General features: G+C 31.6%; 10 protein-coding genes and 2 long non-coding RNA genes across 21 annotated transcripts in view; 6 read left to right on the top strand and 6 right to left on the bottom strand.

Annotated features, from left to right (window-relative positions):
* Nucleotides 1–3,204, top strand: part of LOC132736564 (ras-related protein Rab-13-like) — a 6,828-nt gene extending 3,624 nt beyond the window's left edge. Inside the window, exons 6-8 of the mRNA XM_060723714.1 lie at nucleotides 456–536; nucleotides 942–979; nucleotides 1,422–3,204. Coding sequence (XP_060579697.1) covers nucleotides 456–536; nucleotides 942–979; nucleotides 1,422–1,697 — 395 coding nt within the window. The 3' untranslated portion in view covers nucleotides 1,698–3,204. The remainder of the gene's footprint in view (nucleotides 1–455; nucleotides 537–941; nucleotides 980–1,421) is intronic.
* A 366-nt stretch (nucleotides 3,205–3,570) lies between these two features.
* Nucleotides 3,571–10,233, bottom strand: LOC132736560 (uncharacterized). Its single transcript, XM_060723711.1, has 8 exons — nucleotides 9,894–10,233; nucleotides 8,970–9,081; nucleotides 8,245–8,328; nucleotides 6,938–7,031; nucleotides 6,346–6,445; nucleotides 5,714–5,794; nucleotides 5,496–5,533; nucleotides 3,571–4,831 (listed from the first exon to the last, which is right to left on the bottom strand). Exons 1-8 carry the CDS (start codon nucleotides 9,919–9,921, stop codon nucleotides 4,556–4,558), a joined length of 813 nt encoding a protein of 270 aa, XP_060579694.1. The 5' UTR covers nucleotides 9,922–10,233; the 3' UTR covers nucleotides 3,571–4,555.
* A 7,387-nt stretch (nucleotides 10,234–17,620) lies between these two features.
* LOC132736558 (uncharacterized) lies at nucleotides 17,621–30,643 on the bottom strand. The gene is made up of 7 exons (XM_060723709.1): nucleotides 30,349–30,643; nucleotides 28,702–28,789; nucleotides 26,424–26,499; nucleotides 26,090–26,201; nucleotides 20,574–22,946; nucleotides 19,323–19,463; nucleotides 17,621–18,416 (listed from the first exon to the last, which is right to left on the bottom strand). The coding sequence occupies exons 1-7, from the start codon at nucleotides 30,629–30,631 to the stop codon at nucleotides 18,208–18,210; spliced, it is 3,282 nt and encodes a 1,093-aa protein (XP_060579692.1). The 5' UTR covers nucleotides 30,632–30,643; the 3' UTR covers nucleotides 17,621–18,207.
* Nucleotides 30,644–31,052: 409 nt separating this feature from the next.
* On the bottom strand, nucleotides 31,053–39,721 carry LOC132736559 (histone-lysine N-methyltransferase set-1-like). Its single transcript, XM_060723710.1, has 4 exons — nucleotides 38,854–39,721; nucleotides 35,787–35,949; nucleotides 34,926–35,112; nucleotides 31,053–31,191 (listed from the first exon to the last, which is right to left on the bottom strand). The coding sequence occupies exons 1-4, from the start codon at nucleotides 38,942–38,944 to the stop codon at nucleotides 31,153–31,155; spliced, it is 480 nt and encodes a 159-aa protein (XP_060579693.1). The 5' UTR covers nucleotides 38,945–39,721; the 3' UTR covers nucleotides 31,053–31,152.
* A 3,655-nt stretch (nucleotides 39,722–43,376) lies between these two features.
* On the top strand, nucleotides 43,377–48,368 carry LOC132736555 (uncharacterized). The gene is made up of 5 exons (XM_060723706.1): nucleotides 43,377–43,792; nucleotides 44,414–44,518; nucleotides 45,673–45,708; nucleotides 46,696–46,764; nucleotides 47,026–48,368. Exons 1-5 carry the CDS (start codon nucleotides 43,535–43,537, stop codon nucleotides 47,203–47,205), a joined length of 648 nt encoding a protein of 215 aa, XP_060579689.1. The 5' UTR covers nucleotides 43,377–43,534; the 3' UTR covers nucleotides 47,206–48,368.
* A 4,770-nt stretch (nucleotides 48,369–53,138) lies between these two features.
* Nucleotides 53,139–54,650, bottom strand: LOC132736557 (uncharacterized). Its single transcript, XR_009626594.1, has 2 exons — nucleotides 54,388–54,650; nucleotides 53,139–53,512 (listed from the first exon to the last, which is right to left on the bottom strand). It is a non-coding gene; the product is annotated as an uncharacterized LOC132736557 (long non-coding RNA).
* A 647-nt stretch (nucleotides 54,651–55,297) lies between these two features.
* LOC132736544 (uncharacterized) lies at nucleotides 55,298–62,700 on the top strand. Its single transcript, XM_060723687.1, has 6 exons — nucleotides 55,298–55,527; nucleotides 55,647–55,777; nucleotides 56,544–56,594; nucleotides 57,702–57,826; nucleotides 61,428–61,496; nucleotides 61,763–62,700. The coding sequence occupies exons 1-6, from the start codon at nucleotides 55,298–55,300 to the stop codon at nucleotides 61,940–61,942; spliced, it is 786 nt and encodes a 261-aa protein (XP_060579670.1). The 3' UTR covers nucleotides 61,943–62,700.
* A 1,766-nt stretch (nucleotides 62,701–64,466) lies between these two features.
* Nucleotides 64,467–130,438, bottom strand: LOC132736556 (uncharacterized). 2 transcript variants are annotated; one of them, XM_060723708.1, is made up of 3 exons: nucleotides 130,282–130,438; nucleotides 129,655–130,032; nucleotides 64,467–64,778 (listed from the first exon to the last, which is right to left on the bottom strand). In XM_060723708.1, exons 1-3 carry the CDS (start codon nucleotides 130,333–130,335, stop codon nucleotides 64,680–64,682), a joined length of 531 nt encoding a protein of 176 aa, XP_060579691.1. In that variant the 5' UTR covers nucleotides 130,336–130,438; the 3' UTR covers nucleotides 64,467–64,679. The 2 variants fall into 2 exon arrangements, with proteins under 2 accessions (XP_060579691.1, XP_060579690.1); XM_060723707.1 differs by lacking the exon at nucleotides 64,467–64,778 and adding an exon at nucleotides 128,451–128,844.
* On the top strand, nucleotides 65,667–117,907 carry LOC132736552 (uncharacterized). Of its 7 annotated transcripts, none has more exons than XM_060723701.1 (8): nucleotides 65,667–66,349; nucleotides 70,511–70,561; nucleotides 70,956–71,080; nucleotides 71,624–71,935; nucleotides 72,555–72,659; nucleotides 87,349–87,384; nucleotides 96,251–96,319; nucleotides 96,557–97,316. In XM_060723701.1, exons 1-8 carry the CDS (start codon nucleotides 65,878–65,880, stop codon nucleotides 96,734–96,736), a joined length of 1,350 nt encoding a protein of 449 aa, XP_060579684.1. In that variant the 5' UTR covers nucleotides 65,667–65,877; the 3' UTR covers nucleotides 96,737–97,316. The 7 variants fall into 7 exon arrangements, with proteins under 7 accessions (XP_060579684.1, XP_060579683.1, XP_060579685.1 ...); XM_060723700.1 differs by lacking the exons at nucleotides 96,251–96,319; nucleotides 96,557–97,316 and adding exons at nucleotides 116,820–116,888; nucleotides 117,165–117,907 and having other exon boundaries at nucleotides 65,677–66,349; XM_060723697.1 differs by lacking the exons at nucleotides 70,956–71,080; nucleotides 71,624–71,935; nucleotides 72,555–72,659; ... (1 more) ...; nucleotides 96,251–96,319; nucleotides 96,557–97,316 and adding exons at nucleotides 105,758–105,882; nucleotides 112,679–112,990; nucleotides 115,054–115,158; ... (1 more) ...; nucleotides 116,820–116,888; nucleotides 117,165–117,907 and having other exon boundaries at nucleotides 65,692–66,349.
* On the top strand, nucleotides 88,603–95,688 carry LOC132736551 (uncharacterized). The gene is made up of 4 exons (XR_009626593.1): nucleotides 88,603–88,799; nucleotides 89,280–89,372; nucleotides 90,049–90,236; nucleotides 90,841–95,688. It is a non-coding gene; the product is annotated as an uncharacterized LOC132736551 (long non-coding RNA).
* Nucleotides 120,080–121,965, bottom strand: LOC132736554 (cerebellin-4-like). Of its 2 annotated transcripts, none has more exons than XM_060723703.1 (3): nucleotides 121,814–121,965; nucleotides 121,409–121,654; nucleotides 120,080–120,567 (listed from the first exon to the last, which is right to left on the bottom strand). In XM_060723703.1, exons 2-3 carry the CDS (start codon nucleotides 121,638–121,640, stop codon nucleotides 120,095–120,097), a joined length of 705 nt encoding a protein of 234 aa, XP_060579686.1. In that variant the 5' UTR covers nucleotides 121,641–121,654; nucleotides 121,814–121,965; the 3' UTR covers nucleotides 120,080–120,094. The 2 variants fall into 2 exon arrangements, with proteins under 2 accessions (XP_060579686.1, XP_060579687.1); XM_060723704.1 differs by having other exon boundaries at nucleotides 120,080–120,561.
* Nucleotides 130,439–133,617: 3,179 nt separating the features above from the next.
* On the top strand, nucleotides 133,618–142,792 carry LOC132736549 (uncharacterized). 2 transcript variants are annotated; one of them, XR_009626592.1, is made up of 6 exons: nucleotides 133,618–134,195; nucleotides 135,836–135,886; nucleotides 136,948–137,072; nucleotides 137,566–137,860; nucleotides 138,425–138,529; nucleotides 142,695–142,792. XR_009626592.1 is itself a non-coding variant. In XM_060723693.1 (4 exons), the coding sequence occupies exons 1-4, from the start codon at nucleotides 133,934–133,936 to the stop codon at nucleotides 137,731–137,733; spliced, it is 606 nt and encodes a 201-aa protein (XP_060579676.1). In that variant the 5' UTR covers nucleotides 133,618–133,933; the 3' UTR covers nucleotides 137,734–138,306. The 2 variants fall into 2 exon arrangements, 1 of the variants encoding a protein (XP_060579676.1); XM_060723693.1 differs by lacking the exons at nucleotides 138,425–138,529; nucleotides 142,695–142,792 and having other exon boundaries at nucleotides 137,566–138,306.
* Nucleotides 142,793–144,179: the final 1,387 nt, after the last annotated feature.

The following is a 144,179-nucleotide window of genomic DNA, read 5'->3' as shown; positions in this document are numbered from 1 at the left end:
CTGATAAGGATAAAAAGACTTATTATATCCTCAATATATTGAAAATCTGTATTGACTACGATTCTAACTTCGATTTCAATGATAGTTTCAAGGTCAATTTGAGCTAAAAAATGATTTTTCTGTGAGAGAATGATCTGAAAATTTGAGAAAACTGAGTTCAGACTTACATCAAATAAAACACCCTTTTCGGAAAAAATCATTTTCCAGTCCCGCCACGTAAAAAAATCAGTGAAGTCCTTAACAGTGTAATTACATCAATATGTTTTTTGTCGAAAATAATTAATCAAGCGAAAAACTAGTACATGTATTTCAGGTATGTAAATATAGTACGTCAATTATTATAACATTCCGTTTTCAATTAAATGCCTTAACAGAGAAAACTGATGACTGTCAAGTAAAATGCTGTTATTATAATTTTTTGATGATATTTCTTCTATAATTTATTTTATATTCAGAATTTCACGACATGAACTATATAGATACGTCTGCTGAAGAAAGGATAAATGTGTCACAGGCTTTTACGTCACTTTGTGAAAGTAGGTTGTGGTACAAAACCGTTTTACTTACTATTATTAAATGTTTGAATCTAATTGGGTTTTTAATAGAACTAGTTTTAACCTTGTACAACGACGGAGCAGTGGTCTTAACTTTAGCAAAGTTTCACATTTGTTTAATCTTTTTTGAAGTTAATAAAATTTGTCGATGATATTGAGCATTAACATGATACCATCTTCAAAGACAAAACTATGTATGTGATATATATGTAAAACACTAACATCATTTCATATTTTAGTATTCTTTTACATATATAATTAAGTTTATTAAATAGTGTGTGGTGCAATAGTTGTCTTTGTTTCCGTAATGCTTCATTTAATTTATTCAAATATTTTATCTGACCAAAGAATATGACTACCTTCTTCATAGCTTATTACTTTTTCCAGGAATGTTAAAAAGAATGTCTAGGCAAGCTGCTGGGAAGGTAAATTTAAAATGTTTTCCAAAAAACAATTATGCTTTTTAAAAAAGTTTTGGGTCAGAGTATATTAAATGTAATAAGCGAAGAAAACTTCTTGGCTTATCAATAGTAGACAATGTTTCATAATTGTAAGAAGAGATGAAACTTATGGTCTTAAAAAATGTAGACATTTATCAATATCTCTTAACAATTAACGACTAAAAATGTGATTTGTGTTTAGTGTATATTAACCTTTTACAAAAGAAAATTATGTTCGTAAATTAAACTAAATATTGTGATAATTGCAGTACTGTTTACATCAATGTACTCCAATATCCGTTCATATGCAATCAGTAACTGGTGTTTTTTCCATAACAAATTAATTTTGTCTACCACTATGATAAATTCAACATAATACAGAAGAAAAGAAAGTAGAAAACAAAAAGTTTTTATATTTATATTTCAGAGTTCAAAGAGCGTTACGGCAAATGGGTTGGCTGATGTAAGTGATAAACCAAAGAAAAACGGCCACGATAAAAAAGACGGTGACGTTCCCAAATGGGCTGGGAAACTTATCAACGAAATGAGTGAAATGAAAGAACAACTCAAAAATGTTCATCATCTCGAAGCTACTGGAGAAACGTTGTGTAAAAAGGTGGAAGAACTTGAAACAAAAGTTAACAGATTACAGACAAGAAAAGTTAACTTCAAAGCGGCACAATCAAAAAGTGTTACAAACTGATTTATTTTTATGAGTTAAGTATATACTCGTTCATGAAATTATATGTTAATTTGTCATTATGATGAACATAACGCAACGATTAATATGCATAAATAACAGATAGGGGCTGGTGTGGATGATTGTGGTCAAAATAACTTTTAAAATTAGCGTAATATACACTAGAATAACCTATCTATTTGCTGTTTTCACCCCGAAGATGTTCACCATTTAAATGTCTGTTTTGAATCAACACAGATTTGTACAGTTACTCATTAATTTTAAACACAGCCGTACTATAACAACTCGTTTTCGTGCTACAATGAAAAAATGACCTATTTAGTTACATATTTTGTTAATATTTTTAGAGTTAATTACTAATGATTTGAAATATATACGTGTTTGCAGATATGCTTAAGAAAACTTGTCTCTCAATGATATAATTGAGTAATATATCTATCACTAACTTTAGTAAAAATAAACTCTATAATTATTAGAAAAGATTGCGCATGTATTATAAAAAAGTATTATACCATTCAATATAAGTAAAAATTGTGAGAGGTCCGTAAGACACAACACCGAAAAAAAGTCACCATTGCCGAGTATAATGATAGTGGCAACAATAAGCAAGTGAACATTTTTTTCTTCATTTTTTCATTTCTGTGCACTTGCAGATAGTAGTTACTTCATTGTAATAAATATTACGTCAAATTGCTAGTAATCTTGTTTAAAACATTAATCATCACTCCTTAATAACAAATACCCTTCTGAAGCAGTATCGGTTTAATCGACACAGGAAAGATGATTTTTGGCCAACCTCGTGTATTTAAAGCAACAGAACGGGACAAAACCTATCTCATCTGTTGGAGCGATGAGATGCATAGACTAAAGTGAAGTAGCCTCTTACAATCTCGTAGGAATAAACGATGGATGCAATTCTTGCACCTTACCCTTAAAGGCATCAACCGAACCTCAATGGGCATGTTGTTGAACAAAAATATTTCTTGATTTTTTTTAATGCTATTTTGTCAAATTATTCAAATTACTGTGAAACTCATTGCCAAAAAGTCTTATTAAATACGAAAATCATTCAACTATGTATCAATAAACATTAGCATTGATTCAAAATAATAACATTTAACACGAATTTACATATTTGTAACATTTGTAGTAAGGATTTCCTATATGGTTCACTATATAACACGTTACTTTCGAGTAGACAATAAATTCCAAAAGAACAATGTTAACCATGTTTGTATAACCCTTTGTAATGAAATATGACCTAACTTCCTACGAGTAATGACAGTTTTTATATAGACTGATCAACAATATAGATATGTTTTCATAAACAGATATCGTAACGATTTACATTAATGCGTAACATCTATTTATAGGTTAGGTTATTAAAATCTATCGGCTATTTTATATAAATTAGTGCTTTATACAAATTTATTGTACACATAATGTATGCGATCGGAATTTACCAATATTCTGAAAAATAACGCGGTTTTAGATATATTTATCTAATGTTTTCAATGTAAAGCAGTATTACACAAGGTAATTCTAAACGATTGTATTATTACGGAAAATGAAATTCTGATAACATTGCAATCTGTATCGCATTTTGTTATTCTTTCAACGTCAAATATTCAATAAGTAATCGCTTGTGTCCAAACTGTATTTATAATACCAATACATGTACATTCGGTCTGTTTAAATACATTAAAAACTTCTCTCATGCTACGAGTATCAGTACAGTCATTTTATTTATTACAAAGCTGCATTATTTTATACAGAAAAATATCGTTGTGTAGTTTTATTCGTAAATTACATGTATGTATTTATTTATGTAATTATTGAAAAGGATGAAGGATGGAACATAGGACAAAAGATCATGGACTTCTATTATTTTATTAGTATTTATTAAATACCTTCTATTTTTAAAGTACCAAAACTATTTTACAACCGTCTCTTTTTTGAGCATTGTAACTTTCCAACTTTACTGGTGGAGTAAGACCTTAGCGAGCGAGTGAGGATCCACCGGCATGCCTTAAGCTATCTCTTTGATGTGTCCTGTGCTTGCATTTTCTAGCCCTTGAATAACATGGTATTTAATTACGAATGTGCAGATATCTGCTGATGTGAGTAATATTGCACAATTATACAAAATGATTTGCTCCCAAGTAAAGTCAACTGGCAACATGTATGCAGTCATACAATTTATGTTTAACAATGAAAGTTTTTAACGTCTGTAACCGTATATGTTTTCGCTTGACAATTATGCTAAATGCAAATATGACTAAGATTAATGTTTTCTGTTATTTTGATTGAATAAAGTAAAGAAGCTTTGCTTTGTCATATCTATTATTGATAACATTGAATTGTTCAGAACAACTTATTTTCTAAATTGTGTTATTTTTCTTTTGTATTCGCTTTTATGTTCTCTTCAGTATTTAGAAAAGGCCGATAAATCTTTATTATTAATACCTTTATTTATATGTTTTATCTACGTTTTCAACAGAATTAGATACAAAAATTAAAATAATAAACACAAGAAATATTGGACCCACCCCATAAAAAGTAAAAAAATTAAATAAAAATAGATAACAAAATAACATGATAAATAAAATTTCGAAAACAGATCTCAAAAACAAATTATGTCATCTACCTTAATATACAAGCAGCATGTTATTCAAATATCAACAACAGCTTGGATACAATATAAAAAACAAGTTTTTATTCATCTTAAAAGACTCCTATCTAAAAAAAGGACCGAAATGCCAAAAGTAGAACCAACCTTTTTTTTGTTTTATTAAAATAATAGTAATTATTCAAAGTAGAAGACATATGTCAGCATAAAGATAAAAACATTATTATATTCATCACTTTTTAGAGCTTCTTGACTGAGCTTCTTTGAAGTCAATTTTTCTAGTTTCCATTCTGTTTACTTTTGTTTCAAGTACTTCGACCTTTTTGCACAGCGTTTCTACGGTGTCGTTAAGTTTATTAACAACTTTGAGTTGCTCTTTGAGTCCACTCATCTCTTTGAATAGCTCCTTGACCCAATCCGGAATATCCTCCTCTCCTAATTCAGCACTAGTTTCTACTTGCTGTTTACCTGAATCATCTACTCGGGCTGGGGTAACACTAACTGCATGCTGAAATAATATGGTATCTTCATTAAAATTGATAACTTAACTGCATTTATAATGAAAAGTTAAGGCTAATGGTAATGAAGATGAACTTGAAGTATGTAATATTTATATCAAGTAGTTTATCAAGTTACACAGAACTGAATACTGTTGATTTTTCTATGACAATAATAAGTATAAACATCTTTGGATATTTTATATTATTCATATAACCTTTGCGTTTTTATTCTTTTTCTTATTTACCTTTTTAATCTAAAGCTTACACTATTTGTAAAAGACATACCCACACAAAATATGACAAATACATGTTACAATTTCACGAACTTCTTGTTTAATTAACATTTGCATTTTTTATTTTGACAGTGAAATATATAGATTAACACGCCCCCAAAAAGAAAGAAAGAAAGAAATAATAACATAAAATGTACATACATTTTTTTGTAGTCTAATTAAAAATGAAAATAGAATTGTTTTATTTGCGCTTAAAAAGCAGGTAAAACGAAAATTTATGAATACGTTTATTCCAGCATTGTATACATAAAATATTCCATCAAATTACAAATAGATAAAAATAAAAAAAGTAAATAAAAGAAACAAAACCAAAGAAAAACCCCAAAACAAATCAAAACCAAAAGCAATATACGAGAAATAATAAAGAAACGATACTTACATCAATGGTTTGCTGTTGAGATATTTTAGTGAACATTTCTGAAATTGCAATACAAATGATATTAAATATATTAGAGGGAAATTGAATTAAACTCTTTAATCGACCATAAGATTAAGAAAACAATATAATTGTACCACTATTGAATTTAAAATTGTTTCATAGATAAAGTTCTAGACCCTTTCAATAGAAACATCGATGTTAAATAAAAAGAAACCAACCTTTACAGAGTGTTTCAAAGGCTTTTTCAACGTTGATATTTTCTTTTGCGGAGGTCTCTACATAGTCCATGTTGTTTATTACTGAGATTAGAAATGCATGATTTTATAAAAAAAGTCAAAAAATACAATCATAAACATCTCTTTTTTGTTCAAAAAAGTAAAAAAAAAATATGGTCACTTGTCAGTCCCTTATTTCTTTAAATTCTTTAAAGATGCCTATTTCTTTGTTCTCAGGGCTTACGGTGCTAACGGACCGTCTAAGCATTTCATTCACTGTTAATGGTTGCGACATATAGAATATATAGAGTTGTAACAAAGGTTATCCTCTTTCAGTATAATTGAAAATACTTGCAGTATATAGCAATCAATAAGAAGGAAAGAAATTTGACATTGAGTTTTAAAGCAAAACCATAATCCCCCTCCCTATACTACAAAAATAACTTATCCACACATGAACAAACCTTACGTACTTCTAAATAATTTATTTTTCATCTTTGTTTACGTTAACGCAAAATATTTGTCATATACTTTCATACATTTTTTCTTGCTTTTTTTAAACCACCAAAAGATTTCATCGCTTTACAACTTTATCTTTCCAACTATGAACAATGGGGAAAAGAAAATGGTCTTACGTGCAAGTGACTTGGCCTCTTGTTCTGTGACACATCTTTTCGAAGTAAGATCACATTTATTTCCAACAAGCAATTTCTCCACATCATCAGAGCCATATTTCTGTAAGAAAATGGATAAACATATGTATTTCTCCTTACAAGAAATACTTATTTGTACGGAACAAATAGTTTCTATATAATTAAAATTTAACGTAAAAGTTAAAACTTAATTGTGTACAGATTCAACGGAATGGGAAATGAGAGAAATGCAAGGTCCAGAATCATTTGTACTCACTTATGTTAGCTTATTCTTTAAAATTTATTTTTTAAAGAAGATTGGTAAACATAAGCAAATTTTCTATCCACGATTAGCATATATTCCATCTTCAATGAAACATTTCATAAGGTATTTAAAATATTGAGACAAAAATAAAAATGAACCATTTGGATAAGCTGATGAAATACTTTCTGACAAAAAAAAAATGAAACCGTTCTAAAAACTGGGTTGTCAGTTACATGATGAAAAATGATATTTTGTTCTAGAACAATTAAATATTTGTTATAGTATTCGAATTATATCATCAATAAATTATTAGTAATAGCATATATATACCTCAATATCAGTCACCCAACTTTCAACTCTTCTAAAAGTGGACCGATCTGTGACGTCAAAAACAATTATCACACCCTGTGTCCCTCGGTAGTAACTGTAAAATATATTATTAATATATAATACAAATATAAACATGTTAAAAAAGAAGAATATCTCGGTAAACGCTTACACATTTATATAATATCTCGGTAAACGCTTACAAATGTATAGTATATGTTGGGTAAATGCTAACAGATTATCTCCGCAAACGCTTATGTATGTAGTGTCCTATAACCTTTTTTCTATTTTAAGTGACGGTGATCTTGACCCGAGTCGTCCAAGAAGCAATGATCTCAACCTAGGTCTTCATATAACTTTGTGTTATACCAAGTTTGATAACAATACCTCAATGCTTACTCTAGTTATTGTCTTAGAACCTTTTTTCTATTTTAAGTGCCGGTGCCGGGCAACCAAACACAATTAAGACCTGGATTTTCATTATAAGCTTTCTATATACCAGGATTGACTACATTATCTTAATACTTATTCATGTAATTTTCCGGAAACAATTTTTCTTTTTTCAATAACATTGTCATTGTTATTTGCTTAATCTACCTTCTCTCGAAAAAACATTTTGTACTGTATTATGAACAATTTATTGTAAATATGTATTTCACTTTACCTATATTGTAATAATGGCTATACAGTATACGTATACTTTATGCAGCTTTAAGGAACTCAACTGAGGTTCAAAAGCTTAAAACCATAACATTTCAATTTCTTACAAAGATCAGTGAGACACTTTAAACCATAACATTCCAATTTCTTACAAAGATCAATGAGACACTTAAAACCATAACATTCCATTATCTTACAACGATCACCTGAGACACGTAAAACCATAACATTCTAATATCTTACAACGATCACCTGGGACACTTTAAAACAAAACATAAATAAAAGATAGCTAAGAGTTATACCAATGATCTGAAATTTTGCACACAAGTTATTGGACTCAACCTACATCAAATGGAACATTAATGTTGAATATTATTTCAAGTCTCGTCATGTCAAAAACCCTCAGTGTAGACCCTTTAAAGCCAAATAAAATATTGAATTCAATTGCATTGTAATTATCTGTTCTGTGTGACATGTGATTGTGCTTAGATAGCGGAAACAAAAAAACATCTACATTTGAATGGCTTTCAAAAACATTTAATGACATTATTGTTATATCCAGAACAATGATAGTTGTTTGTCAACCTAACAGTACATAAAATTTAAATATATGTGACATAGTTATGTTGTCTACGGTGGATGCAACTTACCTAGTGGTAATAGTTCGGAACCTCTCTTGACCGGCTGTGTCCCAAATTTGTAGTTTAACTGTTTTACCATGAAGCTCTATAGTTCTGAATAAGTAATGCTTTGATTGTTAGCATACAAAAATAAACGCTATGCCAAAAAGATAATTGTCAAAGTTTGGCAATACCGTTGTAGACAATTGTAATAAATGTTTGATTTTATACATGTTTTAATGGGACTGGTGTTAAGTTTAGAATATTTTACATGATTATACGAAAAGGCTATGGTGTTTAATATGTTAAAACTTAGTATCTAGAAAATATATCTATTGAAGTGCCATAATGCTAAAAAAATCAATGTCAAATTGAGCTGAATTGACTATATATTTCAAGAGATTGACTTATATATATGTAATAGTAATTGAGCAACAGTTGATATCGTAAAATGTTCAGGTTAAAATATAATCTATCTTAAAATACAAATAAAATGCCCTACTGAATTCCCGATCGATCTTTATAGAAATTTTCTTCGACCAGGTGGATTATTTATCATTCATGTGAAGTAGATTGTAAAATTGAAAGAATTTGCAAAATGTACACTGATTTTGACTTTTTCTTTCGTGTTCACTTACTATATACATTTAGATGAACATAATATATCATTAAGCATCCATTTAAACATGAATCATCATTAAAAGTTTTATATTTGTAGATATATATCTTATAAGTATCGAACAAAAATATATTACTTCACACGGAAGTCCACACCTATGGTGGCAATGTAGGAGTCACTGAAAGTATCATCAGCGTATCTCAGTAGCAGAGCTGATTTCCCCGTGTTCTCATCACCAATTACCAAAACTGTAACGAAACAATAAAGTTGTGAATCAACCATTACTTGTCATAAAATATTGCAAACAAAGTTTCCATATAAGCGCGATAAGCCAATGTGACAATGCAAATAATTGTAAGTAATAGTCGTACCTCCGTGTAACCGGTTATACACGGTGAACATGTAGGTGCCAAGTGGTTAAAGCGTCTTCATACCGAAAGATCCTTTCAATTAAGTTTTAGCTTGGTAACGTTTTCTGAATACACAGGTTGGTACTTTTTACTTTGCTTACTTTGCAGGGAGCGGGCAAAAGAAAACAAGCTACATTGTAAAGTTAATAAATGAAAATCATGTAAACTTTATATAACAGTCTTCTTCTATAAATGATATAAGCTATATACAAAGTGGTCCTGAATTACATACCAACAGATCAATATTAAAATCAATGTACTTCATTATTATTGACCTTAATGTTATACATTACTTTTATACTAAAATCAAAAATATACACACGCTAATTGGTATAGATTTTTTAAATCAAAGTTCAATACATTCGTTTTGTAAATATTGACTTTAGCGACAGGTGTAAACCATTTAAAACACTAGTATAAATAAACACTATACAAACATAAAGCTTTAAAACATCCAATGTGGTTACTGCATATACTTCATACATATACATCTATTTAAAACAAAAACTTTCAAATTTCCCCATTTTCACAGTATCACTTAATTAAAATACAATGTATTAATGAACACATAACAAAAGTGTATCCATTGTATTTAATAACTATACAGGTTTCATGTTGCTTTAGACAAAATATAAACTAAAATACACTACTTTTGAATAGTAAATCGTAATCCGCCATATCTCCGAAGGTCTTTTTTTAAAGTCCAAGTTAACTGTGATTAAACTCCTATTGCTCTATTTTAGCTAAAGCTTTATCTATATTACTGCTTTTAATTTACATGTATGTACATACAATCGATGGCCGTTCTAATATCCGATAATCGATATAGTACCACTTAATATGCTTGAATGCGTAAAATCTATTTTTAGATATTGTTAACGGGTAGTACGGAAGAAAGATCTATATTTATAACACTCATTGTACGCGTAATGTATGCAATTTTTATTTTCAAATATAAGAAGAATAAAAAAGCAAACACCACCCCAGCCCCCGCGAAAAAATAAATAGAAAGAAAAAAAGAAAGGAAACAACAAAAAACAAACTATTATATTATTTTCACACAAATATCATTTGGGTAAACGTTATTTTGCAATACATTTTTTCTTTAAATATCAACTTTTAAATACTGGTTTATTACTTATTCTTTTAAATAACAAATTACCAGTTTTTTTAAATAAAAATGTTTTAATGTCGATGTCAAAAAAGGTACTAAGCACTAATATATATATGCATAAAATTAGTTATGCAAACTACTTAGCTTGACATTATTCCAAGAGGCTTGCATTTAGTCAAGCTACACAAACACAAGGTGATAGGTCTTTGTTTATAGTTTGTAATGGAAAACCTAGCCCGGGTCTAGCCTCAGAGAATACAGTCAAGGTGACCATACCCACGGCCTTTTGTTTCAAGTACGTCCATCTTTTTGCACAGCGTTTCTACAGTGTCGTTATCCTTACTAACTACTTTAAGTTGCTCTTTGAGTCCACTCATCTCTTTGAATAGCTCCTTGATCCAATCCGGAATACCCGCCCCCCCTCCTAATTCAGCACTTGTTTCTACTTGCTGTTTACTTGAATCATCTACTCGGTTTGGGGTAATACTAACTGCATGCTGAAATAATATGGTATCTTCATTAAAATTGACAATTTAAAGATCCTGTATGTTTTGTGATTTATATTAGTACTGTGTGTTGCAAAAAATATATATGTTTATAATTATGCAAATAAAACAATTTCCAAACATCGAAGAATATGTAAAATGTGTACTGCAAATATTTGTGCACATTATATTTAATCAACAAATTACATGCATTCATTTCTTATTGGAAAATTTGACTTACAATTTATAGAAAATACATTTCTAAATACCTCCCTTTTTTACATGAAATGTTAAATTTGGTAATATCTTTATAAATAATGCTTATTGGAACTTACAATATTGACAAATCTTAATTTGAGCATTATATTCATGAGATAAAACCATGAAAAAAATGTGTTACAGGATCTTTAACTGCATTTATAATGAAAAGTTAAGGATAATGTAAATAAATATGAACTTGAAGTATGCATATATTTATATCAAGTAGTTTATCAAGTTACACAGAAATGAATACTGTTGACTTTTCTATGACAAGAATAAATATAAACATCTTTGGATATTTTATATTATTTATATAATCTTTGCGTTTTTATTCTTTTTCTTATTTTCCTTTTTAATCTAAAGCTTAAATTATATTGTCCATTCGTTAAAGACACAGAGCCACAAAATACGACAAATAAATCTTACAAGTTCACAAATTTCTTGTTTAACATTTGCATTTTTTGACAGTGAAATATAAAAATTAACATGCCACTCCCACCCCTCCCAAAAAAATGAAAGAAAGAAAGAAATAATCATAACAATAACAAAAAATGTAAATAATAATAATAGAAATAAAAATATTGTCCATATTGTCTTTGTTACTGTAACTAAAGGCTAAGACATATACTCGTGCATATAACACACTGAATCTCATTTGGTTCATATTAAACGTTAACTCATTTTCTAGGTTAATAGGAACTCCATTGAGGTCTAAAGGCATATAAACATATTTTTTAAATCTTAATTTATTTTTAAATCTATTTTCAAGTCAAGCACTTAAAAGCGCTTTTGATTTTTGGGCTATCGTTCATAATGACAATGGTTATTCTGGAAAATCACGATGAGCTAAATTATTGGATGTGTCTTAAACCAATTAGTACACAAATCTCGGGAAACCATTTTCAGTCCTTCTCAGTGAAGTCCCATTAAAGTAAGACAAAACAAAGAGGCCAATTGTTTTACAATTCACATACTTTGGGTGTACAGACTGAACCTGTTTGAGATTATTATGCTTCGGCGTCCGAAGCGCAACGTCCCTTATGGAAATAAATCAGATTTTGTGAAAGGGCGACAGCAACATCTCGAGCCTTTTAGTCGGTCATAATAAAAGCCTATCATTCCGATCGGTATGAGGGTGCTTGATTATTAATTAACAAGATTGCATTTGTAAAAAATGCCATGCCACCGCATAAATACAACACTAAATAGTAATGTATGAACACAATTTATTTTGTTTCTATACAGATTGCCATAATGCATAGATCACTTACCTATATGTTATTATCAGATTAGTACCTTCAGACAATAAGATTTTTAATTTTTTACTTAATGACATAGTGACTGAAAATCAATGATCCCCAGGGGGGGGGGGGCAATTTTGACCCCAGGGCTTTAATTTGAATAATCTTGCTAGAGGTTCACTACACAATGTTTAAAGCAAAATGTCTCATCTCTAGCCTTTGTCAATTCAAGAAGATGATTTTTTAAAGTTTTTACTATATACATGTAAGGAAAACCTATGTCCTGTTTTTGTTTGGGGTCCCCCTGGACTCCTTGCCGTTGGTTCTTGTTGCTGGGTCATGTGGGGGTTGCGTTCATTGAACGCCGCCTTTCCTTGTTGATCTTGTTTATCATATTCTATGACCCCCGGGGCGGGGCTAGTTTTGACAGTAGAGGCAAAATTTGAACAACTTTGGTGGAGTACCTATAGATGATATCATATACCAAATATCAAAGCTCTAAGCCTTGTACCTTCAGACAATAGGCTTTTTTAATTTTTAACTATATGTACATAGTGACCCCCGGGGGTGGAGCCAATTTTGACCCCAGGGCTATAATTTGTACAATCTTGCTAAAGGTTCACTACACAATGTTTCATGCAAAATATCTAACCTCTAGCCTTTGTGAATTTAGAGAAGATAATTTTTTAAGTTTTTACAATATACATATAAGAAAAACCTATGACCCCCGGGGTGGGGCTGACTTTGACACTAGAGGCAAACTTTGAACAACTTTGGTAGAGTACCTATAGATAATAACACATACCAAATATCAAACCTCTAAGCCTGGTACCTTCAGACAAGAAGGTATTTTAAGTTTTTACTATATGTAGATATAGGGAAAATCAATGACCCCGGGGCGGGGCCAATTTTTACCCCAGGGCTATAATTTGAACAATCTTGCTAAAGGTTCACTACACAATGTTTCATGCAAAATATCTAACCTCTAGCCTTTGTGAATTTAGAGAAGATGATTTTTTAAGTTTTTACAATATACATATAAGAAAAACCTATGACCCCCCGGGACGGGGCTGACTTTGACACTAGAGGCAAACTTTGAATAACTTTGGTAGAGTACCTATAGATAATAACACATACCAAATATCAAACCTCTAAGCCTGGTACCTTCAGACAAGAAGGTATTTTAAGTTTTTACTATATGTACATATAGTGAAAATCAATGACTCCGGGTTGGGGCCAATTTTGTCCCCAGGGCTATAATTTGAACAATCTTGGTAGAGGTCTACCAGACAATGCCTTGTGCAAAATATCTAAGCTATAGGCCCTTTGGGTCTTTACAAGAGGATTTTTTTAATTTATTCTTGTAATTACTTTTGGTTGCCATGGCAACCAGATTTCTGCATGGAAAGAAATTCTTTGAACAACTTTGGAAGCCTTTCACCCAAGGATCAATCTGGCCAAGTTCGGTTTAAATTGGACTAGTGGTTTTTCACAAGAAGATTTTTTAAGTACACTATATAATCTATATAACACACAAACAAACAAACACACACACACACACACACACACACACACACACACACACACACACACACACACACACACACACACACACACACACACACACACACACACACACACACACATACGGGTCTATATTACAGAACGAGGTATCTGATTCTGTGACATCATTAAGGGGTACCCTATTTGTAGTGAAGATAATGAATAGAAAATTTTCACACAATATCCCATATGCATATAGGTTGTGAATATCATTTACAATTGTAAAAATAACAAAGACTTGTAGTTGTTAACTTTCTACTAACATGAAGAGGTATGCATAATAATGAGGGTATGTCCAAATATGGTGAGCTCACACAGTGGCATATAGGTGCATTTCTAGGTATGCATAATAATTGTGTGGAAAATCCGAGGTACACATTACTGTAACAACATTTTAAAGGAAATAACAGCCTTTTTTTTCACCAGTCTCAACAATATTTCAGTCATATCTTGGAGAGTTACAACAGTACTAAACTCCCATCCATGGCAGCAAACTACCAAAGCATTTCACAGGAATCAAACCCATTACTACCATCAGAAATTCCTATTTCTAACATTTGCCAGAGTAAAGTTACTTAAAATTTGGGTTGCAAGTTACTTGATCAGCGAGCAAATGTAATGTAGTTTATTCACTTGTAATCATTTTAGGTGTCCATAGTCATATGATCTTTTTACATCGAGGATAAACATTCAACTTCAAAATTCCATTAGATGAATAAAAAGGAAATTTTGCAAGATACAAACAAGTCTGGATTTTTTTGAGAATTTAATATTGAAATCTAGGAAATAAAACATAAATGTTTAACTTTAACTTTCTTACTACAAACAATATTTCAGTTGTCACCTTATTCAACAAAAAATATAATCAAATGGCCTATATCAATTACATTATACTCAATCAGGAGCTTGTATTTCAACTTCCAAATATATCACCTTTACATAAATGATAATAATGAACATTTTCTGTGTATTAATTTGCACCCTTACCACTTCCCCAAGAAACTATTGTGAACGCAGACATGCAAATAATTCGAAGTTAATGACCATATTATAGGGGCTCATTTCAAAGAACTGAAAAAGTAAAAGAAATGGATAAACATACGCAAAGAGAAATAACAATTATGTCTCTCTTCCAAACAATAACTTAGCTAAACATAAAATATACCTTGAAGAGAATTTTCTGTCCTTTATATATTTATAAAAATATTTTTGTTAAAGAAATAAAATGTTTATCTTGATTATAAGTCCCCAAATCTACAAGCATGATATAATTAAATCACAACAGTAATTCTTATGTGACCTGACCAAATGGATATATATAATCAAATAAATAAAGGGTTATTGCTTTCACTCTAAATATTCAATTAAATGATACAAAAGTGACAAATCTTCCTCTTGAAAACTAACTCTCAAACCTTTAATCACAAGCATTACCCACTCTTGAAAGAGCAAAATACAATTAGCCGTATGTGCTTATATCTTTTTAAGAATAAAACAAACAGTTTCAATTTATTTCTAACAATGAACCCATAACAATAACCTACATTGTAACTTAAAACTGCAAAATACAATAACATAGGTATTACTATTTACAAACATCATACATTAAATGCATCTAGATCATTAATAGAAATATAGCTATGGAAATATTCACATAATTGACAGTTACATTAAGGTTGAGGCCATATTAAAAATCATTATAAATGTCCGTTATCTTACAAGTGTTTTATGTCAAAATATCCTTCTGAAGACTATGAAAAATAATTGAACCCCAGAAAGGGGCAGAACATGATTAATATTACTTTTGCAGATGCCCATCAGTCAATGTCATATGTTTATTAAATAGGCCTTTTGGTTTGGGACATTCAAGAGGATTTATTTTTTTCTCCAGTATAAATGTATATGATAGAAAATGACCATTGGTGCTGGGCTTATCTTAATACAAAGCAATTATTTAAATTTTGTTGAGATCCATCTTTTTGTTCATGCAAAATGTCTAAATTTTGGCTTTCTATTTGCAGAGAAGATATATAAATGTGTTTCCATGTAAAATAAGTGAACCCAAGGGAAGGACTAATTTTAACATAGGAATTGATTAATATAATTTTACAAGATGTAATCTCTTCATTTTTTTCAGTTTTACCATTGTTAATTCTATATACTACATGACCCCTTGGACAGGGCAGTTTTTTACCTAGGAGCCTATTTAATTTAACTTTTGCAGAAGCCATCTAGGATTATGATCCTTAATCTGGGCCTGCTTGTTTCAAAGAAGACCCTTTCAGGAGTCTGCAAAACTTAAGTGTACTTATGACATGGCCAGTTCATGATAAATTTACCTTTACAACTAAATGAAAAAGTGATTTGATATTGGCCCTGTTACCGATCCAAGGACAGTCATTTCGGCCCAAAGCTGAATGTACAGAGCAAATAAGATTGTTCAAGGACAAATAATTGGATCAATATAAAAAAGCACTAATTTATTGAATAACTGCCTACAACTAACTTTAACCTCTTTAAAATATGTTCACATAAAGAAATAAAAAAAACACTAAATTTTAGTCAGTGGTTCAGTATCATTTTCTGGCCTTGTCTTATTAGCCAATCAAATGACTTGAAATGTGGGATTTATATCTCTTTTTGCATATGGTAGGTTTTCTGTAATAAATTGTTAGTTATTCAATAAATTACTTAATTGATTGAAATGAGCAAACAAATTTAAAGAGAAGGAATGAATATAAAGCAATCTGCTAAGTTAAATAATGCATAATAGATTTACTAAATTTGTCAATTCAATAATTCAAAAACAAATTACTGACAAACATCCTACTTAGGAATTTAAAGTTTAACATTTGAAAATCTGTCAAAAAGAGGTACCTTAATAGTTTTCGATACATATGACAATTTCAATAACAAAATTAATTACACAAGTGAGACGGATTTTATGATATATCTAACATGTCATAATAACAAAGTACTGAATACAAATCAAATTGACCTTGACCCTTGACTTCTTGACCTTTAAAGCAAAAGGAATGTGGTTATAATTTCAACAATTTAATAAATAAATGCAATAAATCAAGTTATAATTTCACCAGAAAAAAAAAAACATGCAAAGATAGGTTTACCTGAAAAATAGTAAATCATCGACATGAAAAGAATGTTTGTCATACACTAATGAATTACAATTATCTCATAAAGATTAAAAACTTTCTTAAACAAATGGCAAAGCTGAAACATGTCAAAGGTTTATCTAGTTAATTGTGACCTTGATCTTTAAACCATTGGCCTACACTACTTCTCAATGAACGTATTTACACATACAAATGCTTCTAAAACATAATAATGCATAAACTTAAGTTTATGCTATGATTAAGTCCTGTTAAAGACGTTTTCGGGAGTTTTCATAAAGACATATAGGCAAAATGAAAACTTTTCAATAGAATTTCTTATCCAGAAGTAAAAACAAGAATTAATTTACGCATGTATAAGTTATCTGCCCTTAAATTGACCTCAAATAAGTAGAAATTGTGATTCAGGGGCAGATAACTCAAAAACGATAACGGTGACCCTTAAAATGTTTCTGTTACAACATGCCAAGTTTAAAAAAATTCTATTGAACAATTTTCGTTTTGCCTATATGTCTATTTGAAAACTCCCAAAAACACCCTTAAGTTATTTGCTCTATGTAGAGTCATATCAAATATTGCTGTTTTTTTTCTTTATAATCTCTTGTAGGGACAAGCTTGTAAAAAGTAAATTCCCACTACAATATTGTTGAAAATATGAGCTATTTTCAGATAATATCAACTTCTGCTAACATTCACTAACTAGATACAGCTGATGTTTAGACAAGATAACTTCCTCTAACACATTTTTCTTGGCCAGCTCAATGTGCAAGAATGCTTATTATTTAGTTAGAAGATTAAATTAGTTACCTAAAATGTTTCAATTGTAGATATTCAATTGTTTTTAAAATCACTTCTTTGGATTCCACAGTTAACTGGATAACTTACAGTTAATTGTAAAAGAAGAACTGTGTAACACATCTACTTAACACATTACTCAATCCAAACACAGATGCAGTCAGTAATGGTGTATTCTCTACCACTAACAAGGATACATTATTCAACATTTAGAATGATGGAGTTTGCATTAGTCTTATCTAAGTTACCAATTCATTGATATATGTTGAGAACCCTCTATGATGTATGGAGCAGTGAATGTCATTAACTTGCAAGGCTGAAAATAAGGGAGTAACCAAACTAACTTCTAACCAAGAAGCTAGATCAATGAAATTTCAGACTTTTTTCAGCTTCCTCTTTTCTAAAGTTATCCAGTTGTGAATTGTGTTTTTAACTTTTTTCCAATCCAGTGATTTCAGGCACGGATATTTATGAATAACATTAATGCATTCATGTTGTTTCAGTTCTCGCCTAAGAGTAATATTGGCCTGAAAGAGACTTCTAAGTGTTTTTGTCTGCTCCTCTGTCAACCTCTGAATCTTTCCTATAATATAAGGAAAAAAATCTTTCAGTATGTTTTGTGATTGATATTGTACCTGTGTATATACCATTCTTCAAAGATATTATACATGTATATAATTATGCAAATAAACCAAGTTTCTATTTAAAAAAAATATGGACTGCAAATATTTGTGCACATTATACGTAATCTATGAATTATATACATTCATTTCCTATTGGAAACTTTGACTTGGAATTAATAGAAAATTAATTTCTAATTACCTCTCTTTATTTGCATGAAATGTCAAATTCAGTCATATCTTTATAAATTAAGCTTATTGAAACTTAAAATATTGACAAATCATAATTTGAGCATCATATTAATGAAATAAAACCATAAGAAAATTGTGTTACAGGATCTTTAAATATGAATTTCTGATTCTTTTCAAACAGTTTTGCTATGATATAAAAATCAAACAACAAAGAACTCAGACCTAGGATTTGATATGGTTAAAAATTATGAAAGATCACAAAATTATCACTTATTCTCCCATTCTCTAGGTATTCAACTGTATAAACAACTGTGAACAACATGAAATTTACCATCAAAATGGCCTTTCACCACAATACTTTACGAACACTCCTCATAAAACATAAGGCTAAAAGTGGACCGAATTACTCTCATTACTGATTATTTCAGCTTTAATATATGTATGGCAACTAAATCACAAATGGCAACACCTGTATTTAGTATAAAATATGAGAGAGAAAGCTATTTTAGTTTTTTTGTAGCCAGAAGACTACTAATGCATTTCCCAGGGATCGAACCCAGAAAAACGAGAAAAGTCACTGGATTAGAAGTTATCAACTTAAAACACTTGATTGGTAATGAGTAAATAAAATTATGTCAAGTGTACGTATTCTTGCATATGATTTTGTAGAAGCCTACCTCTGACTGCTTCTTCATTCGGTTTCAAGATTTCGGTTTCATTCGGTTTCAAGATTTCGGTTTCATTCGGTTTCAAGATGCTAGCCTCACAATCATCATCATTACCTGTGTCACTGTCTGAGTCACTGGTAAGTTCAGTATCTATTAAAGGAGAAAGTATCTGATGAAATTCTGGATTTAAAACCATTTTTACCATAAAAAAAAATAAAAAAATAAAAATTATTTGACATTTAGCATTCATAACAAACTAATGAGACATTTAATAGCTATTTATTAACAAGGGGCGTTCATTAAATTGTATCACTCATGCGCCTCCGGAAGTTTTTCATGCATATATTTAGTTTTTTATTAAAAAAAAGAGCTGAAAATCAATTTATGCATGTAAACAATATGAAGAAAAAGTATTGAGAACATGTTAAATTTAATGCAATATGCAGTAACTTTCAACATTTTTAAATAAATAGTGACTTTAAAATTAAAATTAATTTCAGAAGTATTATTTTATTAATATACTTAAAAAATATGTTTCTGAGAGCTAATGTGCCTTTAAACCTTCCACAAGACTTAAGAGGCCTTTGCCTAAATCATAACAATGCTGCTGCTCAAAAGTGGGTGCTGGTTTAGAAGTTCCTAGGAAAGAAAAAATTAGTACAACCTCCCCACCCGTCTTATTCCCCAGACCTTTATTATATGTCCCTGTGATTTTCTCTTGTTTTCCTTATTGAAGAAAACTATCTGGACGTCAACATGAGTCTCAAAGTGCGTTAGATAGTGCAATTTTCCAGTGCCTACAGGGTGTGCCTAAAGACCCGTACTTTTCTGCCTTCACAGAGTGGATTTCTAGGCCAGAAAATGTATTTCTGTTAAGGGCGAATACTTTGGAGGGTTAAAGTAAATAGTATATGACTGTGCCCCATAACGCAGTTTAGAGAATCGTAATGACAAATTTAAATGAATGTCTCTTGTAATCACAACTGATGAAAGCTTACAACTTATTTGAACCACACTGGAACTAACTAGTACTTGTGTCATATGACGAAACATGGTTGTGACCCATGTAGGACTAAAACTCGCAATCCCTGGGTTGAGAGGCAGACACCTAACCACTAGGCTATCTCTCCATTTAATCCACAATTTTATAATTCCTCTTGATATTCAATCCTAATGATGATTAAAAACTGACAATGGCCATGACTATAAACAACAAAAACAAGTGTAAGTAGTCCACCTTTAAATCTTAAATAGTTTTACCTGATTCAACTGTTATCTCATCTAAAGTCTTCCCTCTATACTGAGCAATGGTTCCATTATCAAAAGCACTCAGTAGCCTTCCCATTTTAACAACTTGTATTGTCTCCTGTGGAAGTCTGTAGAATGAGCGATGAATATCAATGTCATGGCCCATAAACTCAGCCATAGTTTCTAAATCATGTCTACTCAAGTTCAAGACCTGTGAAACGGTAGCTATGTGCTTCCTTAGTTTCGTGCTTGTAATATTTTCTGCTTTACATAAATTTGCTTCTTTAGCATATTTCCGTAGAACATCAGTACTTCTAATTGGCTCCTTTGAATTGAAATTGGACCTAGGAAATAAATACAGGTTCTCTGGATGTATTCCAGCCATTTCCCTGTGCTGTAACAATAGGTCAATATTGCTTTCTATTTCAGATGTGAGTAAGACTGGTACAGTACGTCCTTTCTTCCCTCTTATTTCAATTCGGGAAAATGTTGCACATAACATTTTCTCAACAGGTGTGAGATATTCTTCCACTTCTTGGAGATTAGAAGACTTATTCCTCCTAGAAACATAGGCTTCTACTGTAACTCTTTGGGTTTCACCCCCTCTACGTCTGTTGAAAAGCACTAGGCGTGCTAGAGTAACCTGGTTAAGAGTATCGTATGCCGATTTGGAAAATTTCTTCTGTAGTGTTTCAACACTAGAATTCCTCAAATTCTGTAGGTATCCTTGAAGTTTCATAATATCCTCAGTCAGAGGCAGGATTTGTGCTTTGTTCATTTTGTTTGATTTCAGTGTTTGTAATGCACAACTGGACACTTCATCTGTCCATTCATTTTCAATTAAATTCAGAAAATCATCTGCCTGTTTACCATAAATTGAATCTCCTGAAATAAGGGAAGCTGACTTCTTAATTCTTGCACATTTCTTGAGTAAGTGTCCTATTTTTATAGCAAGTGAAGGATTGCCATACCCGTTTGTGCTATCATCATACTTGCATAGTGCTCTGGTAGCTGGTACTACCACTTCTGAAAATTTTGCTGGAGATATTAGGTCACTTAGAAACTGAATTTTTGGGTCTATCTTTCTAGCAGTAATAAGGAGTCTACCTAGCTCTCGCATCTTTTGACTAATGTATGTACTTAAGTGTTTAAGGTGCCCATGTTTTTGAAATAATTTTTCTCCAATAGCCAAAATCAGACTATCATTTCGCACAGCCATGGTAACTTCATCATACAGCATGTTCTTTATAACTTTTTCTTTCATTCCTGCACTAATTTTCTTCGAAACTGGTAACAAAAGAGAAGCTGATGATTGTACTTGTCTATTTACTTGAGTATCCTTTTTAAATGGACATGTTTTCTTATGCCTCCACAAAGTGTCTTTCAAAAAAAAGGCCAAACAATCTTCACAAGGCAGGTAATCAGATGGACAATGTTCATCTCCCTCTTTTCTTGACCATGTAATCAAAGTACCATTTCCGTTTTTCAAAACATCCATGTTATGTTTATAGTCACCAGCATTTCTAAGCTTAAGGAGGGAGTCTGCTCTAATTTTTGATTTTTTAGGCAGATTTCTAATTCTAACAACTTCATTTTCATTTTTATGGCGACGTAAGAGGTGTTTAGTTAAATTAGTAAAACTCTCCTCACAGTACACACAGACATGCAACTTATCCCAAACTCTCTTTCCTTTTTCATTTCGGCTTGGTTGCAATTTCACATTGTCATATTGATTACTTAATGCATTTGCATGCTGTGTCTGTCTTCCAGAGCTTTCTGTTGGGGATACAACTTCACATTGATTACTCTTCTTCATCTTTTTAATTCCTAAACAATCACTTTCAAGCTTTCTTTTATTTTGCAGCATTGGAAGTGGCTTTAAAAATGGTATGATATCCGAGTTGTCATCAGAGTCTGAAACGTAATCATCTTCAGATATATACTTAGCATCTGATTCTGTGCACCAATAATCAGGGTCTTTAACGCTGTCATCATCATTGATTTCAGTATCAAGTGTCTCTTGTTCAGTTTCACTGTCAATCCAATCCTTTTCACAATCTAATTCATTGGCTCCCTGTTCTTCACATTCAGTATTGCCAACCAGTTGTTCTACACAAGAATTGTCAACAAGTTGATCTACACCATCAGCATTGTCAACCTTATGTTCTCCATAATCAATATTGTCAACTAGATGTTCTCCACTATCAGTGATAGTGTCAGTCTGTATTTTTACATGATGTGGATAAATGTCTGCTTGCTCCTTAAAATTACTAGTATCAATGTCAGCCTGTTGTTCTGCTAAAACTTGATCATCCTCATCATACTCATTATCACAATCATGATCAATCTCAGTTCTCTCTGTGAACCTAACGCTATGTCTGTCATCTGAAAAGTGGCAATTCATATCTTTGAACAAACAGAGGTATTTTTTAACAAACAGAGGTACTTAAAAGACAATTAGCACAATGAATGTTAAAAAAACACTTCTCTTCAGTAAACTTAAAACATACATTATGAGGTTTTACCTTAGAATATGATTCACATTTTACTAAGACAAATTTGGTTTTTAGATAAGTTTATAATCAATTACTTTGATATCATTAATTTTCGCGCTGGTCTAAGTTTTTGCGCCTCTCGCGCTGGTCAATGCGCAAATTTAAAGCTACCGCGAAAAAAAATCAACAATCTTCTATAGATACACTTAATAGCACTTAAAAAATTGAAATGTGTGAAAAATAGACCGCACGAATCTCCTAAAATTCTATTTTGAGCGAAATTTGTACTGCACGAAAATTTATGATTTCAAAGTATGCCTATTTATGAAATATTTACGAGCTGACATCTCAACAACATCATCAGGTCGCTGCACAATTCTTCTTTTTGAGCAGATTCAATTTATCAAATCAATGTAAGTAATTGTTAAAATCATAAGTGAAACTGACATAACTAAGCAACCATTTATTTCCCAAAATCAAATTGATGTAAAAACAATCATTTTGTCTTTTGAAATCAACTCATTGTCACAAGACCCTTGGTATGCTTGATTAGTTTAATTATTTCAATCAAATTTGACTGCGGGTGAGTACACCACAACTTTATTTAGGGCTGTCATTGAATATCGCAATATTGATATATCATCAATATTCATCATCCGATACAATATCGATACACTATTTTAAATATCGGTACAATCTAAAATTTATTTCCTTCTGTCATGTGAATATACCTCTCTATTTTGAAGATAAGAGAAGTCACTTATTTCCAGTTTTTTTTCTTGAACTTTAAATTTAAATTTCAGATGTGAGTGACGCAAACAAACAGAAAAACAAACTTTCTGTTAGTTTGTAGTATTTGTAATGTCTAAAACAAGCAAGCATAACACCATTAACACAATTTATAACACATATTTAAATGTTTTTTCATTGTATCTACTGTTAAAGTTTATATATTGATATATCATCGATATTTGTCTCAAGATATATCAATACAAAATTTTCAATCAATGACAGCCCTAATGTATTATTCAAAAATGCTTTAGGTGTCATATGACACAATTACAGTCTTAGTAACGGCTCTTCAAAATAATAAACCGACCAAAACTCCTCTTTTTTCAGGAACCAAAAAAGTCATTCAACCGGAAACCCACCAAATATGAGCAAGTACTTGAGGTATCAATCAATCCTGTAAAATTTCACTTAAATTGCATAAGTAGTATAAGAGAAGTAATCTTGACAAACTTTAAAAAGGAAAAATCATCAAAGTGCCATAATTCTGACAAAAATCATTGAACTAAAAAATGAAGACAATCCATTAATAAATGACAATTTTAGCAATATTCAATTATTTGACCTTGTCAGTCAAGTCGAATCATCCAACATGTAGGTTGGTCCACAAGTGTTCTTTTGTCCAAGTTTAAAATCAAATCCATAAATAAATGACAAAGTTAATATGGCAATTTAAGGTTATATCTAGAAATGTGTTCATAGGACACAGATGCCCCCACTTTGCCCTTGTCAGTCTAGGGACGGACAGCGTAAAAGATAGACAAGGGCAAATCTAAATGCATATTTCATTGTAAGTACCTGTGCTGGTCTCTAAATGGATAACAAAAGAATTATGGTACTTTCAAAATATGAAAGCTTAAAAAAAGGAACTTGACAATATATCAACCTTGTTACAGCTGGATTGATTCTTTTGCTCAGTGGTCTAGAGCATAATGTTACTTCACTTGTAACTTGCAAGCTTGAGGTCAAAAGTGGGAATCCAAGCCAAGGAGGTATTTTTCTGATGCATTTCCATCTTTCTTTTAAGAACAAAGAAGCAAACCCTCAGGTGCACAACTACACATTCTGACCAACATTTCTGTTTATTGACTCTAGGCAGATACTTTTGGGCTATGTGCGACACACGTTGAAAATTGCAAATTTTTACTAAGTCAAGGGCAATAACTCTTAATACTGAATAAATCCACAAGCAAACCTCCACAACTATACATGCTGACCAACATTCCTGAAAAGTTTCATGACTCTACGTCAAATACTTTTTGAGTTACGTCGACACAACATGAGAACGGACAGACAGACTCATGGACGGACAAGGGCAAATCTAAGAGCACCCCCCCCCCTAGAGTGGGGGCATAAAAAGGTCAAGGTCATGTCAAAATTATCCAACATGTCGGTTTGGTAACAGGTTTTGTTTTGTTTTGGTATGAACCAAATCTATGAATTTAATACAAAGTTACATCCGATTATAGCCAAAAATAGTGAAAATTCAGTAATTCAACCTTCAAGGTCAAGGACATACATGAGTCAAGGTCAAATCTAGTTTGATATACATGAAGGTCTTGTCCTTAAGAATGTTGTGTGTAAATATGAAGATAACTTAAAAACTAATAGCTAGTTACAGCAAAATAACACATGTTCAGTCTTTTTGTTGCCATAGCAACAAGAATTTTGAACATAGGAAGAAAACAAAAAGACGTGCATAATCTCCATACTGCCATCTACCCATATTTCAAGTTTCATAAAAAAGTGTTCAGTACTTATTGAGTAATGGCTGGATCCAGTTTTTGTGGACGGACTGACTGACTGATGGACTGACAGAGGGTAAACCTATAGTCCCCTCCGGTTAAACTGGTAGGAGACTTAAAAGGCTTGGGGAAAGAACTTGATGGGGACGGATAGTTCACCCAGCTTTGTACAAAGCTTGTGCAAACCTAATGAGGTACATAGATAGATATGTTCACCACAAATACTTATCTGACAAGTTACATACATACAGAGGTAACTGCAAAAAAAACCTGTAAACTTTGTACAAACATAATGTGGTTCCAAACTCATATTTATATTTTAGGCAAAGCCCCCCATGCATACACTACGGCAATAACCAAATTGCATGTAGACATTTTCATATTTATAAATACTAGATGCCCGACTTGACATCACAAAAGCTCAAACAGATTGCCTCTAGGTGTCTAGCCAAGTAATTTTGCATTTTAGAAATAGGGTTTATATTATTATATAACTTACCAAGTTCAACAGGATATTTCCATTTAAACAGTCTTCTCCCAGCTGAGAATACCTCATCATGTTGAAGGCAATGTGCTTTTGAAAATTTGGTTTTGTTTTGAAAAAGGAACACCTGCAAAAAATAATGAATGCAGTTTTACCAACAAAATGTTATAAAGAAATGAAAATGCAAATTATTAACTGCAAAAGGTTATGTATTAAAAACATAGACTAGATTCACTCAAGAACTTATCTAAAGAAAGGACCAATGTTTCCTGAACTGAACAACATTCTATCATAAAATGATATTGATATACTTTTATATTGCAGCTGTATAAAAAGTTCAAACACTTACCTCTCCAAACCTATTGGCTTGAAGTATAATCTCATGTGGAGCAGCATTTTTTACAATAATATCATTGGTTCTCGCACTGAAAAATGAAAGATAAGCACTTAACATATCTCAACAAATTAAAGTTTTCAATGAAAGTAATTAATACCCTGTCATAGATATAATGCAACCATTAGATAACCAAGCCAAATATAAGATATATTGCTAAATTTGAATTTAAAAGGAAACAGATGTATTTCTGATTTGATATTTCCACATTAGGAAAATTTAAACAAAAGGAACAAAAGTTCATAATTTGACATTGACAGTCAAATGTAATTTGTGGTCAAGGACATTCACATATACCTCACCTTCTCAAACTAATTACTTGTGTTGTTTTGTCCAAATGTGAGACAAATTTGTCCCTGGGTAACAAAGTTACAGTGATATTAGCAAAATTCAACTTTGACCTTGACAATCAAGATTATTTGAAGGATCAAGATCATTTATATATTTCTCTACATGTTAAATCAATTAAAAATTTTGTTTATGTAAGTATGAATAAAATCTGTCCATTACTAACATTTTAGCAAATTCCAGATTTTGACCTTGACAGTGCAGATCATTTGAAGGTCTATCTGATAGTTAACAACAAATACATGTCAATCATTTCTAAGGGTTGTTTTGTCCAAGCATGAATCAAAAATCAGTTCATTAAATTCAAAATTACAGGGACTGAGTTTAGGGCAAAGACAATTGCTAACTTCACGTTAATTTTTGAAACTTTGCCATAAGTGACGAAAAAATTTCTAGCTGCTTTAAATTTCACTCTAAAATATCCAGTGTTTGTCACACTCTATGTGGTAAAAATGCTATGTAATTTTAACACAATATTGATGTAAATTTTGCTAAATGCAGTAACTGTAATTTTTCCTATGGTGCCTTTTAATTGGCTTTTAACTTTTGATAATTAATTTAATAAAGTGTATGTATGATAATTTGAAGAAACTGACTGCTGACAACTATAAAGATTTTACTTCCGTTATTTCTCCATAATGCTAACAGTTTGTTGTTTGTTTTTTTTGCATAAGAAATCAATACCAATAGCAAAGGTAATTTTCACATCATATAAAATTCTCATGTAACAAAATGTTTGTTATCAAATATGATAAGTTAGGTGATAAACGTATTTTTGTGTAAATCCCAGCCAATTCCTGAGTCAAGTAAAACTTTAAGTTCTGATAAGTCATGTTTAAGAAATAAATTGTCAATAAGATTATATTTAAAATTTCTATTCATGTCATACAAATGTGTTGAAACACTTCCAAGCACTGAAAATGACTTTTTCTCTGTATATACAAATGTACATGTATGAACTTCTGATTAGATTTTGGTCATAGACATACTGCAATTTTTTTAAATGATTTGGACATTATATATAGATTTTATGGTAAAACCAAATATTGATCACACAGGGTCTAAAACTGTGTCACAAATTATTGTTTGCAAAAAATCAAGATACTATGAAAAACTAACATTCCTGTGTGAATTTCACCAAAATCCCTTGAGTGGATTTTGTGTTCAAGTGCAGTCAAATATTGATCATCAAGAGCACATAACTCTTCCAAAAGTTATTCAAGTGGAAAACCAACATACCATGTAAAATAAGGCTTGATGACAGGCATTCCTTTGAAGCAGGAAATACCCCAGAAGTTTGGGAGATGAAGCACAGACAAGGACATTTTATTTTAAAAAAATGATCAATAAGAGCCCAAAACTTAGATAGTAGAAAAAAAAACATGCACAACTGGACCTGATGACAAACATTCTGGTTAAGTTTCAAAGAAATCCCCTTGGATTTGGAGATGAAGTGAATTCATTGGAGGGTAAGACGGACTGACAGATAGTGTGAAATCTAAATGTTATCCTTAGGAGGCATAAAAAGTATGTGTCATGCTAGCTGAAAGGATAAATAGAATCTATTCTTTGAATGCATTCAAGTGGAGAATATGATGACCTTGTAACAAATTAGTGGTCTGATGTAAAACTCTAAAATATCCTTTATTTTCAAAGGCTTATACTTGTAATTAAATTGAAAATCATTTCAATCTATCAACTTTTCTTGAAGAGTTAACATCAAAAACAAGTTTTTTTTCCAGAGATATTACTCCAAGAAGACAATCAATAGAGGTCTGCAGGTCCATTTGAAGTCAGCTTTTATAAATCTACATATGCTTATTGTGTTGACCAAAATCTTTAGTTTTTTAAGCAGCAGCCAATATCAACTGAACAATTTACTCACCTTCCAAGTGCCATCACAGTGGAACACATCGCAAACACATCACTCTCCTCCTTTTCATTCATCACAATTACAGCACCAAAAAAATCCGCTGCAAGAAATAATTATAATGTTAAGTACCGTATAAGTACTTTTTTCTGCGGGAACTTTATTTCTGCTATTTCTGCTGTTTAAAACGACACCGCAGATTTAAAAACCGCAGAAAATTAAGCCTTTCGCTATGTCTACATGTATGTCGGAATATGTCAACTACCTGTATTGTATAATAACATTACCATATCAGCTTTTGTAGATGGGAATTTTTCTTTATGTATCCGTCATGAAATAAAATATTAGAAAAAAAAGTTCATTACTTGTTCTTTTTGTATGATTTTCGATCATCCTAAGCTTGGATTATTTTAAAATAAAACTATTATATAGTTTGACGGGTGCAATAAACATACCCTTTTGTATTTGTACAATATATTGTGTCTATGTGCGATTTTACCATTTTTTATTTTTCACACTTCATATTTATACACATGCAGTATTTCAATTAATTGTTGTCATTGCATGTTGTTGATTTTTGTTTATTAACGTTTATATACCGATACATGGTGATTACGATGAAAACACATTATAAGTCATCTGCATGTTTACCGGAAGTAATGTACGTGTTACATCAACAAATCTTGAAATGTTGTCTGTTTGTATCGGTTAATTCTGTAAAAACGCAGTAATAAAAAGCATCAATGTGAGAGTGATGGCACCGCAGAAATAAGATATGCAGAAATTTAAAACCCCTTATTTTAACCAAAATCGCAGAATATTAAGCCCGCAGAAATAAGTACTTATACGGTATATCTTGACATCACCAAAAGATGTTTTATCAATGAGGTATCAAGATGAAATTTCATCAATTCTTTTGGAGTTCTAATAGAACAATATAACCTATTTTTTTCAAATTAAATATATGAACCCAATACTTACAATGGTGATTAAATACTGGCTATAATACAGATAGCATATGAAGTGATAGAATCACAAGTGCAGAGTATGAGTAATTAAACCATTGCCAACTGCATGACTCATTCACTTTTAAAATGTAGGTCAATATTTTTTGCCTTCTACAAGAAATCAACAGATGGTCTACATGCTCTTACAGGCTGTCTTTACTGTTAAGCATCCTATCCACTGTCTTTTTGTTTCTAAAGCAATTTCTGTGTATTTTTAGGCTGTTTCTTCCTTTGTATTATTGTATTTACATGTACTTGCTTACAAATGCCACTTTTCCTATACATGTATTAAAGGATGGTGTATGCTAAGTTGACAATAAAAGATAACATCCTATGTGTAGTCACAATAGATATGACTATTCACACATATTTCCTGGTTATTGATAATATATTATATATAATTACTTTCACCTTTTCCATTTCATATGTTCTGACAATTATCAATTTAATACCTCAAAAATGCATTAAAAAGTAGACTCATTAGCTCAATGGAAACTGTATTTTGGCTGTCATGGCCTTGGTTTAACTTTGACTTTAGACTTATGGCATTTTTATCCCATGCTATATGTATGCTTAAGTGTCTGTTTGTAAGACCTTGAATTGGCATGGGTCTAAGATTAATTGTCAGCTAACTCTTAATTGTCAGATTGCTTACCCGTACTCCCATGATCATTTTCAGCTTCCTCTATTTCATTTCCAGGATCACTGCTGGTTTGCTCTTGTTCAACTTGCTCTTGATTTCTGTAAAGGTCATTGTCAGATCCCTCTTCAATACGATCAGTATCAATGGCAACTCCCTCTTCTACACTGTAAGAATCACTGTCAACTTGCTTCTGTGCACTATAAGGATTAATTTCTGATCCCTTTTGCAGACTTCCAGGAATAATGTCATATTTCTCGTCTATACTACCAATATCATAGTCGGCATGCACTTGCATACAATCTTTTATATAAACACAATCACTGTCAAACTGCTTTTGTATACGATCATGCTTATTGACATTTGACTGTTTTACACTACAAGGCTCATTGTCAGCTTGCTCTTGAATACTTATAGGTTTAATGTCATATATTTCTTGAGCATGACCAGGAGCTTTGTCAGCTTGCTCTTGAACATTACCATGATCACTATTAGATTGTTCTTGTATACTTCCAGGATCACTGTGAGATTGTTCTTGTACACTTCCAGGATCACTAACAGTTTTCTCTTTTACATTTCTGTGATGACTGTCAGCTAGATTTTGTATGCCTCCAAGGTCTATGTCCTCTTCTTCTTGAACACTACAAAAAAATTTGATAGCTTGCTCTTGCACATTACCATGATCATTTTCAGGTTGTTCTTCCTTATTACCAGGGATATTGCCAAATTGCTCTTGCACACAATCAGCATTACTGACAACATTCTCTCCTACATAATCATATTCATTGTCAGCCTGTTCCTGTATACAAAGGGTATCATTCACAGCACTCTCTGTGCAACCTGTCCCATAGCTTTTATCTGAAAAGTGAAACAAGATCTTTAAACATACTAGAATATTAAGAATAAGAATGCCTTAACAAAATAACACCATTTAAATGTTTTAGGCTTGTTATAATTCGATAAGCATTTCAGATTACCCTTACATATTTTTGTATCATTAACTTTGGCATTTTTTAAAGGCTTTGATTTGGAAGAGTTAATAATTGATGGTTACAATGTAACAGTTCATAAATCTTTCTGACACTTGATCCCATAGTAAACCTTGACTTTTCAGGTAGTTTTAAATTTTGATACGTCACACACCATTCTGAGGTTTAGATTTCTGTCAAACTATTTTAGAATCCTTTATATATATTGCAAAGTATCTGGGCAAGCCAAATTACAATCATATGTATTTTAACCTTTGACCCCTCATTATGACCTTGGCTTTTAAAGTGATATGCTGTTTCTTGTACACTACAATCAGCTACATTAAACTTTACATTTGTAATGACATACTTAAGAATTGTTCAATGTTAACAGTCTGGCAAGCCAAACTACACAACATTTTGACCTGTAAGGCCCCTCAGTATGACTTCTGTCTCAGAGGTAGGATGCATATTCTTGTATTTGACATACCATCTCATTTTGCTAAAACTTTGTGGCAACATAAATCCTTCTATCTATAAGACAGTAATAGTCCAGACAAACTGTGACTGAGCCATTAGGCTAACCAACCAACCAACTGACTAACAGCAACCTGACTACAGTATTGACTACAGTATATATCCATTCAACTTTGTCTAGACGGTTTAAAATTATTAAAATACTTGAATAGCAATATCATATACTGTAAAATCATTATTATTCGTGGGGCACGAATTTTCGTGGTTTTCGTGGGTAGGTCAATCCACGAATTTAAGATCCGACGAAATTTTATCACAGCAAGTACGTCTGTTCTATATTTTACAAACATGCGTCAGCTCTTTTCATGGACGTATATACATACATCTTATCAGGTTAGTGACAGATTAAATCCGTTTGCAATATTTAAGAAACTTGAAAGAAAACTCGATTATATGTTCTCAATTTACTGTCACAAATGTCGGTTGCATATACACACTTGATCGTTATAGTCTACTTGATCGTGTAAACAAGAATACTTGACATAATCGAGTAAATATGGGAACCCAGGCAATGCAATAATTAGCGCTTATAAAAATTGTCAGTTTGCTCTTATTAATTAAAAAAGTCTGTAAGTACACAAAACTATAAAAAATACGATCGCTAAAACAAATGAATTGTACATTCTTTGTTGTTTTAAATGATCCAGTTTAAATGAATTTTTATCTATATTTGTGCGAATGCTATTCCATAAACATCAAAGACGCCACCGACTTTTACTAGATCCACACATACTCGTGTTATTTACTCATATAAATTTATATGCATGTAAATTTACACAGTCGCTGTGACGTTGCGTGTAGTTACTGTCAAATGTGGTATGTAAACTTTTTTTAACTGGCTGGTTAAAACATGTCAGGTGTCGTATAATTATGCGATGTTTACAAGTGTGTCCAATGGAGGTGCATATCATGTCACATAAATGTGTTAATTGCAACCAATTATCGGCAGTAACTGTGCTATATTAGAGTTATGCCCAGAGGCAAGGATTAAATTTATTGACAAGCGCTGTGTGACACGTAAAGATATGTACATGTTGTAAGTAAAAATGTTGGTGATTAAGTGTAAGATTACTTTGCATTAGGTTACTGATTTTTTTTACAAGAAACTGAAAATCCACGAATTTAAGAACCCACGAAAATGCCTGTTTTGTTAAACCAAGAAATTTCAGGCCCACGAATACAAGTGAATTCGCAGTATTGAAAAACATACATGTATTGTGTTCTCATGACTGTTTGAATAACCTTTATTGTCTATAATATCAAAACAAATACACAATTATAGCTGAAATATATTTCTATAACTTGTATTTATACATCTTTACATTTGTAGGTAGAATTTGAAATCTGAATTTATTTGATGGAGATGCCATTGTAAACTACCAATGAATTACAATTTACAATAGCTTGTGGTAGTCCATTTATTCTAACATTGATGCACCATAAAATTGTTTACTTTTCCTCTGATGAATCTACAAAGTCACTTTCGCTTATTACCATTAAATTCTTGGAGCTACATCAGAGGTACTTTCTGTTTATAGTTACAAAATGATACATACAGAGGTATTTTTTTCAAAATGCCACAAACTTCACACATTACTTATGTGGTAGAAAGGAAGACAAGCACACCTTAATACTGCTGTAAAATTATAACTAGAGAAGAAGTCAGCAACTCCAACCACTCCACAATGGAAGCATTTTTTTAAATTCCTTACACAGAAAGAAAGATAAGCAAATATTTCATAGATCACAGAGAACAAGAACCATTCAATCAATCATCTTTGCATAAAATTTCAATTACACATACATTTTTTCATTAAGTAAACATGTAAACTTAATAAAACAATATGGCATTTCATTTAGCTGAAAAGGGGCTACAATTTAAACAAAAATAAAGCAAAGGTTATCTACTGTGAATTAAATTTAAATTAAGACATTGAATTCTTAAGAATATTTTCAATCTTAACAAACGTTACTGCAAAACTGAGGACAAAACCACAATTTTCAATGAAACAAATGGCTTTATTTTATGCAAAGTTTGAATGAATTTTTTAAAAGAAGATTTTGCTGTACAGAAACTTCATCAACAAATCAAAATATTGAGACAAAAACGAATAGGTCTCCATATAAATAAAGCTAAAAACTATAAATACAAAGGTAGCAGGGATGATTGCTTGACACTTAAACAAAAACTTGCCCAGATGTACATGTCATTTATTTTCAATTTTAAGTCACATTGACTGCGCTTCAGTCACATGGAAACTTTCCAGGTTTGATTCCAACATCCCTAATTAGAATACTTCACCCATGGGCATGCATCTGGGTAGAACCACTGATCTTCGGTAAGCTAGCAGGACAGCTTCTTCACATGAGAAAATTCATGCTTCTGTTGAGGTTTGAACCAACAGTGGTGACAGGCAAGTGATTTTAAGTATGCTACTAACAACGTGGCCATAGAGGCCTTCATATTTGCCATGATATTACTGTGAATATATATACATTAAATAGCTACAATTATGAAAAGCACCAAAATTTAATGTTATAAGGTTGGACAGGTTACAAGATGTGTAACATTAGGGAAAGTTCATGAGATTCCTGCTACCTTGTTTGTTTTCTTAAAAACAGTACTATACCTGGACGAGGATACAGAAAATTTCTAGAGACATTTCTCTGAAAATGATTCAAAGTCTAATCATGTTGTATTTCTTTTAAACAAAAAATGTGATGTTATTGATTGTTTAAATCCTGATACCTGTTTGAATATCTAATAACTAAAGGCACCATGTAATTCTACATTTTGTTACAATTCTAGTCAGACATGACTCTTTTGGCTTGCAATTTATATCTTATTTAAGTTATCCTTTCAATACTAAATATTCAAGTCAAGTATTAGATTTAAATAATACATTTGATCTATATAAATTTCAATGCTAAACCATTTGTGTTTCAATAAAAAAAATATTTGTTAAACAATTTCCACAAGAACACCATCATAGCTAGAGAATAATTTGTATTTTGTATTTATACTAACATTTTTTTTCCAATATATATGCCTGTATAATTCTTTTTTTGAACATTGTCAATACATACCTTTCTCCACGGAACTGACGGATCGTTGTAATCAAAGCATATTTCTTCACCTCGAAGAATTCTTCTAATGCTGTATATGCAAAGACTTGGTTGACCATTATTATCTTCTACAACAACTTTGCTATTGGGTTTTTTGTGCTCATCATTGATCATTCTACCTATTCCAGAGGACCGTGTAGCATCAATGCTGGAAAAGTTGTTATATAATTACAACAGGAATTTTTATGGTATTGAATGTCTTGTCACACTATTCCTTCTGAGATTAAAATAGGGGAAAACATCAGTTTAGCATATTGAATGCAAAAGAAATAGGGTTAGATTAATAAAATATGGCAATGATGACTCTTAGTTGCTCACCTGTTTTTAAGTTTAAATGTTACAGATAAGGTTTTTGTCAGTAACAAAGCTAAAAGATAAGTTAAAATGTTTTTCTATTTTTTTAGCTCTTTCAAGTAGAGATGAACAATTTATGCAAATTGAGAAAAGATTGCCCAGCATAAATTCCTGTGAAATTACAAAAAATTGGAACAAGTTAATTTTATATCTCCTATTTTAAGCTCTTGCTGCCATATTGTTCAGTGTAGTTAACAATTTAAGCAATTTTGGGAGAGAGAAAAAAATTTTTTTTTTTAAAAACAGAAAACAAATGTAGGTATAGAATTAGTAATGATACACAAAATGAATGGATATCATGATCAAAATTATAAATAAAAAATATCCACAATTCTTTAAAATAAAATACAATGCAAGCATATGTTGTCATTATATTATCTCATAATATGTATAATTGTAACACTTAATTTGTAAATGCTATAAAAAAGGGAAAATCTGATTTGATTCCCAAAGCAACTCTTTACTTACCAGAAGTTCTTTTTTTTGAATTTGAAGAAGAATAAGAAAGAGCCATCACTTTCTTCATAATTTTCATGCCTCCTATCACCTTCTTCTTTTGATATCAGTTCACCCTCATAATAGGTTAATAAAGCTCCTTTGTCTATATTGCCTACAGCAAATACACCTGAACCTGTAAAACAGAACACACTTCTAGCAACAGTTAAATAAAAGATGCATTTTTTTTTGTGTTTCAATGCCTTTTTTTGAACAGTATTTCAATTATTTAGGCTGTTAGTTTCCTAATTAATGTTCCTAGAGAACTATTCAAATTTCTAGTAATAAACTCCTATCTTCCATGCCAAATTACCAAGAGCTTCTCCGAGGGATCAAACCATTGCCAGAGAGATCAATGGATTAGAAATCAGCAACTCTAACCACTTGACCATGGAGGCAGGTAAAAGATGCATTACGATATAATTAATATAAATCAATCTAGAAAGCACTAGAATACAATATTGATAACACGAGTGATCAGTGATCACATGTGTCGCCTCATGTTGTTTAAAGAAATTGTTGACGACGGACGAGACATGAAGACGGATAGAGGGACATCACAATAGCTCACCCTGATCATTGCTCAGGTGAGCTAAAAAATAAGCTCAAGTACATTTAAGATATTGTTCAATATTATAATGACCACTGAGTAGTTAGCAACAGACATTGTCTTATTTTAAAGTAAAGGCGCCCGTGAATTCTGCCGTTTGTTTCGACCGTGAACTCTGCCATACATTTCAAACCATTAATATTTTTAGTTAAAGGCTAATAATTGATAGACCTATTATTAGACTTGGGATTTGGTTCCCAAGTGTGGAAATTTAAAAGTACCGCTTTTCATAATTTCAATTAATATTATCTTACAAATTACTTATTTCATAATTTTAATTAGACTGTGTCACGTAAAGTTGTGTTGTCTAAATGCTTTTAACAAAAATTATGTTTATTGTTCACATATCAGTCATTAACTGTGTCACTTTAAAGCAGAAAGAAGTAATGATCTGTTTAAAACTCTAAAGTAACACTTAGAATGTAAAGATAATGACCAATAATCACTTTAGGAAATGTTTGGACATCTCTGATCATCGGATATTTCAGTGGGTGGGGTGTAGCTGGGTGTAAATTACTTGTAGTAGGCATCATGCAGTCTAATAACGAAGAAGGACCTGAAAAAATCAGTGTATGATCCCACTCCCTTTCTTTAATTTTTGGCTGCATTATATGAATTGATAGTGTTCATGCTCGTCACCTATCTTCCTTTTCTGTCAAAAACCTCATGGGGACATAGGTATAATACTTGAGGTGGTTTTCAAACTTAAACGTAAATTCTAAGTCGAAAAAGAGGCATAATTCTGTCAAAATGCTTGATAGAGTTACCTCCTCCTGTCTACAAGTTGGGGACATGATGGTTAACAAGTGTGCAAAGTTTCAAAACCATATGTCAATGGACTTTGAAAATATTTGAGGTGATACACAAACTTCACAAAAGTGGTTTACGCCAACACCAACACCGATGCTCGGGTGACTAGGATAGCTCTACTTCTTATCAAATAGTCAAGCTAAAAACTACTTAAGAAAATACATAATTCAAGCCTTGATCAAGCAGGGGTATCAATTTACCAGGATTTGGGATTGGAAACCTATACAAATCAATAATTTTTTATCATACTATATCCTGTCGTAGGATTACATGTAGAGGCAAGTTTAACTCTCATTAGGTACAGATACAGTATACCATGTTAGTTAAAACCTTCACTGTTCGGATATTTTTCATTAGATTTTCACAAATTATGACTTATTAAAATGAGAAAAATGTCCTTTTTATTACGTAACTTGATAGTAAATCTTTAAACTATTGAATCCATTATTACCAGTTAAACTTTAAAGTGAACATCTTTCTCCGTGAAGCAAATTTTTCAAATTCTTTCTGACCGATTTTTTCAAGGAAAATAATAGGGCTGTCACGATATACCAGTAGATCTATATTGCGATATGCTGTCGAACAATATAATATCAAGATACAGAATCAACATACCGGGTTTTTTCTAGTTAGTTATTAGGTCCATTTCGATTAATTATTTCCAAGGGCGAGCACTCTAACCGCCTTGTTAAAATGGTGACACAAGTAAACTATCTGCTTTCAATTTTGAACTGGGAACTCTAAAACCCTTGAACCTAGCAACTCTAGGTTTTCCTTATCTTAATCACAACAGTGACTGTGTCATTTGAAATTTTCCACTTAAAACATTTTCATTTGACCGCTCAGAGAGCATTGTGACGAAGGTAATTCGCCCCTTCCTCAAATAATTTACAATTTCTCGTCCAAAAATGACAATATAAATGGCGTTTTTCAACAAAAGGGACGTAACTCTAGTATCATTTTATAAATGTATTCGTACACAAATTAATTCGCCATACGATTATCAATATCATTTTATTCGATTTCCGTCATTTTCATCGTCAAAATGTGATCAAATTAGACAATACTACCAATCATGAAATATAACTTGCCATACTTTAATATCCTTACATCGCTAATATTTAAAATAAAATATAATTTGGTTAAAGGGAATAGACAAAAACATGATAGGAATAAGACCCATTTGGGTAAACAACGCATGCGCAAACGCGCGACGGCATAATTCAATTAAAATACGAGTGTAAAATCCCTGTAAATTGATACCCCTGGATCAAGGAATAATTTGAACAATATGTGTACAAATTATACTAGAATATCTGGTTTCTGAAAAATAAGTAGCCTACCTATACGTTTGTTTTAAACAACTTCTTCCGAAAATGAAACCATTAGGTTTGTTTGATTAATCTTTCTTCGAATATGTTCGATTTTACCGCTAGAAATCTTAATCGAGCAGTTAGATTTTCTGACCAGACCCTGTATCGTTTTTATAAGCCTTAAATGACCCGGCCCGGACTCGTTTTTCAGGGAAGCGTTGCAACACTCTGTCAAACCATTCATAATAAACCCTGCAATTAACAATCCACTTTAAAAGCTGGGGAAACATATATATTCAAAACATACCTTTGAAGCAGTCTATGAATTTTACTTCAAGTAATTCTTCGCAGACTGTGTTCTGTTTCAAAATATCTTTTGATTTTCTTCTAAGCCTCATTCTCTAAAAATATATTTGCATTCTTCATTATACATTCATTTTACAATGATAATAAAGTTGTTTTTCGACTGTAACTCACTTTATAAAAAACAATCACAGAGGAAAATGTTTAGGTTTATTATGAGAGACAAAATATATTGCATGTATATGACTCATAATGAGTGCTTGCAAATTTGTGACACATTGTTTTGTTTGTTTGTTGTGGTTTTGTTATAGAAAAAAGATGGATTAACAACTATAATAAATCTTTTTTTTTTTGCTAGAACTATTTATGGTTAAAACTCAAACTCATTATCAAACTCAAATAATTTTATTTTATTGCACAACATATCCATAGGCAGAACCAGAAATGAAATATTCTTTAAATAAATGGAATATTATCAAGCTGATGTTTGCAACCGTTTGGTACCTTCGATTCGACCTTGTATAATTACACAAGTTTATGAACTTTATAAATTATGAAAGTAAAGAAAACATTACAATATAATATTGTTTATACAAACTCACATGTTTTGTCAATATGAAACAAACAAAAAAGCAAAGTATTTAAAATGAAAGAAAATGGAGACCAAGGCTTAAAATTATTAGTCATGATTTACTACAGACATTAACATAATAATTTACAAACAACGTAACAACAAAATATGCCAAATGCTGTGCTGTTACATGCAGTTGCAGCAATCAATCATATATTTCTTTACATTTCTAAATGACCATGAAAGATTCACACTGGACATAGCTTTCGCATAAGCGACGCGAGAAGACCACGAGTAACGCTAAAAATACCGCAAGTGACGCTGAAATATGGCGGATTTTGTATAAACAATTCCATTCAAGGTAAGTGTCGCTGCGACAATTCCTTATGCAATCCTTTTAGAAAACATGAATAAGCGCACCGTACCCGGATACCATGCATTAGGCTTTTTAGAATACTATTTACAAAGATTATTATCCACGCATTTTTTGGAAGAATCGGACACAGTTTGGTGTTTCAGAGACAGAAAGATGAACTACATGTATATGTGGAAATCTTTATTCTTGTATACAAAAAAAAGAGTTTTTGCTGGTAAAGTTGCACTGCATGTACGCATAGGGTCAAGCAAAATATAATCTGATATGAATTTAAAAGAAATTGGCTATTTGGAGAAAATCCCGGTCTGAACATTTATAAAACTCAGAAGTGACATTCCAATACACAACGTTTGAGCGACGTTAGTAGATTTCTAGTGCTCTGATAATCACTGTTTTAATTTCAGTGAATGTACATTTTCACCTGTGTGCATTATCATTATTATATAATTATACAATTATATAGTTTTTCATTATTTGCTTTCACTTATACGCATGAGGAATTAGAATATATATAAAGAATGTCTCGAATGACAATAGCGGATATTGTTTATTCCTCGAATAAATTGGGGTATATTTTTTGCATAAATGACAAATGTGTTGACCTTATACCTTATTATAGTAATTTGAAAATGATATTATAACGTATGACATAAGAGCTATCCCCCACCGTATGTAAGTATTTACATACGCGATATTTTATGTACACGAACAGAATTCAACATTAGAACTAATTGTTTCGTTACGAGAAATTTTGCAACTTTTATATTCAGAAGTCTTGATATGTATAAGTTACCATCGTAATAAAATATTCAAACGTGTTGACTTGACATACGTTTTCATTAGTGTTGCTGTATCTAAACCAATTCTGAGAACCGATTTTACAATCTGCTATGTGAAGTACACGCTAATCTTTTAAAAATTATGCCTTATCAAGTGGATTGTCGGAGTGACATCACTAAAAACGATGTGATTTACCACTCCTTACATGATGGTTTGAAATTCATAGTTCACGATAACGCCACCGTGGAACACTTTTCTAGATAGCTTATAATTACTATGGATGTACATAGACTTATTAAAAACTTTTATTAAATGTTAATTTTGTATAATGTGGATGTTTAATATCATTCAAGAATATAGAAATATGATTCCCCACCTTTGTACCTCATACACATTAATAAATGCCTATATGTCCAAAAAATAAATTAATAATGAGACACAAGTAAAAACATAAACAGTTATCTAAATAGTGGTAAAATTCTCAAGTGTCAAAAATAGCTTCGCAAGCTCTCGTGTTAAAAAAAAAACAAAAAAACTTCAAAGTAATTTGCCAACCTTTGATCTTATTTCATTTGCCGCTATAAAATGAAATATGAAAGAAGCTACCGAATATTAAGAGTTTACACATTTTCTAAAAGTCAAAAGACAATAAAACTTTTTTTTATTGTTTTTTCCCCTACAGAATAATCAACGTAACAATGATCGAATTACTGTGTGGATGAAATTAACCAATAGCGTTCAGTTTGACGAAGTAGAACTTTTTATTTATGAATAACTTTGATTGTCCTGAACTAAAATGTTGTCTGCTGATTCTTCTTTAGATAGCGTAAATTATTATTATTGTTAACTGTTTGAATAATTTGTTGCAATAGTAGATTAGGCAATTCTACACTAAACAATCTATTATTCTGACTAAAGGGTTTTTTGGTTGGATGCATAAGATAAAGTTAATGTTGAAGTGAAAGCGAATTTTAATTTGTTGAAATTGTAATATATACTGCCGAATAACTCAAAATACTACTGAAAGAAAAAATAGCTATAAATGTTCTTTTTAGGCGTACGTGGTGTATGATTGCAGAGATATACAGAAAACAATTCTACAAACGTATGGACACAACATTTAAAACATTATTAATTTTGATAGGAAAGAGCACTAGAAAACTGCTAACGTCGCTCAAACGTTGTACCCCCGGTATATGGAAACGTCGCACATGAGTTTCATAAATGTTCAGACCAAGATTTTCTCCAAATAGCTTAATTTCTTTTAAAATCTCTTCAGATTATATTTTGCTTGACCCTATGCGTACACGCAGTGCAATTTTACCAGCAAAAACTCTTTTTTTGTATACAAGAATAAAGATTTCCACATATGCATGTAGTTCATCTTTCTGTCTCTGAAACACCAAACTGTGTCCGATTCTTCCAAAAAATGCGTGGATAATAGTCTTTGTAAATAGTATTCTAAAAAGCCTAATGGTATCCGGGTACGGTGCGCTTATTCATGTTTTCTGAAAAGATTGCATTAGGAATTGTCGCAGCGACACTTACCTTGAACGGAATTGTTTATACAAAATCCGCCATATTTCAGCGTCACTTGCGGTATTTTTTAGCGTTACTCGTGGTCTTCTCGCGTCGCTCGTGCGAAAGCTATGTCCAATGTGAGATTGGTTAAATGGAAAGCCGCTGTGAAAAGAATAATAATTGCACCAGTAAAGTACACTGTCCAGTAAACTGTCATTTACCCAAATTTTTGTATGGATATATCTCCTCCAGAATATTAATTGACTGGCTATTTATGTTTAATAAAATTGATAAGAGGCGCAGGATTTGTAGGTGATTGAAAACCCTGATTAGAGATTACAGAAATGTCATCCGTCTTGCGTTGTCACAAACAGGAAAATGAAAATGAAATATTGATCTGTTTTTACAAACAATACAAGTTGATAATGGAGCAGTGGTCCGGTCATAGGATACGCACTTTTAGACCAAGAGATATTGGCTCATTTCCTGTGAAGGTCAATGCTAATTTCCTTTAGCAAGAACTAAATCCCAAATCAATTCACTTCTCCAAGATGTATATGTGTACCGTTTAAGCGATATATTGCAATGTCATGATATTTTCTGATTAAATAGCAAATGTAAAACAAACACAATAAACATCAGTATTTTGGGTGACCATATTTTTATTAAAACAATAAACATACCTCATTTAAGCGATTAGAAGCCTGCCGCCATGTTTCTTATTTACGTCTGAATCATACTGACGCTCATCGACCAAATCAAGTTTTTTTTCGCGGGTGATTTCAAGCGTCTACTATAGAATGACGTAATGAAAAAGGCGGAGCAATACCGAATAATGCATGAATATGCAAATGAGGAGATGAAACCCCGGAGAGTGCAATTACACACAACACACTGACACGCATCTCTTGGATAAAATGAGGTACTTGAGATATTTTGTTAAAAGAGTGTGTTTTGAGTAACTGAAACATATTATGAGGTTCACATACCGAGGTGTTAGGAAAATGTACCTCGCTATTTTTTTGTACCCCATAACGTGACTGTGTAAACATATATAGTACCTCTTCATGCAGCATGCACAAACGCACACACACGCACACACACACACACACACACACGCGCGCACACACGCATGCGCGCGCACACAAATCTGATATTTTCAACATTTTGTTTGCAATGCTGTCTCGGGCTCTTTTCAAAGTTTTATTTTTTTAAATTTCAGTAAAATATCAGATAAAGAATAAACATCAACAATGACCAATGGTTGTTTAAGATAATATACTTTGACATGTATTTTATAATAACAAAAATGTATACAAATATCATGTCCGGAATTTAAACTAATGCACTATACACACGTATATCTAATTATCATGATTATAGGTTTCTGAAGAGCTTTTGCGCGATGTTGTACAATTAGTAAATAGTGATCCTGTGATGAAGACCTACGACTTCTTGAAGAAAAGAAATATAGCTTGCTGGGGAAGTGTTTTACTTATACCATTGCTTTTATTATTGGCCACACTGGTTTCATTAATTGTACTAGTAGCCACTTCAACTAGAGACCGGCCAGATATCGTTTACTTACCTTTCGTATTTATACTGATGATATTAGCGGGGGCTGTTCTTGATTTCCATTCAACAATTGTGGTTATACTGGTTTTGGCTGTTCCCAGATATTACCACCGAGAAAAGGTAAAATAATTACATGTATTTCAGATTGGGTTCAAAGGCATATTGATACAGAAAACATCTTTGCTTACAGTCTTTACATCGAGATTTTCCAATTGATTCTAACTTCCAGAACTTATGACGAACCATAGTTTCCTGATTTTGTGATGGAAGTAGAAAAATGCTGTCATTATTATTTCATTCTCTGGCGGATATCTGTATAGAAATATCTTTAATAGCTGACTCAATGTCGTCTTTGCATTGAGGCATCTGAGGTTCTGACCATGAAAAAACCCAAAGTGGTGAGGAGCAAGTGATTTGAAATTTCCAACCTGAACCACTCGGACATATAAAAGACCTACATTTTTCAAATTAATTATGTAGATCACATTTTATTTACTTAAAATTGAATTCAGTTCAGTGTTGTCTTTATGATTGGTATATCCTAATTATTTCATTTTAGAGTACTTATTATAGTTGTTTAAATTGAATCTCAAATGCAAAATTCACAAAGACATTATTAAAAGAAAAAAAAGAGTTTTGCACTGCTTTTCATATATATATATATATTCATAAATGCATCTAATAAGTCAAAATGAATCTCATTATCTTTAAAAAGTGTTATGAAATATACCTTTTTAACAGATAGACATGGACCTCCAGATGAAAATATGCAGCCAGTTTTTAAGAAGATGCATCAGTAATGACGTCATCATTGTTTTCTCGGGACGAAAGAATCGCGAACCGAGCGTATCCTTAAAAATCATATTTTGAAATCTGATCTCAGATTGTTAGATTTAATCAATATATCGTTTTAAAGAACAACCGATTTTTATAATGAGATGTCTTTGCATGACAGAAATGTATTTCGTTTTCATACTCAATGATTTGAAGTTAGAAAATTTGTGCTCTATCAATAACAAGTCATGAACAGATATTTGTAGAAATTCACAATTGTACCTCATTCATACTCGCAAAAAAATAAAACTTTCATTCAGATGTAACTCCAAACACTATTTACCTGTTAAACTTTCATTCCAGTTGTACAAACGTACAACCATCATGTGTCTATGTCCACCAATATAAATACATTTAAAAATTCGGTGCGAATTCATATTCCTGTAAAATATAAGTGTACAATGTATAAAGATATTAAAAACAGCCACACTGTATGCTTTAAAAATTCCTTGTATTATTTCTGAAGCATTTTTGTGTCAGTAAGCAATATTTGTTAACTGGAATGTAAAGAATATTACCCTTTTATAATCTTTTGTGTTTATTTTTCAAAAGTTTATTTAATAAATTTCTTGAAGCAAGTGTAATTGGATGACAATCTCAATAATAAGTTTAAACAGTATTTATGTTGCTGTAACAGACCTGTACGTTACAGTTTACATATGTCATGTATGTGATGATGTATATAAAAAATGATTGTAATGATTTGCTGAATGCTGTGAAAACAACTCTTTACAGATCAAGGCTTATATAAGTTCATATTTTATGTTTGAATGGCTGATAGACTAATTGGCTCGTTTTTGAGCTTTTTATGTACCAAACTACAACGTCTCATTCTACTTTTGATTAGGCTGATGATGATTCGACTTTTCTAGTTTCTGAAAATGACATGGACACCGTAACTTACTGGAAATGTTATATATAATGTTCTTATAACAATTATAATTTTATATTTGCTTAAGAGGAAAGGGTACATTGAAATGTAATACTATCAAGTGTAAGATACAATGCTTTCTTTGTGTGTGTCGGCTTGAAAAAGCAAAACGGTAAGACAATTCAAGGGTACCCAGAAATAGTAAAACCTGTACGTATACCGCATTATTATCAATTTTGCTGTGTTTGGTTTTCTCTCTATTTTATCATTGACAATACTTAACCTGGTTAACTAGCTTCAAGTGGTCAGATACAATTTTAGCAAATGTCAGGTGAGTGTTGACTGTATATTTATATCTTTAATTCTTATGTCTATATCAATACTTATTCTTTTCACGATTTTTCTAATTTCAGCAATAAAATTTGCACAAATGTTACACAGATGCTTGCTTAAAGGGACTCCACTGACAGAGGTTTAAAGGCCTAAAAATTTCTTCTATAAATGAGCTGGGGCACTTTAAACAGACATATATGTAAAGAAAGTTAAGAAATATACTTTGAAATAAATTGAAAAGTCGTATTTTTATGCTTCTCTTAGCCCGATTTGAGTGAAAAGTGTTTAAGCGCTTTTCATTTTGGGTCATGTTTTGGTTTAAACAATATTTATTTCTTCATTAATACTTACAGACAAAATTACAATATATAAATTGCATTCAGGATTGAGTAAAAAGCTTGGAGCTTATATGAAACTCTCTTATGGGTCATGTATTTACAATTTGAATAATTATTCTGGAAAAACGAAGTGCGCCAATGATCTGAAATTTTGCACAAAGATTAGTGATCTTAACCGAATCAAATGGTGCATTTATCTGGAAAAAATATTTTCAGTCCCATCATGTCAAAAAACCTCAGTGGAGTCCCTTTTACTTAGATCCCAGACAGCTTTGTATAACGTGTGCAAATACGAGACTCTGTCAAATGAAAAACACACACACACACACAAAAGCAATCGGCGAAAATGTGTCATCTAAAACAATAATGAAAATAATATTTTGTTCGAGTAATATCAAGGACGAAGTTCTGGCTTAGAGACTGGTTTATGGTGAGACTAAAGAAAAGTACATAATTCCGTCCAAACACACATGTGCCTATTTAGTGTCTCTATTTTATTCTTAATTAGACGCTGATTAAGCCAAATAAATGTTTTAAACCATTTTTTAACGTTCTGGACATTTATCTGAGAGTAAACATTTATACCAGAGGGTAAAGGAAAAATATTTGAATGTTTTTTTTTTTAATATCACTTTGCTTTTTTTCAGGACTATTTGGAATACTTTATCCAAGAACGCCGCCACCTTTTCCCTGCAGATTTGAACATCAGCCCAAAGGTTTGTATTCTGTCTAGTGTGCGAGAAGATTATCTTTATTTGTAAAACTCCAGTATGACACGTAAAACTTACACTATTATTTGAAGAGATCGAATTTCTTATGCCAAGGCTAAAATGCTTTCATGATGTTAAGCATGTATTATAATTCAATAAAAGGAAAATACACGTTTCATCCAATATTTTTATTTGATGTTTTTTTTTTAAAGTTTAAAAGCATTTAATATACTCTTATACATTCAATAATTATTTTCTATTTTTCAGGAATACGCTTTGAATTTGATTGAAATTCATACTGCCGAAATATCAAAGGTCATGACCTTGAATTACGACGATCTGCCCGATGCATCACAGAACCGACATACCCTTAGGAAAGGAAAAGAATGTCTCTGTCAAAGAATAGAAAGATGTCTCTCACATGTCGAGAGAACAAACATCATTTGACACTGCTCGTAAAATGTTTGTTTTGTCTAGAGTGTTTTCGAAAAGACAGAACCGGCAAATTATGCTTATAAAGACGTTATAACACTTGTGAAATTAAAACATCGCTTTCATTCGAATATAGTTCATAGATAAGAAATTAAAAAAAAACACAAGGAAACGGTCATGGTATATGTAAAAGTTTTTTTATTACAATGAGTGATATACAGTAACTATTATGGATCAAATCACGCCGATGCAGCCCAGTGTTTTCTTGATAGATGTAAGAATATGTATTCACTTCTAATCATTCATTTGTCAGTGTATCAGATACCGTTGTAAAGTCAGTTACCAAAAACAGATGATTTGGTTTTTATCACATAACTGTAGGATTTTTCATTTATTGAGGTGAAGTTCAGACACAAAGTTTTCTTAAATATACATGTACATTTTTGGCCATGAGGAAAAAAAACTTGACTGGAAAGGATGCCATATCAAACAACAACGCACGCCAAACTGATACCTGATTCCGTTTAGATGTGCACTTTTACAGAGCATATAAATACATTTTCAGCTTGCCGTATTGAAAGACATCATGTGCTATGCAAATATAATTTATACCATTATACAGACCTTTAACAATATTGTGTATGCACGTTTATTTGTATGTAAAGCATTTACAAAAGAATGTTGATTCGTTTTAAAGTCCAATCGGCGCTATAAAGGCCATATGGTAACTTTTTTCCAGCTTTACTAGTGAAGGTAGACATCAGGTGCCAATCTGTGTGTTAATTTGATTAGATCGGGCTGACGGTCAAAGATGACTGGTTCCTTAAAATCCTTTTCATCTTCTTTTTATTAATACAACGTCACTTCAATCATCCCAGTCCTGTCACTTTTCCCGTGGGGAGTTTTTAGGTTTCCATTTTATCTTTTTATTGTGAAGAAATTTCATTTAATTTATGTGACGTTATGCTCAGTCTTATCATTGTCAAGTTAGGCTGAATTGATTATATATTTTTTTAAAAACATTAACTGTTAAAATGGTGATTGACGAACAGTTGATGTTGGAAAATGTTTAGAATAAAATATAAAGCTGCCTGAATTATAAAAAGACTGACCCATTCTTTATATAAATTAATTGAACTAGAAAATAATACTTAAGGAAAAACCGATTTCGGTTCTCTTTAAAAGTTTTTGTAAGTAATTTATTCAGTGATTAATGTGACAGAGTTTATTCTGTCAATAATTTTGATAAAAGGACTACATGTAGTAGATAATATTTTTGATACTTGTTTGATTTTTATTGGTTAAATACAATATTACATTTTGTACAGCTTTGATTTAATACATATCTTTGCAAAATTCTTCAGCTATTGTCATTATACGTATTTTCCCCCGAAACTTTGGACATAAAATTAACGACTGATGGCCATGAAGCACGGAACTATAGAATACCGGTCTGACGATCAAGCATAAAATTAGAAACATTTAAAAACGCCAATGTGAGTAAGGGACAAAATCGTTCACAAAATAGGGGAAAAATCATAAATTGAAAACATTAAAGACCTACTGGACAAGACAAACATGAACGATCACAGAGGAAAATCGCCTTTTAGCAATACCTCTACTGCGGAGTTAAAAATTAGTTAATGGGTAAAAGTAACACGCTAATATCACCCAGCATTTATGTATAATTATTTCTTTTCTTATTGTATAAATGTTTATATAATACACAATCAAATATTCATTATACCGAACACATTTTGAATGTTGATTATGTTTTGCCTTTCCTATTCTACAGACAATCTGAGTGAACATGCATGATGTATCCCTCTGACTGTATACTTCCGTTCGTAACACATACTCCTTTTTGGAGTGGACACAATCATATCCTTGTGGTATTACTTAAATTTATGTAGTATTTACAACTTTCATCTTTCTGTATCTAATTTTTAACTAATTGTGTAAGTCACTGTGGTCTTATGTTAAAGAAAAGGTCAAAGATAAGGACTATTCGCAACCTTAAAAGGATCCCCTGAGGTCCAAAACATAAAATTTGATAATCTTCCATTGATAAACTGGGGCACTAACAAGGAAAGAACACGAGAAAAAATATTAATGAAATTTACAATGTATTCAGAATTAAAATTGAAAATGAATATATATAGAGGGATTCTATGCCAAATTTTAGAGAAAAGAGTTTAATTGCTTTTCAATTTTAGCTATTTTTTTTAAATGAAAATAATTATTCTGAAAACTATCTGAAAATTTACATATAGCTTTCGTTATAGACTTTCATTAAATGCAAGATATGAAAAAAGAGAGGTATTTCATAAAAGATAAAAAAATATCACTTATTATAAGAAAAATCACATTAATGAAGGATATCATTTGAAATTATCACAATTTAAAATGTAAAATAATGTAATTCATTAAAAAGTCAGTATCACATTAAGAAATAATCATGTGCATATTAAGAAAAGATAACATCAAAAAATTATCACTGTTTGAAGGATAATTGCGATTTATTATCACAGGGACCATCGTGTATTAAGAGTAACTAAAATATGATCATACAGTTATGAGTATGTAAGAAAAAACATGCCATAGATTACACTATTCAAAAAAAAGAAGAAAGTTTTTAAAGTCTTAATAAAAAATTAAAACAAATTTCAAAAAATGAAACAATAAAGCTGAGCCAAGAAATAATTCAATAAAAAAAATGAAGACATATAAAATTTTATTGCAAGAAATTTAAAAAAAACACTTACATGCTACTTAAAAAGTGACTTTTGATGGCTACCTTAAAACAATGAAATTTGTTAATTTCAGTCATACAAGTTGGAAGACTGTTCCAGAGATAAGCACCAATAAAACTAAAAGCTTTTGACCCAAAACCTTAACCTTAGGAAGACAATACCCTCCTTTCTTACTCAGTCTGGTACAATAAGAATGCATAGATTCCTGAGAAACAAAACAATTACTTAAGTACTCTGGGGCCATTTGGTTTTTAACCTTAAAAACATGACATAACATAATTTGTTCAACTCTCTTACAAACTGGTAACCAATTAAGGGATTAAAAATGGGAAGGGGCAATATGAACTCTGGGATCAAGGTTTAGTACAAATCACATCATTTTATTTTGTGTTGTCTGTAATTTATTTTTCAATACCCGAGTTAAACCATTATACCAGACACAGCAGGCATAGTCAAAGTAACACTGAATTAAGGAATTGGCTAGCAGTTTTTTGGTATGCTGTGTAAGGAAATCTTTCTTACGGTAAAGGAACTTTAACCTGGCGTTAGCCCTCTGAATCTGAGTCTGTCATGAACCCAAAGGACAGGTACTGATCAATAGTTACCCCAAGGCATTTGATAGATGTGGACGCTTCTATTGCAGTGCCGTTACAATTTATATTTAATTTGGAATGTGACCTGAGTTTTTGTTTAGATCCAACCACAATGGACTCAGTTTTACCTAAGTGCAAGATAACTTATTATCAATTAACCATTGACTTACTGAAGATACAGAAACAGATTTGAGAGTGTTTCTATAAGCTTATATCTTGCACATAATCGAACTACAATAAATTCGTATAAATTATAGTTGATTCAATATGCCATATATGTTTCTTGATTAAAGCTCTTCAATGATTTTAAAGCAAATAGGTGATTTTACCGCTTGATAACATCACTGTTTGTCGTTCGCATGCGCATCATTATATCACGAGGGCGTATCCGAATTCCGACAATATCCCGGAATAGTCCCCCGGGACTAATTTATTTCTTCTACTGTAAACAAATGTCGGACTTCACTTTTAGTGATAATCGGGATCACACAGACGCTAGCTTCTAAAAAAAAATTATGTAAATTTCGCTTACCCACAATTCAACAGCTGTCATCTGTCATAACATAAACTCGTATTGAATCCAAGTCTTTGCTTCAATTTATGTACAAAGTTCTGTTTTTCAGTAGACATACTTTATCTTAAAATGTATATTTTTACAAATATTATATTTAACAGCAATGCTGTTAGAAAGGAAAACGTTAAGACAACGCTAATTCAGGAAACCTCCTATATATGTATATACATTATGTACATTAATTAAATCTTGGTGTTGTATTAATTACTGAAAGTCGTCAGCCGAAGAAGACCACATCAGGAGGTTTTGCTTCGTATAATTATTAGAAGGAGTCTAAGAAGTCGTTTTCCTTGCAGTACGTGTCTTTTCACCTTCTTTCTTGGTTTCAACATAGCCAGGAGGATGGCACACCTTTTCAACATTTCTACGTCTAGAAATTGAAAGCACGGATTTTTTCTACGGGCAACATGCTTTTCTTTACGTGGCTGATGAGCAGGAATAAAAGGTGAAGCATCAGATACTTGAAAATGGGTAACAGGTGATATATGTCCCGTATTAACCTGAGCATGCGATGGAGTGATAGTTTTATCATGGGCATGTAATTCTGCAATGTCGTCACTGAAAAAACTGCTTGAAGAGAACATGTCCGACAACATTTTCTGTAAATCTTCGATAGTTTCAACATCTTAAATTTACATTTAACGCTGATTGCAAACCGTTATTGAACATTACTTTCTGAATATATATTTCCTAAATGACGAGAAAACTTTGATATTTTTTATACAGATCTGTTTGAATGACTCCTTTTCCTTTAACGAGTAGATCTATTGTTAATGATGTATTTCATTACAGTTGTACTGATATTTCATATTCACGCTAACTACTTCATCTTATGCAATAAATTTAATATGAATTGACAAATTTATGCGCAGCATATCTGTTTAACTTAACCCTCACAAAGTCCGTAATCTACGACGTCTCCATTGCATACTAAAACTTCACGTGACGAGGTCTTCTTCATGTTATTCTTGTCTTTAATCCATGTTATCTGGAACAGAAAATGACATATATTTTGGTGATTTTTTATAATCATAAGCATAAAGCTTCACAGCAAGTTGATTATCTATAAAATTAATATGCCTTTAGAACAGTCGAATAAGCGCGGGCAATGCAGCAGTCAGTTTTACCATGAACAACCCATCCCGGTGAAAGGCAGTGTATAGCGGGAAGGATAAGGGTGAGCAGTGTTTTCATCTGTTCCCGCACTGACAGGGTTAGTTATGTAATGACATCAAAGTAGTAGAAGATATGTCTCAATTGCAGTGTTTTAAGTGGATATTTTCATCTAACTATCTCCGAAATTTGAATTTGTGTACTTACTAGTACTAAATCATGTGAACATATTTATTGTTATTTTCTTCTTCCCAAAGAAGTAAAGGTTCCAACGGCTTTGATAGTAAAAGAAAATACAATGTGAACATTTCGTCTGTACAAGTAGCTTATTGAGCTATGTAACCAGCATATCTATTACATAACAAAGCATAACATACATAATATTATCATCACTGTCTTAAGCTCATAACAGGCCAATTATGCCTCAGAAATACTATCATTTTTATTTCTCAAAACCTTTCTTTTTTTTATTTCTTGTTACAGTTTCGAAAAAAATAACCATTTGCCATAATTTATAGACGAATAATCTTTGCTTCTTTTCTCTCTAAGTAATTGTATAGTCATAGTGAATAAGTATTTTTCTATAAGTCATAGTGAATTAGTATTTTGCTATATTTACGACACATTACTGCACATTCAACGTTAGTGTCTTCAGCTGTTAAACATTTAACATATTTAAAATGTAAAAATAATTTACAAAAATAACACAGTCAAAAACTTAAAACTAACACAGACACCCATTATTAGAAAACATAATTATTGAAGCATTATTTAACCCATGTTTGACATTTCTAAAGAAGTTAATAAAGTTCTATGTTTTGCATAGCATTACTGTTTAAGTTTTATAGAATAAAAGGATATGGAAAAAAATGATAAATTTTGTAAATTGAAATATAAAGAACAAATACAATCAGGTGGTTTTCATATTATTTTAATCATATCTGAAATGAGTTAACACAAAAAAGTGTTCACTCCGCTATTATAAACACATAAATTATAAAAGAGAACATAGCCGTGATTTTAATAGGTTTAAACATGCATTTTCTAATACCCATTTAATTTATCAGAAAATTACAAGTAGAATTTCATTCAATTCAGGCACTTTGGGATCTTTTTTTATCAAGATACAAACAAAATATGTTGCAAATTAGTGACAGTCCAATATACAAAAAAATGTAGCTTTATACCCTTTACGGTAAACTATTATAATTAGGTGTATCATCATCTGTATTGATATTTAGCAGTCTTTCACGTTCTCCAGATTGTGTTTTACAGCAGACAACGGTTTTCTGTAAGACAAATACATGTTCATTTACTAGACAACAGACGATAGTTAAAACGGTGACCAATATAGCATTTATATACATTTTATAGGTATTGGAAATTAACTTAAAACAATGTGTTTTTTTCTGGTGAGATAATACTTTGTTTTCTTTATGAAATTACAAAGATATCAAATTGTAAAGTTAGTAAAACGGTACAGTTGTAAATAGTCAACGACGAATGTGTGTCCATCTACTGTGTTTTTATCATTTCAAAGCAAAAGAAAAAATATAAATAACCACTAATCATTATTATTAATAACAAGCTTAAATTCTCTTTTATCACTGGAACAAAAAAATAGCAGCAAGATTTCCTATGGTAACATAAAAACACACACACAAATCACACACAAAACAGCGAGATACAATAATATCGTATCTGAATTTGCATGTATGAAAGCTTTGCTCTTTTTGCATCAATATATACTACCGCACGCAATAGTTTTTAACATGCATAAATAAGTTAATAGAAAGGAAGTTATGCAAGTGTTACGCTTGTTTTCATAACCGTATACATTTGTATATTGTGAAGTAAAATGATACACGCTTGTAAATTTGCTAAATAATAATATGCTTAAACTAAATAGGTTAGTGTTTAGATTTGTTGATTTAATATTTGTAGCATACAATCTTTTAATGATTTTCGGTCTAGAGTTATACAAAGAAAGAATTATTACTGAAAAGAAACCATAAAATATCATACCAGTTTTTCCAAAGAATACTTGTTTGTATATTTGCTGAATAAATATGTTTAAACTAAAAATGTTAGTGTCTAGATTTGTTGTCGTTTTTTGGTGTAGTGTAAACGAAGAAATGATATTTAAATATTTAAAATGTCATACCAGTTTTTCCAAAGAATACTTGTTCGTTGATAGAAACATCTTTACGAACACAATGTAAACCCCATTCAAGATAGCAATCAAACCTACTAGAACATAAAACGTATTTTTATTGTAACACGGACTTTCATCAATGTCTGCTAATGTATAATGGTAACCTTGGTAGCCATCAAAGTCATCATCATTCATCGTAAAATAAATATAGCCAACGGGACAACGCTGCTTTGCATCGTCTATTTGACAGAACCGGTTAATTACATTCAGTAATATTTTACAATCTGACCCTTTAAAAAACCTGTCCAAAGTTTTACAAGACTTTACGTCCCGTTTCCGAATGTAGAGGAATTTTTAATTTTTTTTTTATCCACATAATACCGAAAAAAAAAAAAAATTTAAAAATTTCCCTTGCATTTTAAAAAATTCTTAAACACGAGTAATTGTCAATATTAAACCGAATGCATTTACTTTTTGTCATAAATTACCATATAACTTGTATAAGAGAATAATTTGTTAAAATTAACTATATCAAGCGTAAGCTTTTAAAATGTATTATTATTTACAAAGATAACAATATCAAACATAATTTCGATTATGAATATACTTACATGTACTTGAATTATCGCAAATGAATAAATAATGCACAGAGAGTAATATTTGTTTTCCATTTTCAATATAAGAAGAATCCAAAAGTACGAGGTGGGTTTTCCTACTTTCGTTTTTTATATGCGCATTACATTTGTCTGAAAAGCAAGTGTTATTTATAGGTGAATTTCAATCGTGTTAATCATTGAAACTCGCGTATATATTGATTAATGTTTAGATAAGTATGTTGGACACATTCATTTGAATGACGCTTTATAAATACGATTTTTATGTGATTTGAATGATAAACTCACAATGGAATAAGAGAAAAATGGCGGATTCAAATAACGAACTGAATCGGAATTTAAGACATCAATGCCTGAAATTACCAACAGGAAAAAAGTATTATTTCTATATCGTAGCTGCCGAGGACGATCGTGAACAGGTTGAAGAAATAGTCATTATACTGAAAGAACGTTTCCACTTGAAATGTTTGTATGATGTAGTTGATTGTTATCCTGGTGTGGACAAGTTTAATTTCATGAAAGCGGGAATGAAAGAGTCAGTAAAAGTTGTATTATTCCTGTCACAGCGCTATACAAACGACGAATGGTGCAGTTATCAACAAAAGATTGCTTTAGCCGCATCATTCGATGAGAAAATTCCATGTATAGTTCCAGTTATAAAATTATTCTTGAAGATGTTGGAGAAGAAACATTCTCTCTTCTTTCATTTCTAAAGTTTGTTAATGCAAGATGTGTCGATGCAGCTGGGGTAGCCAGTAAAATAGCAGAATCCGTAGAGAGTTTGGGTAAGTATTCATTAAATATACATTGTTAAATATAAACAGTTCCTTATTTGAATCATAGTTTGGGAACCTTTCTGTTGAAAATGTGTCAGAGTTAAATCGTATACATATACATGCACAGTGCGGTAACTGGAGTGCAGGTATCAGTTACCCGCGATCCAGATAATGCCAGTTGATTGGTTCATTTTTGCTGGGGTTTACTTATTGTGACGGCAGAGAAAGGGAAAGGGACAGAAATATCAAATTCAAATGCTCGTTCATTGGTTCATTATTCTGGGGTTTCGTATTATGACAACAGGGAACGTGCTGCATGTTTGACTATGATACAAAAGAGAAAGAACACCAAAACACTCGGAAATCTGATTTATACTCGGGGGCTACGCCCCCTCGTACAAATCAGATAACCTCGTGTTTCGGAGCTCTTTCTATTACTTAATAGAGGTAAGCAATAATAAGGTGGTAGTTTAACAATCTGAATTTGTTATAAATTGATCATCAATTTTTATATTTTATCTTAAATGCCTTTAACATTGTTACAACAAATGACTAATTAATGACCATCTGAAAATAAAGGTTCTATGATCACAAAAATGATCACTATAAAATACATCTGCTGAAGTTTTAAAATTCGAATATGCAGCACTTTTGATTGAAACGCTGAATTTTGCTTTGATTAATTGGTTGAAGAGGCGTAGGGGCGTTGACTACGCCTGTTTTCAATTGATATGTTATCTTGTTTATAACGCATGTGGTTTTATTTAATTTGCAGATTTGAGTAAGAGCATGTTTCCACTAGAATTCGCGAACGTTATAGCCAGATGTAAGTTTGAATATTGATTTCTTATATAAATAAATACATGTACTTATTGAAATATAAACACATGATACTGTTTATTTAATTGGTATATCCATACCAAAGTCCTTTTCAATATTTTTCGCTTTTATTTTACGACCTGGATCATCGTGTAATAATAGCCATAAGCAACTGATACTTGTATACTTGGATGAGCTTTATAAATAATCAGCAACTTCAGTTTCAAAACTTTTTCTTCTATGTCATTAATTCATTTTATATTTTTAGTAATGAGAAATATCATTTGATAATGATAGTTAACAAATGAAACAAAATAGTATGAAAAGTTAAACAAGGGATAGCTCCGTCAACTGAACATGACTCTTGACTAAAATAAGACCAGTAAGTCACCCATCTGGACACCGGACACAATAATTGTTTAAAAAGGCATTTCAGATCTAACAAATTGCACGGATGTTCTGATTCCGTAATTTGTTTCTTGTATTCAAAATATGCATTGTAATATAAATAAAACATATATTTTTTATCACTTGAATAATGGTAAATCACAATTAGTTTGTGTAACAGGGAATTTCATTGACTAACTAAAATGTCAGTAAAGAACTAATTCGTTCTCGTGTCACTAGACAGGTAGTTCATAATTTCTTATTTGTTCTTGATTAATATTAGAAAATTTTTATTACTGTTTTCCGATTTTTAACTGTATGTGATACCATTCTAAAATTTTATACAAAAATTAAATGTACAACAAAACAAAAAACTTGTCAGCAATATATTTTCTTTCGATTTACAAAATGTAAGGAAGCTGAAAAGAGAATTACAAAAACTGAATTGTACAATATATATACTAGTATATCAAACGATGACAAATTTTATACATTACATGTATACTTACAAGGTTGAACTATTCGTCATCTCCCAGCTAAGCCAATTAAATTTTGTCCGACCCGTGTTTGGTCCCTGTCTATCTGTGCTCTACAAGGTACACCTCACGGCAGTAATATGGTTCTATGTGGCTTTTTGGTGTCGTAACTAATATGACCCAACTCACGTTGGTATCTAAACTTTTTTCATATAATAGTATTTTTATTATTTCTATATCTAATGTTTAAGTTGAAAATGGGTACAGTGTTGAAATTCCTGTCGAGAAAGACATACTTCGATTTAACAGACCTGCAAAGCGTAAGTTTCACGTGAACAGAGACTTACTTACAGAGCTAACAAATAGTCAAATGAAGGTAAGAAAAAAAAATTCACATTTCTTTCTTTGAACATTTATAACATATATAGTTTTTTCATGTTTCTATCATTAATAATACTTTGAACAGCACACAGCATGTCTTAAAAAGGAGATCCCTTGAAAGCAATTAAAAATAAAACAAATAGTTGACAATTTTAGACTCTCGGTTTTATTTAGTATGTGTATTACTAAAAAAGAAAGAGCAATAGTTTTAATATCCCATAGCACTGCATTAACATTACATCAGACAATTCAATGGTAAGATCTGTTTCAAAAGAAAAGCACTTCTTCAAAGAAATTGAGTCATGGTTAAATAAAGAGCATATTGTTTACTGTCATAACTGTAGATATTTGGAAGAAAGTTTCATGCTGACCTATTATGAAATTCATTAACAAGATTCCTGAATCTCTTTGAGGACATATCTAAGTATTTAAAAATTCACTTTTCCCCTCTCTCACATTTCCAAGCAAAATGCAAATAAGAGGCAGACAGTTTGCAAATCGTTGTGACTTAAATACATTGTACTTTTTTCATTTGGACTTCCTGCGAAAAAGGATTGAATAGTAGTATGATGCTGCACTTTCAATGATCGATTTTTAACACACACACACACACACACACACACACACACACGCGCGCGCACGCACGCACGCGCGCGCACACGAATCTGATATTTTCAACTTTGTTGACCAATTGTTGTTTAAGATAATATACTTTGACATGTGCGTTTTCATTGTTACAAAATGTATACAAATATCATGTCCGGAATTTAAACCATTGCACTATACACACGTATATCTAATTATAGGTTTCTGAAGAGCTTTTTGCGCGATGTTGTACATTAGTAAATAGTGAATCCTGTGAATGAAGACCTACGACTTCTTGAAGAAAAGAAATATAGCTTGCTGGGGAAGTGTTTTACTTATACCATTGCTTTTATTATTGGCCAACACTGGTTTCGTTAATTGTACTAGTAGCCACTTCAACTAGAGCCCCGGCCCAGATATCGTTATTATTTCGTATTTATATGATGAAAAAGGGGCGGGCTGTTTTTATTTCCATTCAAAAATTTGTGGTTTACTGGTTTTTGGTTTTCCCCAGATATTACCCCCCGAGAAAAGTTAAATAAAACATTTTTTCAGTTTGGGTTAAAAAGGAAATTTTATACAAAAAACTCTTTGTTTACGTTTTTACCTCAGTTTTTCCAATTGTTTTTTAACTTAAATTTTTTATGACGAACCCATAGTTCTGTTTTGTGATGGAATTTAAAAAATGTTGTCAATTTTTTACTTAATTTTAAAAATTTTAATCTGCCCAATATCGTTTTTGCATTGGGGCATCTGAGGTTTGACCATGAAAAAAAAAAATTTAAGAAGTATTTAAATTTCCAACCTGAACCCTGACATTATAAAAATTTTTCAAATTAATTATGAGGATCACTTTTTATTTACTTGATATTGAATTCAGTTCAGTGTTGTCTTTATGATTGGTATATCCTAATTATTTCATTTTATAAGACTTATTATAGTTGTGTAAATTGAATCTCAAATGCAAAATTCACAAAGACATTGTTAATAGAAATGATTGTTTTGCACTGCTTTCCATATATATTCATAAATGCATCTAATAAGTCAAAATGAATCTTATTATCTTTGAAAATTGTTATGTAATATACCATTTTAACAGTTCGACATAGACCTCCAGATGAAAATATGCAGCCAGTTTTTAAGAAGATGCATCAGTAATGACGTCATCATTGTTTTCTCGGGACGAAAGAATCGCGAACCGAGCGTATCCTTAAAAATCATATTTTGAAATCTGATCTTAGATTGTTTAGATTTAAACAATATTTCTTTTTAAAGAACAACCGATTTTTATAATGAGATGTCCTTGCATGACGGAAATGTATTTCGTTTTCATACTCTATCATTAACAAGTCATGAACAGATATTTGTAGAAATTCACAATTGTAACTCATTTATACTCGCAAAAAATAAAACCTTCATTTTAGATGTAACTCCAAACACTATTTATCTGTTAAACTTTCATTCCAGCTGTACAAACGTACAACCATCATGTGTCTATGTCCACCAATATGAATACGTTTAAAAATTCGGTGCGAAATCATATTCCTGTAAAATATAAGTGTACAATGTATAAAGATATTAAGTACAGCCACACTGTATGCTTTAAATATTCCTAGTATTATTTCTGAAGGATTTTTGTGTCAGTAAGCAATGTTTGTTATCTGGAATGTAAAGAATATTACCCTTTTATAATCTTTTGTGTTTATTTTTCAAAAGTTTATTTCATAAATTTCTTGAAGCAAGTGAAATTGGATGACAATCTCAATAATAGGTTTAAACAGTATTTATGTTGCTGTAACAGACCTGTACGTTACAGTTTACATATGTCATGTATGTGATGATGTATATAAAAAAATGATTGTAATGATTTGCTGAATGCTGTGAAAACAACTCTTTACAGATCAATGCTTATATAAGTTCATATTTTATGTTTGAATGACTGATGGACTCATTTGCTCGTTTTGAGCTTTTTATTTTCCAAAATACAACGTCTCATTCTAATTTTGATTACGGCTGATGATGATTCGGCTTTTTTAGTTTCTGAAAATGACACGGACACCATAACTTACTGGAAATGTCATATATAATGTTCTTATAACAATGATAACTTTATATTTGCTTAAGAGGAAAGGGTACATTGAAATGTAATACTATTAAGTGTAAGATACAATGTTTTCTTTGTGTGTGTCGGCTTGAAAAAGCAAAACGGTAAGACAATGCAAGGGTACCCAGAAATAGGAAAACCTGTACGTATACCGCATTATTTTGCTGTGTTTGGTTTTCTCTCTATTTTATCATTGACAATACTTAACCTGGTTAACTAGCTTCAAGTGGTCAGATACAATTTTAGCAAATGTCAGGTGAGTGTTGACTGTATATTTATATCTTTAATTCTTATATATAAATTGCATTCAGGATTGAGTAAAAATCTTGGAGCTTATATGAAACTCTCTCATGGGTCATGTTTTTACAATTTGAATAATTATTCTGGAAAAACGAAGTGCGCCAATGATCTGAAATTTTGCACAAAGATTAGTGATCTTAACCGAATCAAATGGTACATTTATCTGGAAAAAATATTTTCAGTCCCATCATGTCCAAAAACCTCAGTGGAGTCCCTTTAACTTAGATCCTAGACAGCTTTGTATAACGTGTGCAAATACGAAACTCTGTCAAATGGAAAAAAACACACACACAAAAGCAATCGGCGAAAATGTGTCATCTAAAACAATAATGAAAATAATATTTTGTTCGAGTAATATCAAGGACGAAGTTCTAGCTTAGAGACTGGTTTATGGTGAGACTAAAGAAAAGTACATAATTCCGTCCAAACACACATGTGCCTATTTAGTGTCTCTATTTTATTCTTAATTAGACGCTGATTAAGCCAAATAAATGTTTTAAATCATTTTTTAAAGTTCTGGACATTTATCTGAGAGTAAACATTTATACCAGAGAGTAAAGGAAAAATATTTGAATGTTTTTTTTATTATCACTTTGCTTTTTTTCAGGACTATTTGGAATACTTTATCCAAGAACGCCGCCAACTTTTACCTGCAGATTTGAACATCAGCCCAAAGGTTTGTATTCTGTCTAGTGTGCGAGAAGATTATCTTTATTTGTAAAACTCCAGTATGACACGTAAAACTTACAACATTATTTGAAGAGGGCGAATTTCTTATGCCAAGGCTAAAATGCTTTCATGATGTTAAGCATGTATTATAATTCAATAAAAGGAAAAAAAAACGTTTCACCCAATATTTTTATTCGATGTTTATTTCTAAAAAAAGTTTAAAAGCATTTAATATACTCTTAAACATTCAATAATTATTTTTCTATTTTTCAGGAATACGCTTTGAATTTGATTGAAATTCATACTGCCGAAATATCAAAAGTCATGACCTTGAATTACGACGACCTGCCTGATGCATCACAGAACCGACATACCCTTAGAAAAGGAAAAGAATGTCTCTGTCAAAGAATAGAACGATGTCTCTCACTTGTCGAAAGAACAAACATCATTTGACACTGCGTCTATAATAATGGTTTCGGCTAGAATTTGTTCGAAAAGACTGGCGTGACAGACAAATATACTTACAAAGACGTCATAACACTAGTGAAATTAAAACATCGCTTTTATTCAAATATAGTTCATATATATGAAATAAAAGGCTAAAAAATAACAGGCACGGTACATCTAAACGTTGTTTACAACGAGTGGTATACAATTACTATAATGGATCAATTCACATCGATGCAGCCCAGTGTTTCCCTGGTAGATGCAAGAATTATCTTTCATTTATCAGTGTTAGATACCGTTGTAAAGTTACCAGAATAGAGCATATGTAGAATATTTTAACTTCTGAAGTTCAGACACCAGGAACAAGTTTACATTAAGCATGCATTTTTTAAGAATCTAAACAACAAAAGTTGCAATATCAAACAAAACGCACCCCATGACACTTTTTTCCGTTAAGATACGCGTTTTAACATAACATATTAAGCTTGTCGTATTGAAAGACATCATGTGTTATTCAATTATAATTTATATCATTTATAGAGATCATTTTATAACATTATGTATGCACATTTAGTTGTATATGAAGCATTTGTAAAGGCATGTTGATTCGTTTTAATGTTCAACCGGTACTTTAAAGGCCATATGATGTTTTTTCCCAAACTTTTCTAGTGGTCGAAGACCTCAGGTGCCCCTCTGTGCATGAACTAGGTCGGACAGAAAAATCAACTTATTAAGGCTGTTTCCTTTAATATCCCTTATAACTCTCACTATTATTGATATATACATCTCATCTCAATCATTTCAACCTGTTACTTTCACTTTTGCCATAAAGAGTTCTTTAATGTTTCCTGTTTATCTTTTTATTTTGATCACGTTTTTCCAGATAGTTTCACTTAGAATAGTTTGAAGTAAAGATTTATTCCATTGTTAATTTCTTTTCTCATAAATTTTACGCTAATTAATTCTTTTAGTATTTAAGGTAATATTATTATTATCAAGATAAAAAGCAAGCTTAACAGAGATTATTTATTAATTTATTCAGAGATGAAGGTAAGAAAATTAACTCAAAATGTTATGTTTTAAATACATTAGATGTCAAAATTGTCACTCCAATAATTTCAATATAAAAAAACAGATGTACATGTATTATATACGTATTTCTTTTCATACTTGTACTTACTTTGAAGGGGTTTAAATACATTACAACATGACCGATTTGAAGACCATGAAGCATGGAACTATGGAATACCGACCTGACAGTTCGCAAAACTTAAAGAAATAGAAACATTTGAAAAACGCCAATGTGAGTCAGGGACAACGCCGTTCACAAAATAGCAAAATGATTTTAAAAAGTCGATATTTCGGAGTTAAATTTGGTTATAATATGGCAAAAAATAATACCTTTGTCCATGTACCTTATGAATAACATGTGAGTCGTTCCTAAGAAGCGAATTTTGCCCGTTATTTTTTTACGGGGGGGCCAAAAAGCTCTCAAACAGGGTTCATCTGTCTCCCGCTTAGTGGGTCTGTTTTCCCTTTTAAAATTTTGTCAAGTTTTTTTTCCCGAGATAATTTTTTTTGCTTTAACCAAGAAAGCCATGATTAATGCATGTTCCTTTTCAGAATTACACAAACGTTACCCCCTTTAAAAACCCTGAATCTATATGTTACATTGATTGGACTGAAAGTGTATGTTTTTTGTAAAAATTCGAGATAAAAAACAATTTTTAAAATTTATTTTTTTTTATACTTTCTTTTCTAGCCCTTTTTGAATTCATAAAGCATTGTTATCTTCGGGGCTTTACCCGTTTTAATAACACCATTTTTTTAATATTTGTATATTTAAAAAAAAATCAGAAAATATCCTTGTTACTGCATAAAAAAAGGTAGCCAGTTTAAAGCAAAAAAAAAAAAAAAACAACAACAACATTAATTTACATGTATTTAGACATTTATAGATATCGTAATAGACCGATTCTGCCCCATTATACTTTAATTTTGTATTGCTCAAAAATATTTTTGTGTACATTTATAGTTTTAAAAAAGTTGCTCATCAGCCAAACTACCTAAAGCCATCCTTTTCTCCGTTGATTTTTTGTCAAATTAAGTACAATCATGTCTTTTGCTATTTTGTACCGTAGTCAAAATACTTCTTTGTTCAAATTTGCTAATTTTATGACAAAAAACAAACATTAAGCACCATTTTTCTTTAAGGTAACAAGCAATTCCTAAAATGCTTTAAACCATTATTTAAACGATATAAAGCTCATGTTTGCATTCTAAAAGATGTAAATATCTATTCGTTTTGAGAAAATATAGCGCTTTTAACGGCAACATTTTTACTTCGGCTAGTAAGTGGAATAACCCTCAATTTTTTTTTAATGACATTGTCATTCGACTGTCAGCTGCATATGGTATTTGAGTATTTTTTAAATTGAAAAATATAAAGAACAAATACAATCAGGTGGTTTTCATATTCTTTTAATCATATTTGAAATGAGTTAACACAAAAAAGTTTCACAATGCTATTATAAACACATAAATTATAAAAAAGAACATAATAGAAGATCCCGCTGTGATTTTTTAGATAGGTTTAAACATGGATTTTCTAATACCCATTCAGAAATTTACAAGTAGAATTTCTTTCAATTTAGGCAATTTGGGATCTTTTTTTTATCAAGATATAAACAAAATATGTTGCAAAATGACAGTCTAATATACAAATAATGTAGCTTTATACCCTTTACGGTAAACTATTATAATTAGGTGTATCATCATCTGTATTGATATTAAGCAGTCTTTCACGTTCTCCAGTTTGTGTTTTACAGCAGACGAAGGTTTTCTGTAAGACAAAAACATGTACATTTACTAGACAACAGACGATATTTGAAAGCATTGACCAATATAGCATTTATATACCTTTTATAGGTATTGGAAACTAAATTAAAACAAATATAAATAACCAAATTATCATTATCAATAACCAACTTAATTGCTCTTTTAATCAAGGGAACAAACATAGTAGCGAGATTTCCATGGTAACAAAAAAAGGGGAAAAAAAGCGAGATACAAATCACATTGTATTTGATTTCGCATGTATATGAAAGCTCTGCTCTTTTTTCATAAATATATACTACCGCACGCAATAGTTTTTAACATGCATAAATAAGTTAATAGAAAGGAAGTTAGGCAAGTGTTACGCTTGTTTTCCAATCCGTATACATTTGTATAGTGTGATGTAAAATGATACTCTTTGTAAATTTGCTAAATAATAATATGCTTAAACTAAATAGGTTAGTGTTTAGATTTGTTGATTTAATATTTGTAGCATACAATCTTTTAATGGTTTTCGGTCTAGAGTTATATAAAGAAAGAATTATTACTGAAAAGAAACCATAAAATATCATACCAGTTTTTCCATAGAATACTTGTTTGTAAATTTGCTGAATAAATATGTTTAAACTAAAAAGGTTAGTGTCTAGATTTGTTGCATACAATCGTTTGTGTTTTTTTTGTATAGTATAAACAAAGAAATGATATTAAAATATTCAAAATATCATACCAATCTTTCCATAGAATACTTGTTTGTTGATAGAAACATCGTTAGCTTGGATAATGTATTACGATAACAATATCAAACATAATTTCTATTATGAATATACTTACTTGAATTATCGCAAATGAATGAATAATGCACAGAGAGTAGTATTTGATTTCCATTTTCAATATCAAAAGTACAAGGTGGGTTTTCCAACTTTCGTTTTCATTTATAAACTGAATGACATGCGTTACAGGTAAATAACACTCGATATAATAATTATTGAAACTCGTATATATATTGTTTAATAAAACACGTGCTATAGACATAATCTATTGTTTGAAGCTATATGAAAACGATTTTAGGGAATTGAATAACAAATTCACAGTGAAATTCGAAAACAATGGCAGATTTGAATAACGAAAGGAATCGGAATTTAAGACACAAATGCCTAAAGTTACCAGCAGGAAAGAAGTATTACTTCTATATCATAGCTGCCGAGGACGATCGTGAACAGGTTGAAGAAATTGTCATCGTACTGAAAGAACGTTTCCACTTGAAATGTTTATATGATGTAGTTGATTGTTACCCTGGTGTGGACAAGTTTAATTTCATGAAAGCGGGAATGAAAGAGTCAGTAAAAGTTGTATTATTCATGTCCCAGCGCTATACAAACGACGAATGGTGTAGTTATCAACAAAAGATTGCTTTAGCCGCATCATTCGATGAGAAAATTCCATGTATAGTTCCAGTTATTCTTGAAGATGTTGGAGAAGAAACATTCTCTCTTCTTTCATTTCTAACGTTTGTTAATGCAAGATGTGTCGATGCAGCTGGGGTAGCCAGTAAAATAGCAGAATCCGTAGATAGTTTGGGTAAGTATTTATTAAATATACCTTGTGAATAAAAGATAAGCCTTGTTTTTGTGTTGATTTTATTGAAAAATGATAAGGTTGTATTTTGAAAATCTGTATATGTTATAAATTCCACAGGGGATTCTGTCATTTTTTTCCTTTCCCACTATATATATGATATAGCAAGGGATACAACTCAAAATTGCTCAATTCATGAAAAAGTAAATACAACGCAGTATACAACAGTTTTATTCCTTCTGATTGTTGGACATTGATGAAAGAGTCGATAATTTAAAAAAAAATGACTCACTTTGTTACATGGACAAGATATTTTTAAAAATGACCTTTCATGTTTCATTTTTACACACGTTCGTAAAATTTCGGTTTGTAAAATTACACGTGTAAAACGACATTTTATGCAAACGTATGCTCATATTTAGGAGACGGCCCACTGAATTTTCGACCCATATATCCTATAGTAAATCCATTACATTTAAGGCTAAATTCTGCACAAAGCAAATCCGGTACCGAAACTTCATGACCATTTCTTTAAACAACAATGCAGTCCTAGTAAATTCAGCACAAAAAATAATACATTAGCCCTTGGAGTTTTTCTGCAGCTTTTAATTTCTGTAATCACTATAGATTATTCCAAATAGTAACTGGTGTGTATTCTTGTGCATAGTGCCTGCTGAAACCTTCCACCCAGAAATGAAATCCTGCAAAAATACATCAAAAACAACCTTTAAAGTACTCAGAAATGAAACTTTATGTACACAATTACTAAAGATATACTTAAAATATAACCAGTATCAATTAAGATGACTTGAAATAGGCCATTTCAAAATTTAAAAGAACTACTTTCTAGATTCCGTACCGGGTTGAGACCATAAGAAAGTTTAATCATGTAATCGGTTAAATATCAATTATCCACCACCATCAATGATGCAATCATTAACTTCTGGTACAGATTATTGTAACAATTTATGTTTGTTTTGATAATTTCTATCCTCGGCTTCCATTTTGATGTTGCCCGTATGTTCCAATGCGTAAATCTAACTTCTGTTAGTAACTGTCAATTTCATTGGCTAATGAATAATAATTATCCGGATAATAACGGCATATAGCCGCGACGAATAGCGTTTTTTTCATCAGCCAATGAAAATACTCGGAACATAAGGGGGCAGGGGACATATTCGAATGATAGCCCTGGTCAAATTTTTTAATAACTCAGACATGGTGTTTTGAAGGTACTGATTTCTTCTGTTGTAATTCTTTCTTGTTTGTGAGTTGGAAATGAGAAGTATTTTTGGGTTTTTTACCCGAAACTAAGCATTTTGGTAGCTTTGTATGTCTTTCTGACTCTCCAAATGGAGGTGAAAAAGTTAAAAGTCAAGCTTTGACAGTTGGTGCCAAACAAGTAAGAAATTTCAGATAAATTTTGTGAAAAATCTAAACGTATGACAGACACTTTATTGGTCATTTCTGAAAATGCCATAGCTTGCACTGCGTGTTACTGATATTTTTAAAGGAATCGGGCGGATTCTGGGGTATGCTGCACCTTCATGAAGATTGCCCATATTGGTATATTTTAGGTGTGAATTTGGCTGGGTGGGGGTAAATATAAATTGCTGTCAGTCAGTTTTTGAAGGAGCAATGCATGCAAACTATTATTTTCTTCAATGTATGTCATATATTATTGAATAATGCTGTGCAACTGGTTATCTGCCTGTGAAACAGATTTTGAAATATTTGGAATTGTGTTTCTGGTCACACTGAAATACAAAATTGTTCATTTTAGGTCCCCTGCCCCCTAGATACACCTGCAAAATGGACGACAACTTGACAGCCAATGTAAATATTGAAATGTTAGCTATTTTCTGCAATGTTACAGGTTTTAATGAAGTGTTTGTAGTAGAACTTGGGTAATGACTCGTTCATATATTAACTTCTACAATAACTTTGATGGAATAGAGGATATTTTATACAGTTTACACGTGTGAATGCATTTTACGAACCCGTGCTGGTAGTGCGAGGCCACGACTTGTATCCGTTGTTTATATTAAATATATATAGATTTAATAAAAAATGACAGATTTCCCTGTGATAAATTCATCATTGATTTTATCTTAAATGTTTCTTTTAAAAATGTTAAAACTATTAATGACCATCTAAAAAGAAAGAGTCTGTGATCACTAAAATGATCACTATAAAATACATCTGCTGAAGTTTTGAAATTCACCACTTTTGATTGAAACGCTGAATTCTATGGAAAGGCTTGACTGAATAAACCTAAATGTTGTTATGTCCAAAAAGCAATATATTGAGTCAACCTTTCCTTCTACAATGTGCACTCATGAATATATTATGTGGAACGTAAAATATAGTCAACTAAACAGTATATAATATCAATGTGTCTTTATAATATGATGTGAAGATGTGCATTTTTGAATATATTATGTGGAACCATCCTTTTATAATTTCAAAATAACTATATATTATGTCAATCTGTCCTTATATGAAGCCAGTCTGTCATTATAAGACGTGAAGTTATGAATATATTATGTGGAACCATCTTTATATACAGTCAACAGTATGTGATGTCAATGTTTCCTTACATTATGCCAATCTATAAATATACGATGTACATTTTCAGTATATTATGTGAAACCATTCTTATATAGAGTCAAAATACCAGTATATAATGAGGTATCGTCCTTACATAGAGTCAACTTAGCAATATATGATGCACATGTCTCATTATATGATGCCAGTCTTTCATTATACGATGTGAGTTAATGAATATATTATGTGGAACCATCTTTATATAGAGTCATAATAACAATATATTATGTCAATCTGTCTTTATATAATGCCACTCTTTCATTATATGATGTGCAATTACGAATATATTATGTTGAACCATTCTTATAGAATCAAAGCAACACTTTATTATGTAGAATCGTCTTTACATAGAGTCAATTTAACAAATCTGTCCGTATATGATGTCAATCCTTCATAATACGATGTGCATTAATGATAATACATTTTTTTATGCGTTTATTTAAGGTCGCCGCCGGATAGCCCATATGGGCGATCGGACACTCAAGTCGGGTCATCCTAGAGTGTCCCGCCGAGATTTTTCGTCGATTTTTTCCAGCTTCTCCGGGCATTATTTCAGGCACGAGCGGGCACCTGGGTAGAACCACCGACCTTCCGTAAGCCAGCTGGATGGCTTCCTCACATGAAAGATTTCGACCCGAGTGAGGATCGAACCTACAGTGGTGAGGGACCTGTGATCTCAAGTCAACGACTTTAACCACTCGGCCACGGAGGCCCCTTAATGATAATACATTATGTAGAACCATTCTTATATAGAGCCAAAAAACTATATTATATACAATCGTCTTTATATAGAGTCAACTTAACAAGTCGTCAGCGTTTTAAAACCTTAAGTCTTGAGATTTTATCACGTTGGGATATAGACAGTTCCCGCCACCAACTGTGCATGGTGAGATACAAATGTATAACCCGGTAAATTTAACCCCATCAGTATAATGACAAAATCACACGATATAATGATGTTTGCACTTCATATAACGCAGCGGTCGTGTAAAAATAGATTCACATCGTGTCATGAACGATTGACATAATATATTGATAAGTTGGTTTATACAGAATTTATTTTAGTTCGATTGTATAGGATGCTATAAGCTTATAGGCACACTTTCGAAACCGTTCCTGGAACCAACCAGTGCCGAGCAATGAGTGTAAAGTTTCTTTGTCAAGGAAACAACGACTTGCCTCTGACGGGGTTTGAACCCATGCAGCTAGCGATCATTAGATAAGTTGATAAGTTGACATTATATAATGATGCTACCACAGAATACATTCATAAATGCACAACGTATAATGATTGGTCGACATCATATAAAGACACATTGACATCATATATTGTTCAGTTGAATTCATATAAGGATGCATCCACAAGTGCAAATTAAATAATGAAAGAGTAACACTATAACGTTTAATTTTATAATCATAAGACAGTCAAGGCTTTCCATAGAATTCTGCGTTGATTTGGTGCAAGGGACGTAGGGGAAGTAGAAACAGCTGCTTTGCAATTTTCCATATTGATATGTTATCTTGTTTATAATGCAGTAGGTTTTATTAAATTTGCAGATTTGAGTAAGAGTATGTTTCCACTAGAATTCACGAACGTTATAGCCAGATGTAAGTTTGAATATGTGAAATAAATAAATACTACATGTACTTATTGAAATATAAACATGTCTATTTAACTGGTATATCCATACCAAATCCCTTTTAAATAAATATTTTTTGCTGTTATTTTAGGGCATGGATCATCGCGTAATAATAATCATAGGCAACTGTTACTTGAGCTTTATAAATAATCAACATTCTCAGTTTCAAAACCTTTCTTTTTTCTATTTCATTAGTTTATTTTGATGTTTTATCTTAAGTACTGAGAAATATTATTTGATAATGATAGTTAAAGATCATTTATGTTGTAATTATGTATTATGTTATTATGTATGTAACAACAATATGTTTACAAATCCTGTATTTCCTGTATATATTTTAATTGCTATATCTAATATTTAAGTTGAAAATGGGTACAGTGTTGAAATTCCTGTGGAGAAAGACAAACTTCGATTTAACAGACCTGCAAAGCGTAAGTTTAGTGTGAACAGAGACTTACTTACAGAGCTAACAAATAGTCAAATGAAGGTAAGAAGGAGAGATGTATCAAATATTCACAATTCTTTCTTTGTTCGATATCGATTCGTTTACACTTAAATGCATTGTACCTTTTTCCATTGGCGATATATGATTAAAAACCAGTAAGATGCTGCATTTTAAATGATGTATTTTTTACCAAACGCAAAAAGCAACAACAACAACAAAAAATGTAAAATAACAACAACACAAAAACAAAGAAAACCCACAACAAAACAACACAAAAAACACAGTGACACACACACACAAAAAAACAAAAATCTGAGATTTTCAACTTTTTGTTTCCAATGCTATCGAGGGATCCCACTTTTCAAAAGTTTTATTTTTTCAATTTCAGTAAAATATCAGATAAAGATTAATAACTAGAATGATTTATGGTCGATAAAGATAAATATACTTTGACATATGCTTTTATATTGTTACAAAATGTTGATATATCCTTTTATATTCTTACAAAATGTATACAAATTTCATGTTTGGAATTGACACTAATGCTCAATTGATCAAAATATACAACTGCACATCTCATTATAGGTTTCTGAAGAGCTTTTACGCGATGTTGTACAATTAGTAAATAGTGATCCTGTGATGAAGACCTACGACTTTTTGAAGAAAAGAAATATATTTTGCTGGGGAAGTGTTTTATCTTTACTAATGCTTTTATTATTGAGCGCATTGGTTTTATTAATTGTACTGGTAGCAAGTTCAACTAGAGACCGGCCTGATTTGGGTCTGCCTTTTGTAGTGGTGCTAATGTTGATGTTAGAGGCGGCTGTTACTAATGTGTATCCAATAATTCTGATTATATTGGTTTTGGCTGTTCCAAGATATTACCACCGAGAAAAGGTAGAATTTGTGTGTTTTTGGTTTTTTCAGATTGTGTTAAAAGGAAAATTGATACAGAAAACATCTTTGATTACAGTCTTTACCTCGAGATTTTCCAATTGATTTTAACTTACATATTTTCCGATGAACCATAGCTTCCTGATTGTCTGATGGAAGTAGAAAAATATTTTCATAATTATTTTATTCTCTGGTGGATAACCTATGTAAAACACCTTCAATAACTAACTCGATATGATGTTTGTATAAAGGCATCTGAGGTTCTGACCATGAACAAAACACAAAGTGATGAGGGGCAAGTGATTATAAATTTCCAACCTGAACCACTCGGACATATTAAAGACCTACATTTTGTAAATTAAATATGAGGATCACTTTTTAACTTAAAATTGAATTCAATTCAGTGTTGTATTGATGATTAGTATATCTTTACTATTTCAGTTTATTAGACTTATGATAGTTGTTGTTTAAATTGAAGCTCAAATGCAAAAATCACAAAGACATTTTTAAAAGAACAAAATAGTTTTGCACTGCTTTCAATATATATTTAAAAATGCATCATATAAGTCAAAATGAATCTTATTATCTTTAAACATTGTTATGTAATATACCTTTTTAACAGTTAGACATAGACCTCCAAATGAAAATATGCAGCCAGTATTTAAGGAGATGCATCGATAATGACGTCATAATTGTTTTCTCGGGACGAAAAAACCGCCAACCAAGCGTATCCTTACAAGAATCATATTTTGAAATGTGATGTCAGATTTAATCAATATTTTTTGTCAAGAACAGCTGGATTTTATAATGAGGCGTCCGCACATGACAGAAATGTATGTCTTCATTGAACGCCGCCATTCCTTGTTGATCTAGTTAATGTTATTCTAACTGAATGATAAGAGAGAATAAAAGATAGAAAATTTGCGCTCGATGATTAACAAGTCATGAACAAATATTTCTAGAAATTAACAATTGCACCTCATTCATACTCATTTCAAGTTTTTTATGTACCAACATACAACGTCTTATACGGCTGATGATGATTCGAGTTTTCGAGTTTCTGAAAGTGACCAGACGCTGTAATTTATTGGAAATGTTATATATTATATGAATCTTACACCGGCGGCCGGTACAGACCGGAAAATCTAGTTGGAGAGTGATTGTTAACGGCGTGACGGATGCTCTGCCAAGTTCGCCGCTAAAAAAGTATACCCGGAGCTAGATAATCAGTCCCGTCTGCATCGGACGAGACAGGTGTTTGATTCCTTTCGTTATATTACATACAATCATTAATTCAGAATACAGAAACATACTAAGAACTGCATTTTCTTATAAGTGTACGTGTAATCGTATGACATTACAACGGATTCATATATGTGAAAGAGACCGCATCGATAAAATGTAATTATTGCATAAAAAGGCACGCGTAATGACGTTCACTTAAAGCATGGCATGCCGACTGTCTTACATGGATTTTTCGAAGACATGGACTTTAGCACCGGTGTTAAACGGTAGATAATCAGTCGATATTGCCTCGAGCTAATATTCTGGTCTGTACCGGCAGCTAAGTAAGATTTCTTAAAACCAAAAGCATTATATGGTTAAGAGGAAAGGTAAAATTTATCAACAGAGAGAGCGAATATTGATACTATTGAAGCGTTTAATAACAATCGTATTATTGTGATGATGTCGGCTTTGAAAGCGCGCAAACGGGAAGCATACAAAGATACCCTAAATAGGAAAAACCTGTAGCGTATGCCCGCAACAAATTATGCATTTACAATCCCATAACTTGCGTTAATAGCCAAGTGGTATACAATTTTAGCAAATGCCAGGTAAATGTTGACTGTTATGCAAAATAGATTTTTAAATATAAGCCCAAATTACAGGGAATGCATGGCTTAACATTAAAAGAGTAGAAGTTCTATCCAAATAGTTTGTGTAAATTGTACGTCAAATAGAATTTACTAACAAAGCTATGTCAAATAAATAAAAACAATCGCGAATAAGTCATCCAACCATTAAAAAAATTTACATTGTGTTTCGAAGGTTATTCAAGGACGAGAATTCCAGCTCTAGTGAACAAATGAAAAATTAAGAATCCGTCCCAAACACACATGTGTTATTAGTGTCTCTATCTTTCTAAATAGAAAACTGATCAAGCCAGATAAAATTTTTAACCAATCTTTTAGAATTGAAAGTTCTGGACATTTATATCTGAGACTGGTTTATAGTAAGACAAAAGAAAAGTACAGAATTCCGTCCAAATTCACATGCGCTTATTAGTGTCTCTTTAGTGATGCGGATTTTATTCTAAATAGACACCTGCACATTTATTCCATGCCAGATAAAAGTTTTAACCAGTTTCTTAAAAATGAAAGTTCTGGCCATTTATATCTGAGAGTAAAGGGAAAATGTTTGAATGTTTTTTTTTTTATAATCACTTTGCTTTATTTACAGGACTATTTGGAATACTTTATCCAAGAACGCCGCCAACTTTTACTTGCAGACATAAACATCACCCCAAAGGTTGGTATTATGTCTATTGTGCGAGAAGATTCTCTGTATTTGTAAATTGCAGTATGAAATTAAAATTACACTATTATATGCAGAGGGCGATTTTCTTTTGCCAACTCTTAAAATACAGTTATTTTATAATGTTAGCATGTATTAGAAGTCAATAAAAGGAAAATACACGTGATCCGATGTTTATTTAAAGCATTTATTAAACTCTTATACTCTAAATAAATATTTTTTCTATTTTCAGGAATACGCTTTGAATATGATTGAAATTCATACTGCCGAAATATCAAAAGTCATGACCTTTAAAATTACGACGAACCTCGCTGAGCAATATCAGCAGAACCTGACATACCTAAGAAAAGGAAAAGGAATCTGCGTCAACAGTAAATTAACGAGTCTCTCCTTGTCGAAAGAACAAACATCATTTGACACTGCGTCTAAGAAATAATGGTTCGGCCTAGCAATTAATTCGAAAACGACTGGCGTTGTAAGCAATATACTTACAAAGACTCATAACACTAGTGAAAAATTAAAAACACGTTTCATTCAAATATAGTGCATGGAGATATGAACAGAGAAGAGTGCTAAAAAATAACAGACGTACATCATAGACTTTGTTACAACGATGGTATACATATTATATAGAGACAATCACATCGAGTGCAGCCCAGTGCGCGTAATGCAAGATTGTACATTATGCTCATTTCCCGCTGTGTAGGATACCGAGTTGTAAATGTAACCAACGAATAGAGTATTTGTGTATTTCTGTGAGAGAGATAAAAAATGTAAATATTTCCAATTCTGAAGTTCAGACCCTAGAGGGATTATATCTTGGAATAAAAAGTATTAATATATTTTCTCCAGAATACACGAACAAACAGAACGACCACAATATATTTCATAGAATCGAGATTTCGTGAGCATATAGATATGCCGCTTATTACATACCCACATAAATTCCCACCATATGATTAAAGCGTGCTCTCGTATATACACACTACTAGCGGCTAGTTATGTAACAATTGTCAATTTATAATAAAAAAAAATTTATATAGATAAATCATGATTAGCATTGCGAGGGTATGCACATTTCATTATTTTAAACTAAAGGCGATATTTTAGTAAAAAGCAATTAATTTACATTTGCACCAGAGCACTGTTATAAAGGACACAATTGTGTAAATTTTTTCCACGCTCGTAGAGGAAGAAGCACCTCAGCGTGTCCATACTGATTGCTATTGAACAGAAATAAGAGGAGAAAAATCAATCTAATAGAACATCTGTGTTAACCTTAAATCCCTCATTAATTCTTCATAAATATAAAAGATATACTGCTTACTAATCGTCTCAGTCTACACAGCATGACTTGAAAACTCGTGTTTATCATATCCACCTTCATTGCCTAACGATGCTTCTAATAGGCGTCATTCTTGTTTACTAATATCAATTTGATCACGATTTTTAATCCATATATAAATATATCTACTTAGACAACTAAGTTGAAGTAAAGGAGTATTCCATATACACCGCTGATTATGCGTCATCTTACACCATTCCATTCGCCCCCACACAGCGCATTCTAGGTAAGCAGAGGAGCTAAACAACAGGAGTTCAGAAAGAGAGAAGATGTCATATTAACACAGGACACGGATGTATATATTATTGAATTGTCAATTCAGAAGATAAGAAAAGATTAGAATATGAGTATAATCTACCAAAAGTTTATGATTTAAATGATAACCACAATAAGAAATTCAAAATATGTCTCTAGATCTCTACATGCAACAATTATGAATTCATTACCATCCATATATTATAAATAGAACCAAGATTGACTATTAGGGTAAGAAACTTATGTGATAAGCTTTGATCCAGTATAAAATCAATATCTTTGGAGGCGATACTTTGGATGGTTTAAAATCACCAAATGCCTAGAGCAAGAGACTGAATTTTGTGATAAGCTCTATGATAGCTACGGAACTTATGAATCCACTAGGAGCACTTGTCAAGCATACCATACATAAAACTTTATTATTATTTCACGCGAAAATTGATATAATCAACTAATCTATTACACACACTATATTAGACTTGGGTCTCTAACTGCACATATAAATCCTATCAGCTTATAGTTGCGCGACACTCAGTACACTATTATATTACCGATATACCGTTCAGGAGGCGAGCAAAATTAGGTATTAAGTTACTTTCGGTCTCTCTATATTAATATCGTATTTAGATAGATGCGTAATACCAATAAAAATTTGCATACCAACATAACTATATAAGAGACAGAATAGATAATAGTATAATGCTAACATATATAGATGCGAAGGTATCGGTTTAATTACATCCGTATACACAACACGATACACGTCCACAAGTATAATAAGACCCGAGAAACATAATCTCGATATGCTATGCCTACATAAGTGAACCTTTTGACTAGAGAGAGAAGTGCTTATTGAGTTTTTGTAGAATAGAGAATACAGTATTGCCATAACTCAGTATATTAACTTGTCTTCTGCATATTGAGACTAGGAGAGCAAAAACTATCTCATACACTTACGAGAAGGTTACACAAACCATGGATCTAACCATCCAGCACCACCATTTTATCAATACACACACACACACACACACACACCTCCTCTAAAAAAGTAAACATTTAAAACGAACAGACATTATCTGGCCTTAACTAATTATCGAGTATCATTATATTTTTCACACACCAGCGATTTCAAGATACGGCAATAGACGACAGCAGATTCAATACACACGACCATGAATACAGAGCGAGCGAGAGAGGATGAGATAGATAATTAAACGTTCTACAATTATATATTTTTGGCAAATAAACATATCACTTGATGTATTTCTTATCTATTATTGAGCACAATAAGAATAGTACTTACCAGTCTACGATCATAAAAATTACCTGAGCACCTTCCCGTTGATTTGATCAATTAGAAAATTATAATGTCGTTTGATATTTGTATGTAGTACAAAATATCTTACTGAGTTCAAGTATTTCTTAACTTTATCAAGCAACAAATTATGCATGAAGGCACCATTTCTCTTAAGGCAACAATTAAGCACCATAAATGCTCTAAAACCATTATTTAAACTGTATAAAGCTCTTGTTTGCATTCCAAGGATTAAAAAAAATCTATTCGTTTCTGAGAAATATAGGGCTTTTAACGACAACATTTTTACTTTGGATAGTAAGTTGGAATAACCTCAATTTTTATAAATGCCATTGACATTCGACTGTCAGCTGCATATGGTATTTGAGTATGTGTTGTTACACGTACATTATCATGTGAACATATTTATTGTTATTTTTTCCTTCCAGGGAAGTAGAGGTTTCAACGGCTTTGACAGTAAAAGAAAATACAATGTGACAGTAAAAGAAAATACAATGTGAAAATGTGGTCTGTACAAGTAGTTTATTAAGCTATGTAACCAGCATATCTATTACATAACAAAGGAAAACAAGCATAATATTATATCATCAATGTCTTCAGCTCATAACAGGCCCATTATGCCTCAGAAATGCTATCATTTTTATTTCTCAAAAACTTTCTTTTTTTAATTTCTTGTTACAGTTTCCAAAAAATACCCATTTGCCATATAGATGCACAATCTTAATTTGCTTCTTTTTCTCTCTAAGCAATTGTATAGTCATAGTGAATTACTATTTTGCTATATTTACGACACATAACTGCTACTTAAAGGATATGAAAAAAAACTGTGACAAATTTTGTAAATTGAAAAATATAAAGAACAAATACAATCAATTGGTTTTCATATTCTTTTAATCATATCTGAAATGAGTTAACACAAAAATAGTTCCCTCTGCTATTTTATAAACACAAATGATATAAGAGAACATAATAAAAGATCCCCGCTGTGATTTTAATAGGTTTAAACATGCATTTTCTAATACCCATTTAGTTTATTAGAAAATTACAAGTAGGATTTCTTTCAGTTTAGGCACTTTGGGATCTTTTAAATCAGGATACAAACAAAATATGTTGCAAATTAGTGACAGTCCAATATACAAAATAATGTAGCTTTATACCCTTTACGGTAAACTATTATAATTTCGGTGTATCATCATCATCTGTATTGATATTAAGCAGTCTTTCACGTTCTCCAGTTTGTGTTTTACACCAGACGAAGTTTTCTGTAAGACAAAAACATGTACATTTACTAGACAACAGACGATATTTGAAAAGCTTGACCAAGTTGCATTTTATATACATTTTATAAGTATTGGAAATTAACTTAAAACAATGTGGTTTTTTCTGGTGAGATAATACTTTGTTTTCTTTATGAAAATTCGACAAAGATATCAAATTGTAAAGTAAAGTAGGTAAAACGGTACAGTTGTAAATAGTCAACTTCGAAATTGTGTCCATTTACTGTGTTTTTATCATTTCAAAGCAAAAGAAAAAATTATAAATAACCACTAATCATTATTATTAATAACAAGGCTTTAATTCTCTTTTATCACTGGAACAAAAATAGCAGCAAGATTTCCTATGGTAACATAAAACACACACAAATTAGACACAAAACAGCGAGATACAATAACATCGTATCTGAATTTGCATGTACATCACAGCTTTGCTCTTTTGGCATCTATATGTCACGGTTCAGAACTGTTCACTATTTAGGGGAGAAGATGTGTAAGCGGCCGGATAGCTCAGTCGGTAGAGCCGCGGAACGGTATTCCGAGGGTCCCGGGTTCGAGTCCCGGTCAGGCTGCACATTTTTCTCACCCTGTGACATTTGGCGCCCAACGGGGGACCGTGACTGCTTATAGCTCATAGTTCAATTAGCATTGCTCTGTAGCTTTGTGAAATTCGAGGACGAATTTCAATATTGTGGTGAAGTATGTCACGGTTCAGAACTGTTCACTATTTAGGGGAGAAGATGTGTAAGCGGCCGGATAGCTCAGTCGGTAGAGCCGCGGAACGGTATTCCGAGGGTCCCGGGTTTCGAGTCCCGGTCAGGCTGCACATTTCTCACTGTGACCAATATAACTACCGGCGCAATTTATTTTTCACATAACTATCGATAAGTAAAGAAATAAGTAGAAGTTTACGCTTGTTTTCCATATACGTACACATTTTGTATAGTATTGATGAAAATATAACACGCTTGTAAAATTGCTAAATAAAATAGCTTAAACTAAAATATGGTTAGGTGTTTTAGATTTTGTTGCATTTAATATTTGTAGCATACAATCTTTTAATGATTTCGGGTCTAGAGTTATCAACAAAGCAAAGAATTTATTAACATGAAATAGGAAACCATAATAACATACCAGTTTTTCAAAGAATCTTGTTTGTACATTTGCTGAATAAACTATGTTAAACAGAAAAATGTGAGAGCTAATTTGTTGCATACATCGTTTGTGTTTTTTGTAGAGTATAGAAAAACAAATGTAAGATATAAAAGACAAATATCATACCATATTTTTCCATAGAATACTTGTTTGTTGATAGAAACATCTTTACGAACACAATGTAAACCCCATTCAAGATAGCAATCAAACCTGTGAGAACATAGAACGTATTTTTATTGTAACACGGATTTTCATCAATATCTGCTAATGTATAATGGTAACCTTGGTAGTCATGATCATCAAAGTCATCATCATTCATCGTAAAATAAATGAAGCCAACAGGACAACGCTGCATACATCGTCTATTTGACAGAACCGGTAAATTACATTCAGTAATATTTATACAATCTGACCCGTTTAAAACCTGTCCAGATTTACAAGACGTTACGTTCGTTCCGGTATGTAGCATGGAACTTTCATTTCTGTTTGTATCAGCGCATAATACCTGTAAAACAGATGGGTAAGTTTCATTTAAAACATTCCTTTGAAATATTTAATTCTAAAACAAGAGTTATTGTCAATATCAAGCCAAATGTCATAAATTACCATATATACTTGTATAAGAGAATAACTTGTTAAAATAAACATTTTTCAAGTACATGGACTACTAGTATTTGTCGTTAGCTTGGATAATGCATAACGGTAACAATATCAAACATAATTTCGATTACGAATATACTTACTTGAGTAATCGCAAATAAATGAATAATGCACATAGAGTAGTATTTGATTTCCATTTTCAATAGAAGAAAAATAATCAAAAGTACAATGTGGGTTTTCAAAGTTTTGTTTTATATTTATAAACTGAATGGCATGCGTTACAGGTAAATAACACTCGATATAATAATTATTGAAACTCGTATATATATTGATTAATGTTAAGATAAACACGTTCTATAGACATAATCTATTGTATGAAGATAAATGAATACGATTTCAGCGGATTGAATTACAAATACACAGTGGAATTCGAAAACAATGGCGGATTTAAATAACGAACTGAATCGGAATTTAAGACACAAATGCCTAAAGTTACCAACAGGAAAGAAGTATTACTTCTATATCGTAGCTGCCGAGGACGATTGTGAACAGGTTGAGGAAATTGTCACTGTACTAAAAGAACGTTTTCACTTGAAATGTTTATATGATGTAGTTGATTGTTACCCTGGTGTGGACAAGTTTAATTTCATGAAAGCAGGAATGAAAGAGTCAGTAAAAGTTGTATTATTCCTGTCACAGTGCTATACAAACGACGAATGGTGTAGTTATCAACAAAAGATTGCTTTAGCCGCATCATTTGATGAGAAAATTCCATGTATAGTTCCAGTTATTCTTGAAGATGTTGGTGAAGAAACGTTCTCTCTTCTTTCATTTCTAACGTTTGTTAATGCACGATGTGTCGATGCAGCTGGGGTAGCCAGTAAAATAGCAGAATCCGTAGAGAGTTTGGGTAAGTATTTATTAAATAAACCTAGTAAAATAGTTCCTTATTGAAAAAAATAAGTCTTGTTTTCGTGTTGATCTTATTGAAAAAATGACAAGGTTGTATTTTAAATGTATTTGTTATAAATTCATCATTGATTTTATCTTAAATGTTTTTTTTTTTAAATTGTTAAAACTATTAATGACCATCTGACTAGAAAGGGTCTATGGTCACTAACATGATCACTATAAAATACATCTGCTGAAGTTTTGAAATTCACCACTTTTGATTTAAACGCTGAAATTTATGGAAAGCATTGACTGTCATAATTATAAATAAACCTAAACGTTGTTTCGTCAAAATATCAATATATTGAGTCAACCTTTCATTATACAATGTGCACTCATGAATATATTATGTGGAACCATCATAAAATATAGTCAACTGAACAATGTATGATATCAATGTGTCTTTATAATATGATGTCAATACATGTATATCATTATATGAGGTGCATTTTTGAATATATTATGTGGAATCATCCTTATATAATGTCAAAATAACTATATATTATGTCAATCTGTCCTTATATAAGGCAGTCTGTCATTATAAGATGTGAAGTTATGAATATATTATGTGAAACCATCTTTATATACAGTCAACAGTATGTGATGTCAATGTTTCCTTACATTATGCCAATCTATAAATATACGATGTACATTTTTCAGTATATTATGTGAAACCATATTTATATAGAGTCAAAATACCAGTATATTATGAGGAACCATCCTTATATAGAGTCAACTTAGCAATGTATGATGTGAATGTGTCCTTATATGATGCCAATTTTTCATTATACGATGTGCATTAATGAATATATTATGTGGAACCATCTTTATATTGAGTCATAACAACAGTATATTATGTCAATCTGTCTTTATATGATGTCAGTCTTTCATTATATGATGTGCAATTACGAATATATTATGTGGAGCCATTCTTATCAGAGTCATAACAACACTATATTATGTAGAATCAACTTAACAATATATTATGTAAATGTGTCCGTATATGATGTCAATATTTCTTTATACGATGTGCATTAATGATAATACATTATTATGTGGGACCATTCTTATATAGAGTCAAAAAACTATATTATGCAGAATTGTCTTTATATAGAGTCAACTTAACAATTCGTCAGCAGTTTAGAACCGTTCGGGATTCCCTCAAGTCTTGAGATTTCCTAACGTTGGGATATAGACAGTCTCCGCCACGAACGGTGCATAGTGAGATATAACCCGGTAAATTTAACCCCATCAGTATAATGACAAAAATCACACGATATAATGATGTTTGTACTTCATATAAAGCAGCGGTCGTATAATAATAGATTCACATCGTATCATGAAAGATTGAGATAATATATTGAGAAGTAATGATGCTACCCACATAATATATTCATAAATGCACAACGTATAATGACTGGTCGACATCATATGAAGACACATTGACATCATATATTGTTCAGTTGAATTCATATAAGGATGCATCCACAAGTGAAAATTGTACAAAGAAAGTGTAACACAACAACGTTCATTTTTATAATCATAAGACAGTCAAGGCTTCCCATAGAATTCTGCTTTGATTTGGTGCAAGGGGCGTAGGGGATGCAGAAATAACTTTTTTTGCAATTTTCCATATTGATATGTTATCTTGTTTATAATGCAGTAGGTTTTATTAAATTTTCAGATTTGAATAAGAGCATGTTTCCGCTAGAATTCACAAACGTTATAGCCAGATGTAAGTTTGAATATTGATTTCTTATATAAATAAATACAACCTTATATAAATAAATACAACATGTACTTATTGAAATATAAACACATGAAACTGTCTATTTAACTGGTATATCCATACCGAAGCCCTTTTCAATATGTCTCGCTTTTATTTAAGAGTCAAAATTACCTGGCATGGATCAACGTGTAATAATAATCATAGGCAACTGTTACTTGGATACTTGGATGAGCTTTATAAATTTATAAAATCAGCAACCTCAGTTTCAAAACTTTTTCTTCTATGTCATTAGTACATTTTGATATGTTATATCTTTAGAAATATTATTTGATAATGATAGTTAAAGATCCTGCATGTTGTAATTATGTGTTTAACAACAATATCTTTACAAATCCTGTATCCTGCATATCCTGTATAGATTGTTTTATTGTTATATCTAATATTTAAGTTGAAAATGGGTACAGTGTTGAAATTCCTGTCGAGAAAGACAAACTTCGATTAAACAGACCTGCAAAGCGTAAGTTTCGTGTGAACAGAGACTTACTTAAAGAGCTAACAAATAGTCAAATGAAGGTAAGAAGAAGACAGGTGTCAAATATTCACATTTCTTTCTTTCTTCGATATCGATTCGTTTACATTTAAATGCACTGTACTTTTTACCATTTGGACTTTCAGCGATATATGATATTAAATTACTAGTATGATGCTGGATTTCAATGGTGTATTTTGTACCAAAAGCAAAACGCACCGACATTAACAACAACAACGAATGCAAAACAACAACCACTCAAAAACAAAGAAAACCCTCAACCAAACAACACAAAAAACACACTGACACAAAAAATAAAATAACAAGAATCTGAGATTTTCAACTTTTTGTTTCCAATGCTATCGAGGGATCCCACTTTTCAAAAGTTTTTTTTTAAAAAAATATTAAAAAAACAGATAAAGATTAATAACTAGAATGATCAATGGTCATTAAAGATAAATAAACTTTGACATATGCTTTTATATTGTTACAAAATGTATACAAATATCATGTTCGGAATTGACACTAATTCTCAATTGATCAAAACTGCACATCTCATTATAGGTTTCTGAAGTGCTTTTACATGATGTTGTACAATTAGTAAATGGTGATCCTGTAATGAAGACCTACGACTTCTTGAAGAAAAGAAATATATGTTGCTGGGGAAGTGTTTTATCTTTACTAATGCTTTTATTAATGAGCGCATTGATTTTTTTCATTGTACTGGTAGCAAGTTCAACTAGAGACCGGCCTGATTTGGATCTACCTTTTGTAGCGTTGCTAATGATGATGTTAGAGGGAGGTGTTCCTAATTTGTATCCAATAATTCTGGTTATATTGGTTTTGGCTGTTCCAAGATATTACCACCGAGAAAAGGTAGAATTTGTTTACATCTTTGATTACAGTCTAAACCTTGAGATTTTCCAATTGATTTTTAACTTCCAGATTTTCCGATGAACCATAGCTTCCTGATTTTCTGATAGAAGTACAAAACTATTTTCATAATTATTTTATTCTCTGGCGGATACCTGTGTAAAAACACCTTCAATTGCTGACTCGATATGATGTTTGTATTAAGCCATCTGAGGTTCTGACCATTAAGAAAACCCAGTGGTGAGGAGCAAGAGACCTGAACCACTCGGATATATCAAAGACCTACATTTTTTAAATTAATAATGTAGATCACATCTTTAACTTAAAATTGAATTCAGTTGATTGTTGTCTTTATGATTAGTTTATCTTAATTATTTTCAATTTTATAAGACTTAGTAATTATATTTGAACAGTTGTTTTAATTGACTCTCAAATGCAAATTTCACAAATAAAGAAATTGTTTAAAGAACAAAATAGTTTTGCACTGCTTTCCTAATATATTTATAAATGCATCTAAAAAGAAAAATGAATCGTATTATTTTAAAAATGGTTATGTAATATATAGAGGATATTTGTTTGTTTGTGTGTAAGATGAAATTTTATTTCATCGAGTGGGCTTTAAAAACAGTATTCTCACGAGTGGCGTAGCCACGAGTGAGAATACTGTTTTTAAAGTTCACGAGATGAAATAAAATTACATCTTACACAACAAACAGACAAATTTTCTTTTTATTTTATGCTTTAAAACAAGTTAAAACGAAATTTCCATAATTTTAACGTTAATATTAAAATCTGTTTCCCCCATTGAGAGCCCCATTCAGAGGGAATTTCTCATTAAAAACAAGAAGTCTTGAGCTGAGAAATAAGTCCGCCAATCAAGGTTAAATGACGGTGATATTTATTCATTTTATTAAAAAAATATGAATGATCGCTTGTTTTAATAATAAAAACAAACAAATCTTGTAGGAGAAAAAGTCCAACCATCCATCTATATTTCTGTTACTTACTGCGAATTTATATTAGACCTGGCTTTGTAAAATGTAAGCGGCAGCCATTTTTTAAAGTTGTATATTTCATGGGAGGAAAATAATTATGTAAGATTCAGAAGGATATAATTTGGACTTGTTAGTCATACACCTTTTTAAAAGAAAGAAAACTTATTTGAGGATTGTAACAGACAAAAAATAAGTGTTGACAGAAATGAAAACATTCAGAAAAGGAGCTAGGAAAATGGAAAACTTGGAAGCTTGCTAAGGCATTGTAAGGAACGCTGGGTTATTTTACTTATTTTACGAGTGATGGCTGTCAATGCTTTTCAATTTTCCATAAAGCATACGGCAGTTATTGCTCGTAGGATACTTTAATATGCCCAAATGTCATCAAAAGCAGTTAAGCATGGGGAAGGAATGTATTTTTCAGACTGTAAAAACGAAACAAAAAAATTTAGAGACGAAATTTTGTGATTGGAATTTGAAGGAATAGAAGTAAGTTTTCTCTCTTTATTACTTTTGACATTTAAGTTATTTATCTATTTCAGCTTTGCTATTTTTTTTAACAGCCTGATATTGTCAGAATTGTCAGTAAAAATAAAATTGAGGTACCACATGGGGAAAATCTTAAAAAAGTAGTTTTGTCATTGAAAAAAGTGAAATTATATTTTGATAATTTTCACTGTGAAATTATCAAATATAATTTTCACGGATAAATCAGTAATCCACTGAAAAGCATAAAATAAATATTTTTTAATAGTTAGACATAGACCTCCAGATGAAAATATGCAGCCAGTTTTTAAGGAGATGCATCGATAATGACGTCATCATTGTTTTCTCGGGTCGAAAAAACCGCCAACCAAGCGTATCCTTACTGGAATGTGATGTCAGATTTTATCAATATTTTTGTTAAGAACAGCTGATTTTTATAATGATGCGTCGGCGCATGACAGAAGTGTATGTCTTCATTGAACGCCGCCTTTCCTTGTTGATCTTTTTTATGTTATTCTTACTCAATGATTACAGAGAATGAAAGGTTAAAAATTTGCGTTCAATGATTTACAAGTCATGAACAAATATTTGTAGAAATTCACAATTGTTTTTTTATGTCCCAAAATACAACGTCTCATACGGCTGATGATGATTCGACTTTTCTAGTTCCTGAAAGAGACCAGACGCTGTAATTTACTGGAAATGTTATATTTTATATGAATCTTACACCGGCTGCCGGTACAGACCGGAATATCTAGCTCGAGGATGATTGTTTACGGCGGTAACGAGGCTCTGCCGAGTTTCGCTTTAAAGTTACCCGAGAGCTAGAATTTCCCGTCTGCACTGACAGCCGGGGTTTGATTCTTTTTCTTGCATATTACATATCAATTATTTTCAGAACAGAAACTACAAAAACTGCTATTCTCATTACGCACTTTTTTCTTATAGTAGCGTATGAACTTACAACTTCATTCATAATGGTTAAGTGACGTCATCCTAAGAATGCAATTCATTCATAAGAAGCACGCAGCAATGACGTCATTTAAAGCAGGCGACTTGTCTTACATGTGGGGTGGAAGACAGGGTTTTCTAGCACCGGTGTAAACGGTACATAATCATGTCTGATATGCAAGAAAATGTTCTCCTCGAGCTAGATATTCCGGTCTGTACCGGCAGACAGTGTAAGATATAACAATCAAAACATTATATTTGGTTAAGAGGAAAGGGAAGTTATCATTTGATACTATTAAACATTTTATAAAATGTTTTCTTTGTGTGTGGCAGCTTGAAAAGGCAAAACGGGTACCCTGAAATAGGAAAACCTGTACGTATACCCAAACATTATCACTTACAATCCTTAACCTGGTTAACTAGCTTCAAGTGGTCAGGTACAATTTTAGCAAATGTCAGGTAAATGTTGACTGTATGCAAAATAGATTTTGAAATATGAGCCCAAATTTACAGGGATGCTTGCTTAACTTAAAGTATAAAGTTCGCATCAATAGTTTTGTATAATGTGTACGTCCAAATATGAATTTACTACAAAGACTATGTCAAATAAAATAAAAACAATCGGCGAAAATGTCATCCAACCATTAATAAAGATTACATTGTGTTCGAGTTATATCAAGGACGAAGTTCCAGCTCTAGTGAGACAAAAGAAAAGTACAGAATTCAGTCCAAACACACATGTGTATATTTAGTGTCTCTATCTTATTTTAAATTAGACACTGATCAAGCCAGATAAAAGTTTTTAACCATCTTTTATGAATTGAAAATTCTAGACATTTATATCTGAGACTGATTTATAGTGAGACAAAAGAAAAGTACAGAATTCCGTCCAAATTCATATGTGCTTATGTATTAGTGTCTCTTTAGTGATCCGGATTTTATTCTCAATAGGCAGCTGCCCATTTATCCCATGCCAGATAAAAGTTTTAACCAGTTTTTTATGAATTGAAAGTTCTGGTCATTTATATCTGGGAGTATAGGGAAAATGTTTGAATGATTTTTGGAAGGAAATTTTTTCAAAAAAAAATTTCCTTTCTATATTATCGGTCTGCCTATATTGAAAAAGAACGAACAACACCTAATTGAATTCTGTTTAAGCTCAATAGAAAATAAGTAGTTAATGCGACCAAGAAAGTAGTGCAGCAGAACTATATGCATACTTTCAAACGTGGATGACTTGAAGAAAAAGCTGATGTTCAAAAAAACTTGAAATGATGATATTCAATGTTAGCTTACATCAATGGAACATAATCTTAAACGTGTACGGAAAAAAAAACATCAGTATTATTACGCATTAGGCCAAAGAAAAGTTTGTGTCCATGTACCTATGTACAATAAATTGAATATAAATAAGGTGTAATTTTGTAGCAGAGATGCTGAAAAGTTCACATATATAAGTCAACCGAAGGGAAATGAAAGTATTTATTGTATATATTTAGCAATTTATTGAATAGCATTTTATGCCACCGCTGATTTTTTTACGTCGATAACTCAAGAGGAAACTATGTGGGCTTTGTGGCCTTAAAAAGGCGTTCTGTACTGTACTATTTTCGCAAAAAATGGTTCGCAAACTATCATAGCTTAGAGTCAAAGCGTTTGAAACAAAAATATATTATATAAATAATAAAAAACAAGATTACAATACAAGTCTTTCAAAAGTATTCTGGAATTAACGGATGCAATTTGGTAAAACTTGGTGTTGACTAATAAGTAGGGCACACCCGCCATTGTTCGGACCATCGACAGAATAACGTTCGTGTTTTTGAGATTTCTCCATCCAAGACATAGATTTGCTGATGAATAACATCGCAAAGGTTTGTGGAAATGCTTTTATTTCTTTGTTCGAAATCGTTTTGTGTTTGCAGATGTTAATTTGTTAGACAAACGAAATTAGGTCAAGGATTGTTTACATTATTGAATTTACAGGTAAACTCGGCCCTATACCAACTCGGGACAGGTCAACTCGGCCCTCTATTAAAACCATATATTAGGATATAGATTGTTTAGTTAATAACATATTGTTTGAAATTATCTTTAAGATAAATAATCTTTAAGATTAGGAGAAAATATATATATGTTCATTCTTTGTAAAAATGTTAGAAGACTTGCAAGTTACCGACTTTATCATTGCATTTATTTATTATTGAAAAAATGCTGAACAGCTAGTCTCAACAGTGTTTATAGGCTAGAATTTTCAGTTTGCATTAGGGCCAAAATTATTAAATATATTGTAAGTCATGACGGCTTTCCCATTGCTGTCATCAAACTTTAACCTTGTTCATAACTTTTTTCAGATCTTGGTGTATTGTCTTCATACTTGGCCACAACAACCCTTCAAATAGACCAGACTAAACTAAATTAGCTTGACCACCATATTAACATTCAAGGTATATGTCTAAATCTTCTTGATTTTTGCTATTAGTGGCTATAACTTTGTTATTTTTGAATGGATTGTCTTCAAACTTGAACAACAATCTTTCAGGATAGGACCTGACTCACTCATAAATGTCCTTGATTCTTTTGTGATCAGAAGTTGTACAGAATAATACAAACCCAGAGCAATTTCATTTACTTGGTTTTGCAACTTCTGAGAAAATGGATTTTAAAGATAGTTGTTTTCTTGAAATTTCAGGACAGTATAGTAGATAGTAAAGACATTTAATACATACTGTATATACACTATAATTACTATAGTATACTATAAAAATCTTTATGCTTGGACAATTTTGAACAAATTGTTTCTTAAACAGCTAGTGTAAGAAATTAGGATTTGAATCGACTAGGCTGGTCGGACTACTAGATTGGAATATTCACTTGCCCAAAAGACATTTCACTAGCACGATTCATTTGTTCAAAACAGTTGTTTATATTGCCTCTGAAAATACACTAGCCTGGTCGGGCTTGTTACTGTGAAAAGTTGATAGCCCGAGGAGAAATTTAGTAGTCGGGCTCTCGGACTACTGCTAATTTCGAACACTGCTTAAATTATTGATTTGATATCAACTAACATAATTATTGGGATACTATATGTATATCTAATAATAATTATATTTTATGTTTCAGAAGTTCGGCCTACATGTCAGATTTATGAATGTGAACAGCAGGATATCGATTTTAAGGATGCTTTAGGGTCAATGACAATGAAATCACGAGAGATAAAGGCTAAAATGTGAGACTGTAAATCTGACTAACCTTGAAGTGAACAAATGGAAAAAATGTTTCTTTCAATAGCATGGGCTTTTAAGGAAGAGGTACATGATTATTTAGAAGTATTTGTATATGATATTTCTTAATTATTATATTCTAATAGCTTTTTTTTTCTTGATTTGTTTAAAGGCTGACACAGGACAGTTTATTTTAAGTCGGTGAGCTTCGGTCACTGGATAGACTATTGTCACAAAAAGCCAAATTTATAAAAAAGAATTACAGTGTATTTAAATATCTTTTACAAGAAATTAGGAACAAAATTAATAGCAAGAACAATAATTGTGACATGTAACATGTATTTAGGAATTCAGCTTTCTTTTCCTTTTTACCTCAGGACAATTCACATTAAAATATTGAATATTCACAGTAAGCAGTGTTAGCACTCCGACTTATCTGACATATATGATCATCTTATCATCACTTAGCTGTCTATAGCTTATCAGAATCACTCACATTTATGAATTTAAATAATTTTGAAAAAATTGCTGCTTAGCAAATAGATAAAATACTTGGGGTGTCTGTGACTGATTGGTTTAGTTTCTTGACTTTAAACCTTTAAGCCTTTCACTGCTGTAAGTTCGAGCTCGGCAAGGGTTTACAAGTGGAATTTTAACTTTGCAATTAACTTTTTCTAAACAAATATTTCAGGAAACAGAGGCGCTTATATGATAGAACAGTAAAAGCAGGAGTGATAATGAAAGATACATGTAGATGTGTCTTCATGTCGGAAACACTAAAGAAATAGAAATATTGTGGTTTTATAAAACTTAAAAGAAATTGGAATACCAGGAGACTGCCTGCCCTTTGCAATGTTGGATAAAGAGTTCTTAGATGTGATGTCGAAAGCCTCATGAAGCCCATGACTTAATCTAATTAGAAAAAGAAATGACATTGAAGAGAAAACTAGTCACCAGTCTTTCACCAAGAACTAGAGATAACTTTCCAATATTTGAAATATCATAATATGAGCCGCGTCATGACAAAACCAACATAGTAGGTTTGCGACCAGCATGGATCCGAACCCGCCTGTGCCTCCGCGTAGTCTGATCAGGATCCATGCTGTTCGCCATCAGTTTTTCTACTTGTAATAGAGTTTGTAAGCAAACAGCATGGATCCTGATCAGACTGCGTGGATGCGCAGGCTGGTCTAGATCAATGCTGGTCGCAAACCCATTATGTTGGTTTTGTCATGGCGCGGCTCATATGTATAGAACTTTATTGAGCCACCAGTTTTCACCAGGAAAATAAGATCACTTAACTATTTTTAGCTCACCTGTCACAAAGTGACAGGGTGAGCTTTTTTGATCGCTTTTCGTCTGGCGTCCTTCCGTAAACTTTTACTTAAAATGACATCTCCTCATAAACCACTAAGCCAATTTCATCCAAACTTCACAGGAATGTTTCTTTGGTGGTCACCTCTAAATATTGTTCATAGAACGCTGGTTGCCATGGCAACCAAAAGAAAAAAACTTAAAGTATCTTCTTTTAAAGAACCCAAAGAGCTAGAGCTTAGACAAAGTATCTTCTTTTAAAGGTATGAAACATCTTCTAGTGAGTGTCTACCAAGTTTGTTCAAATAAAAGCCCTGGGGGTCAAAATTGGCCCCTCCCCAGGGGTCATTGAATTTCCCTATATGCATATAGTAAAAACTTAAAAATCTTCTTTGAAAAAACCAAAATAGCTAGAGTTTAGATATTAAGCATGAAACATCTTCTGGTAAGTGTGTACAAGGTTTGTTCAAATAAAAGCCCTGGGGTCAAAACTGGCCCTGCCCCAGGGGTTTCATTGTTTCTAACTATTTGTGTAAAGTAAAAACTTAAAAAATCTTCTTTTAAAAAACCCAATGAACTAGAGCCTAGATGTTTAGCATGAAACATCTTATGGTGTCAACCAAGTTTGTTCAAATTTAAGCCCTTGTATAAAAATTGGCCATGCCGGGGTGGGGGGTGGTGCAGAGGTCTTTGTTTTACATTATATGTGTGTAGTAAAAACTTAACATCATGAAACATCTTCTAACGGGTGTCTTACAAGTTTGGTCAAATAAAAGCCCTGGGGTTTAAACTGGCCCCGCTCCAGGGGCCTATATATACATGGCCCTCTTGTTGAAATATGTATGAACAAATCTTTATCAACTTCAAGCTTTTATTGAAGGAATTTGAAATAACTTGGCACAAATGATTGTTATAATAAGACAATGAGTCATGTCAACAACCAGACCCCTACCTCCAGGGTCAAGGTCGCACTTGCTCATTCAAGGTCAACATTGTCTATTTGAAAGTATATCTCGTGTCCGGTCTATAACTTTCCTATCTCTAAAGGGATTTTGTAAATACTTGCCACAATTGCTCACAATAATGAGAAGATGTGTCATGCTCAACAACAGGTCACCTGCCTCCAAGGTCAAGGTCACACTTGGAGGTCAAATATTAGCACAGCCTGTTACAGGGTATATTTCGTGTCCGGTCGATAACTTTGTCATTTATTGAAGGAATTTGAAATAACTTGGCACAAATGTTTGTTATAATAAGACGATGATGTGCAACAACCAGACCCCTACCTTCAGGGTCAAGGTCACACTTGCTCATTCAAGGTCAACATTGTCCATTTGAGGGTATATCTCGTGTCCAGTCTATACCTTTCTTATCTTTGAAGGGATTTTGTACATACTTGGCACATTTGTTCACAACAATGAGATGATGTGTCATGCGCAACAATCGGTCACCAACCTACAAGGTCAAGGTCACACTTGGAGGTCTAAGATTAACATAGCCTGTTATAGGGTATTTTTTTGTCAGGTCCATAACTTTTTTGTATATCAAAGGATTTTGAAAAAACTTGGCACAAATATTCACTATAATAAGACAATGTGTCATGCGCATCACCTGCATCCCTACCTCCAAGGTCAGGGTCACATTTCGAGGTAAAAAATTAACATTGTTTTTTTAAAGGGTATATATTGTGTCTAATGTAGAACTTCTTCATAGTTCAAGGGATTTTAAAATAACTTGGCACAAATAGTCACAATAATAAGACGATATGTCAGTTACAACACCTGCACCCCTGCCTCCAAGGTCAAGGTCACACTTAGAGGTATAAAGGTAACAAAGTCTGTTATATGGTATATTTTATGCCCCGTCCATAACTTCTTCATAGATGAAGGGATTTGGAAAATACTTGGCACAAGTAGTCACAATGATAAGATGATATGTCATGCACAACACCTGCACCCCTACCTCCAAGGTCAAGGTCACACTAAGAGGTCAAAGCATGGATTTTTTCCAGGATTTTGGGAACATAACCCATAGTGCCATACCCATGCAACTGGGAATTTCAGCGATATTTTGTTAAAATTGGGAAAAAATGCATGACTGAAAGTTTGCAGTGATTAAATGTATGCAAGCAATCACTGCCTAGGATGGCTTCTTCAAACATTTAAACACTGTTACAGTAAAGAAGCCCTTATTTTCAAAGATTTTAGAATTCTTTATTCAATATTTATATTTTTGTAACTTTCAATTGGGAATATTTTCCTTTGGATTGGGAAAATAATATACTATTTTCAATTGGGAATATGTCCCAATAACGGCTATAAAATAAGCCAAAAAAATCCCTGCAAAGCTTAACATGATACATTTTGAAATTCAGTATTTCATTTTATTTCTTTAATAAATTTATTGTTGCATTTGCAGATCTAGCATTGATCATAATTTTGGACTGAAAATCCTTAGATCCCTGCCTCAATCTTTTGAAATAGCACAATATTTTGCTTCATATAAAACTTCCCTGAGGCGGGGGATGTTGGTATTTCTGTTACAAATTCTTGTTTATTTTACCAACAAGTGTTCACTTTCAAACTTTTGATCATTGTATTTTTTGTACTACCTTTTGTATAATGTTGTATTTTATTTATGTTCTTATTTTAAGATTAGCATGGCCAACTCATGAAAGTCCAAATGATGGTCAACTTTTTTTATGTTTTTTTGTTGTTGTTTTTTTTTTTAACATTATTTACTTTATTTTTACAGTGTTCCTCTGAATCATACATTCTGTTTTAGTTAAACATGCACTTCTTGTTACTTATTTTCCCATACTTCATATTACATTGATCACAGTTTGATGTGATGGCTCATAAAATTATAAAAATATCATTTCTTTGTACTTTACCTAGTAAAATATGAAAACAGAAATGCTCTTGTAAGCTAACCTGTTCTATGTTTATATGCCCATGCAATTTAAAGAATGGTGACAGGGCATTAAGTGTTACCCTGTCTGTCAGTCCGGTCAGTATGTGAAATTTCCACTGAAATTTCAGTTTCCAACCAATAAGATTTGTACACCTTTTAAGGATTCAATTTATAACTGGTATATTCAACAATATATCAAAACACAGGTCAATTATGATTTCAGTTACATTCCACAAAAATTTATACAACATTATGCCTTTCTTACCAAATCATATGCAAAAAATTGATTTATAACTGATAATATTTGAATGCTTTTGAAATCTATAAAGATTTTTCATATAGTTCTGGACAAAATTTAACAGTCTTTAGTGAGTTGGAGTAGTATGAAAAATCAGGTGTCTGTAAATCAAGGTCACTACTTTGGATCAAAAGTCAAATAATAACTTAAAACATGAGAGTATATTTCTATATACATGGCTGGATTTACAAAACATTTATCACAAATGTTCACTTACGTATACATCTTTCTCCCCAATCTGAAGCTTTAAGGTTCAGTTCTGAATAATGGCAACAGGCTTGATAGATGCTGCCAGTGGGCTTGTCTAATTATGTACATATTTTGATTACCCACTCAATATAAGCATTGTTCTTAACGCAGGCATTCAAGTCCTATGGGCACATTTCTACTTTTGACTATATTTTGTTGTATAATGTAAGTCTTGTATGTAAAAAATCCTTAAAACAGCACCTCCTATATTACTGGCCGTTTGCATTAAAGCTTCTTTCATTCAGATTATTATAACTTGTGTCACGTCAATATGTACCAATAATTTAAAGGGACTTAGTCCATTGAGGTTTAAAAGCCTAAAACATAACATTTGAATTTCTACAGAAATGAGCCGGGGCACTTGATACAGAAATATATGCACACATAGTGAAGAAATATACTTTGAAATAAATTGAAAATCAATTTTTTATGCTTTTCTCAGCCTGATCTGCGTGAAATGTGTTTAAATGCTTTCATTTTGGGTCAATTTTTTACAATTTGAATAATTATTCTTGAAAAAGGAAGTGCGCAAATGATCTGAAATTTTTCTCAAAGATTAGTGGTCAAAACATACATCAAGTGGTACATTAATCTAGAAAAATAAATTTCAGTCTCATCATGTCAAAAAACCTCAGTGGAGTTCCTTTTACACATTTTATCTGACAAACTAAATTTCATTATCTCCATATATTTAATCATTTATTTTTTATATCACATATATTTTTACTTTTATGCAAGTTTTGACAATAAAAGTTTATTTTAAAATCATTGTTCTTTGTTTTGCTATGACTTTAACAGCATGTACATCAATTTCATACTAAAACACAATTAGTTATGTTTGAACTTACAAATGTAAGCACATGATGAGCTTTTCTTGTCCTTGAGTTTAAAATAAAAAGTCTCTTCATTAACTATGATTAAATAATGCTTATGGCATGGTCTTGAATTCTTATGAAGTAGTTATATAAGTCATGGCCGATTTAGGTCAAACTGAGTGGTTCTTTGTGTTCATAATGCAGTAGTATTATCTATTAATTCACTTATTACTATATTAGTAACAGAATTGCCTATGATTTCAACTGATTATGAGTGTCACAACTTATGGGTTTGAGGCCCTGGGCCAAGAACTAGTTATCAGCCCACTGAACATGAGTAGTGCAAAAACGGAAACAATGACGTCACATTTTACGTCATCAAATCAGCAAGCTGTTGATTGAAGCACATATTCCTTTGTTTTTAATTCACACGCATTGGGAATTTCTATGAAAATTTCCTTCCAACAGTACTTTCAGTGCTTTGATTTATAATCACTTTGCTTTATTTACAGGACTATTTGGAATACTTTATCCAAGAACGCCGACACCATTTACTTGCAGACATAAACATCACCCCAAAGGTTGGTATTATGTCTATTGTGCGAGAAGATTCCCTGTATTTGTAAATTGCAGTATGAAATTTAAAGTACACTATTATATGCAGAGGGCGATTTTCTTTTATGCAGTTATTTTATAATGTTAAGCATGTATTAGATTCAGTTAAAGGAAAATACACGTTTCAACTATTTTTTATCCGATGTTTATTTAAAGCATTTATTAAACTCTTATACTCTAAATAAATATTTTTCTATTTTCAGGAATACGCTTTGAATATGATTGAAATTCATACTGCCGAAATATCAAAAGTCATGACCTTAAATAACGACGACCTGCCTGATGCATCACAGAACCGACATACCCTTAGAAAAGGAAAGGAATGTCTCTGTCAAAGAATAGAACGATGTCTCTCACTTGTCGAAAGAACAAACATCATTTGACACTGCGTCTATAATAATGGTTTCGGCTAGAATTTGTTCGAAAAGACAGGCGTGACAGACAAATATACTTACAAAGACGTCATAACACTAGTGAAATTAAAACATCGCTTTTATTCAAATATAGTTCATATATATGAAATAAAAGGCTAAAAAATAACGGGCACGGTACATCTAAACGTTGTTTACAACGAGTGGTATACAATTACTATAATGGATCAATTCACATCGATGCAGCCCAGTGTTTCCCTGGTAGATGCAAGAATTATCTTTCATTTATCAGTGTTAGATACCGTTGTAAAGTTACCAGAATAGAGTTTTTGTTTTGATCATATGTATGATATCTCAATTTCTGAGGAACAAGTATACTTTTAGTATGTATTTTTTAAGAATCTAAACAATAAAAGTTGCAATATCAAACAACAACGCACCCCATGTCACCTGTTTCCGTTAAAATACATATCAAGCTTGTCGTATTGAAAGACATCATGTGTTATATAATTATAATCTATATTATTAATAGAGATCATTTGATAACATTGTGTATGCACATTTATTTGTATATAAAGCATTTGTAAAGGCATGTTGATTCGTTTAAAAGTTCAACCGGTTCTTTGAAGGCCATATGATGTTTTTTTCCAAACTTTTTAGTGAAGGGAAAACCTCGAGCCATTGTCCTGAAAATAGATCGCAGAAAAAAAACTAAAGGGTGAAAAGAAAACACACAAGTCTTTGATTCCTTTTTTAAACCCGTTTATAATGTTGTTGTATCACAATTGTTTTTTGTTTTATTATATGTAAAAAAACTGTTTTAAACCCAAATAGGGTGTTTCCTTAAAAAACCCTTTAATTTTTTCACTTTATTGATATTACATTCACTCAAAATTTTTAACCTGTTACTTTCACTTTTGCCATAAAGAGTTCTTTAATGTTTCCTGTTTATCTTTTTATTTTGATCACGTTTTTCCAGATATTTTCACTTAGAATAGTTTGAAGTAAATATTTATTCCATTGTTAATTTCTTTTCTCATAAATTTTACGCTAATTAATTCTTTTAGTATTTAAGGTAATATTATTATTATCAAGAAATGCTGCATTGCGATGATTACAGATCTAGGCTTTGTATCAAGAAAATAATACTTAAGATAAAAAGCAAGCTTAATAGAGATTATTTATCAATTTATTTAAATTAACTCGAAATGTTATGTTTTAAATACATTAGATGTCAAAATTGTCACTCCAATAATTTCAATATAAAAAAACAGATGTACATGTATTATATATATGTATTTTCTTTTTCATTACTTTTTAAACTTATTTTTTGAAGGGTTAAATACTTTGGGCCCACATGACCGATTAAAAAGACCATGAAGCACGGAACAAATAAAAATTTTCCGGGACCTGAAAATTTCGAAATTTTAAAATTTCTTTTTTTTTTTTCGTTTTTCCATATTTTACTAAATCCCAAAAATGTTTCTCAAACAGGATTCCCAATAACTTCAGCTTTAGCCCCGTCCTCCTTTTCCCCCTTTCTTCAAAAATTTTTGTTAATTTTTTTTTTTCGAAAGAAATTTTTTTAAAGTATCTCCCTTTTAAGTTTTTATAAATTTTTTCAAACCCCATTTCCCCATGTTTTCCCAAAAACCAAGAAGACCCCTGTATATAAATTTGCTTTGTTCAGGTTTCCAGAAGTTTATTTTACAAACTTTTATCCTTTTTAAAAGTTTGGAATACTCCCTCCACTTTTGTTTTTTGACATTTAACGGAAAGGGTTTTTTGAAAACAATTTCCGGGAGTTAAACCAAAACAATTTTTAAAATTTTTTCGGGGTTTTTTAAAAGGGCTTTGCTATTTTTAACGCATTCTAAATTTTTAACAAGCATGGTCAAATCCTTCGGGATTTATACACTTTTCCGTTAAAAACATTTTCTCCTTAATATATATTGTTTTCATTTAAAAAAAGATACGGGGACATATCCTTTTTTTAAATTTTACTAAATAAAAGGGTTTACCCTTTTTTTTGTTTTGGGGTTTTTTTCCCTTCACATCAAACACAGTATAGGTCATATCGCGCCCGTTCCAAACTTTTCGGGTTGGGGGAAAGACCTAAAGGTGCCCTTTTGTGCATTTTTTTCCAGGCACAAAACCGGGCACCTAAAAGTTGAACAACCGACTTTTCCGTAAGTTTTAGTGGAAAAGTTTCCCTTTCACTTTGAAAAACCCCAAAGTCCCTGTCATATAAGGTAGCAGTTCAAAGCAAAGAACAACAACAACAACATAATTTCATGCATTGAGATATAGTAATAGGCTGATTATGCCCAACATACTTTAATTTATGTATTGCTCAAAATATTTTTTGTGTACATTTATAGTTTTAAAAAAGTTACTCATTAGCCAATTACCTGAGCCATCCTTTTGTCAATTAGAACAATTATAGTCGTTTGATATTTTGTATGGTAGTCAAAATACTACTGTTCAGATTTGCTTATTTTATGACAAAAATAACATTAAGCACCATTTCTCTTAAGGCAACAATTAAGCACCATAAATGCTCTAAAACCATTATTTAAACGGTATAAAGCTCATGTTTGCATTCCAAGGATTAAAAAAATCTATTCGTTTCTGAGAAATATAGGGCTTTTAACGACAACTTTTTTACTCCGGATAGTAATTTTTGGAAAAACCTTTCTTTTTTTAATAAGCCATTGACTTTTCGACTCTTTTCAGCTGCATTTTTGGTTTTTTTTGAGTTTTGGTGTTTTTTACACGAAAATTTTTCTTTGTGAACTATTTATTTGTTTTTTTTTTCCTTTTCCAGGGAAGTAGGGGTTTTCAACGGCTTTTTGGGACGGGTAAAAAAAAAATTAAAAATGTGCTTTAAAAAAAAAATTTTAAAAATTTTTGAAAATTGGTCTGTACAAGTAGTTTTTTAAGCATGTAACCAGCTTTATCTTTTTAAATAACCAAAGGAAAAAAAGGGCATAAAAATTATTTTTCATAAAAATGTTTCCCAGCTCATAACAGGCCCATTATGCCTCAGAAATGCTATCATTTTTATTTCTCAAAAACTTTCTTTTTTAATTTCTTGTTACAGTTTCCAAAAAATACCCATTTGCCATATAGATGCACAATCTTAATTTGCTTCTTTTTCTCTCTAAGCAATTGTATAGTCATAGTGAATTACTATTTTGCTATATTTTACGACACATAACTGCTACTTAAAGGATATGAAAAAAAACTGTGACAAATTTTGTAAATTGAAAAATATAAAGAACAAATACAATCAATTGGTTTTCATATTCTTTTAATCATATCTGAAATGAGTTTAACACAAAAATAGTTCCCTCTGCTATTTTTATAAACACAAATGATATAAGAGAACATTAATAAAAGATCCCCGCTGTGATTTAATAGGTTTAAACATGCATTTTCTAATACCCATTTAGTTTATTAGAAAATTACAAGTAGGATCTCTTTTCATTTTTAGGATTTTGGGGAATTTTTTAAATCAGTTTCCCAAAAAAAAAATATTTCTGAAAATTTTAGTGCCCAGTTCCAATATCCCAAAATAATTTTTATTTTTTTAAAACCCTTTACTTTTTTAAACTTTTTAAAATTCGGTTGTTTTTCTCTTTTAATTTGGTTTTAAGCGGGTTTTTTTTCATTTTTCAGTTTTGGTATTAAAAGCAGACGAAGGTTTTTTTGTAAGACAAAAAACTGTTCTTTTAAACTGAAAAAATTTCGCTTTTATTAACATTTTTTAAGTTTTTGGAAAATTTAAAACTTAAAAAAATTTTTTTTTATTTTCGGGTTTGGATTACTTGTTTTTTTATGAAACTACAAATTATAAAATTTTTTAAATAATTTTAAAACGATACAGTTTTTTTAAATTTACCCAAGGGAGGGAATGTGGGGCCCCTTTCTAGTTTTTGATTATTTCAAAGGAAAATAAAAATATAAATACATGTAACCACTAATAATTATAAACTTAATTGCTCTTTTTTAATCACGGGAACAAAAGTAGCAGCGAGATTTCCAATGGTAACCAAAGAAAAAGCAAAACAAAATGAAAAATAAAGCAAACAAAAAAAATAAATAAATAAAGAATATATAAAAAAACCAGCGAGATACATGAATTCACATCGTATCTGATTTTGCATGTATGCTCTGCTCTTTTTGCATCCGCACTACCTCAGCATTAATTTGCACAGGCATTTAATAGGTTTATAGAAAGGAATTCATATAAGTGTTACGCTTGATTTTCAATCCATATATATTGTGATGTAAAATGATACATGCTTGTAAATTTGCTAAATAAATATGCCGGTAAGTGTTTTTTAGATTCGTTGATTAAATATGTAGCATACAATCGTTTTAGAGTATCAAAGAAAGATTCATTTTTTTAAAAAGAAACCCAAAAACAAAATGTCTTTTCCCAAATTTTTTCCCATAAAATTTTACTTTTTTTTTGTTAGGAAACCTTTTTAACGAACAAAAATTGTAAACCCTTTAAAGATAGAAATTTAAAACCCCTTTTGGAAAACAAAAAAACGATTTTCTTTGGGTTAACACGGGTTTTTTCCTTTCAATGTCTGAAAAATTTAAAATTTGGAAAACCTTTTGGTAGTCTGTTTCTCAAAGTCATCATCATTTTTCTTTAAAAAAATTAAATTTTAGAAACGGGGAAACCCCTGCTACATCTTTCTATTTTGACAAAACCCGGGTTTTTTAATCTAAATTCAGTAATATTTATACAATTTTTAAACCCTTTTTTTAAAACCCTGTCCAGATTTTTTAAAAGCCCTTAACGGCCGTCCAAAAATTGGCAGCATAAAATTTTTCATTTCTTTTTGTTTCAGCACATAATAACCTTTTTTAAAAAACAACGATAAGTATCATTTTAAAAAACATCCCTTTGAAATATTAAATTCTAAAAACAATAGTTAAATTATTGTCAATTTAAGGCAAATTTTGCACTTTTTGTCATAAATTACCATATAACTTGTATTAAGAGAATAAATTGTATATATTAAACCTATTATCCAAGCGGTAAGCTTCTGAAAAATGTATTTATTTATTTAAATAAAGATAACAATTTCAAACATAATTTTCGGATTATGAATGTATTACTACGAGTTATTTCCAATGAATGGAAATGCACAAAATGTTAACATTTGGTTTCCATTTTCAATATAAAGAAAAAAAATCAAAAAGTACGGACCTGGGTTTTTTCCAATTTTTTCGTTTTCTTTTACATGTTTCTGCGCATTTACATTTTGTCTGAAAACCTAGCGTTTTACAACACAAGAACATAAACTTTATTTTTTAAACCCTAACCCCCATGAAAAACAAGCTTTTGTGGCATACAGCGAATGATAAAAAAAAAATCCCTTGTGAGGGTCACTTTTGGACAGTTGTTTGTTTAATTTGGGGTTTAGTTTTTGTTTTTTTTGGAAAAGGGACTAAAAAATTATTGTCGGGGAATTTTTCCATTTTTGGATTTTTATTTAATAATCTAAAATTTTTAAAAATTTAGTTTTTTGGGGAATTTTAAAACACAAATCAACCCTTTTTTTAAAATTATTTTTATATATTTATTTAAAAAAAAAAACCCGGGTTTTTTATTTTGTTTGTTTGTTGCTTCACCCCATGGGATAACGCCCCTATACCCAAAAGGTTTTTGAAAATTTCTTTCCCTTTTTTTTAAGCGTAAAATGTGTTAAGTAAGATAAATAAATTAATAAATGATTATCAACGAATTTTATTATTTTAAATATTACAAAAGATGGAGATATTTTAAAAGTTTTTCGTGGCATCTTGGGAAGTATTCACCATTTGGGATCATTTAAAGTATCAGATTTAAGCACTTATAGACTGAGAAGTGTCAGGAACCTGATTAACTTCACATGTCTTCACAGAAGTAGAAACCATGTAAACATCAATTAAGTAAGAATTTGCATAGTTATTGTATTATACTTGGAAAAGGATTTTTAATATTGCTTGTATACAAACTTGATAAACTACATCTATATAGGGCATATTTGACAGACAAGCGTAAAATATTTATTTAAAAAGAGAATAAACCTATTATTCATTATGGGAAAAAAAAGTGTAAACTCGGGGACGGGTTAAAAAAACAATTAGAAAATTTCAAAAAAAAAGGTTTGACCAAATTTAAAAAAATAGAAAAAAATGACCATAGGGTTTAAATTTTATTATTAATGAAGTCCCAGTTTGATTTAATTACAAAAAGAAAAAAAAAAAAGATTATAATTTTTTATAAAAACAAAAACAAAAACAAATGGAAAAAAATAAACCATTAAATACGGTATTGGTGTACAGACCCCTATAACGGGTTTTTACCTTTTTACGGAGAAAAATATTATTTTGATTCCTTCATTTTTTTAACCCGTTTTTAAAAAAAATTTGAAAAAATTTTTACTTTAGCTTTTTTTGCTTTCCCCGTTTTTAAGTAACTTTTTTAAAAAAAAAAGAGTGTTTACATCTTTTTAAAATTTTAATAAGGTTTAAAATGTTATTTTTTCTGGGTCGTTTAAAAAAAAGGGACTGTCAGTAAATGTGAGGGACCCCCCCCTTAACATTAAAAAGAAATTTTTACTGTTTTCACCATTTTAGGGAGATGCACGATTTTAAGCATTTTTTGGTACAAATTTTTTATCAGTCGGAAGAACTTGCCATTTATATCATATTCAAGATTTTTTGCCAAAAGTCCTACACGCCATAAAGAATCAAACGCCTGTGCAAAATCAATGAAGATACAATCTATTTTCTTTTTGTGATATTAGTATTTCAATTAGAGAAGTGAGTGTAAAAGACATGGTCAAATGTTGAGTAATTTTTCTGAATCCTGCCTTGATTTCTAATAGAATTTCATTTCATTAAGATATATAATATCGGATATATATATATATATTTATATATATATATATATATATATATATATATATATATATATATATATATATATATATATATATATATATATATATATATATATATATATTATATGTATAATATATATATATATAATATATATATTAAAATTATTTTGTTTTTGTTTTAATTTTTTTAAAAAATTTTTTTAAATTTTTTGTATAGAACTTTTTAAATTGAATACAAATTTATGGGGAATGAATAAACTCACATTTGGGGGGAATAAGAGAAAAAATGGGGGGGTTTTCCAAATAACGAACTGAATGGGAAAAATTTAAACATTCAAGCCTGAAATTTAAACCAACGGGGGGAAAAAAAGTTTTTATTTCTATTTTCGTAGCTCCCTTTGGAGGGACAAATCCGTGAACAGGGTTGAAAAAAAAATATTTCTTTTATACTGAAAGGAACTTTTTTCCACTTGAAATGTTTGTTGATTTTTATTTTGATTTGGGGTTACCCTGGGTTGTGGGGCCCAATTTTAAAATTTTCAATTAAAAGGCCCGGGGGAGGGGAAAAGTTTTTTCCAGAAAAAAATTTGGGTATTTTTCCCTTGTCCCGGGGGGCTTTTAGCAAACGACAAAGGGTTTTTTGTAGCGTTTTTTTTTCAAACAAAAGTTTTTGCTTTGCCCCGAAATCATTGGGAAAGGGGGGGAAAATTCCTTGTTTAAGTTCCAGTTTTTTCTTTAAAAGTTTTTTGGGGCCCAAAGGGAAACATTTCTCTTTTTTTTTCTTTTTTTAACGTTTTTTAAAATGCACGATGTGGTCGATGCAGTTTGGGATACCCAGAAAAAATGCAGAACCCGGGTTTAAAAGGGAGTTTGGGGAAAAGGTTTTTTTACTAAATATCCCTTTATTTTTAAAAAGGGTTTTCCCTTTTTTAAATTTAAAAGGATAAGCTTTGGGCTTTTGGGTCGATCTTTTTTAAAAAATTTGATAAGTTTGTTTTTTTAACATCGGGATTTTTTAAAAAAAATTTGATTTCTTTTTTTTTTTTTTTATTTTTTTATCTTAAATTTTTTTAACATTTTTTAAAAAAATTCAATGACCATCTGAAAAATTTAAAGGTTTTTCTATGATCACAAAAAATGATCACTATAAAATACATCGGCTGAAGTTTTAAAATTTTTCGAATATGCAGCACTTTTGATTAAACGCTTGAATTTTTGCTTTGATTTAATTGGTTTTGAAGAAGGCGTAGGGGCGTTGACTGCGCTTGTTTTTCAATTTTGATATGTTTATCTTTTTTATAATGCATGTGGTTTAATTTTAATTTGCAGATTTGAGTAGAGTTATGTTTTCCCACTAGAATTCAACGAACGTTATAGCCAGATGTAAGTTTGAATATGATTTCTTATATAAAAAAAAACTACTACTTATTGAAATTAAAACACCACGATACTGTCTTTTTTACTTTGGTATATCCATACCAAAGCCTCTTTTAAATTATTGTTTCGCTTTTTTTAATTTTTACGACCTGGATCAACGGAATTATAATCATAGGCAACTGTTACTTGTATACTTGGGGGAGCTATATAGATAATTAGTAACCTCAGTTTCAAAACCTTTTCTTCTATGTCATTAATTCATTTTGATATGTTATATTTTTTAGCAATGAGAAATATCATTTGATAATGATAGTTAACAAATGAAACAAAATAGTATGAAAAGTTAAACAAGGGATAGCTCCATCAACTGAACATGACTTTTGACTAAAAAAAGACCAGTAAGTCACCCAGCTGGATACCGGACACAATAATTGTTCAAAAAAAGCATTTCAGATCTAACAAATTACACGGATGTTTCTGATTCCGTAATTTGTTTCTTGTATTCAAAATATGCATTGTAACATAAATAAAACATATTTTTATCACTTAAAAATAATGGTAAATCACAATTAGTTTGTGTAACAGGGAATTTCATTGACTTACTAAATTGTCAGTAAAGAAATATTTCGTTCTCGTGTCATTAGACAGGCAGTTCATAATTTCTTGTTTGTTCTTGATTAATATTGGTATCTAAACTTTTTTTCATATAATAGTATATTTATTATTTTTATATCTTATGTTTAAGTTGAAAATGGGTACAATGTTGAAATTCCTGTCGAGAAAGACATACTTCGATTTAACAGACCTGCAAAGCGTAAGTTTCGCGTAAACAGAGACTTCCTTACAGAGCTAACAAATAGTCAAATGAAGGTAAGAAAAATATTCACATTTCTTTCTTTGAACATTTATAACATATATAGTTTTTTCATGTTTCTATCATTAATAATACTTTGAACAGCACACAGCATGTCTTAAAAAGGAGATCCCTTGAAAGCAATTAAAAAGAAAACAAATAGTTGACAATTTTAGACTCTCGGTTTTATTTAGTATGTGTATTACTAAAAAAGAAAGAGCAATAGTTTTAATATCCCATAACACCGCATCCCAGCAAACAAAAGACGCTGTACCAACGTTGTACTGACGTTAGACCCTGACGTTGGGTAAACGTTGTCAGAAGGTTGGATTTGAAAGTTTTTTAGACTTCAGAATCCGACGTCTATACAACGTCATAAAATGACCCTTATCCAACCTTATCTGACCATAATCCAACCTTTTCTGACCATTATTTGGACATAATCCAACCTTTTGTGACCAATATCTGACCATAATCCAACCTTTTCTGACCATTATCTGACCATAATCCAACCTTTTCTGACCATTATCTGACCATAATCCAACCTTATCTGACCATGATTTAACCTCATTTCAAACTTTTTGGAATATGATTTTTTTTAATTTTAAGCTCATTAGTAGGGTAAACAAATAAGCATTCTTGATAATTTTAACAATTTATTCTCAACACGAATCACATGTACAAAACAATAAATGTGGTATTATTAACAAATGTAACATTAACATAATGCATTTTGAAACTATTAAACTTGACAGTATGTACGTAAATAGCGCTTCATGTATTAAATGATCATGTTTTAGATATACAAAATTCTTCATAAACATTAACACTGACATTTTTTATGGTTAACATTCATGCATGTTTTACTTATATCACCAAGGCTTCTTTCCGACTGAACCGATCACTCTGATGTAGGGATTTCCCAATCATCTATCCAACTCACTGATTGTTTATTTTTCTTTGTACTTTTTATCTGAATGTTAAATGGAACAATATTGTGAATAATTTGATATTACTACAAATAGCAATGTTCATATATCTTAATTAGCATTCTTCATTCGTCCACCTCCAGTATCGGGCATACTTTAAAGTATAAGCATATCATAATCTGAACCTTTACCGTCTCCATTCTGGGATACCATCATTCACACTATCTGAAATTTAAAAATAAATCAATTAATCACTTACAATTGCAAGAAATAAATCACTTTTACATATTACAATTAAATGAAATTCTGACAAAACTCTCCAACTACTTTAACAAAAGAGGCTTATTTTTTTTTACTTTAGTTTAAACCATGTAGTTTCATGTACCTAAATATCCATTGATTTTGATAAAAATGGCTTCGTGATCAATGTAATATTTTGAAATATACCTGTCACAAAATCTTGTGTGTTTTTCTTCTTCTTTTCTTCTTAATAATTTCATCTTCCTCTGAACTTTCGACAGTTGTTGAATTATCATTATTTCAGAATCTCTGATATTCACTGAAAGACAAAACAATATTATGATTATCAAAGCACGTTTACGAAAACAACCTGATAAAATGTTCAATTAATTATTTTCATTAAGTATGACCTGAAAATTAAGTCAGAAATTACGATTTGCCTGCGCAAAATTTAATATGAAAATGATATTTTTTATATTTACAAATGTATTATAATTTATACAAATGCCACAACAACATCAAAGAAATTCACATGTTACTGTCATTTTTGGGGAGGCTATGCCGACCCAATGTTAATAACCGTCCGTCAAATCTTACTGCCGCGGTAATCAGGTCAAAAAATAGTACCTTGATTTTTTCTAAGCTGACTCATCACTCATCACAGACATTTACAATATGAAAATATTTTCATTCTTTAATTTCATATCTGCAATTTGTAAAGATAATAATTCTCTGAAAATTCTTGATTTTTTTTTAAATCACTACTCCGTGACGTCATACTGCCGCGGTAATCAGGTTTAGACATACGTACGTCTGTAAGAAATAGTTCTGGTATGAAAACCCTTCAAAAATATTAACTTTATCAATATGTTTTTAACAACAAAAAGCATAAATGAAAATTTATAAGTAAATGCTTTAATTTAGTGGCAAATATTCTTTATTATTTTTTGATAACAATTTTCCAATTACTACGCAGCGACCAACTGCTTATGACGGGTCATTAACTAGAACGTTGCAACACCGTATTCTCAATATCATGCATGTTCATTTGTTGTTATAAACCATTAATAGTCCTTTATATTTTTTAAAGACAAATAATTGTAAACTGTCGCTTACATCAGAGACATGGGTCATGCTTGCGTGATAACTAAGGAAAACTAACTTATTAGTACACCCCAGGAGGCTGTACGCGGAAAACGCTCATAAACCGCTATATCATATAGCTGTTAGTAAATATTTTGCATACATTTAACTGAAAAATCACTGATGGTGATGAACATATAGTTTTGAAAACATTATATTCTTGAACCATTATCGCCGAAAAAAAAACTATTTAACTACAAAACCCCTAAGGACCCTCCGACAAAATTCCAGCACAATATTACATTTTACATTAGCAAAATAAAAAAGCAATACTTATATTTTCATCTTACATAATTCATTAATCAAACTTTTAACATAAAAGTATCTTTGGCAATTGACAGATCCCTACTCTGATCTTTTATTTGTATAGGAATAAATTTAAATATGTGCTCTTTTGTTTAGGAATATTTTGTAGTGAAAGTCTTATATATTCACTAATCTCATAATTAGAATTAGACAGGTCAGGGATTTATACAACCAGTTGTTTAGTTAACTATGCTCATTTTAATCCCAATAGAAACATTCAAATATTTGGGGTAAAAAACATGACCAATGTACCTAGTAGTCGTTTACCCGGTGGTGATCCCATGAAACTGATTATAGATTCGAATTGATAAGAAAAAACAAATAGAAACATGTGTTTCCGTACAACAAAAATCGGAAGTAAAGTGAACAGTTAATTGACAGAAATATGTGGTCAAATATGTTTTAACAAGGAAATAATTATTTCAGAGAAAGACGCAAAGATCAGTATGACCCCGTATTGTGTAATTAGAAAGTTTATTCAATTCTTGGGCATACATCATAATTTGATAGTCCATGTGTAATAAAATTCAAATTTTCAATACAGATTATGAGATACATAAAAAATATTAAAGAATAAGAAGCTTTAAATAAAAAAAAAAAAAAAAAAAAAAAAAAAAAAAAAAAAAACCGCATATTTACAGTCGAGCATCGGGAAGTCATTAACATATCTTACGAAACTTTAATTTGAAAACGATATTTGCGCGTGCTGAAGTGATTAATGTTTATTTGAAAAATAAAAAAAAGAACTTTTATGTTTGTGTTCTAAAAATAATCGGCGGCATAAGAGGAATTTCTTATTCATTTTACAACACTTGAAAAATTACTACAGAAAATGTGTTGTTGTTTTTTTTTGTTTTGTTTTCAACAAAAGTGTGTGTGTTTTAAGTTTATTTATACTCGGCGCCGGAATAACCATATGTCCGAGATTATAGCATCTGGAACGTCTTTTTCAAGCAGATTCTTCCTGGAAGCCCATTCTTCGTTCTTTGGTGGTAAAGGAGACGACAATACCGTCAAGGCATCAACTTTCTGACTGACGACAACAAAAAACGGCATCTATTAGCGCCAAACCTCCAGAGTAAGTCACGACAGGTCAACCAATCACCTCTGGTACTTATGATGACTTGACTATGACCTTCCGTGTGCCTTCTCCGCGACGTGCACGCCTCTGGAGGGATTTGGAGAAGTTTCAACAAAAACTTCCAAAACACGCCATTTATAACACCATTCATAGCACTGACGGCTTCGATGTTCTCATCTATTTGCGGGAAATGGTCGACAGGGAAAACCCTACGTAATAACCGCACACCCTGTTAACAACAGATTTTCCGCAGTATATATTTCAAGCTAGTGAGGTTTAAAAATACACGTAGAATCTATCGATTAACTACCATAAGTTGGTTGAAAAGAAGATATAACTTCCTGATCAATTTTCACTTAGGTTGATTCAATTTTGAATAAGCTTTGCAGATATGTATTTTTTCAAGAAATATTTAGCTTTAATATTATCAGACGCCGTCAGTAATGAAATGGGAATAATTTTCTGAAACTTGATTTTATTCGAGATTTGCTTCTGGAGAAGACAACCTTCTGTCCGTAGAGCATGAATATTAATACTCATCACAAGACAGTATCTTATTGATCTCAATTATGGTACACCTAAACGTGTATAATTTTTATGTTCAATAAAAATGTTGCATCACTTGCAGTTGTTATTATCATTCAATAATATTAAAATGACGTAAAGTATTTATGATGAACAGTCCTAGAATATTTTGATAAGGAACCCTCAGTTGTAAAATGTTATTGTTATCTGATAATGAACAGTCGTCATACTTGCTGGTATGTCATTTATTATTGACAGTTTAGGTTTTTCAAAATTTGCATGATTAACAGTCCGAATGTAGACCTCAATGAAATGTTCTGGAATATTAACAAAATGAATAGTCAACCACATTAACCATATATATGAATGGTTGAACACACAGTAAGGATAAATAGCGCAATGTGCATATCTTTTTATTTTGGTTAAGCATATCTTAAGCAAAAAGAAAAGAAACTATAAGTCTGAAACATTCTCTCATAGCCTCCCCATCAGTACATTCAGTGCTTTGATTATAGATATAATCTCTGCCCAGCATGATCCGATCTGCTAAGAGTATAAAGGACAGACTGGCTGAGGGTACAAACGTTTTATGATATGAGCATAAAACTTGTTTCACTATATTTGATAATCAGGCTAATTAACAAACTATTATTTTTATTGATTTATAACCTTGATAATGTGTTTACTGACTGATAATATGTTGTCTGATTACATTAATGAAAAGATAAGTAGTCTAAAAAAATAATGTGGTTTCAGATATATCTTACCAAAGTTGTATCATTTACATGTATCAAATGCCATGAATCATTATCATAATATAAGAAACACGTGGTATGCTCATGGGTAACATACTTCAATTTAACAACCTGTAGTTAAACAACTACACATACATCAAAATCAAACTGTGCTTGAGACCTTACAGTTATCTAATACATGTGTAAATGACTGGCCCCTTATATATGGGAAATTCATGTTGATAAGAAATAAGAGGAAATTTTATATGCCAGCATTTGAATAATAGAGTCTAATTAACGTACTGCATTTAACCTTTTATTGATTTCAATCGCTAGTATATATATTTCATACCATTGATTATGCAAAAAAATAATTTGGCAATAGCGATATAGTGTGGGAAAAATGATCCGATAATACAAATTGTTCTAAAGCTAATAATAAAGTGCTCTAACGAGGAAACGAAAATATTTATCTCGCAAAATCATACATGTGACTTTAAGTTTTACCAGTCAAACTTTACAATGATCAATTAACCGTCGAATCCATGCAAACATGCGGTTAATAAGCAGTAAAAAACAATAAATAACGTTTGCCTACCTTTTTCTATTTGTTTGGAATATACAACTTTGTCTGTCAACCCGTCGTTTTTGTCCGCCAATACAATTGAATTTCAAATCAGATAAGACTCCAATTCGAATATACTAGAGTATTTACCACTATAGAATGAAGCCCACAAAAATGATTACAACTTCATTGTTAATTATTTTAACACTTATTTGACTAATTCGAGGAGATAAGTTATCATTAAAAAGAAAATAGAGCAAATATATATTATATTGATCTGCGGCTATCCGTTTACCGAGCGCCACCTATCGTATATCGTACGGTAGCCACCCACGTGACACTGTTGTTGTTTTGATTAGGCAAATAAATTTAAAATTTTCCCTTTCTAAAGAAACTTAAAATTCTCACTGTTTATGCTTTTATTTATATATATTGGTTTTATAAATTAAATTTACCAAATTGTCAGATTACCGACCAAAATCCGACGTCGAGTCGACGTCAAAATGAAACGTTTGATAGACGTCGGGGATTCAACGTTGTTTTGACGTTGTGTGAAGGTCGCCGACGTCGCGACCAATTTTCAACGTTGATCCAACGTTGTGTCAACGTCGGGTGTTTGCTGGGATTAACATTACATCAGACAATTCAATGGTAAGATCTGTTTCAAAAGAACAGCACTTCTTCAAACAAATTGAGTCATGGTTAAATAAAGAGCATACTGTTTAGTGTCATAAATGTAGATATTTGGAAGAAAGTTTCATGCTGACCTATTATGAAATTCATTAACAACATTCCTGAATCTCTTTGAGGACATATCTAAGTATTTTAAAATTCACCTTTCTCCTCTCTCACATTTCCAAGCAAAATGCAAATAAAAGACGGACAGGTTGCAAATATCAACTCATTGACTTAAATACATTGTACCTTTTTCATTTGGACTTCCTGCGAAAAAGGATTGAATAGTAGTATGATGCTGCACTTTCAATGATCGATTTTTAACACTCACACACACACACACACGCGCGCGCGCACACACGCATGCGCGCGCACACGAATATGATATTTTCAACATTTTGTTTGCAATGCTGTCTCGGGCTCTTTTCAAGGTTTTATTTTTTTAAATTTCAGTAAAATATCAGATAAAGAATAAACATCAACAATGACCAATGGTTGTTTAAGATAATATACTTTGACATGTAATTTCATAATAACAAAAATGTATACAAATATCATGTCCGGCATTTAAACTAATGCACTATACACACACATATCTAATTATCATGATTATAGGTTTCTGAAGAGCTTTTGCGCGATGTTGTACAATTAGTAAATAGTGATCCTGTGATGAAGACCTACGACTTCTTGAAGAAAAGAAATATAGCTTGCTGGGGAAGTGTTTTACTTATACCATTGCTTTTATTATTGGCCACACTGGTTTCGTTAATTGTACTAGTAGCCACTTCAACTAGAGACCGGCCAGATATCGTTTACTTACCTTTCGTATTTATACTGATGATATTAGCGGGGGCTGTTCTTGATTTCCATTCAACAATTGTGGTTATACTGGTTTTGGCTGTTCCCAGATATTACCACCGAGAAAAGGTAATATAATAACATGTATTTCAGATTGGGTTCAAAGGCATATTGATACACAAAACATCTTTGGTTACAGTCTTAACCTCAAATTTTCCAATTGATTTTAACTTCCATATTTTATGACGAACCATAGCTTCCTGATTTTGTGATGGAAGTAAAACAATGTTGTCATTATTATTTCATTCTCTGGCGGATATCTATGTAGAAATATCTTCAATAGCTGACTCAATATCGTCTTTGCATTGAGGCATCTGAGGTTCTGACCATGAAAAATCAAAGGGCTGCATGCTCTGTGGTATTTTCTGATCTTTCCTGTATAAGTTTATTTTTATATACTATAATTCATCTTACGCAGCGACTGTGTTTAGATTTTTTTCTATAACAGTTTGAGATTGATACATATGGAATTTTGCATGCCTAGAGTTACATAAAAAATTATTTTTCATTTTTTTATGACAGCCACACTTTATCCTTGCATATCGTGGCTACTTCCTTAAAAAAAAAAAACTTCAAAAAAAAAATGTTGCCTCGACTAGGATTTGAGCCTTAGGCCTCTCACACCCTAAACGAGCGCGCTACCTCTGCACCACGGTGAAGTAATACCAATGTAACTTGAATAAAAACAAATATCTACATTCTAAAATTGAGAATTTTCATTTCGTGTTTGTAATCCTTATTTATTTCGAGGTATTTTGTTCACGATAAACCTGTTGTTAAACACTGATGAAAATAATTTAGCGAAAATCTTCTCGCCCAAACAGTCCGACATGTATATATTCCACTACTCGACAGTCAGATTTATTTGTGTACTACGCTCTGGAGTATTCGGTAATCGATATACATGTAGCTAAAAATAGCATTTTCATTGATTAAGCTTTACGGAAATAGTCGAACATTTTTCATTGGGTAAAAAAGATATTCATCCGCGAAATTTGTGATTGTAACCTCATATTTCTACTGATTAATCTAAACTTTTAATGCACTGTAATTCGTTAAATGCCTACATTAAAAATTATTCTTTCTTTTAAATTGCTGGTTTTTAAGCAGTTTTAAGTGAGAACTACTTTGCGTTGTTAGGTCTGTGAGGAAATTTTGTGTCAGACCGTGGATGTTAGCTTTGTATTAACTGATCTTGCGATCAGAAAATACAAAAATCAAAGTGGTGAGGAGCAAGTGATTTGAAATTTCCAACCTGAACCACTTGGGCATATAAAAGACCTACATTTTTCAAATTAATTATTTAGATCACATTTTATCCTTGCATATCGTGGCTACTTCCTTAAAAAAAAAAAACTTCAAAAAAAAAAATGTTGCCTCGACTAGGATTTGAGCCTTAGGCCTCTCACACCCTAAACGAGCGCGCTACCTCTGCACCACGGTGAAGTAATACCAATGTAACTTGAATAAAAACAAATATCTACATTCTAAAATTGAGAATTTTCATTTCGTGTTTGTAATCCTTATTTATTTCGAGGTATTTTGTTCACGATAAACCTGTTGTTAAACACTGATGAAAATAATTTAGCGAAAATCTTCTCGCCCAAACAGTCCGACATGTATATATTCCACTACTCGACAGTCAGATTTATTTGTGTACTACGCTCTGGAGTATTCGGTAATCGATATACATGTAGCTAAAAATAGCATTTTCATTGATTAAGCTTTACGGAAATAGTCGAACATTTTTCATTTGGTAAAAAAGATATTCATCCGCGAAATTTGTGATTGTAACCTCATATTTCTACTGATTAATCTAAACTTTTAATGCACTGTAATTCGTTAAATGCCTACATTAAAAATTATTCTTTCTTTTAAATTGCTGGTTTTTAAGCAGTTTTAAGTGAGAACTACTTTGCGTTGTTAGGTCTGTGAGGAAATTTTGTGTCAGACCGTGGATGTTAGCTTTGTATTAACTTGCAACTTGTATTATTTGCAAAATTCACAAAGACATTGTTAATAGGAAAAGATTGTTTTGCACTGCTTTCCATATATATTCATAAATGCATCTAATAAGTCAAAATGAATCTTATTATCTTTGAAAATTGTTATGTAATACACCCTTTTAACAGTTAGACATAGACCTCCAGATGAAAATATGCAGCCAGTTTTTAAGAAGATGCATCAGTAATGACGTCATCATTGTTTTCTCGGGACGAAAGAATCGCGAACCAAGCGTATCCTTAAAAATCATATGTTGAAATCTGATCTAAGATTGTTATATTTAATCAATATTTCTTTTTAAAGAACAACCGATTTTTATAATGAGATGTCCTTGCCTGACAGAAATGTATGTCGTTTTCATACTCAATGATTTGAAGTTAGAAAATTTGTGCTTTATCATTTACAAGTCATGAACAGATATTTGTAGAAATTCACACTAATTGTCCCTTATTCATACTCGCAAAAAAGAAACTTCATTTAGATGTAATTTCAAACACTATTTATCTGTTAAACTTTTTTCCAGTTATACAAACGTACAACCATCATGTATCTATGTCCACCAATATAATTACATTTAAAAATTCCTAGTATTATTTCTGACAATAAGCAATATTTGTTATCTGGAATGTAAAGAATATGACCCTTTTATAACCTTTTGTGTTTATTATTCAAAAGTTTATTTCAAAAATTTCTTGAAGCAAGTGAAAATAAAATGGATGACAATCTCAATAATAAGTTTAAACAGTATTTATGTTGCTGTAACAGACCTGTACGTTACAGTTTACATATGTCATGTATGTGATGGTGTGTATAAACAAATGATTTGAATGATTTGCTGAATGCTGTGAAAACAACTCTTTACAGATCAATGCTTATATAAGTTCATATTTTATGTTTGAATGACTGAAAGACTCATTTGCTCGTTTTGAGCTTTTTATTTTCCAAAATACAACGTCTCATTCTAATTTTGATTACGGCTGATGATGATTTGACTTTTATTGTTTCTGAAAATGACACGGACGCCGTAACTTACTGTAAATGTTTAATATAATGTTCTTATAACAATGATAACTTTATAATTGCTGAAGAGGAGAGGGTAGTTATCATAAAAACATTGAATATTTAATACTATTAAGTGTTATATACAATGTTTTTTTTGTGTGTGTGCCGAATTGAAAAAGCAAAACGGGAAAACAATACAAAGGTACCCAGAAATAGATAAACCTGTACATATACCGCAATATTATCAATTTTGCTGTGTTTGGTTTCTCTATATTTTATCATTGACAATACTTAACCATGAAAACTAGCTTCATGTGGTCAGATACAATTTCAGCAAATGTCAGGTAAGTTTTGACTGTATATATATCTTTTATTCTTATGTCTATATCAAACTTCATTCTTTTCACGATTTTGCTAATTTCAGCAATAAAATTAAAATATGAGCACAAATGTTCGCGGGTGCTTGCTTAACTTAATGTATGAAGTTCGATCCTAGATAGTTTTTTATAATGTGTACAAATACGAATTAACTATATAAACTATGTCAAATGGAAAAAAAACACACACAAAAAAGCAATCCGTGAAAGCGTGTCATACAAATTAATAATGAACATACTATTTTGTTCGAGTTATATTAAGGACGAAGTTCTAGCTTGGAGACTGGTTTGTAGTGAGACTAAAGAAAAGTACAGAATTCCGTCCAAACACACATATGCCTATTTAGTGTCTCTATTTTATTCAAAATTAGACGCTGATTAAGCCAGATATAAGCGTCTTACTATTTCTTCATGAATTGAAAGTTCTCGACATTTATCTGAGAGTAAACATTTATATCTGAGAGTAAAGGAAAAATATTTGATTTTTTTATTATCACTTTGCTTGTATTTTTCAGGACTATTTGGAATACTTTATCCAAGAACGCCGCCAACTTTTACTAGCAGATATGAACATCACCCCAAAGGTTGGTTTTCTGTCAGTTTTGCGAGAAGATTATCTTTATTTGTAAACTCCAGTATGACATGTAAAACTTACACTTTTATTTGAAGAGGGCGAATTTCTTATCCCAACGCTAAAATGCAGTTATTTTATGATGTTAAGCATGTTTTAGAAGTCAATAAAAAGAAAAAAAAAACACGTTTCACCTAATATTTCTATCCGATGTTTATTTAAAAAAGAATGTGGTTAAGCATTTATTAAACTCTTATACTCTAAATATAGTTATTTTTCTATATTTCAGGAATACGCTTTGAATTTGATTGAAATTCATACTGCCGAAATATCAAAAGTCATGACCTTAAATTACGACGACCTGCCTGATGCATCACAGAACCGACATACCCTTAGAAAAGGAAAAGAATGCCTCTGTCAAAGAATAGAAAGATGTCTCTCACAAGTCGAAAGAACAAACATCGTTTGACATTGCTTGTAAAATGTTTATTTTGGCTAGAGTGTGTTCGAAAAGACAGAACAAGGAAACGGTCATGGTATATGTAAAAGTTATTTTATTACAATGAGTGATATACAATAACTATTATGGACCAAATCACGCCGCTGCAGCCCAGTGTTTTCTTGATAGATGTAAGAATATGTATTCACTTCTAAACATTCATTTGTCAGTGTATCAGATACCGTTGTAAAGTAAGTTACCAAAACAGATTTTTTGGTTTTCACATTACTGTAAGATATTTTATTTAGTATTTAGGTGAAGTTCAGACATAAAGAACAAGTTTTCTTAAATATACATGTTTATTTTTTAAATACTTGTACAGCAAAGGATCCAATATCAAACAACAACGCACGCCAAACTGATACCTGATTCCGTTTAGATATGCACTTTTACAGAGCATATAAAGACATTTTCAGCTTGCCGTATTGAAAGACATCATGACGTGCTATGCAAATATAATTTATACCATTATACAGACCTTTAACAATATTGTGTATGCACGTTTATTTGTATATAAAGCATTTGCAAAAGAATGTTGATTCGTTTTAAAGTCCAATCGGCGCTATAAAGGCCATATGGTAATTTTTTTCCAGCTTTACTAGTGGAGGAAGACCTCAGCTGCCCATCTGTGTGTTAATTTGATCAGATCGGGCTGACGATCGAAGAAGACCCGTTCCTTAAAATCCTTTTCAGCTTCTTTTTATTAATGCAACGTCACCTCAATCATCCCAGTCCTGTCACTTTTACCGTGAGGAGTTTTCAGGTTTCCATTTTATCAGTTTATTGTGAAGAAATTCCATTTAATCTATGTGACATTATGCTCAGTCTTTTCATTGCCAAGTTGGGCTGAATTGACTATATATTTTTTAATAAGATTTACTATCAAAATGGTGATTGACGAACAGTTGGAAATTGTTTAGAATAAGATATATAAAAAGACTGACTCATTCTTTATATAAATTAATTGAACTAGAAAATAATACTTAAGAAAAAAACGATTTCAGTTCTCTTTAAAAGTTTTTGTGCCCCCACTTTAGTGGCGGGCATTTAGATTAATCCTTGTCCGTCCGTCCGTCCTTCCGTCCGTTCACTATTGTGTCGCATGTAACTCAAAAAGTATTTGACCTAGAGTCATGAAACTTTACAGGAATGTTAATCAGCATGTGTAGTTGTGCACCTGGGTATTTTCGTCTGGATATTTTTAGCATTTTCAGAGTTATTGCCCTTGACTTAGTAAAATTTTGCAATTTTTAACTTGTGTCGCATGAAACTCAAAATGTATTTGACCTAGAGTCATGAAACTTTACAGGAATGTTGATCAGCATGTGTAGTTGTGCACCTGGGTATTTTCGTCTGGATATTTTTAGTATTTTCAGAGTAATTGCCTTTGACTTAGTAAAATTTTGCAATTTTTCAACTTGTGTCGCATGTAACTCAAAAAGTATTTGACCTAGAGCCATGAAACTTCACAGGAATATTGATCAGCATGTGCAGTTGTGCACCAGGTATTTTTGTCTGGATTTATTCAGTATTTTTAGAGTTATTGCCATGGACTTAGAAAATTTTTGCAATTTTCAACTTGTGTCGCATGTTACTCAAAAAGGATTTGACATAGAGTCATTAAACCTTATGGGCAGGTTGCTCAGCATATTTAGATTTGCACCTGGGGTTTCGCTTGTGGATTTATCCAGTATTTGTAGAGTTATTTCCCTTGACTTAGTAAACAGATGGACAGAACAGTGGCGCGGTGGGGGCACCCGTGTCCTATGAACACATTTCTAGTTGTAAGTAATTTATTCAGTGATTAATGTGACAGATTTTATGCTGTCAAAACTTTTGGCAAAAGGTATACATGTATTAGATTAATATTTTTTATACTTGTTTTATTTTAATAGTTTCAATACAATGTTACATTTTCTACAGCTTTGGTGTAATTCTTATCTTTGCAAAATTCTTCAGCTATTGTCATAATACGCATTTTCCCCCAAAACTTTGGACATAAAATTAACGCCTGAAGAATGCCATGGAGCAAGGAACTATAGGATACCGGTCTGACGATCCTCAAGCATAAAATTAGAAACATTTAAAAACGCCAATGTGAGTAAGGGACACAGACGTTCACAAAATAGGGGGAAAATCATAAATTGAAAACATTTAAGACCTACTAGACAAGACAAACATGAACGATCACAGCAGAAAAATCGCCTTTTAGCAACACCTCTACTTCGGAGTTAAAAGTTAGTTAATGGGTAAAAGTAACACGCTAAATTTCACACAGCATTTATCTATAATTATTTCTTTTCTTATTGTATAAATGTTTAAATAATACATAATCAAATATTCATTATACCGAACACATTTTGAATGTTCGAATATGTTTTGTCTTTCCTATTCTACAGACAATCTGACTGAACAAGCATGATGTATCCCTCTGACTGTATACCTCCGTTTGTAACACATACACCTTATTACATTGTGCCTTTTTGGAGAGGACACAACCATATCCTTGTTGCATTACATAATATAAGGTAGTAGTTGCAAAAACCAAACACCCAAAGCATAATGACTTGCTGTCTGTCCAACAATATTGGTTTCAAATACTTCCATACAATACCGGCACCTTAATTTAGAACAAACTAAATGTACTGTTGAGTTTTTTTTCTTCATCAAAATGAAAATAAGAGAAAAATGAATAAAATACTCTAGATATTTCTGCATTATTATTTTCCAACTACAGCTGGGCTAGAGAAATCTTCATACAGTAAAAAGCCAGAAAATATGCTATGACTGATACCGTGGAAACCCCTGTCAGGATCTTTGTTTTGGATAGATACGTCATCACCTTTCTGTAGCTGAAGGACAATAGTTTGACTTGTTGTGTCATCCCCAGTCGTAGCATCTCCTTGGCTAACGTACATATTTGTTATAGCTGCTCCATTTACAGCGAACTGCGCATGCGCACTTTGGAAATTGATAGAGATCAGAGTTGTGGAAAAAACGTATGTTCCAGCCACCGGGGCTACGAAAACACCAGCACTGCTGTTGTATGCATTTCCTAAATTAGTTACGATGGCGTCAAAGATAACGGTTTGGTGAGCACTGGCATGTTGAAGATGGGCATTTCTCTTTGCAAAGAATGCAACGGGAGTTTCTACTGATTGTCTGCGTATTCGGTTTGTTGAAGCACCTGAAACTAAAGCAAGCGACTTAATGTATATCAATAAATGAATAAATAAATAAATAAATAAATAATAATACTATTTTTATTGTTACATCAACTTCATCGTAACTATGTCATTATATGTTATAATACATTTGTGTGTCGTGTTGTCACTAGAAACAGCATGATAAACCACCAAACGGCGCGTTGTCGTGCGGCGCGTTGTGGCGATGTCACATTGTCGCTCAGCTTAAATCGAAGGATTGGCTATTAGTATATGTCTAGCGACAGGGCAACATCGCAACAACGCTCCACAAGACAACGCGCCGTTTTAGCGTTCTTCGCTAGTGCAACAATGCACGGTTTGGCGCGTTTCGCTAGCGACAAGACAACAAGACAATATAGGTTGTGTTGTCGCTGTCGACAACGCAACGCGCAAAGTGTACAATATCTGATACCATAGTTTTAGGATTTGTACCAATCAAATTTAATTTAATGTAGTTTTAATTGACTCATTGCAATGTTTGTTGTCTTCTTCGTTTCATAACGTGTTTTATATTGATAAGAAGGCCACATTTTAAATTAGACATACGTCGTTCGTTTTGTACAATGCTATGCCTGCATGTGCTACTTTCTTTAAATAAAGATTGTTGTTGTTATTATCATTATTATTATTATTATTATTATTATTATTATTATTATTATTATTATCAAACCGTGTAAACCAGTAGTATACCTTTATGCTTATTTGTTGCAGCTTTCTCGGCAACTGAAACAGGTATATTTCCCCTTGTTTAGGTTTTTTTCTCTGTCACATATTGCTAATTTCTTAATGATTTTTTCTAAGTTAATATGGCCGCGGTATTTACTTTACCTTGTTCCTTATTAGTTGCAGCTTTCTCGTCAGTTTTGACTTGCTCTCTTTCACATACTGATATCTTCTTAACAATATTTTCCAAGTTAGAGCTCCGTTGACGCTGTAAACGTAGTTCTTTCTCTAAGTAAGTAACTTTCTTTTCCCGATGTTTATCTTGAGATTTCAAGAGGTTCACTTCACGAAGAAGTTCCTGAACAAGACTTTCAGTGGCGCTAAGTCTTTTTGGCATATCATCTTCATTATCTGAAACAAGGAGATTTACAATTAAACGGTTAAAATATTGCTGACATGATTGTGTATTCAATTAAAGTGAGAATGTGACAAGGAATACGCATGAATTCCATGCTTTTCGTTCTAATGTGATCGAAAAATGATCATAAAATGATCGAAATTTTAACTTACCTGACACAGCATTAGCTACTGAACAGACGATAGCAAATATGACTTATAAAACTTCTTTCATCTTTCTGTATCTAATCTTCAACTAATTGTCTAGGTCACTGTGGTCTTATATTAAAGAAAAGGTCAAAGATAAGGACTATTCGCGACCTTGAGGTCTAAAAATCTATAAACATAAAATTTGATATTCTTACATTGATAAACTGGGGCACTAAAAAGGAAAAAAAAACATGAGAAAAAATATGAATTAAATATATTCAAAATTAAAATTGAAAATGGATATATAGAGGGATTCTATGCCAAATGTTAGATAAAAGCGTTTAAATGCTTTTCAATTTTAGCTATTTTTTTAAAAATGAAAATAATTATTTTGAAAACTACCTGAAAATTTACATATAGCTTTTTGTTATACAGGATATAAAAAAAACTCGAAAATTTATTTCCGAATCCATCTTGTCATAAAATCTCAGTTGAGTCCTTTTTAAGGTCAACATACAAATTGACACATCGTAAAATACATGTACAAGTAATTATTTATTTCAGTAGAATGATGTTTAAATGCGCTGTTTTGACCAATTGTTTAACTATTTCTAGGTTTAGACAGAGAAAGTTAAATATGCTTGAGTAATTTCGACAAAGTGGTACTCTAAAACACAAACACCATTGAAAAGAAAAAGAAAATGTTGATCGACCGATTTTCTCACTGTATTTCTGAAGTGAGAACATAATGTAAATGTATCAGCAGTCGGTATTACATAAAACACAGGGCCTACTTTATATTTGGGCGTGTAATATTATTATATATTGCACTATAGTCCTAAGCGTAAAGTTATGTCAGTATCCCAATACTGTATAATTACGAGTTGACAAATTTAGAAAAACTATTTCTCTATGCCCCTTGCTACCGGTATCTCCCCTATGTTATTTCTCTTTGCTGAAATACGAAATAATTAAGATAAAGAACTAAATATGGAAACTCCTAACAGACATGAAGTGAATCCTAAAGGGTGTAATTGAAATATAAAGGGCGGGCTAAAACGGGTAATGAATGCATGGCGGAGAAAGAGATTAAAAATGTAGACGATGAAGAAACGGATAATACAGTAAGTGATAAAGGACATACTTATCAATGGGGACAAATTACACAGAAAAAAAACGTTATAACTAGTGTAAACACACAAACCATTTATCATTCAACACGACATACATAAAAGTATAAAGGAACATGAAGAGGCATAAGTAGAAAAATCACTATTGGTGTGTTTAAATCGGTTAAATATGCACCAGCATGCTCCTATAAGACGAGACACAGTAAAGAAGTGTATATTCCCTATCGATTGTCATGATAACAGACAAAATTAATAAAGAATCACAAAATTTATCATGAGAATACCTATACGTTCAAAGTTAATACAAATGACCATAACAAAAATACGCAATGCCTTACAGGAAGGCAAGGCAACAAGACAATCATCTACAAGTGCCCGACAAAGAAAGGCAGAAGATGGAAATTCAGACAGTTCAGCAATTAGAATTTTAAGAACTGTCCGTCATGAAGTCTTTCATTTGGTCCGCAATATGCAATCAATAGAAGGAAGCGGAGAGTCCAGTAGTAAACGTGTTAAACACATAACATGCGTTATTCCTCAAAATACTTCGGTTATAATCTCTTTATAAAAATAAATGGAAATAAAATAACCATTTCGATGGTAGAATTTTTGTGAAATACTTCCGTAATTTATGACAGCATATCACTGTTTGACTGAGTATGACTGTTCACATTATGGCGAAGAAGGTGACATCCCAGTCGGTATAGAGCCGCAGAACGGTACTTTTTTTCACCCTGTGACATTTGGCGCCCAACGGGGACCATAAATTCTTCTTGTTCAGAGTTTAATTCACATCTTTCAGTAACTCAATTGACAAATTTCAATATAGCAGGGGAGTATGTCACGCTTCAGAATTGTTCTCTATATAGGAAAGAATACGTTTAAGCGGCTTTGAAATATTTTGGTAAGAGGATTTCTCAGTGTCCCGAGTTCTAGTCCCAGTCAGGCTGCATATTTTCCTCACACTATAACACTTATTTAATGAAGTTTACAATATGCCACGTATATTTGTTTTCGATTGCGTTCTAAACTGACTGAATCTTAATATTGCAAAAATAACTATGATTGTGGGTTTTATACTTTTACAATTACTACTTAGTTTGCGAGTTTATTAAGGTTGTGAATATTGCAATCTCATACATTTTCTTATTTTATATATGACACTAGTTTAGAGAGATATAGATACAGCCAATTACTTTTAAACTTAGGGACAGAACGATGAAGTGATATTTTCTATTGTCTGTTCAGTGACAGCAGCTTCAATAGGTAAGTGAGCTTTTTTATCACACATGGATGAAAAGCATTAAATGCATGCTTAGTGTTTTTTACCTTTTCTCAATTACTGGTAAATTAACCGTCTTTAACTGTAAATTCTATATATTCTTACTTGAAATTTTTTCATAGCAGATTGGCACATTTAAACATTGTAACCTTAAATTAAGTGAATTGGTCGATAAAGGAAGGTTTAATAGTTTTTATTTGTATGTGGTTTCAGTTAGTTTGCTATGCCATTAAAACCTCTTGATTAAACGTTTTAAGTTCCATGAGATAATTGTCATTGAATTTGATGATATCATCGTTATAACACTGCAATACTTCTTTTTGTTCCGTTTCAAGAAAGTATTTTCTGTTCTGTATGTATTTTGTTTGGCTGTGATGTATTTTGTTGACTGTATTTATTAATATATTTGCTGTAATGTTAAGTCCTTATTGTCTTTTCCGTTGTTGTCTGCCTGAAATGTTATTGCGTATTCCGTTAGTTAATTTATTCGATTTCTATTTAACGTGTCTTGTTGTCTAATTTTTCTTTTGTCTGTTCTGTCTTGTCCCTTTGTTTGTTCAGGTACGTGTCTTGTTTCCTGATGTTTAATTTTACATTTTGTTCTATTCGTTTAAATTAACTTTTTTTAAAGCCAACAAAATTTAAGTTTTGTCTTTTCCGTAATATCTTTTTTTAATGGGTTCTTCGTCATTTTTTGTTTTGGGGATATCACATCTTATTTTTAAAAGGAAATTTCCTTATGGGGTTTCGTGTTTGTCTTTTTATTTTTTTTTCCCATTTTTAAATTTTTTTCGTCTTTTGCCTTGCTTCCGTTGGGCCCCTTGTAAGGTGATTTTCCCCTTTATTGCTGTCTGTCCCTTCCCTTTTAGGAATCGTTAAAATACTTTTGTTATGGTCATTTTGGTTTACTTTTATATGTTTTTCTCAGACATTTTAAGGTTTTCACCTTATTTAAACCTTTTTGTAACCATGACAATGTTAGAATTTTCACTTGGGCGGGGATTTCATTTTATTTACAGCTCGTTTAAAGGAAACTGGTGGGGGCTAAGAGGAAGGGTTTGGTGCACCATTTACCGTTTTTTAAGATCCCAGCAGTCAAATTATTAGGTGCTGACCTTCCGAGGCGGCGCCCCTCTGGTTCCTCAGAGTATGTTCTATGTTTTTCAATAACTTTTTTGGATGACACTTTTGCTTGTGTCCCTTGGGTTTGTTTTCTCTGTCTACGGTAAAGTAATCTTCCCATTTACCCCTAGTTTTTATTTCTTTGATTAACCCCCCGCCTTCCCCTGGTCTCCTGTCCCCTTTGTGGGCTTATTATTTAATCATTTGTTTTCTTTGAATTCCTAATCAGTTACAAATTATTTATCATTTAATGAATAACCTGTCCGTGCTCTGTCTTTGCCCTGTCCTGTTTTTGTTTGTGGTCCGCCTGGGCTCCTTGCCACTGGTTCTTGTGGCTGGGCCATATGGGGGTTGCGTTCATTGAACGCCGCCTTTCCTTGTTGATCTTGTTTATCATATTTTTCTCATTTACTGTTCCGTTTGTGCTACGCAGTATCCTGTGTACTACTCCATTTTTTCTATATTTCTGTTTGCATGGTAGATCAATCTACTGGAAAGGAATTTCACTTTGATCCTTGAAGACAGTTATTTATACAATGAGTTCTGCATAACATAGCTGTAAAATGTTTCAATAAAAAATGATAAAAATCATAGATTGTGCAAGTTTAAAAAAGACAATGAAAGAGCTAATAAACTTATCTTTTTATATAACTTTTATGAACTTACTCATTTTTAGATAATGAAGATGATATGTCAAAAAGACTAAGCGCCACTGAAAGTCTTGTTCGGGAACTTCTTCGTGAAGTGAACCTCTTGAAAACTCAAGATAAGTTTCGACACAAGAAAGTAACCTACTTAGAGAAAGAACTACGTTTACAGCGCAAACACAGCTCTAACTTAGAAAATATTGTTAAGAAGATAATAGTCTGTAAAAGAGAGGAAGTTAAAACTGACGAGAAAGCTGCAAATAATAAGGAACAAGGTTAAGTAAATACCGTCATATTAACCTTTTTAAAGGCAATGTATCATATTAACTATATGACTAGAGACTTGCCGTAGAGTAACCAAACGTTGCTTTTACAAGAAAAGTAGACACTTTAGGGGAAAATCCTGAAAAATCTCGAGGGTGATCTTTTAAAGATTACAAAAATGGTTTACTTTCTATTCAACCTCGTTTTGTTAATTCATACCAGGCAAAAGTACATTTCTATTTTTAATGAGACAGACTATAGTTAATAATTGCTCAAAGCATACAAACTATAATGACAATAATTCAATGTTATATCTTACGTATAATGTACACAACTGAAAAGGGAAGTTATTAGCCTTTATCATCAGATTTACATATAATGTATACATAGACTGCTGTTTTACAAGATTCAAATACTTGAATACACTTAAATAGATAAAAAAGGACGTCGAAAAGTTCACTTGCTGCCCTTTCAGGTGCTTAAACAAACCGAATACGGAGACAGTCAGTAGAAACTCCCGTTGCATTCTTTGCAAAGAGAAATGCTCATCTTCAACATGCCAGTGCTCACCAAACCGTTATCTTTTACGCCATCGTAACTAATTTGGGAAATGCATACAATAGCAGTGCTGGTGTTTTCGTAGCTCCGGTGGCTGGAACATACGTTTTCTCAACGACATTGGTTTCCTTCAATTTCACCAAAGGCGCACGGGCAGTTCGCTGTGAATGGAGCAGGTATAACAAATATGTACGTTAGCCAAGGAGATGCTACGACTGGGAATGACACGACAAGTGAAACTATTGTCCTTCAGCTACAGAAAGGTGATGACGTATCTGTCCAAAACAAAGATCCTGACAGGGGTTTCTATGGAATTGATCACAGCATTTTTTCTGGCTTTTTGGGACGACCTTTAATGGGATTAAATTTGTATTTAATCTTTTAACAAGAATATGTGATTATTACATATACATATTTCCTCTTGGTAGTGGCTTGTGTAACATAGTCAACTAGGAGACCACACTTTTATGTTAATTAATTAATTATTTTAATCAGTTAGTTGATACCTTTTAACCATATGTGCTACAATTATTTTTAACTTCTATAGATACATACATGTACTATCTATTTTAAGAGTTGTTATACATGTCTATACATATAAGGTATATGTTGTTTAGCAAGTAGATTTTGACATTTGAATTGTCTATCTAAGCATCATATGATGTTAATTGCACTTGATTGGTATTTGATGTTCATATATAAATTGGCTTACATTGTTATTTATTTAATATTTACATTCAATACTTGAATTGTTGTAGTTATTCGAATATTTCATTATGAATATATCACAACAAATCATCAATAACTGTAAATTTCAATCTATTATCATTATCATTATTAACGTATGGCACAAACAAAATGCAAGTGTATGAAATAAAATGTGTTTTTTCTAGTTGCCAATTTACCTCTCTATATATACTCATGACAGAGCGGTCATTAGCGGAGAGAAGGCTAAGAAGTCTAGAGTCAACCACGGATTTATATTACAATATAATGTAATATAAATCCGTGAGTGAACTTAAAAAATAAACTGTTTACCCTCTACGTAACACTTGCAATGGAAATACGATACATAAAATATTGGAATTCTTCAAGACAGCAATAAAGCGTGAAACAGCAAAACTGAAAATGTTGCAGGCTTAACCGAGGTTGATTGTTCGTTTTGTTTTTGCTGGGCTTTACGTCGCACCAACACAGTATAGGCCATATCGCGACTCTCAAGCTTTACTGGCGGTGAAAGACCAGGTGCCCTTCTGTACATTATTTCTTATGATCTTATATCTACTATACTCATTTGCCATACAGATGAACTATCTTTTCCTTCCTTTGCGTTATTAGCAATTTGTATAGTTATAGGTAATTAGCATATAGTATTTTGTATGAAAGTCAAAATACTATTTTGTTGACATTTTTGCTACATTTACGACACATAACTGCACATTCAACATTACTGTCTTTAGCTGTTTAACATCTAAATTGTTATAAATCTATTATTGAAGCATTATTTAACCCATGTTTGACACTTGTAAAGAATTTAATGACTATGTTTTTTTTCCCTGAAGTATAACGTACCTGTTTACATTTTATAGAATAAAGGATGTGAAAACAAAAATGTGACAAATTTTGCAAAATGAAAAATAAAAAAGCAAATACAATCAGATGGTTTTCATATTCTTTTAATCACATCTGAAATGAGTTCACACAAAAAAGTGTTTCATCCGCTATTATAAACACATAAATTATATGAATGAACATAGTAAAAAGTCCCCGCTGTGATTTTAATAGGTTTAAACATGAACTTTGTAAAACCCATTTAGTTTATCAGAAATTTACAAGTAGGATGTCTTTCAGTTTACACACTTTGGGATCTTTTTATCAAGATACAAACAAAATATGTTGCAAATTAGTGACAGTCAATTATACAAAAAAAATGTAGCTTTATACCCTTTACGGTAAACTATTATAATTCGGTGTATCATCATCTGTACATGTATTGATATTAAGCAGTCTTTCACGTTCTCCAGTTTGTGTTTTAAAGCAGACGAAGGTTTTCTGTAAGACAAAAACATGTACATTGACTAGACAATAGACGATACTTTAAAGCACTGACCAAAGTCGCATTTATATACATTTTATAAGTATTGGAAAACAACTTAAAACAATGCATTATTTTTTGGTGAGATAATACTTCGTTTTTATGAAAGTACAAAAATATCACATTGTAACGCTAAATTAAGTAAAGCACTTCGATTGTAAATACGCAACGACGAATGTATGTCAATTAATCTAGATTTCATCATTAAATAGGATAAATGACCAACTTAATTGCTTTTTTCATCACAGGAACAAACATGCAGCGAGATTTCCATGGTAAAAAAAATACAATCACATAGTATCTGATTTTGCATGTATATGATAGCTCTGCTATTTTTGTATCTACATATACTACCGCACTCAATAGTTTTTCAAATGCATAAATAAGTTAATAGAAAGGAAGTTATGCAAATGTTACGCTTGTTTTCCAATCCATATACTTTTTTATATTGTGACGTAAAATGATACATGCTTGTAAATTTGCACACAAAAATGTTTAAACTAAATAGGTTAGTGATTAAATATATGTAGCATACAATCGATTATGGTTTTTGGTCTAGAGTATACAAAGAAAGAATTATTACTGAAAAGAAACCATAAAATGTCATACCAGTTTTTTCAATAGAATACTTGTTTGTAAATTTGCTGAATAAATATGTTTAAACTAAAAAGAATAGTGTCTAGATTTGTTGCATACAATCGTTTGTGTGGGTTTTTTTGGTGTAGTATAAACAAAGAAATGATATTAAAATATTTAAAATGTCATACCAGTTTTGCCAAAGAATACTTGTTCGTTGATAGAAACATCTTTACGAACACAATGTAAACACCATTCAAGATAGCAATCAAACCTATGAGAACATAAAACGTATTTTCATTGTAACACGGATTTTCATCAATGTCTGCTAATGTATAATGGTAACCTTGGTAGTCATGATCATCAAAGTCATCATCATTCATCGTAAAATAAATATAGCCAACAGGACAACGCTGCATACATCGTCTATTTGACAGAACCGGTAATCTACATTCAGTAATATTTATACAATCTGACCCGTTTAAAACCTGTCCAGATTTACAAGACGTTACGTCCGTTCCGGTATGTAGCATGGAACTTTCATTTCTGTTTGTATCAGCACATAATACCTGAAAAACAGAGATAAGTATCATTAAAAACATTCCTTTCAAATATTAAATTCTAAAACACGAGTTATTGTCAATATCAAGCCAAATGCATACACTTTTTGTCATAAATTACCATATATACATGTATAAGAGAATAAATTGTTAATACATGTATAAACATATATCTAGGACATCGATTATTTATCGTGAGCTTGGATAATGTATAACGATAACAATATCAAACATAATTTCTATTATGAATATACTTACTTGAATTATCGCAAATGAATGAATAATGCACAGAGAGTAGTATTTGATTTCCATTTTCAATATCAAAAGTACAAGGTGGGTTTTCCAACTTTCGTTTTCATTTATAAACTGAATGACATGCGTTACAGGTAAATAACCGAATTGGCTATATCTTAACATTTCAGGAACAAAATATCCCAACACTTGAGTGTATACAATGGCACAGTCTAAACGCTCACAATAATTATAGAGAAAGAGCGAAACACGGACGATATAAATAGCAGATGGTTAATTTGGCGATGGTAGCTTGATAATAATTGGATATAATGGCACGTGTTTTAATTTACAATTAAAATCCGTGATAATGGAAATCTGATAAATTTAGTTAATAGTGCTTTGAAAGAATTTTAAAAAAAAGATTGAATTTTATGTCACTTTTATTACGTTTTATTATATATACATTTATATTTTATATGATAATTCATGTTTGTTACTCCATTATCCTTCAAAAATAACTTTCTTCGTATTAATATTGCAATAAATGGTAAGGGTAGTTAGACTTTTTACGTCTTCATCTGAAACTATTTTTACGTGCAATAGGACACCCGCTGACGACAAAGAAAGTAAACGGATAAAAAAGCATAAAGTAAAATAACACTGGCGATACAGTTGTAAATAATCTATTAGAAACGAAGTTTAATTAAATACTTACATTTATATTTACATTTTATTTTGTTGAACAAACATATATATCTTGTAAAAACGTCTATAATGACTCATTTAGTGTTCTCAAGTGTTGGGATTTCAACATATAGACAAGATATGTATTATGACTCTCAAGTGCTGGGATTTAAACATATAGACACGATGTATTATGTCTCTCAAATGTTGGGATTTTAACATCTAGACAAGATATTTCTATAATGACCCTCAAATGTTGGAATTTCAACATGTAGACAAGATATATTGTATTATGTCTCTCAAGTGTTGGGATAAAATATAAAGATACGATATATGTATGAGGTCTCTGAAGTGTTGGGATTTTAACGTGAAGACATGATATTTCTATAATGACCCTCAAGTGTTGGGATTTCAACATATAGACAAGATATATGTATTATATCTCTCAAGTGTTGGGATTTCAACACAGACACAAGATATATGTGATATGTCTTTCAAGTGTTGGGATTTCAACACATACACATGATATATGTATTACATTGACATCAAGTCTTGGGGTTTCAACGTCTAGACAAGATATTTCTATAATGTCCCTCAAGTGTTGGGATTTCAACATATATACAAGATATATGTATTATGTCTCTCAAGTGTTGGGATTTTAACGTGAAGACATGATATTTCTATAATGTCCCTCAAGTGTTGGGATTTCAACATATAAACAAGATAAATGTATTATGTCTCTCAAGTGTTGGGATTTTAATGTGTAGACAAGATATTTCTATAATGACCCTCAAGTGTTGGGATTTCAACAAATAGACAAGATGTATGTATTATGTCTCTCAAGTGTTGGGATTTTAACATATAGACAAGATATATGTATAATGTCTCTCAAGTGTTGGGATTTTAACGTCTAGACAAGATATTTCTATAATGACCCTCAAGTGTTGGGATTTCAACAAATAGACAAGATATATGTATTATGTCTCTCAAGTGTTGGGATTTTAACATATAGACAAGATTTATGTATTATGTCTCTCAAGTGTCGGGATTTTAACGTCTGGACAAGATATTCCTATAATGACCCTCAAGTGTTGGGATTTCAACATGTAGACAAGATATATGTATAATGAGTCTCAAATGTTGGGATTTCAACATATAGACATGATATATGTATTATGTCTCTCAAGTGTTGGGATTTCAACATATAAACAAGATATATGTATTATATCTCTCAAGTGTTGGGATTTTAACATCTAGACATGATATTTCTATAATGTCCCTCAAGTGTTGGGATTTCAACATATAAACAAGATATATGTATTATGTCTCTCAAGTGTTGGGATTTTAATGTGTTGACAATATATTTCTATAATGACCCTCAAGTGTTGGGATTTCAACATATAAACAAGATATATGTATTATGTCTCTCAAGTGTTGGGATTTAAACATATAGACAAGATATTTCTATAATGACCCTCAAGTGTTGGGATTTTAATGTGTTGACAATATATTTCTATAATGACCCTCAAGTGTTGGGATTTCAACATGTAGACAAGATATATGTATAATGAGTCTCAAATGTTGGGATTTCAACATATAGACATGTTATATGTATTATGTCCCTCAAGTGTTGGGATTTCAACACATAAACAAGATATATGTTTTATATCTCTCAAAGTGTTGGGATTTTAACATCTAGACATGATAATTCGCTAATTTCCCTCAAGTGTTAGGATTTCAACAATAAACAAGATATATGTATTATGTCTCTCAAGCGTTGTGATTTTAATGTGTAGACAAGATATTTCTATAATGACCCTCAAGTGTTGGGATTTCAACATATAAACAAGATATATGTATTATGTCTCTCAAGTGTTGGGATTTTAACGTCTAGAGATAATATTTCTGGAATGCTATTTTAAAATCACAATGATTATCATAATAATCTAATATCATATACCTAGCTAAAAGCAATGTTTTTTTTGCGGAGCTTTCCCTTTGCTGTCTTTGCAGTATTATTTGCACTTGTTGCATAAATATTTTATGTTTAAAAATTAACATACTAATAAGATGTATGAGGTTACGGGAAATCCGTGATGAGGTCAACTTCTTGAATTTTAAATAATGATACCTCTAAAATGTAAATAATTGATTATCATAGTTATAAGCATAGTATTACTGCAATCAGGGTCTTTCAAATATCTATTTGAAAGACCCTGCTGCAATTTAAGGTATTGAGTAAGATTTATAAAGCAATATGGCGCGTTGTCGTGAATTGTTTATTTATGTTGTAATATAAGTAAATAAAGCAGATTCTACATCTCCCGAAAAAAAATATAGTAGAAAATGCTTAAATGATTTTTCCCACAATTACCTTCTTATTTTATATGGTCATCAAATTCAACGTGCGAGAAACTGCTGACCAGTTAAACATATAATAAAAACTACTGCCCAGTTAAACATATGGTAGAATCTGCTGACCAACTAAACTTATTATAAAAAGTGCTAACCAGTTAGATATATAAAATATATTATATTTTTCCGCAGTTACCATTTAACTGGCCAGCAGTTTCCTATTTACTCTCTATCGTCAGCTAATTCGTCAGCGGTTTAGTTTACAGCAATATTTCCTCAAGTGTTGAGATTTTATCACGCGTATTTTACCTCAACTGTTAGATTATAGTAAACACGTTCTATAGACATAATATACTAGTATTGTATGAAGATATATGAATACGATTTCGGCGGATTGAATAACAAATACACAGTGGAATTCGAAAATAATGGCGGATTTAAATAACGAACTGAATCGGAATTTAAGACACAAATGCCTAAAGTTACCAACAGGAAAGAAGTATTACTTCTATATCGTAGCTGCCGAGGACGATTGTGAACCGGTTGAAGAAATTGTCACTGTACTAAAGAACGTTTTCACTTGAAATGTTTATATGATGTAGTTGATTGTTACCCTGGTGTGGACAAGTTCAATTTCATGAAAGCGGGAATGAAAGAGTCAGTAAAAGTTGTATTATTCCTGTCACAGCGCTATACAAACGACGAATGGTGTAGTTATCAACAAAAGATTGCTTTAGCCGCATCATTTGATGAGAAAATTCCATGTATAGTTCCAGTTATTCTTGAAGATGTTGGAGAAGAAACATTCTCTCTTCTTTCATTTCTAACGTTTGTTAATGCACGATGTGTCGATGCAGCTGGGATAGCCAGTAAAATAGCAGAATCCGTAGAGAGTTTGGGTAAGTATTTATTAAATATACCTAGTAAAATAGTTCCTTATTGAAAAAAGATAAGCCTTGTTTTCGTGTTGATCTTATTGAAAAATGACAAGGTTGTATTTTAAATGTATTTGTTATAAATTCATCACTGATTTTATCTTAAATGTTTTTTTAAATTGTTAAAACTATTAATGACCATCTGAATAGAAAGGGTCTATGGTCACTAAAATGATCACTATAAAATACATCTGCTGAAGTTTTGAAATTCACCACTTTTGATTGAAACGCTGAATTTTATGGAAAGCCTTAATTGACTGTCTTATAATTATAAATAAACCTAAACGTTGTTTTGTCCATATATCAACATATTGAGTCAACCTTTCATTATACAATGTGCACTCATGAATATATTATGTGGAACCATCCTAAAATACATCGTCGGATACCCACGGCCGAACCATTAACATTTATCAGCCGTGGGATTTTTGGCCGATATTCAGTCGATTAAAGGTGTGTCAAAGGCAGCTATTTCATTGGTTGCCTCACGATTTCATGAGGCGATTAAAACCAATCAAAACGCTCGTTCTGTACGACGTTCGGTATTACAGACAATATTGCGACAACCATAGACGACGTGAAAAGTTCAACATCGAAAAATTAAACGATTTCCAGCAAGAAAGTATAGATAATTTACTTTTACAGCGTGATGTTTTCCTTTCTGATTGATATCTGCTTGCAGAAGAACTGATTTGGCGATAGTTTTTGCCATTGATTTTAGCAAGACACGTACAACAGTTTTTAACCGTGGGCGCTGCCATTTTGTTTTTTATTGTTTTTTACCTCCGCTGTTGAAGAATATAGATTTGTTAAACGCGATGTCATTGGTAGATATTTTACGCACCTGTTGCTGTATAACGACGCAAATCGATTCATTTTACCCACGGTTGATTGCATGTTATGTGACATGTTTATCAATCGTGGGTATCCGACGATGCCTAAAATATAGTCAACTGAACAATGTATGATATCAATGTGTCTTTAATTCCCCCCACCTTTTCACCCGTACAGCCCTTTTCCTTTAATTCCCTTATAGGCCTGTTTTTGTTTATATTATTTCACATAACATGTCCCGCTCCTTTCACCCTTGTGTCCACTCCGGGTACTTGTTATTTGCCTTCTGGGTGTCCTGCTTGGGTGTGTCCGGAGGCGGCGTTCTGTGAACGTTGCCTTTGCCTTGTTGATCTTTATTCTTGTTATTTTATAATATGATGTCAATACATGTATATCATTATACGAGGTGCATTTTTGAATATATTATGTGGAATCATCCTTATATAATGTCAAAATAACTATATATAATGTCAATCTGTCCTTATATAAGGCAGTCTGTCATTATAAGATGTGAAGTTATGAATATATTATGTGAAACCATCTTTATATAGAGTCAACAGTATGTGATGTCAATAATTTTAACTTATTCATGAGTGCACGGTGTATAAAGAAAGAGTGACACAACAACGTTCATTTTTATAATCATAAGACAGTCAAGGCTTTCCATAGATTTCTGCTTTGATTAATTGGTAAAAGGGGCGTGGACTTGGCTTGTTTTCAATTCATATGTTATCTTGTTTATGGTTCACCTGGTGTTATTTAATTTGCAGATTTGAGTAAGAGCATGTTTCCACTAGAATTCACGAACGTTATAGCCAGATGTAAGTTTAAATATTGATTTCTTATGTAAAAAAAACTACTACTTATTGAAATATAAACACATGATACAGTCTATTTAACTGGTATATCCATATCAAAGCCCTTTTCAATATTTTTCGCTTTTATTTTACGACATGGATCATCGTGTAATAATAACCATAGGCAACTGTTACTTGTACACTTGGATGAGCTTTATAAATAATCAGCAAGCAACCTCAGTTTCAAAACCTTTTCTTCTATGTCATTAGTTTATTTTGATATGTTATATTTTAAGTAATGAGAAATATTATTGAATAATGAACAAATAATACAAAATAATATGAAAAGAAAGTTAAACAAGAGAGAGCTACGTCAGCTAACTATACCAATACTTGTAAAACACACAGCGGGGTACCGCACGCAACAATTTTCAAAAGGCATTTCCAATCTAACAACTCACTTTGATGTTGTAATTCGTAATTCATTTCTTGTATATAAAATATGCATTGTAACATAGTATAGACATACATGCATATCTGTATTTCCTGAATAGTGGGAAAGCACAATAGTTTTAACAGGGAATATCATTGACTAACTAAAATAGTTTAGATAATATGTTATGGTGTCGCTAGACATGGAGTTCATAATTTCGTATTCGTACATGATTATTTAGATTTATTATTGTTTTCCGATTTTTATCTGTATGTGATACCATTCTAAAATTTTCAATGTACAAAAAACATAAAACTTGTAAACAATATATTTTCTTGCGATTTACAAAATATAAGGAAGCTGTATAGAAAAATAGAAAAACTGAATTGTACAGTATATCAAAAAATGACATATTTACTTATACCTTACCTGCATATTTTTCAGTTTGAACTATTTGTCGCCTACTGTGTCCCTCCCATGTTTGGTCCGTGTCTATTTGTGCCCTACAATGTATATCTTTACAGTGGTGCTATGGTTCTGTGTGGCTTTATGGTGTCGGAGCTACTATCCCACTTTCGAAAGTATTTAAACTCCTTTTATTTTCACTTGTCATATTATAGTATTTTTATTATTCCTATATCTAATATTTAAGTTGAAAATGGGTACAATGTTGAAATTCCTGTCGAGAAAGACAAACTTCGATTTAACAGGCCTGCAAAGCGTAAGTTTCGCGTGGATAGAGACTTACTTACAGAGCTAACAAATAGTCAAATGAAGGTAAGAAAAAACTATCAAATATTTACATTTTTTAACACTACATCAGACATTTCACCTGCAACATCTGTTTCAAATAAATTGAGTCATGGTTAAATAAAGAGCATACTGTTTAGTGTCATAACTGTAGATACACATGTATTTGGAAGAAAGTTTCACGGTGATATATCATGAAATTCTATAACAAGATTCCAGAATCACTGTGAGGACATATGTAAGTATTCTAAAATTTACATAACTTTTCTCCTCTCTCATATTTCCATCAATACATTGTACTTTTTGTTACATAGATTTTCTGCGATAAAGGATTGAATACAGTATAATGCTACAGTAAAATATTTGATAAAGATTATAAATACTAAAATGACCAATGGTCGTTTATGATAAATATACTTTGACATATGTTTTATTGTTACAAAATGTAAACAAATACAATGTTCGGAATTGAAACCAATGCACTATAGATCAAAATATACACACGCTAATCTAATTATAGGTTTCTGAAGAGCTTTTACGCGATGTTGTACAATTAGTAAATAGTGATCCTGTCATGAAGACCTACGATTTCCTGAAGAAAAGAAATATATGTTGCTGGGGAAGTGTCTCTTGTACCAATGCTTTTATTATTGGCCATACTGGTTGCACTAGTAGCATCTTCAACTAGAGACCGGCCTGAGCTATATTTCGAAGACGTTCTGATTATGATGTTATTGGCGGGTTTTGCTGAGATGTATCCAATAATTATGGTTATATTGGTTTTGGCTGTTCCAAGATATTACCACCGAGAAAAGGTGAAAACAATTCAGATCATGTTCAAGGGCATATTGATACAGATAAAAGTAATGATTGCAGTTTCAACCTCGAGGATTTCCAATGAATTTTCTGATGGATTTACAGATTTAAGTAGAAAAATATTGCCATTATTATTTTATTCTCTGGAAGATCCCTGTGTAGAAACACCTTCAATATCTGGCTCGATAGGTTGACATTAAGGCATTTAAGGTTCTGACCAGAAAAAATAACAACACTACTAAGTGGTGTGAGGCAAGTGATTTGAAATTGCCAACCTGAGCCATACGGACATATTAAAGACTTACATCTTTAAAATTGATTATGAAGATCTCTATTAATTCAGTTCAGTGTTGCCTTTATGATTTTAATCATTTCATTTTAGAAGACTAGCTGTTATCTAACTTGAATATAAAATGCAATATTCACAATTAAAAGACAATAATAAAACACCAAATAGATTTGCACTTCTTTTCTTATACATGTATATTTATCAATACATCTAAAAAGTCAAAAGGAATTTTATTATCTTAAAAAATTGTTATGTAATACACCTTTATTAACAGTTAGACATAGACCTCCAGATAAAAATATGCAACCAGTATTTAAGAAGATGCATCAGTAATGACGTCATCATCGTTTTCTCGAGACGAAAGAATCGCGAACCAAGCGTATCCTTATAAATAATATTTTGTAATCTGATCTTAGATTGTTAGATTTAATCAATATTTCTTTAAAAAAAACAACCAATTTTTATAATGAGGTGTCCGTGTATGACAGAAATGTATGTTGTTTTCTCACTCGATGATTCGAAGTTAATGAAAGATAGAAAAATTGAGCTCTATGACGAGCAAGTCATGAAATTTTTTTATAGAAATTCACAATTGTACCTCATTTATACACACACGCAACAATGAAACCTTCATTTAGATGTGACTCTGTTAAACTTCATACCAGCTGTACAAACGTACAACCATCATGTATCTTTCCTACATTAAAAATTCGGTGGGGAATCATATTCCGTAAATATATTAAGTAACGGTAAACCATCAATACCTTAGTCGATCTTCTTGCAGCTAAAATGTTAAAGTTATTTTTAAAAAAGCCAAAAATACTCCCAGTCACACTGTCTACGTGTAATTTCTGAAGTAAGCAATTATTTTTATCTGGAATGTCCCTTTTTTTATAACCCTTTGTGGTTATTATTGAAAAGTTTATTTCATAAACTGGCTTGAAGCAAGTGAAAATGGATGACAATATCAATGATAAGTTTAAACAGAATTTAAGTTGCTGTAATAGACCTGTACGCTACAGTTTACACTTTTATGTATAGGATATCGACCGAGTACGAGGTCTTTCTGTTTAGGAAAGACCTGGTCACGAATGTCATGTGACACCGAGAGCGCGTAGCGCTCGAGGTGTTTCATGAAATTCGTGACCAGGTATTTCCTAAACAGAAAGATCGATGTACGAGGCCGATATCCAACTTACACACCGTAAAACTATATTGGCTTGAGCAATCATTTGATGTAATGCACAAATATTATTATTAACACAGCGCATATACAGGTAAGCTTTTATCAATGTTCTGCTTAAATAATGTACAATACATATTTTGCATTTAACTTTGCTTTTCCCTTTAAAATAATAATAAAAAAAGCTAAATGTGCAATATGCCAATGAAAAGGTGAATAGGACTGTAATGGAAGGTATGTTAAAGAATGCATAATAATGTTGATATTATTTCGCATCAGACATCGCGGAATCTAGGACATTTGCCCCCGGACAGTTGCCCCCCTCGGACGTTTGCCTCTTTTATTTTGCTGTTGCGACTTGTCACTTGTCAGAGGTCATCTCGTGTATAGATATTTTTGTATGTCAATGGAAATATTATAGTTCATTTTTTAATTTTTTTTTGGATGCTATTTTGATTTTCACAAATTTGCGCGAGATTTTTTGTGTATGTAAAGCAGCACGCCTCAAGATTCATGTAAATTTTCATGAAAATTCGGAAATGTATTTAAAAGTAAAATATTGTAAGGTGAACAAATTAAGTAATTTACATATTGCAATCGGCACTTACAATTCAAGAAAATAATCAAAAAGTCGTCAACATATGCAAAAGTAGCCCTTACTGCGTTAGCTACTCAGTAGAAATATGGTAATAAAATACTGCAAAATCATTTGTAAACCGCACATAACATGAAAAATATAACTTGGACCTTAAAATGTTATTACTTTTTTCTCAATATTGATTTTCTTGAAATATTTTGACTAATCTGGAGGCGTGCAGCTTTAAGGCGATGAATTTTGTTAGCAAACAATTCAACAATTAAATATTTTAACGTTTTTAAAACAGGGAGGTAGGGGGGGGGGAATGTCAGACACTGCAAAGAGGGGGACCCTTTCGAGGTGGCAACTGTCCGAAGGGTAATGTCCGGATATCCAGCAGACCACGAAAGACTTACATATATGTATAATGTTGGCAAGTGTGAGATACATGAACCGAAACTATATTTTATATGGCAGATTATATAGTGTTCTAGAATAAAATATGATTGTTCATCATAACATTTTTAAAACTAAATCACTAATAACTTTATTGACATTTCTTTTTCAAGAATTTTTAATTATATCCGAATAATACATTTCTATCGTTTCTATCGATATTTGAAATAATAATAGAAGATGTGCCCATTGTAGACCAATCCACATTAAGTACTTGTACATGCATGCCACTATAAGCAAGGTTTGGATTCTATCAATACAAATTTCCTTTAACGTTGTTGTGTAGCATTCTTTGAAACTAAGCCGTGGCTTTGAAGGTTTTCAGGGGAAATCAGTTTTGATTTTTCTCCGGTTTAATAGAAAAACAGGATAAAGCCTAACTCAAAGAGAGGGGGCGGGGGTTAACGGGGATTTAACAATCTGATTGATCGCGCATGGGGGAATGCTACCAGAGACTTTTCTATTAACTGTGGGTAGCTGCGGTTTCTAATGCAAAGCGTATATGAAATGGTGAAAAGTTGTGAAACGGACATATTTTTGGTATATTTTTTCGATATGAATTTTTGGTACAATTTTATGTACTGTGAATTTTCTAGAACGTTAAAATTGTTATGGATTAGGTGATATAAAATAAAATCGTGATAAGTATGCTGTGATTACTGCTATAGTTTTACATGAATGAACTTGAAGCGTCCATTGTTTTATATTGTGAACTTAATGACCAGTAAGATACGCGATTCAATAAATGTTAAATATGTCCTTACTTTGATATGCTATCCATTATTTTTATTCAAAGATTTAATATAGGGATGCTGGAATAATTGCTAAGTGCATTCAATAAACATTATCTTGTTTAAAAAATGTATCCCGAATTTGTAAAACAGGAACATTATGACAATCATTTACATTTTAATTCATTTTTTTTTAATTTTTGATTGCGTTTCATGTTTTCTTTGTCTGCGCATAGGCAGGTCTATTTTTTCACGTGTTTTTCATGACCGGGTCTGTCTAACTAGAACAGACCTGTGCACGTGCAAAAGATAGACCTCATAACGGACTTTCTTTTGTTTAAACAGGTCTATCCGAAAAATATAGACCTGTCACAAACAATAGAGGAGGTGTGTAAATACACATATGTGATGGTGTATAAACGAACAAACAATTTGCCGAATGCTATGTTAACAACTTTTCACAGATCAAGGCTTTATATAAGTTCATTGTTTTATGTTTTTAATGACTGATAGACTTATTGGGTCGATTTAAGCTTTTATGTTCTAAAATACAATGTCTCATTCTAATTTTGTTTACGCCTGATGATGATTCGACTATTCTAGTCACGGACGCTGTATCTAACTGGAAATGTTATATATGATGTTCTTATAAAACAATCAAAACATTATATTTGCTAAAGAAAGGGTAGTTATTATACAATACATTGAATATTTAATGCTATTAAGTGTTATATACAATGTTTTCTTTGTGTTTATCGGCTTGAAAAAGCAAAACAGGAAAACAATACATATAGCACGACAATTGAGTACTTCGCGTTGTGTCTAGTGGAATTTATTAAAGCAGCACAAGTTCTGATAGAATACTAATACAAATCAAACTTTTAAAACAGTTTTTATTTCTCGGTTAAATAATCCCTTATTCCGCGATTACAAATGAATGTATATCAACAAAATAGCTCTCCGCTTATTAATTATTAAATGCGAATAGAAAAGTACGTAGCTTAAATGAATAAGTCAAAGAAGTATCAAAGCCGCCCTGACGCTGAATTGGCAAACTTGAATTAACGTGATCTAAAAAGTATCACCCAAAATGCGCGTCTTGTGACTGCGCGGGTCTATTTTATGAAGTTCAGTTAATTATGCAGGTCATCGGGGTTAATTAATCATGCAATCAACTTTTGACCAATCGGATCGGTTTAACCTATTTACGCACGTTTCGTGAGCTGAAACCCCGGCCAAACCTATAAAATATCCCATATTTAGAAATGACCTAACTTTTGTGCTGAATAATGCTGACTGCATTGCTTCTTGGCCATCAGTTTTGCAAGAGGCGGAAATATTACAACCTCCCGGCCACAATAAGTCACAAATAACTTACATGTATGAAATATGCGCATTTGCATGACTAGTTCAACTGTCCGAATATGACCTAGTACTTATAGTTAACATGTATATACATGAGGCATACCGTTATAGTGTTATAAACAAAGGTACCCAGAAATAGGAAAACCTGTATGTATACCGCAATATTATCAATTTTGCTGTGTTTAGCTTCCTCTCTATATTATCATTAACAATCCTTAACCTGGTTAACTAGCTTCAAGTGGTCAGATACAATTTTAGCAAATGTCAGGTAAGTGTTAACTGTAGTCTTATGTGTATATAGATATTTATTCATTTAACGATTTTTCTAATTTCAGCAATAAATATAGTTTTGAAAAATGAAATTTAATACGGATGCTTGCTTAACTTAAAGTATAAAGTTCAAGTTCGCACCTAGATAGTTTTGTATAATGTGTGTGTCAAAATACGAAATAACTATATAAACTATGTCAAATAGAAAAACACAATTGGCGAATATGTGTCATCCAAAATAATAATGAAGATTTTATTGTGTTCGAGTAATATCAAGGACGCAGTTCTGACTCGGAGACTGGTTTATAGTGAGACAAAAAAGAGGCCTTTTGAGTCTCTCTTTAGTGATGCGGCAAAGTAACACAATGGTAGGATACTACGTCAACGCGCACCTGCTGAATGTTCCCACTTGGACCATTTTTTCTTCGACTCGAAGGTAAAATACAATTTTATTATAAGAAAACGTAAGAGTATTAAAAAATCACGTAGCGCACCAAAGAATGGCTATAGTACTTGAGATAATTGTAAAAAAAAACGTTTACATGTATAGATTTATTGCCTGGTTTAGGCCTGAAAACGGGATAAGGGGTTTTCTCTGAATGCTCCCACTCTGACTTTTCCCGAAACATATATGAAATAGGGTTGAAAACCTTCTTGAAAATTATTTTTAATGTACCGGGATATAAACCGAGTCATGTTTATCCATTATTCTATATTAATTTCAAATATTTCTATTCAAAAGTCAGTTTTTTAAAGTTTTTTTTATAAAAATGGAAAATGCTCCCACTCGGACTCAACTTCAGAGATGCTCCCACTCGGACCTAAATATATACAAATATTGAAAGCACCATGCTGTGTTTAGATATTATTATTTTTTCAAAATATCTTGATATCCACGTTCATATACTCATAATTATAATCATTTAGAATTCAATGAAACAGCATTTTTAGAATACGATACTAATATTTAGATCACTAAATTGTGACACATTTGATCATAACAGTCTCGTAAATATGTCTTCTTAGAGGATCAGTTATCGGCCTAAGAATAAGATAAAAATAAAAGTTGTCTTGAAACAATTCCTCGTTAAATAGAGTCGCTGAAATAAGAAACAAATTGATATTATAACGTTTTGTTTTGCAGAAAGTGTTTGTGACCAGTATGGGGAAAGGTATAAACCACATTGCGACGTAAGGAAGCACATGGCAGGACATCATGGCACGGCATAGCTGGAGCAAATATTTTAGATACCAACTGTGGATATATCTACTCTAGAAAACACAAGAATAATAGTTCTTTGAAGTAATTGTCTTTTGTTCAGTTTTTGCGTTAATTTTTGGACAATGTGTCATAAAGGATCAATTCATCTAAAACTTCACTGGAGGATAGATTTCAATAAAGTAAAATACGGCAAACAAGAATGACAACTCTCCAGTTTTGGAGTTA

This window comes from Ruditapes philippinarum, unplaced genomic scaffold (assembly GCF_026571515.1).
Source record: "Ruditapes philippinarum isolate M1 unplaced genomic scaffold, ASM2657151v2 ctg2657_1_1_1_1, whole genome shotgun sequence".
Lineage (NCBI taxonomy): Eukaryota > Metazoa > Mollusca > Bivalvia > Venerida > Veneridae > Ruditapes > Ruditapes philippinarum.
Note: the sequence above shows the minus strand (reverse complement) of the source record. Positions and strands in the feature narration are given on the sequence as shown.

What these genes read in the sequence shown, in the direction of transcription:
- LOC132736556 (XM_060723707.1), bottom strand. Translation starts at nt 130,335, where the DNA reads ATGGAAATCAAATACTACTCTCTGTGCATTATTCATTCATTTGCGATA. An exon ending in ATTCATTTGCGATAATTCAA is followed by an intron (nt 130,033 to 130,281) that starts GTAAGTATATTC and finishes TCTGTTTTTCAG; the next exon opens with GTATTATGTGCTGATACAAA. An exon ending in AGTATTCTTTGGCAAAACTG is followed by an intron (nt 128,845 to 129,654) that starts GTATGACATTTT and finishes TTTGTCTTACAG; the next exon opens with AAAACCTTCGTCTGCTTTAA.
- LOC132736549 (XM_060723693.1), top strand. Translation starts at nt 133,934, where the DNA reads ATGAAAGCGGGAATGAAAGAGTCAGTAAAAGTTGTATTATTCCTGTCA. An exon ending in AGAATCCGTAGAGAGTTTGG is followed by an intron (nt 134,196 to 135,835) that starts GTAAGTATTTAT and finishes TTTAATTTGCAG; the next exon opens with ATTTGAGTAAGAGCATGTTT. An exon ending in TAACAAATAGTCAAATGAAG is followed by an intron (nt 137,073 to 137,565) that starts GTAAGAAAAAAC and finishes ATCTAATTATAG; the next exon opens with GTTTCTGAAGAGCTTTTACG.
- LOC132736559 (XM_060723710.1), bottom strand. Translation starts at nt 38,944, where the DNA reads ATGAGGCTTAGAAGAAAATCAAAAGATATTTTGAAACAGAACACAGTC. An exon ending in ATTCATAGACTGCTTCAAAG is followed by an intron (nt 35,950 to 38,853) that starts GTATGTTTTGAA and finishes TCTGTTTTACAG; the next exon opens with GTTCAGGTGTATTTGCTGTA. An exon ending in TTCAAAAAAAAGAACTTCTG is followed by an intron (nt 35,113 to 35,786) that starts GTAAGTAAAGAG and finishes CAACTTTTCCAG; the next exon opens with CATTGATGCTACACGGTCCT.
- LOC132736558 (XM_060723709.1), bottom strand. Translation starts at nt 30,631, where the DNA reads ATGCAAGTGCATGCCGACTATGATATTGGTAGTATAGACGAGAAATAT. An exon ending in AAGCCAATAGGTTTGGAGAG is followed by an intron (nt 26,202 to 26,423) that starts GTAAGTGTTTGA and finishes TATTTTTTGCAG; the next exon opens with GTGTTCCTTTTTCAAAACAA. An exon ending in TGAGATAACAGTTGAATCAG is followed by an intron (nt 19,464 to 20,573) that starts GTAAAACTATTT and finishes CTCCTTTAATAG; the next exon opens with ATACTGAACTTACCAGTGAC.
- LOC132736555 (XM_060723706.1), top strand. Translation starts at nt 43,535, where the DNA reads ATGAAGACCTACGACTTCTTGAAGAAAAGAAATATAGCTTGCTGGGGA. An exon ending in GAAAGAATCGCGAACCGAGC is followed by an intron (nt 44,519 to 45,672) that starts GTATCCTTAAAA and finishes CTGGTTAACTAG; the next exon opens with CTTCAAGTGGTCAGATACAA. An exon ending in ATTTGAACATCAGCCCAAAG is followed by an intron (nt 46,765 to 47,025) that starts GTTTGTATTCTG and finishes TCTATTTTTCAG; the next exon opens with GAATACGCTTTGAATTTGAT.
- LOC132736544 (XM_060723687.1), top strand. Translation starts at nt 55,298, where the DNA reads ATGGCGGATTCAAATAACGAACTGAATCGGAATTTAAGACATCAATGC. An exon ending in CGCGAACGTTATAGCCAGAT is followed by an intron (nt 56,595 to 57,701) that starts GTAAGTTTGAAT and finishes CTAATGTTTAAG; the next exon opens with TTGAAAATGGGTACAGTGTT. An exon ending in TAACAAATAGTCAAATGAAG is followed by an intron (nt 57,827 to 61,427) that starts GTAAGAAAAAAA and finishes GCTTTTTTTCAG; the next exon opens with GACTATTTGGAATACTTTAT.
- LOC132736554 (XM_060723703.1), bottom strand. Translation starts at nt 121,640, where the DNA reads ATGCCAAAAAGACTTAGCGCCACTGAAAGTCTTGTTCAGGAACTTCTT. An exon ending in TGCAACTAATAAGGAACAAG is followed by an intron (nt 120,568 to 121,408) that starts GTAAAGTAAATA and finishes CGCTTGCTTTAG; the next exon opens with TTTCAGGTGCTTCAACAAAC.
- LOC132736552 (XM_060723700.1), top strand. Translation starts at nt 65,878, where the DNA reads ATGGCAGATTTGAATAACGAAAGGAATCGGAATTTAAGACACAAATGC. An exon ending in TAACAAATAGTCAAATGAAG is followed by an intron (nt 71,081 to 71,623) that starts GTAAGAAGGAGA and finishes ATCTCATTATAG; the next exon opens with GTTTCTGAAGAGCTTTTACG. An exon ending in ACAATTTTAGCAAATGTCAG is followed by an intron (nt 87,385 to 116,819) that starts GTAAATGTTGAC and finishes TGTATTTTTCAG; the next exon opens with GACTATTTGGAATACTTTAT.
- LOC132736560 (XM_060723711.1), bottom strand. Translation starts at nt 9,921, where the DNA reads ATGGCGGATTACGATTTACTATTCAAAA. An exon ending in AGAGGCCAAGTCACTTGCAC is followed by an intron (nt 5,795 to 6,345) that starts GTAAGACCATTT and finishes TTCTAATCTCAG; the next exon opens with TAATAAACAACATGGACTAT. An exon ending in CTTTGAAACACTCTGTAAAG is followed by an intron (nt 5,534 to 5,713) that starts GTTGGTTTCTTT and finishes TTGCAATTTCAG; the next exon opens with AAATGTTCACTAAAATATCT.